The sequence below is a fragment of the Rhineura floridana genome, chromosome 1 (assembly GCF_030035675.1).
Source record: "Rhineura floridana isolate rRhiFlo1 chromosome 1, rRhiFlo1.hap2, whole genome shotgun sequence".
Taxonomy (NCBI): Eukaryota; Metazoa; Chordata; class Lepidosauria; order Squamata; family Rhineuridae; genus Rhineura; species Rhineura floridana.
The window spans coordinates 152,655,152-152,798,668 of record NC_084480.1 but is presented as its reverse complement, the minus strand read 5'-3'; the positions used below and the strand labels follow the sequence as shown (position 1 = coordinate 152,798,668).

The 143,517-nt window shown below is 42.2% G+C and overlaps 5 protein-coding genes across 11 annotated transcripts; 2 read left to right on the top strand and 3 right to left on the bottom strand.

Moving 5' to 3' along the window:
- Positions 1-26,502: 26,502 nt before the first annotated feature.
- On the bottom strand, positions 26,503-38,258 carry DUSP12 (dual specificity phosphatase 12). Its single transcript, XM_061637905.1, has 6 exons — positions 37,899-38,258; positions 36,334-36,447; positions 36,120-36,238; positions 31,862-31,958; positions 27,643-27,829; positions 26,503-26,725 (listed from the first exon to the last, which is right to left on the bottom strand). The coding sequence occupies exons 1-6, from the start codon at positions 38,141-38,143 to the stop codon at positions 26,564-26,566; spliced, it is 924 nt and encodes a 307-aa protein (XP_061493889.1). The 5' UTR covers positions 38,144-38,258; the 3' UTR covers positions 26,503-26,563.
- Positions 38,259-47,117: 8,859 nt separating this feature from the next.
- TENT5C (terminal nucleotidyltransferase 5C) lies at positions 47,118-54,949 on the top strand. 2 transcript variants are annotated; one of them, XM_061637884.1, is made up of 2 exons: positions 47,118-47,221; positions 51,475-54,949. In XM_061637884.1, exon 2 carries the CDS (start codon positions 51,497-51,499, stop codon positions 52,658-52,660), a length of 1,164 nt encoding a protein of 387 aa, XP_061493868.1. In that variant the 5' UTR covers positions 47,118-47,221; positions 51,475-51,496; the 3' UTR covers positions 52,661-54,949. The 2 variants fall into 2 exon arrangements, with proteins under 2 accessions (XP_061493868.1, XP_061493874.1); XM_061637890.1 differs by lacking the exon at positions 47,118-47,221 and adding an exon at positions 47,289-47,441.
- Positions 54,950-64,717: 9,768 nt separating this feature from the next.
- GDAP2 (ganglioside induced differentiation associated protein 2) lies at positions 64,718-86,878 on the bottom strand. Of its 2 annotated transcripts, none has more exons than XM_061637878.1 (14): positions 86,568-86,878; positions 84,295-84,601; positions 82,836-82,975; positions 81,707-81,860; positions 79,625-79,713; positions 75,313-75,389; positions 73,415-73,574; positions 71,634-71,784; positions 71,197-71,273; positions 70,638-70,714; positions 69,584-69,723; positions 68,778-68,832; positions 66,886-67,029; positions 64,718-65,534 (listed from the first exon to the last, which is right to left on the bottom strand). In XM_061637878.1, exons 2-14 carry the CDS (start codon positions 84,468-84,470, stop codon positions 65,490-65,492), a joined length of 1,485 nt encoding a protein of 494 aa, XP_061493862.1. In that variant the 5' UTR covers positions 84,471-84,601; positions 86,568-86,878; the 3' UTR covers positions 64,718-65,489. The 2 variants fall into 2 exon arrangements, with proteins under 2 accessions (XP_061493862.1, XP_061493857.1); XM_061637873.1 differs by lacking the exon at positions 86,568-86,878 and adding an exon at positions 85,739-86,185.
- On the top strand, positions 85,823-142,225 carry WDR3 (WD repeat domain 3). Of its 5 annotated transcripts, none has more exons than XM_061637860.1 (27): positions 85,823-86,379; positions 88,892-89,094; positions 93,031-93,240; positions 98,564-98,682; positions 100,703-100,781; positions 103,242-103,337; positions 104,197-104,310; positions 112,813-112,914; positions 113,015-113,112; positions 116,830-116,934; positions 119,824-120,054; positions 120,588-120,681; positions 124,153-124,254; positions 126,457-126,542; positions 128,061-128,196; positions 128,786-128,842; positions 130,445-130,545; positions 131,656-131,767; positions 131,895-132,029; positions 133,419-133,469; positions 134,119-134,184; positions 134,743-134,835; positions 135,604-135,651; positions 136,070-136,113; positions 137,789-137,917; positions 140,035-140,128; positions 141,177-142,225. In XM_061637860.1, exons 2-27 carry the CDS (start codon positions 88,924-88,926, stop codon positions 141,330-141,332), a joined length of 2,829 nt encoding a protein of 942 aa, XP_061493844.1. In that variant the 5' UTR covers positions 85,823-86,379; positions 88,892-88,923; the 3' UTR covers positions 141,333-142,225. The 5 variants fall into 5 exon arrangements, with proteins under 5 accessions (XP_061493844.1, XP_061493840.1, XP_061493836.1 ...); XM_061637856.1 differs by lacking the exon at positions 85,823-86,379 and adding an exon at positions 86,388-86,407; XM_061637852.1 differs by lacking the exon at positions 85,823-86,379 and adding an exon at positions 86,918-87,026.
- On the bottom strand, positions 90,330-91,990 carry LOC133384798 (uncharacterized). The gene is made up of 2 exons (XM_061626566.1): positions 91,644-91,990; positions 90,330-91,554 (listed from the first exon to the last, which is right to left on the bottom strand). Exon 2 carries the CDS (start codon positions 91,222-91,224, stop codon positions 90,529-90,531), a length of 696 nt encoding a protein of 231 aa, XP_061482550.1. The 5' UTR covers positions 91,225-91,554; positions 91,644-91,990; the 3' UTR covers positions 90,330-90,528.
- Positions 142,226-143,517: the final 1,292 nt, after the last annotated feature.

The window sequence follows — 143,517 nt, the reverse complement described above, 5'->3', positions numbered from 1 at the left end:
AAATGTGTGTCTTCCTTTTACCTCTTTTTTGGTGATAAATAAATGGCCACCCTACAGTTCACCTCAAAAAAGGCGTAATCCACCCAGACAGTTCAGCATTCATTTCCTTTCACTCCCTCCTACCCTCTCATCCACCACACCCTCATTTCTGTAGGATGGGAAAAAATTACTTTCAAAAAATCATTGTATTTAGGCATTATTAAAACCAATTAACATCATAAGGACAGTCTATTAAAATTCACTTTTATGGTTCATCCATATTTTTGTCCCATCCTCTGTGCAAGTGCTTTTACCTCAGTACCTATATTTTGCTAAGTAAATGTTGTGTACAGTTATAGCAAAGTATTCTGCTTTCTAAAATACACGGTCGCATTAATACTTAAAATGGTGTTTACATTTCTAAGAATGCTGAATAATTAAAAGTGCACATCTAGCCAACTTAGCAGCATTAACTTCAAATGTAACTTTTATGAGATACACTTCCATTATTTATTTCAAGCAATAATTATCAACAATAAAATTTAGTAACAAAAGCCAAGAAGCTGCTAGAAATCATTTTGTGACAAGGCAAATACTACATTGTGACTTATACAATACTTATAATGCATTGTGTTACACACTACACACAGGAAAAAGCTACATAATGGCCAACTGCAGCTGGAAGCTAAAGGCAGGGTGACACATCCAAGTATGAGTCATCGTGTTGATTTGTATTCGTCTATTTTGGGGGGGGGGGAGGTGTAATCCTTTAGTCCTTGAGAGGGTGTCTCGGGCCATAGGATTTTGTGAATTTCCCTTCCCATGGGTGGAAAGGGTGATTCATGGTCTACCCACAGAAGCCTCCTCACTGCAACCACAGAACTCTCTGCAGCAGCCTGTTCTCTACTGTTGGTGCTCATAAGGCAGGAAGTGCCAAAAGAAGGCATTCTGGTGGCAGTGGATCCAAACCCCTTCTGCTTCCCGTCTGCTCCAAGGGGGAAGTACACAACCAGCCCTGGACCTGGCATACTGATTTTCCCTCCCATTGAGAAAAAATACCTGGGAAAAGTAGAGAAATGTTGCTCCGGCCCTTCCACCTTGCCAGGGCAACATTGGCAGGGCTTTGGATGTGGAGATTCCTCTGCCTTTGATTCTCATTCCCCTCCCACTTGGGTTGCTCTGCTCAGTGTTTATATGACATCCTGTAACCAGGTCCTCAGGGTTGCTTACAACAGAAATAAAAATAAATAAATGCAATAAGACAGATCAACCAGAAAACATAATCAAGCAGCTTTAAAAACAAGTGGCAACAATCAAATTATTTAAAGCTGGAACAGATTAAAAGGCCTGAGGAAGTAAAAGACATAGAAATGACATCACAGGAGAGCTTCTCAGGGGATAACATTTCATAGCCACCATGGAAAAAGCCTTTTTCTCTCCTAAGCACAGGCTACCCAGAGAAGGACCCACCTAAATGAAAATTAATTTCCCATCAGCAGTTACATTTACAATTCTTAGATTGCCTCCTCCTTAGAACGCTGGCAGAGGCACATGGCACGCTGATGGCGCTTAATGGCAGATGTTGCGTCAGAAATGCTCTTTCAAATGTTACCCATAGGGTGCACATACTCATATGTAACCCTGCTCCAATGTGTTTCTTTAGGTTAAAGAAGGGGGGGGAGCACCATGAAGCTCCAAGTGATGCTAAGTAGAGTCTTTCTTTACTTTTCGTGCTCCTAGCTCCAACTCAGAGGGGCTGGTCTGATCCATCAGTAGCACCACCAGAGGCAAAACCAGGCCACACAGCTCAGTGGATCAGAGACTCTTGAGCCTGAAACCCCTCCATCAGGACATGCAGAATCCAAATCCATGGAGTCTGTACTCTGCAGGAACGGAGCCTTTCTGTAACAGGAACATGAGACCCCCAAGCAGAACAGAGAAGAGGTGCTAGGCTTTGCCACACGAGGCTTTCCCTCCCTCAAGGAAGAGGTGGTGTCCTGGGAGGGGGTAATTCTGGCCCTGGACACATAAAAGCCTTCAGATCACTCTCAGACTTCATTGGAGCAACATTACTCACTTGGTGCTTTGTCCCATTGTGCTTTTTCCTGGCCACAAGACTCCACAAGGAGCAATAGTGCACTCCTTTGCTCTCCCTCTGCATTTACAGAGAGACAACTCTGATTGCACAGAGCTGGAGCTCTTATAAGTGCCTATGAAAGAAGTCAGAAACCCATCAGCTAATTGCAGGTATGATGAAGTCAAGGCAGGCAATATTCTAGGTGATTTCAGACATGTATTTCTATTTCCTAATCCTTCTAAGCGCTTCTCTATTGATTCTTAAACAATGTGCTCCAACTCCTAATGTTCTTGTCAGCATGTTTGCAATTCTAGATAAAACTGACACAATGATTATCAGGCTAAGTTATGTTTGGCACCATTTCAGAGAGAGAACCTAGTGATTTATCAACAAAATAAGGAAACTGTCCATTTCTAGATGATGCTAACAGTTCTGCTCTTTAAAAAAACCTGGGCTCATTTTTACAGACGTTTGTTGCTCTGCTTCAGATTTATTTGGAAGGAAGAAAAACTTCAGAAAGGTATGTATAATTAATGCAGCTATTACTGGCAGCAAATGTAAACATTTCAGAGCTGGTGAAAGTGTGTGAAATCACCTTTGGTTTAACAAAAGAACCTGGCACCTGCTCTTTGGGCCTCTTGCACAGTGCCTTATCAGGTGAGGCAGCTGAGGGAACTGGGCTTATCTAATCTCGCAGCAACAGAAGTATGGAAAAGCACGTTTAAGGCCTGACAGAGACACAAAAATGGTCACAACCAAGCCACAGCATGCAACTTGTAAAAAGGAATGGTTAGTCACAGAACCTAGATGTTTCTCAAAAGATAAGGAAAGAATTAAATTTCTTTCCAAGGTGGAACAGCAGCTATTTAATTGACACCCAGGAGTTTAGAGGGCAAACATAGTCCGAGTTGCATTTAGGATTATGGGGGCAAGGGAAATCAAGACGATTTTCATTTTTCAAGACTGTTTTCTGAAAATCACCTTTTGAGAGCTAGTTGAATGATCGCAAAAATTATTTTCATAAATGACATCAATTTTGCACACAAATACTTTATTGTAATAATGGGTGCAATTCAGACACTTACACAAACAATTCCCTATTGTGGAACACCCTCCTCTCTGAGTTCTGCCTGACACCTACTTTGCCAGTCTTTCAGCACTTGCTGAAGACTATCCACTCCCGCCAGGCTTTCTGGAGTTGCTGCTGATGTTCCCACAATGCATATGCTGTGCACATGGCCAGATAGCTATACCAATCATAATACTTGATAGAAAGATCGCTTTTTGTTATTTGCATTTGTATTTGTGTATGTGTGTTTAATTGAATTTTAAATCGCTGCCACTCATCCTGAGATCAGTTATGATGAAGGGCATGATGGATTTTTCACATTGTTAAATTGAAAATAACCTCCCATGACATTCTGATGCTTCCCATAAGTTCATTTCAAAACAAAACCTTACACAACTTATAGTCCTGAACTTAAAAACACTTGCTTAACAACCTTCTAAGTTTTCATGGCGATACACAAAACAGCCAGAGAGAATCTGGAGTTCAAAGTCTAAAAGGAGAATAAGCCCAGAACCCTGCTGGACTGTTTTCTGTCACTGGTCTCATCATTTGTTGAAATTAATTAAAAATCAGCCATATTCACAGAGTAACTATAATCCTATTGCTGACCTTGCCCCATACTCTGACCTTCATCTTCTGCAGTTTAAGAGTTTAAAAAATGCATGGATGATTTTTAATTTCAGAAATGTAACAGTGGAATCTATGATAGCATAGGCATGCTCAGTAAGAACCAATTGTCAGTGTTCTAAAAGCCAGACTAACAACTGTTTGGCTTAACTAATCGGGGGAACACCCACACCCATCATTTTTTCCACTTTAAACAGTCATGGCTTCCCCCAAAGAATCCTGGGAAATGTAGTTTGTGAAGGGTGCTGAGAGTTGTTAAGAGACTCCTATTCCCCTGACAGAGCTCCAGTGGCCAGAGCGGTTTAACAGTCAGCCCTTCTTCTGGGATTGTAGCTCCGTGAAGGGAATAGGGCCTTTCCTAGCAACTCTCAGCACCCTTCACAAACTACACTTCCCAGGATTCTTTAGGAGAAGCCATGACTGTTTAAAGTGGAATAAATGTCTAGTGTGGATGTTGCTAGGGACAGCTTTGGTTTAAATTTAGGTGGGAGATGTGATGTTCCTGCTTATAGTGTAAATATGGTAAGTGCTGTTTATATAGAAGACATATGGTAAGTGGAGTGAAAGAGGAGGGGAGAGTACATGAGCAGTAGAATGCTGGATGATTGGCTGAGCGTTTGAATGGCTGGGAGTATAAATGGAAGAATGACAGTTGAATCTGGGTGGATGTTGGGAGTGTGGAGAAAGGTGTTTGAGGGTGGAGGTCAGGAGTGTGGAGAAAGAGGGAGTTGGAGTTCTGATTAATAATAAGTCAAGTACAAAACAGGAATACATGAAACCATACGCTTGTGAAACATTCTAAAATAATCTTGTTATTTCTGATATTTAATAAATACTTATTTGGTTTACCAAAGGTCTGATCCTTGGCTGGGGGATATACATACCAGAAGGGAGGGCAAGGTAATTACCAAGGCTGAACAGAAACAGTATCTAATGGTGGCAGCGGTGAAGGGAGGAATAATAACAATTCAAGTATCCAGAGCAACCCAGAGTTGTATGCGTTATCTATAAAGATACAAGGGGGTTGGGAACAGCATAAGCACGCAGTCACAAAAGTAACCAGCTAGAGAGAGACTCAGGCAAAGTCTCTGGGAGTATTGGTTATAGGACGTGACTGGTGGTGCTGCCTAGCAGGGGGATCTAGTGAGATCTGTGCTAGAGCGGAGTGAGAAACCATATAAAGGACGGTCCGGACTGGTGGTATCCCTGGTGGTGCCTAGTGAAAGGCAGTAGCCACAAGCAGGTTGGAACCTGACAGGGAGAACCAGGGAAGGATGTCACATGTGGTGGCTGTAGCGGTGGGATACGAACAATAGAGAGTCCCTAAAAGTGGTGTGGCTAAAAGAAATAACAAATAAAGATTACTTGTGAGAGTGACTGGCAAAGAGTGTGTGGCAAAGTGCGAGTGAACTCCTAAAAACATGGCTGAATATATAAAGATGAAAAGAGAGGAGCTGGTGGAGAAGTGCATAACATTCAATTTACCTCATGAGGGTAAAGGGGTAGATGAATTGCGAGTAGGATTGATAGCATTCGCATCTGTTCAACAAAAACAACCTGTCAGAGAAGAGAACCCAGAAGGGTATTCAAGCAATCCCGCTTATATAGAGTATTTGAGAGAGAAGTTAAAGTTGGAAACTGAGAGATTGAGGATGGAAGGTGCAGAGAAGGAAAAACAGCGGGAGTTGGAAATTTAGAGAATGAGAATGGATACTGAAAGGATGAGAATGGGATTTGAGGAGAGGGAGAAGCAACGAGCATTGGATGCTGAGATACAGGTGGAAAAGTTAAAATTTGAAAGAGAGAAGTTTCATTCTGATGAAACAAGAAAGGACAGAAATGAAACCAAAATAAAGGTTACACCAAAAGATTTTGCGGTGTTTGAACCTGGACAAGACCCCCAGATTTACCTCAACACCTTCGAAAAGGCACCTCAGATGTGGGGGCTACCGGAGGATAAATATATGCAATATTTATCAAATCTGATCAAAGGGGAATTGGCAGAGGTATACCAATATTTCCCCTCAAACAGGCCTGTCACATATGCTGAGTTTAAACAGGCAGTGTACAAAAGATTCAGACTGGGACCTGACTACTTTAGGAAGTTATTTCGAAACTGTCAGATCCAAGCAGGGAGGTCTTTTGTTGAACTGGGAGCAAAATTGATGGACATATTTGGAAAGTGGATGGGAAGTGCCAAAGCTCAGTCAGTGGAAGAGGTGAAAAGCCTCATGATACTGGATCAATTATACCATCAGTTACCACCAGAAATAAGGCTCCTTGTCAAAGACCGTTCCCCTACATCTGTTCAAGAGGCCGCAGAGTTGGCAGATCACTTTGCCTCCAATAGAACTGGTTGGGTGGGGAAAACATCAAGAGAGTTTAAACCCAGACCATATAATGGTGGCAGAAAGGATGTGGTACCACAGCGAGTGAGTCCTCCAATAAAGTCTGAAGGGCACAGGACACCCCAGAGTGGATCTGTGTACCCTAAAATGGAGGAGAAATTATGTTATAAATGTGGTAGACCGGGGCACCTACGTTTTCAATGTGAGGTTGCCAACCCCATTGGTAATCCTGCTCAGGGAAGGGCAGTGAAAACAGAACCAAGGGAGTTAGAAACAAAGAAGGTTCAGTTCTGCCAGATAAACTGGACAAATGTAAAAGACTTTGATTCGAGTCTGAGGGAAGAAGTGAGTGTGCAAGGGGCAAATTATTGGGCATTGCTTGATACTGGTGCCGCTCAGACGTTACTGAGGCCAGATTTGATAAAATCTGAGGAAATATTACCTCAGGAAATGGTGACAATCCAAGGAGTGAGGGGTGAACCAGAAAGCATACCCATGGCCCTGATAAAATTAAAGTGGAGAGGAAAGGAGGAAATATGTAAAGTAGGTATTAATGCCCAACAACAAGAACCAGTGATACTGGGAAGAGATGTTATGGGGGCACAAGGAAAAATATATGTGGCGACCAGACAACAACTTTGCAAAGCAACAGAAACCATTTTAACAGAGGCCGAAGAAAACAGGGTGGAACCTGTTATCGAGCCTAAGGTCGCCATAGCAACCCCTGGCAGGCCTGCTAAAAGAGACAAACTGTATCGAATGGTCTCTAGTGAAGAGGCAGAGCAGTTCAGGGAAGAGCTGGATAAGGATGCAAGTTTGAAGCAAATGAAGGGCCAAGCCCTTACACAAAAGATTCCCTTTACTGACAATCTGAGGAATCAAATTGTGTGTGAGAATGGGATTTTATATAGACTGTGGATGCCTGCTGAGAGAGAGAATGAATGTGAACCAGTGAAACAATTGATGGAATTAGACGAGCAATCCAGAGCCAAAACTGCCTTCAGTACACCAGATGGGTTATATGAGTTTGTGACTTTACCCATGGGACTAAGGAACTCACCAAGTTCTTTTCAGAGACTAATTAATACTGTGTTGCGAGGCATGTCAGATTTCGCAGTGGCCTATATAGATGATGTGGCCATTTTCAGCAAGTTGGTGCCTGAGCATGTCCAACACCTGACAGCAGTATTAGAGGCATTTAAGAAAGCAGGGCTAACAATAAAAGCCAAGAAATGCCAGTTTGGGTTGAATGAAGTGATCTATTTAGGACATAAGGTGGGGAGTGGGAAAATAACCCCCTTATGGAGCAAAGTTGAGGCAATACAATCGTGGCCCATCCCCTTAACTAAGAAACAAGTTAGGGCATTTTTAGGTGTGGCTGGTTTTTACCGTAAATTTGTAAAAGATTTTGGGGAAATCGCAACCCCCTTGCATGAGCTAACAAGGGAAAAGTGTGCTGAGCGTGTGGTGTGGACGGATGAATGTCAAAAGGCTTTTGACCTTCTGAAGCAAGCCTTGTGCCAAGGGCCTGTATTAATAGCACCAGATTACGAGCAACCATTCATCGTGGCTACGGATGCGTCGGACCTAGCGCTGGGAGTCGTCTTGCTACAAGAGAGAGGAGGCACCAGACATCCAGTGGCGTATCTTAGTCGCAAGCTGACATCGAGGGAGAAGAATTATTCGTCGGTCCAAAAGGAGTGCCTAGCGGTCATGTGGGGACTGAGCAAGTTGTGCCCATACGTGTGGGGACGAAGATTTACAGTGACGATGGATCATCGAGCATTGTTATGGTTACAGACTATGAAAAATCATAACACTATGCTGCAGAGGTGGTCCTGGGCTCTACAAGATTACCAGGTGGACTTCAATAAAAGGCATAGACAATAAAAGGCAAGGACAATGTATTGGCTGATGGACTTTCAAGGCAGGTGGCCGGGACTGCAGTGACGTGACCCAGACGTGGGTGCAAAAAAGACATTTTCCCCAACGAGACTAGTTTCTTATTGTTAACGCGTCGTATGAATCCTAGAGCAGGAATAATACTTTGCTGTTATTTTAAGGGGGGGGAATGTGATGTTCCTGCTTATAGTGTAAATATGGTAAGTGCTGTTTATATAGAAGACATATGGTAAGTGGAGTGAAAGAGGAGGGGGGAGTACATGAGCAGTAGAATGCTGGATGATTGGCTGAGCGTTTGAATGGCTGGGAGTATAAATGGAAGAATGACAGTTGAATCTGGGTGGATGTTGGGAGTGTGGAGAAAGAGGTGTTTGAGGGTGGATGTTGGGAGTGTGGAGAAAGAGGGAGTTGGAGTTCTGATTAATAAGTCAAGTACAAAACAGGAATACATGAAACCATACGCTTGTGAAACATTCTAAAACTAATCTTGTTATTTCTGATATTTAATAAATACTTATTTGGTTTACCAAAGGCCTGATCCTTGGCTGGGGGATATACATACCAGAAGGGAGGGCAAGATAATTACCAAGGCTGAACAGAAACAGTATCTAATGGTGGCAGCGGTGAAGGGAGAAATAATAACAATTCAAGTATCCAGAGCAACCCAGAGTTGTATGCGTTATCTATAAAGATACAAGAGGGTTGGGAACAGCATAAGCACGCAGTCACAAAAGTAACCAGCTAGAGAGAAACTCAGGCAAAGTCTCTGGGAGTATTGGTTATAGGACGTGACTGGTGGTGCTGCCTAGCAGGGGATCTAGTGAGATCTGTGCTAGAGCGGAGTGAGAAACCATATAAAGGACGGTCTGGACTGGTGGTATCCCTGGTAAGAACATAAGAACATAAGAAGAGCCTGCTGGATCAGGCCAGTGGCCCATCTAGTCCAGCATCCTGTTCTCACAGTGGCCAACCAGGTGCCTGGGGGAAGCCTGCAAGCAGGACCCGAGTGCAAGAACACTCTCCCCTCCTGAGGCTTCCGGCAACTGGTTTTCAGAAGCATGCTGCCTCTGACTAGGGTGGCACAGCACAGCCATCACGGCTAGTAGCCATTGATAGCCCTGTCCTCCATGAACTTGTCTAATCTTCTTTTAAAGCCATCCAAGCTGGTGGCCATTACCGCTGGTGGTGCCTAGTGAAAGGCAGTAGCCACAAGCAGGTGGGAACCTGACAGGGAGAACCAGGGATGGACGTCACAAGAGACTACATGTGTCTGCTGTAGAATAAAAAGGTGGGGGAAACCCTAAAAAACAATGATACTATTAACAATGTTTTCCTTTTGGAAAGGGGCTTTCCCTCTGCCCAGTGCCCACCCACTCAATCTCCTCCCACCCTACCCTTCTTCCTCCCCCCATTCCCCTACCCTTCCTCTTCTTTCTCTCTCCCCATCCCTCCCCCTAGTCAGTTTCACCCATCCTAAGCATGATTGCACAGGGCATGTAAATAATCAAACCTGCCCTCCCCTTCTCCTCCCCTCCCTCCTGCCTCTTTCTTCCCCATTTCTGCCCTCCCCTTCCAATCCCCTCTCCTCCTTCTCCCTACCTCCTCCCCTGCCCACTCTAGCCCTCCCTCTTCTCCTCTTCCCCCCATTGTCAGTTTCATCTATCCTAAGCATGATCACACAGGTGTAAATCCCACTGAACTCAACAAGCATGGAAATGATCAAACCTGCCCAGCCTCCTTCTCCGGCATTCACTATAGCTACCAAATTTCCCTGCTTTTTAAAGTTTGATAGAAATATCTGTTGGCTCTTAGGTGCATTCATAAACTGCAAGGGGTTTTTTTGCCTATTAGTGAATAAATTCTATAAATAAATGTTTTAGGTTGCAATTTTAAACCAAAGTCCTACTGAGCTCAACATGACTTACTTCTGAGTAAACACATTTAGGGACTGTGAAACATTGATATCTATGGAATTAAGAATGCCTAATGTTCTTTCTATTACACAACATGCCTACTTCTTGACTGCATGACTCTGATCACTGGAAGTATTTAAGTAACAGTATATCCAGGATGGCATGGCACCCACCCAAACCAGAGGCCACATTTTAGGTAAGTTGTGTACTTGTTTATTTTGTTGCAAGGTCTTGCTATTTATAATAGTTCACTGTGAGACCATCTGTGCAAGGCAATTTATTATTTTTTTTAAAAAAAATCCAGTTTTTTCTTTAAAGATTAAAAATACATGAATATAAGGACTAAAATACAGCCACCATCCTCCATTAAAAAAATAAATTACTGCCAACAAATTGAAATAAATAAATGGATACACGCTGTGCCAGAACTAATACTTCCATCCTCACATTTTTATTCAGTTTCATTCTGTTCTTAAATGAAACAAACAACAGGCATTATCACTGTGCCATTGCTGCTCTGGCAGTTTCCTTCTCATTTGTTCTGTGAAGTGTTCAACTTCAGAAGCCAAATCAGTCTTCAACGCTAAGTCTTACTTCCTCAATTAGTGCTTCAGGTTTGCTCACATCTTCTTAAGAGAAGATAGAGATGTTCCCCTTAACAAGTCACCTCTTCAGCAGACATTAATTTTGTGTCTTAAGGTTGTTTCATTTTTGTAATAGATTGTTTAACTTTATTATATAAGTATTATGTAAAAATATATACACATTCATATAAATGCCAAGACTACATAAGCTCCAATAATTAATTGTCAGAGAAGGTAACCATTCCTATAAGAGAGAGTTTAACATTGCAGGTTACTTTCCTTTTCCCATCTCATCCATTTTTCCTTTTGTCATGACTTTAGATTCTAAGCCTGATTGCAAGGACTGCCTTATTTTTATTGAGTTATAAGCTGCTCTGGGGAGTGTTTCCATCTGAAGAGCAGTGTAGAAATGTTTTGAATTAATACTCAGTAGGACATTCTTCTGAGTAGATGGGCATAGGATTGCACTAAGTTATTTAAATGAGGTTAAAAAAAACAAGGTATTGGCTAAGAATTTGTGACTGCAACATACTGAAAAGCTAAGGGGCCAACATATTAGAACAGATGTGTGTGGTGCTGAATAAATCTGCACAAATAGACAATCTGAACATTTGGGTACAAATTCAGGAAAGAAGGGTGAATTCTGATAGGTTAGGCAGCAAAGCCTTATTCAGCATTGGATTGTTTTATTTCCTTTTATTATGTAATGCAATGTAACCTGCAATGTTAAACTCTCTCTTATAAGAATGGCTACATTTCTCTGAGCATCTCATTTTCCTTCTGTGAAATGGGTTAATTTCTTGTGCTGTGTGGGGACAAACATAAGGTTTGGTATCTGAGGCTCAAACCCAACTTCTGTCTTGTGCTCAGTTTCTTGGGGAAATATATGTCCTTTGTGACAAGGCAGAATGGTTCTTTCAGCAGCAGTTTTGTGACGCAGAAGTTCCCCCACCCCCAGACATTTTATAGTGGTGCCACAACATTTCTAAGATTTCTAAATGTGCCTCTGGACCCAAAATAGTTGGGACCCCTGGTTTAGACTCATCCACCATCACTAGAATGGGGGCATTCAGTAGGTGGTGTATCAACAATAAAGTCTCCCATGGAGCCTCCCACATATTTCAACAGAGTCCATTTTGGCTAGAGGTGGCCTCTTTGCCAGCTAGGTCTGGGGAGGGAAAAAAGACTTCGTGTGTGTGTGCTTGTGTGTGTGTGTAATAGGGGAGGAAACTTCCTGTCCTCCTGCAAAACAGTGGAGTTATACAGATATTTAAAGAGGTACCCAATATAAAGGCTAGTGCTGGAACCTCCAGGACATATGGGGAGAACTGCATTACGATGGTAAACAGGGATAATCAACATATTGGAAACCTGGTGGAATAGAGAAAATCTGTAGGATGCAGCTAATCCCTGGATACAAACTCTATAGAAAGGGCAAGGAGGAATATATTTGGGGTGGGTGGGGTGGAACTGCTCTTTTTGTCAAGGAGGAGTTAAGAGTCGTATAAGCTAGAAAATTTAGGAGAAATCAACCCCTTCAGTGAAGTACTGTGGGTGAGACTATGAACCCAAAAAGTAATTTAGTGCTGGGGACATACTATTCTCACTTCCTAGAGATAATCTTGAGATGGAGAAAGAAATCAGGGAGGCAGCCAGAGTGTTGTAGTAATGGGCAATTTCAGCTGCCCTCACATCAACTGGGCATGTTTCTATCAAAACAAAGATTTGTAGATAAAACAAATGCCATGGTCCATCGCAGAGCTTAATCCTGAGTGGGGTCCAGATGTATGGTGTTGAACTGACTGGAAAAAGCAGCCACAGTCCTATCACTGTCAAGTGGAATGTGGCCCACCACAGCCACATTTGATTTCAAGAGGATTTCTTAAAAGGGAGAGTTAAGGTTAAATCTCTCAACTGCACTCAGACATTATTCAAATCTTCAATAATAGAAGCCCAGCTGGACTATGTTCCACAGATTAGGAAAGGTACCATCAAATCCAAGAGGATGTCAGTGCGATTCAGGTTCACATGCAGAGTCAAGAACGCTATAAAAGGCAAGAAAGCTTCCTTTAAAAAGTTAAAGTCTTGCCTGAAAGAAAAGTACAAATTCTGGCAAAACAATGCATACTTCAAGGCTACAAATAAAGAATTTTGCTAAAGATATGGTGAATATTGCTAAAATCATTGGCCAACAATAAAAAAAATTAAATACGTCAGAAGCAGAAATCAGCCAGAGAGGTGGCTGGACTGGAGTGGAAGGGTTGCTAAAGGAAAATGGGGAAACCTACAGAAGAGGCAAATGACTTCTTTGCATTTGGTCTTCACAGCAGAACGTTTAGGCAAGTAGTAACCCATGGCTGAACACCTCCGTCTTGCCAAGTAGGGTATCTGAAAAACACAGAAATAACAAGAGAATAAGTTCTAGGGCCAACTGCTAAATTAAAAATTAACAAGTCACTGGGTCTGGACTACACTCACAAAGAAGTTCCTGAACAACTGAAACGTGAAAATGCTGGTCTACCAAAAATACACAAGTTGTCACTATCAGAGAATTGGAAAGTAGCCAATGTGATACCAGAGAGAAGCAGGAAATGACAGACCTATTGTTACCAGTAAATAGGTACAAGTAGAGAAATTTACTAGAAAGAATGTATCTTTGTACACAAACAGAGCGGTCTTACTGGAAAAAGTAGGAGACAAATTGCTGGAATGGCTAGTGGGGTGGTGGGGGGAGAGACAGGAGTGAATGGATGGGGTGCTGTATTCCACCTACCCAATGTGCTGAAGCGCTGGAAATGTTGAGGATGATCACCCTGTTCACATACCCCTCTCAACCAGAGCTTGGAAAAGTTACTTTTTTGAACTACAACTCCCATCAGCCCCAGCCAGCATGGTCGCTGGCTGGGGCTGATGGGAGTTGTAGTTCAAAAAAGTAACTTTTCCAAGCTCTGCTCTCAACTAAGCTGCATATGCTTATCTGCTCAAAGGAATGGAGCAAGAGGATGCATCAAGGTGGATTAAGGAAAGTAGGACACAGGAAGCTGCCTTCTACTGAATCAGACCATTGGTCCATCTAGCTCAGTAGGGTCGATACTGATTGGCAGTAGCTCTCCAGGATTTCAGGCAGGAGATATTCCCAGGCCTTCATCAAGATGCCGGGGACTGAACTCAGGACCTTCTGAACGCAAGGCAAATGCTCTACCGCCCTTCCCTACAAAGCCCTTCTTCCCCTCTACTTTATTTGTTCCTCCTCCACCACTCACAGTTGTCCCACATGTGCAGAGTCCAGCAGGTAATCGAGTTCCATCATTACAGTAGAACAAAGCCTACTAAAGTCATTTTCCCCACAGCTACCAGATCTTTCTGAAAGACTTCCCTTCGGGGTCAGCCAAATTCACAGTTGCTGGGCCCTTTGGAGAACCCCTCCGTCCCTAACATTCTGGATTTGAGTATTCCTTTGGTGGCAGGACCCATAACACACAAACACATGCACACACATATTTCCCTCCTCAGCTGGTCCATGCAGATCAGCTGAGTAGGGGATTATTTTCACCCCCATCACAGTGTGCAGGGTGGGGAAGGCTGAACATCATGCCGCATCAGGATACGAATGAGGACCTTCTTGCTCCTCAGATGATCAGTGAAGTTCAGCTGAAGAATGGGAAGGGCCCAATTTTCATTCTCATTGTGGCTCACTGGCCAAGGACGTTTAAATCCATGTCACAATTGGGAAGAAAATCACCACCACTTGTCAGCTGATCCACTCTGGCCGGTGGCGTGTGGGGTGGGAAGGATTAAACATTCCTGCCTAGTACACTGTGACAGGGTTGAAAACAACCTATTCCAGTTCACTGGGATGCCCAGTTTGAGGAGGAGAGGCCATGGCCTGTGGTATAGCCAGACGGGGAGATCTGTTGGGCCAGAGGTTGGGTAAGCACAAGGCAATTACTGTTATTTTAGTAGAAAACTTACTTTTTTGTCTTTTATCATCTAAACCATTTTTTAAAAAAAGTTATTGTAGGCCACAGCACAGCAACGGCAAGTATGCTCCAGCAGCAGAAAGGTTGGGTGAAGGTGTAAGTGCAGAAGCATGGCCCAAGGCTCAACCTCTGAAAAAATCATACAAGTGTCAGTGTGCAGAAGGAAGAACAGTGGCATCTGAGTGACCCACACCTGCCCAAATTCCACTGCAATCCTATTTGGCTGTAGCAGAAAAATGGCAACAAATGAACTTCAAAAAAAAAATTGGGAAAAACATGGAAGTACCACAAGGTTGGCAACAACATTTTCTGTATTTTCCATAAAAGAAAACAACAAAGGTTGGGAATTGCACACTAAACAGCTACAGGGGTCTGATCCATCAGGGCTACTCTACTGGCCTTAAATTCATAGTCTTAAATTCAGAAATCTGTCCAGCAATGTGTAATGAATGTTAAAAAAACACAAAATGCCAGTCAACCAAATTTCATAAAGCTTTATTTCACTAAACATTTATTTTTATTAAGAACCATTATCAACTAAGCCAAGAAGTACAATAATATGAACCACCTCTAGATGTCACTTTGTATTCAATGATACAAAACTCCATTTCAACAGAGCTGGATTACAAACCTCAAAGCAATTTAGGTTCAACTCTTAAAATTATACCAATTACAATTTAAGAAGTAAAGCTAGTTGTGACTATTATTCAGCTTTCTATTTGACTTCATTTAATCTAACATGCTTTTAAAAAAATCAAACTCTTAAAAACAAATTAAACATAACCTTAACATCTGTAGACAACCAAAAATCTTGAAGCTAGATTCACAAAATGAGATTGCAATCTTATGCATGCTTACCTGGGAGTAAATTCTACTGAACTCAGCGAGACTTACTTCTGAGTAAACATCCATTGGATTGGGACAGTTAAGCAGTGTTAAGAATGAGCCAGTGAACTTGTGTAAAAAAACAAACCCCATTAGACCTTCAAATGTAAAATGTGTGCAGACTAGAAGGCCCAGGAAAAAAAGTAAAAATTCAGGGGGGTAGGATGATTTTTTCCCCCAAAGCCTTTTTTATTTTTCAAAAAATGGATAAACATAGAAAAAACATATTCCACCACTCCCCCCAAATTCTTCCATTTTTTCCCAGACCTTCACATCTTAAATTTGTATAGATGATTGGTATTAATACAGGAATTTGACGGATCCCTGAATGCTCTGGGGGATTTTCCGGGTGGCATGGCTGATGCTCCTGTGGATGCTCTTGTCTCATTGTGGAATAGTGAAATAGGTACAGCCATTGACATGACCACTCCTAAGTGCCCCCGCCATCGCTGTGGAGGACGTAGGTCACCATGGTATTCCCGTGATCTACATGGGATGAAACAGGAGGGTTGCCGGCTAGAGTGCAGGTGACACAAATCTCAGTCTGAACCTGACAGAACACAGGTGAGGCTGCACTATCGTGCCTACCACATGGCAGTGGCAGCAGTGAAGAATGCCTATTTCTCTGCCACCGCTGCATCTGCAAGTAGCCGCCTGGCAGAACTTTTCAGAGTGGTGAATGGGCTTTTGTCATCTGGCCAATAGAGTGCTGCTCTGACACCCTCGGAGGCTTGCTGTTACAACTTTGCAAGGCACTTTAGGGACAAAATCAATCAGATTTGGAGAGCCGGATGCCACGTTAGTCTAATGGAGGCGTCCAGAGCACTGTCTGTTCTACTGTCTGTTTGATGAGTTTCAATAATTGGGGGCTGAGGATCTGGACAAGCTGCTTGAAGAAGTGTGGCCCACCACCTGCCCCCTTGACCCTTTCCCAGCCTGGCTGCTGAGAACTAGCTGTAACGGACAGACTGACTGGATTGGGTCCAGAGAGTGATTAATGCTTTGCTGGAGGAGGGGGAGGTGCCATCTGACTTTAAGGAGGCGATGGTGCATCCCTTTTTTAAAAAGAACTCCTAGGACCCAGAAGAGTTAAACAACTATCGCCCAGTGGCAAATATCCCCTTTTTGGACATGATGCTTCAGAAGGTGGTGGCGCTCCAGCTTCAAGCATGCTTGGAGGAAACCTATGACTTGGATCCATTCCAAGTCTGGCTTTAGGCCTGGCCATGGCACTGAAACTGCCTTGGTCACTCTCGTTGATGACATTTGGCAGGACAGAGATAGGGGGAATGTGACTCTGTTCGTTCTGCTTGATCTCTCAGCGGCTTTTGATTCTAGTGGGGGTTGGGGGCACTGTGCTTCAGTGGTTCCGCTCATACCTCCAGAGTAGCATCCAAAAAGTAGTTATGGAAGGCTACTTTTCAGCACCATGGGAATTATCTTGTGGTGTTCTGCAGGGTTCCATCTTGTTCCTCATACTGTTTAACATCTATATCAAGCCACTAGGAGCTGTCATCAGGAGCCTTTCTGTTCCATTTGAATCAGGAGAGGCAGCTCAGGTATTGAAACAATGCTTGAAGGCAGTGATGGACTGGATGTGGGCCAATAAATTAAGGCTGAATCCTGAAAAGACAGAGGTGTTATGTGTCCAGAGTTCTCATGTCCAGGGTGCGGGAAGATGGCCTGTTCTGGATGAGGTTGTTCTTTCCTTGAAGGAGCAGGTCCACAGCCTGGGGGTACTCCTTGATCCAACACCGTCACTGGAGGTTCAGGTGGTGTCACTGGAGGATCAGGTAGTCTCAGTGGCTAGGAGTGCCTTTTTCCAGCTCCAACTGGTTCACAAACTTCAGCCCCTTTTGTACAGAGTAGACTTGGCCACAGTGCTCCATGCTCTGGTAACTGCATTATTGCAATTCACTCTACATGGGGCTGCCCTTGAAGATTACTCGGAAACTTCAACTGGTCCATAATGCAGCAGCCAGATTATTGGCTGGGGTTCCCTTTAGAACTCGTATAACCCATTTTAAAACAGCTGCATTGGTTGCCAGTTCGTTTCTGGGCCCAGTTTAAGGTGCTCACGTTAGTATGTAAAGCCCTAAATGACTTAGGTCCCAAATATCTGAAAAACAGCCTCCTTCCCTACAGACCCTCTTGGGTGTTGAGATCAGCAGAGGGGGCCCTTTTGGCAGTTCCGCCAACCTCAGAAGCTCAGAGGGTGGTGGCCTGAGAGAGGGAATTCTCTGCAGCAGCCACTAAGCTGTGGAACTCCCTCCCCACCGAGGTGCGTCTGGCAACTTCATTGTACAACTTTCAGCAAATGCTGAAGAGGCACCTCTTTACCCTGGCCTGTGACACCTGATGTATATATATATTTTTAGGACCTTATTTTCTGTGATGTTGTTTAGATTGTTTGTAACTGTTTTTAATTATGTGTTTAAAATTGTTGTAACCCACCCTGGGACCTTTGGGTGAAGGGCGGGTAATAAATTCTGATAACAAGAAGTAACTACCTGTATAAGAGAACAAAGAACTTCCAAGTGTCTAGCATAATTATAGGACAATTCATTATAAATAGCTATTGTCTGAAGGCAATGAGGTCAGCACTCTGCTGAAGGTAAGCAGGGTCAGGTCTGGTCAGTGCCTGGATGGGAGACTGCCTGGGAACCATATGTAAGCTGCCTTGCGTTTCTATTATGAAAAGAAAGGCGAGGCAGAAATGTAATAAATAAATAAACATTGATTACTCAAATAATATTTGATTGGACCAGCAATTTATTGCTATGGTATCAATGTAAGACACTCCACTTATCGTGGCACTATCTGAATTACACAGCAGCCAGAAATTCTACTGGTGCTGCAGGATGAGGATTTCTTCTTCTACTATGGTTCACATCACTCTGCAACAGGCTTGAGTGTACCATTTTTGGACACACGTGGGGAAGAGCATCTTAAGAGGATGCGGTCATTTCACAGCTGTGGTCAAAGTTCAAGAGACAGGAAGCCTTTTAACTCTCCTGAGCAACACACTGTGCCTTAACCACGGCGCCAGTCCTGTCATTAATTTGGGCCTGAACTTTTCCTTCAGTGTATGTCAATGAAGTGAAGAGTGAAAGCAAACAATCACTGTCGTAAGATTTTTGTTTTGAAAACCACATGATATAAAAATCTGCATTTTGCAAACTTCTGTTATGCCAATGCAACTCTAACCTTGCTGTTTACCTCCCTTTTTGTATACAGGCTTTTCAGGTTGTATACAATACTTCTAGTGGCTGGGTGGTAATGGCACAATTTCAACCGACAGAAAACCCCTATTAATTGCAAAAACTAACACGATATTAACCCTTACAAAACAAAGGTCAGACCAGGCCTGACACCAGCAGGCGGCCAGGTTGAGCTCTGGCTGAAGGTCCCTGTGGCCCTCTTTAGGTTGAGAGAGTGGCACTCCCCCCCCCCACAATCCACTGCTGTGGAGCAGGAACTCCTGGAGCCCCCCCAATACAGGCAGCGGGGGCTTCAATAAGACTGCCTGCCCCACCTACCTGTTACATTAGCATGTTAGTGTGCATGCCCCACATGCTGTGGGCGCATGTCTACCATCACCCAAGATGGCAGCAGGGGCGTCCCTAAGGAGTTGAGGCCCCTGCCACTATCTGGGTTGATGGCAGGCATATGAGCGCAGCAAGCATGGCATGCACACTGACATGAGATAGGAGGGGCGTGAGCCTATTTAAGCTCCAGACCACCTGAATCTGGAGGAGTTGTTGGGCTGTATGTCGCTGCAGGCCTGGGGCAGGCTGGTGCTCAAGAGCCCAGTCACACTCTACACACACATTTCTTTTTTGCTTGAGAAAGTGTTGTGTTAATGTTGCACATTTCTGAACCAAGAAGGGCTTGATATAATCTCACAAACTGACACTGACCTTTAGACCAATGTATTACCTGAACTAGTGTCTGTCTCACAAGACAGCTTCTCCCAAACCCCATACTAAATCTATTTTTCACTCTCATGTGCAGTGTTAACTTCTTTAATGCTATGGAATCCCCGAGTTTTGCCAACCTTTCCAATGTTATGGATGTCCAACGCCCTGGTCTGATTTCTGTCACGTTTCATAACAGAATAATCATCTTTAGGCAAAACATATCTTTAAGTCAACTCTGAACAATGTTTTGCGTTTGGGAAATATCATTCGCATTGTTTTCTAACAGAGTCCGAGATGGGCATACTTAAGGCACCATCTAGTCATATTATTCATACCTTTCAGCTTATGCAGTCTGAGGAAAAGCTACTTGAAGGGCTCGAGCCTACCACTTGCTCTATGGATCCCTGACTTTCTTTCTTGGACGTTTGAGGTCCAGAGATAGTGATCCCCTGCTTAAGGGAGGATATGGCACAAATCAAGCAAGCAGTAATGAGGCTCTGGCAAAGAAACCAAGACAAGACCCAAAAAACTACTACAACTATTATCCAGTCTCTAAACTTCTCGTTTTGGGCAAGGCAATGGACAAACTGTTGGCCTCTCAGCTCCAACTATTTTTGTAAGAAATTAATTTGGATATGTTCCAAGCCTGGTTTTGAGATAGCAGCAGCTTTGGTTGCCCTTGTAGATGACCTCCAAACTTGACTACTGTAATGCACTCAACATGGGGCTGCCTTTGAAGACGGTTTGGAAATTTCAATTGATTCAAAATACAGCTTCTCAATATTGGTGCGAGTCAGGAAGTCCAAACAAAATGCATCTATTTTACACAGATTGCCCTGGTTACTGGAGCATTTCTCAGCCCAATTCAAAGAGCAATAACCAGAATGAAGCTAGCTTATCTGAAGGACTGTCTGTACCCACACAATCTTTCTCATTTGTACCTGTAATGGAGGCCCTGTTATTGTGACCACAAGATCAATTAAGGTCACAGGCATGAGAGATGGGGCCTTTCTGATGGTTACCCTACAGTTGTGGAACACCCTTCCTATGGAAGCACATATGGCCCCAACAATGCAAACCTTCAAATGTACCTTGAAAGCTTACTTATTCCAGACTGCCTTCCCTTAACAGTGTGTGCTGCCGATTTGTGAACCTCTACGCTTCCATATATTCTTATTTTTGACAGTTCAAATGTATGCTACTGTATCTCATTTCGTTTTTGTACGGCATCTTGTGAGGACTTTGCTCAAGGAGGAGGCCTATAAATACTATTAATAAAAGTAACACAGCAGAACCACTAGCATATCTATTGCCAACCTATCATACACGAAGGGATGTGTACGTTGCAATATGCCAAAATCTATTTAATAAAAATCTCTGTTTTCATTTCTTTAAAAAGCAGAATATGCAAAATAAGGAACCATGCAAATATGCTTGGAACCTTTTAAGTGTGTTAATTTCAAACTTCCACATGAGCCCTTCAAGTAGCTTTTCCTCAGACTGCATAAGCTGAAAGGTATGAATAATATGACTAGATGGTGCCTTAGTATGCCCATCTCGGACTCTGTTAAAAAACAACGTGAATGTTATTTCCCAAACGCAAAACATTGTTCAGAGTTGACTTAAAGATATGTTTTGCCTAAAGATGATTATTCTGTTATGAAATGTGACAGAAATCAGACCAGGGCGTTGGACATCCATAATATTGGAAAGGTTGGCAAAACTCGGGGATTCCATAGCATTAAAGAAGTTAATGCTGCACATGAGAGTGAAAAATAGATTTAGTATGGGGTTTGGGAGAAGCTGTCTTGTGAGACGGACACTAGTTCAGGTAATACATTGGTTTAAAGGTTAGCGTCAGTTTGTAAGATTATATCAAGCCCTTCTTGGTTCAGAAATGTGCAACGTTAACAACACTTTCTCAAGCAAAAAAGAAATGTGTGCGCACAGGGCCGGCTCCAGGCATGCAGGGGCCCTTGGGCATCAGCTTGCCCTGGCCCCCCGGTTGGTGGGTGGGTGTGCGCACTCACATGCAGCCCCCTCACAGCCCCCCTACCTGTCTAGTCTTTCCCATTGCCCTTAATTAAGATGGCGGCCGCAGTTTCCCAAAGGAGAATGAAGCCTCCACCACCATCTTTGTTGATGGCACACATGCGTGCTATGCACACACATCTCTGCCATCAACTAAGATGGCGGCAGTGGCTTCAGTACCTTAGGGAAGCTGCGGCCGCTATCTTCATTAAGGGCAATGCTAAAAAACCGGCTGACAGGTAAGTGGTGTTGGTCAGTGAAGCATGCTGTGAGACTCACAGACAGGGTTTTTAGCAGAGAGAGTGAAACCTGAAGCAGAAGGGTTAAGCCGTGAGAACAGAGCGCCAGGTTTGCCAAGGTCAGTAGCTGGCTGGGAAGCCTGATAAGGTGGGATGCTTGGAAAAGCTCAGTGTGGGGGAAAAGCTGTCTGTGAAGAGAACTGTGTCTAATGTCTTTGCCTAGTAAAGACTCTTACAAGAAACTTGCCTGGCCTGGCTTATTCCTGTTCTATGCGACTCTTGGATTCCATCCTTGTATGATCTATACACGCACACGCCAACAGGGGTTATGGGCCCAGCTTATCATACAAGGTAGCAGGTTTGAGAGCAGTTGACGTGATGTTGGTGCAGAGAGAAACAAAGTGCAAGTAAGAGGCAAGTAAGAGTAGGCAACATGGCTGTAAACCTGTTATCCGGGATGCCGATGGAGAGGCTGAATGCTGTAAACTACTCCAGCTGGAAATGGAGAATGAGAGCAGTTCTAATTAAATTAAATTAAATTCTAATTAAAGAAGATTTGAATGATGTTGTAGAAAAAACCCCTCCGGCAGCTCCTTCAGCAGCGTGGTTGAAGAAAGACGAGAAAGCGAAGGCTTTTATTACTCTGGGGCTGTCTGATTCTCAACTGTTGCTGGTGAGTAATGAGCCGACAGCTAATCAGATGTGGGAGAAGCTAAGAGCCGCTCATGTGCAGCAAACTGCTGGGAGCAGGCTGTGTTTACCACAGAAACTTTATCAGATGCGTTTTACAGATGAAGTGACTATGACAGAGCATCTGGCTGAATTCCGTAGATTAAATGCTGAGCTGCAAGATAGAGGAGTGCATCATAGTGACATTCAGATGGTCTATATACTGTTATCTTCATTTGATCAAAAATGGGATGTCATGGTCTCTAGTCTGGAAACTTTACCCCACGGACATCTGAATTTGGACTTTGTAGAACAGAAACTTCAACAAGAGTGGAATAGAAGACAAGAAAATAAGAAAACAGAGTTAAAAGAGACTGTGGCTGTACAACAACAACAAAATCAAAGCAGGCAAGAGAATAAAATATGTTACTTTTGTGGATCCCGTGGACATATACAGAGACATTGTTTAAAGAAGAGAAATAACAGGGACTTTGGAAGTCAGAGAACAAGCGTGAACTTTGTTACTAAGGAGGACAATAAACTCATTAACTCTAAGTGGCTTCTCGACAGTGGAGCGTCTAATTGCCTAATCACAGACTCTAGTTTATTTTACACTTCAAAGCCAGCGCAGGAGAAGATTTATCTGGCTGACGGATCGTCTCAGGACGCAATTGCAAAAGGCACGCTCAGGTTGAGTAATTTGGGAACTATATTAACAGATGTGTTATTGGTTTCTGGTTTAAAATATAACATTCTATCAGTAAGAAAATTGGCTCAAATAGGTTGTAAAGTTACATTTGAAGGGGATAGATGTTTTGTGAGAAAAGATGGTGAAATATGCATGCAAGGGAAATTACAGAACCAAATGTTTATGGTTGAGTGCAATCTTGATAAACCCATGTGTGCTTGGATAGGAGTTAATAAAGATAAACATGATAATTGTTTACATGAATGGCACAGAAAATTAGCACACGCACATTTTGAAAAGGTACAAAACACCCCAAAGCATAGTCAAGATTTGAAATTAACACATTGTGAGCATGTGGATGAGTGTGAAGTATGCTATAAAACAAAAATGACTGTGACTCCGGTAAATAAGAGCTGTGAAAGCACGACCACTGAACCCTATCAGCTCATACATGTGGATTTGGCTGGACCTTTCCAGTGCTCAAAAGGTGGAGCAAGGTTTTATTTAGTGATTGTGGATGATTTCTCCAGATTTACACGTGTTCTTATTGAAAAAGAAAAGTGAAGCAGAAGAGAAATTAAAGGCATTTATACAGAGGACAGAGACACAATATGGGGTTGTTATCAAAAATATCAAATCAGATCAAGGTGGGGAATTTACCAGTAATTCATTTAAAACATATTTGGAAAAGAAGGGAATAATACAGAGTCTCACTGCTCCCTTCAGCCCATCCTCCAACGGAACTGCAGAGAGGAGGAACCGGTCATTGCAGGATTCAATGAGAGCCATGCTAGCAGATGCAGATATGAATAACACTTATTGGGGTGAATGTATTCTGTACACTGTTTATATTCAGAACCGTCTCATGCACAGAACAATAGGCATGTCTCCCTATGAGAAACTGACTGGAAGAAAGCCCAGGGTGAAACACATAGAACGTTTTGGGGCAAAATGCTGGGTACATGTTGCAAAACAGAAAAAGCATGGTAAATTAGGCTCAAGAGCTCAGGCAGGACGCATTTTGGGATTTCAGAATTCATATTATAGAGTTTGGTTGCCTGAGAAACAACAAGTAGTGTTAAGCAGAAGCATAAAGGTGATAGATAAACCTTGGAGAGACAGTCAAACAGTTATCCTAGATAGTGCAAGCAAGCAGGAAGCAGCAGATGTTCCTTTTGGGCAGCAAATTCCATTAAGAACTGCACTGACTGATCTAATACACGGTGGCAAACGTACTGTAAAAAGGCTGAGAAGTGAAGACATGGCAATGCAAGATACAGAAATGCCAAGTACAAGTGCAGACACAGGTGCAGGTCCAAGTAAAATAGAGAGTGAGGAAGAAATGGAAATAGATAATGTTAGAAGATCAGAAAGAAAAACGAAAGGTCAACCACCTCAGAGATTCACATTTAATGTAACACAACAGAATAATGAAACAGATAAATATCCAGTAGAATGGGAAAAAGAAGGACCAATAGAAAAAGAAACAATGGATCTCATGTGGAAGTTTGTGTTGAGGAATGAAATATAAATGTATTATCAAATAAAAGTGAACAAAATGAATCTGTAAAACTTGTGTGAATAAAGCAATAAAGAAACAAGAACTGAACTGAAAATGTAAATAGAAACTGTAAGAAAACAAACCATGTACTGATATGTATTGTAATGAAAAGTTAATATTGTAGAAATGTAATAATGAACAATGAAGTTTTGTAATCTGTGAGTCTCAGGTGGGGGCTGTTGGTCAGTGAAGCATGCTGTGAGACTCACAGACAGGGTTTTTAGCAGAGAGAGTGAAACCTGAAGCAGAAGGGTTAAGCCTTGAGAACAGAGCGCCAGGTTTGCCAAGGTCAGTAGCTGGCTGGGAAGCCTGATAAGGTGGGATGCTTGGAAAAGCTCAGTGTGGGGGAAAAGCTGTCTGTGAAGAGAACTGTGTCTAATGTCTTTGCCTAGTAAAGACTCTTACAAGAAACTTGCCTGGCCTGGCTTATTCCTGTTCTATGCGACTCTTGGATTCCATCCTTGTATGATCTATACACGCACACGCCAACAAGTGGGTGGGTGGGGGTGCAGATCGCGGAAGGGGAGCGGAGGGCCCGTCAGGGGCTCCTGCAGCTCCGGGGCCCTTGGGCCAGTGCCCAACCTGGCCGCCCTTTAGAACCGGCCCTGTGTGTGTAGAGTGTGACTGGGCTCTTGGACACCAGCCTGCCCCGGGCCTGCAGCAACATACAGCCCAACAACTCCTCCAGATACAGGTGGTCCGGGGCTTAAATAGGCTCACTTGCCCCACCTATCTCATGTCAGTGTGCATGCCATGCTTGCTGCGCTCATATGCCTGCCATCAACCCAGATAGTGGCAGGGGCCTCAACTCCTTAGGGACGTCCCTGCTGCCATCTTGGGTGATCGTAGGCATGCACAGTACCAAAATCCCACAGAAATTGATAAAACATGCATACAGCAGGCAATGTGCATATATTTACGTATCAACTGCTGGCTGTATTTCTAAGATGTACAAGTGGCAAGTCTTCTACCAGCTGAGGTGAGCGTTCTACCACTTACAAACTCTCCAATATTCAAAGGAGTTAACCTATATGGAAGCATATTTAGTATTTATCATCTTGCTTTAGATCTGTAAACAATGCTGTTTTCTCAATTATCTTTGACAGGTAGCATCTTTGTAAGCCTGCCTATTCCCTTCCCCTGCCATAAATTCACACACCACATTTTCAATAGTTTTTAAATTTGGAAATGCAGTTTGCAAACATAGAAATCAATACTATTCTTGTCTGTCAGGTTTCTGTGACTCAGCAAATGCTGACTACCTATACTTTTGGATCAATTTTACAACAGATTGTTAAAAACCACCATGATGTAGGAAATCACAGCATTTATCTTAAATACTATGGCTGATAAATAAATACGTCACCAGAGAGACACTTTTTTCTGATACTCCTCTTCCAAGTTGTAATCCAGTTGCAGGTGATAATTAGAAGTCAGACGTTCACTGCCTGGCCCTCCTGTATCATGAGTGGTTCCCTGACTGTTCTGTATTCCCAAACATCCAATCATATTATGCACTGACACTATCCAATCTTAGAAGACTACATTATTTCATTCTAACAGCTACAGTGTCTCCCTAATTATTTTCCTTAACTGTAACTTGGGTGCTAAAACTAGACAGGTATATGAAAAGCTTCTGGATACAGACCATTTAAAAAAAATTCTTGAAAGAACAGTGTAGCAGTTAGGGTCAAATGACATATGCGGGATTGCATTTCACATCTCTTTTAAGAAATAAACTGTAGCCATGGGGGGGGGATGAGGGTTCAAGATCAAAAGGGCAGCATACAGGAAGAGTAGGGAGGCAAGGTTTTTATCAGGACTGAAATGCAAAGAGAAGGGTTAATGCCCTCCTAACCACATGCTAAAGTTCTAATCTTGGTTCACCTCACCCCCGGACCTGCTTTCCTCTTTCTTTAAAAACATGACACATGATGTCCAGGTATTCTAGTGCAAAACCACTTCAAGGAAATTCTCAACGTGGAGTTCAATAGTTCCATTGCATCTATGACTTGCTGTAAACCCGCAGGAAAAACAATCCTTTTTACTGCAAAGAGGCCACTGATTGGGCTGCACAACTATAAGCCAAGTTCATCTTTTTACAGTCTGCAGATTCCCAACGGGTAGCCCTTTTACTTCATCCACCCGACTCTTGTGGATTTGGAAGGCAGGGGTCACCCAATGGCCACACGAACACTGCTCACCTTGCCAATAAAAGGAACCAAGCTTTGATGTACACTTTGGGCAGAGAAGCTGCAAGAGAAGACGACATAAAAGTCATTCAGTGCTCAGCCTCATCTCTTACTACCTGAACAGGTAAACTTCAAAACAAACCACGGCTACAGATCTCCAACTTCAACAGATTTTACTGGTTGGTTCGAATGAACATTAAATCTAGCCTCCTTCGCTCACATTTCTCCAGCATCTGAAGTTCTGTTACCCAACTTCTGCCTTCCTGTAACCTGTCAGAATTTCTCTCTACTGAGATGCGTAGCAAAGTTGCGTAGCGCTGCGGAACGGAGAGTATTGAGCGAGCTTAGTGTGTGTGTTTGAATCTTTGCTAAGATTCTACCTTCCCTGCAAATTAGTCAGACAGAGACTTTAAGCTTTAAAATAAGAAACATCTACTTTATTCTGGAAGTACATGCTTGATAGGAAAGAGTTCTATATCTAGCTAACTGGCTATGCTGGAGCAACGAGCACTGGTCCCAGTACTCACCCTCATCCCGGTTGAGAGGAGAGACAAAGAGAAGATGTCTGCTCCCCTCTCGAGAGAAAGAGAACACAGAGAAAGGCGGGAAGGAACTGGGATCAAACATCCTGTTGCTTATCAGTCTAGCAGGAAGGGAAGAGACAGCAGGATCAAAGGGATAGGTATAGCCTCAACCAGCAAGAGGTCTAGCTCTCTAGCTACCCTTATTAACCCCATGCAGCCTCAACCCACCAAGTTGGAGTTGAACCTCATACATTCCAACATAAACAACACACACACTTATCCATGGGCCCTATAAAGATTTTCTTCAGCCCATCATTTTCTCAGTTGCACTTTTCATAATTTGTTCAAGTTCCTGCTTTGTTCAAGTTCCTGCACTGCCTGCTTTGTCCCTGATTCCTCAGCCAACTATTCAGATCTCTTTCCAAAGATTAATAATGTGATTATTTCCCCTCACCTGTCCTTCCATCACTCCTAATAGTGCTGGCTCCATCCACTGTACAGGCTCAATGAAGTAAGAAGTACATTTAGACTGGCCATCACAGTGAAAAAGAGCAGGTCCTGAAAGCCTCTTGTGAGCAAAAGCAGCAGGTCCCTTGCCTTCATCATGACACAAAATGCTTGAACTTCGGAAGAGCAGACGCCTATCCTCCAAAAACAAAGGCAACAGAATGACTTGGAAAGGTATCTAAAATCAATGCCATCTTTGTTCATTAAATCATATGAAATGAGACAGAAAAAATATAATCCAAAGCAAAAATACAGAATATCTAAAGTGTCTTTCATATTAATAGGGTACGAGAAAAACCAGGTACTAAATAGCATGGAGTCAATAAAAGATTTCATGAGTTTCAAATGATAAGGCAAACATTCACTTCTCCTTTTGCACATAACAGATTTTCATACTGCCACATTCAAAAGTTCTTCAATTGGAATGAAAACCTTGCTCCACTGTTAGTAGAAACACTGTCCTGATTTAGTTGGTGTAGCCTGCATGGAATTCCCATGTATCTTCCACTTGGTCAAAGAAGAATGCATTTAGAGGCTATTTGCAATAAATTAATCCAGGTGATTGCTTCTGTCCAGAGGGAAAAACACTGCTGGGTGGGCCTGTGATGTTCCTGTATATATATAATACTGTAAATATGGTAAGTGCGGGTTTATTAGAGTATATGTGGCAAGTAGACTGAGTGAGAGGGGGGAGTTCATGGGTTGGAATGTTGAAGAATGTTGTATGATGATTGTCTGAGGGTCTGAGTGTCTGAAGGTATAAATGAGAGGATGACAGGTTCTGAGGGTTCTGGAGGATTGGTTGGTAGGTTTTGGAGAGGGTTGTTGGGTGGATTGGATTAGGTGGGCAGTGAGGTAGGATACTGATGACTAAGAAACATAAAGAGTAAAGCATCTTATCAAACCACAAGCTTGTTGACTAAACCTTTAAGTAATCCTGTTATTCCTTGTGTATATAAATAAATATTTCTTGGTTTACCAAAACACCTGATCCTTGGCTGGACTTTCACAGACTAGAAGGGTGGGCAGGGCATATACCAAGGTTGGGAAATAGTATCAATGGTGGCAGTGGTGAAGAGATAGTGTAACATCAGCAGGTATCTAGAGCAACCCAGGGCTGTAATCTTTATAGGCACAAAGATACAGGGGGGTTGAGGCCTGTAGGTACACCCAGACACAACGTAGCAATAAGCCAGGAGACGAAGGCAGTCTCAAGGCAATAATGTATTTGTACGTTTTATTTTGTACGTCGCCCAGAGTGGCTGGACAACCAGCCAGATGGGCAGCTAATAAATTTAATAATAAATAAATAAATATTGTTTATTGGGAGTGTCTGGTGGTGCTGCCTAGCAGGGGGATCTTGAGAGATCTTTGCTAGAACCGGTGAGAGAACGGTTAAGATACCGGGACCCTGAGGTGGGACCGTGACAAGGCGGTGACCACGGGTGGGGGTCCTGACAGGACCCACAATATGCTAGTTCATATACCATTAAGAATTGGAACTCCACTTTTCTTGCATTTTTAAACTAAAGCACACTTAGCATACCAGTTACTCAAGACAACCACATCCTATATCACCACATCCATGTTATGTGCATAGCTGTGGGAATGTTGCTATGCCAGCACCAATAGGCCAAGATAGGATCTTTGTTGGTCAGCTTGTAATCAGATCAAACATGAAGACCATTAAACTCCAGTGTGTAATTGAATTGCATTCAAGTACGCTCTAGATCATTGTTCAATGAGGCACTTAAGTAATCTACAGCCAACATTCTGTTCACACATAGCTACTAACCAGTTTGCCTGCAAGGTAAGTGCTGCTACCGGAAAAAGGATTGGGTTGCACCTGCATGGCTCTCCTCAGACCAAGCAACTGGGAGCCTTTCACCAACAAACAGAGGACAGTGCCAAAGGACACAGGCTGTAGGGGAACTCCACTGATACTTCTACTCCCACCTCCTGCAGGACAGGTCTCATAGCTGTAGGGTCTAACTAAACAGCAAATCACCAACGTTCCCAGGGATTCATGTTTCTTTCCCTTTTCTTACACAGTCTGACCACAACATCTCTGTTTTCCAGTATTATTTAGACTGTGAGCCTTCATGCCAGGAATCTCTTTGCTGTTGTATATCTGGGACACTGAGCTAGCTGTCATGAACAGCAGGCGAAGGGGTAAATCTACATCTGGACTGTGCCACTTCAAACTGCAAGCAAAAACTCAAATGATGGAATGTTCCTCCATGGGTAAAAATAACCTCAATGCATAGAAACCTAGCTTTCTGTAGAGATTATTCTAGTTTTCTATGTGCAGCAATTTTTTTTGTATAGTGGAATGGTTAATCACCTTCCCTTCCACTTCAATTTGATGGATACTCGTAAAACAAGCTTACCACATCTTCTGAAGTTTGTGAGAACTCAGGCAGTTTTACCTGTCAGAATAAGGTGCCCCCTCCAAGCCTAAAAAGTTATACTGTTCTGCATAATAAATTCCACAAGCTAAATAGGTAGACATTTTGAAAATTACACATTGGGCTGGTTCAGATGTAATCAACTTGGCTTACTAAATAAAAGATTATTAAGGTGAGAATGAATGATCAGCCTTCATGCTTCTCCCTTGACCTCCCCCAACCACCCCTCACACACTTCATTTGTGTCCAAATTCAGCACTTCTCAGTTTCTTTACATCTGAACTAGGAAGCTCTGATTTAATGGGAAACGGAACAGGACAGACAGAAGCACTAAATCAAGCATGGGGGGGGGGGAAGGGAGCATCATGCGGGCTCAACATTCATTCTTCTCTTAATAAACTATGGTTTAATAAATTGAGTTCACCATGATGGAACCAGCCCATTCACTGTTATTGGTAGTTCAAATTTTATTTCTATTCTGAAATAAATGGTTCTTTTCCTATTTAAGGGCGGTATCCAACAGGTCCCATCAGTGCAAGGATTTTCACTAGTGCAATGGGACTTCCCCTCCTCTCCTCCCCAATGCTTCCCCCCGTAATCTGCTCTAGAAGGTTGGGAGTGCCTCTAGAACAGATTTACGGGACATGCAGGGGGAGGAGAGGGGGGAAAGTCCCATTGTGCTAGTTTTAATCCTTGCGCTGACAGGCCTGTGACTTAGTGCTATTTTGGACACAACCCTAAGTGTTTAATAGGTCACGCGAAATACATCACACCATTCAGTAGCCGATATCAATGACAACAATAATTTTTCCAAAAGGTGCCCTTCTCTCCCTCTTAGCAAGCTGTAATTTGGGATACTCTAGTTAAAAAATTAAACTTCCACACTATCACCTTAAATCAGGGATTGGGAACCTGTGGAACTCCAGATGATGCTCCCAAGTCAATATGGCCAATGGTCAAGAATGATGGGAGTTGGGAGTGTCACAACTGGAGGTCCACAAATTCCCCATCCCTGCCATAGATAATAATCAGCGATCAAAACAGAAAACGGAGCTAATGACAGTTCATATATTCTCTAACAGACTTCCAGAAAGACATTATCATCACTTTAACTCCTCAGATTCTGCTCTAGCCCCCACTCAGCCCAGCCCTCTTTGCAGTTCCTTTTACATCAGTCACCATTGACACTTGGGGCCGCTGCTGCTGCTAGAAACCAATCTACCTTGCTCTCTCTCAGGCAGAATTCCAGAGACAGCATCCCCACCACACCTAGGACTTGATCCCTAGTCACCATCTAGTGCAGCCTTTCCCAACCAGTGTGCCTCCGGATGTTGTTGGACCACAACTCCCATCTTTCCTGACCATTGGCAATGCTGGCTGAGGCTGATGGGAGTTGTAGTCCAACAACATCTGGAGGCACACTGGTTGGGAAAGGCTGCTCTAGACTATCCCACTATGAAGCACCTCTTTAAAAAACTGCCTTTGAGCAGGTGGTTTCTTGCAGAAGGCCTTGCTCTTTTGAAGGCTGTTGGGACTTGCCAAGTATGGTATGGTAAAGGCACTGCAGTTAGTATTTTAAAAATACAACTTTACTTCTACAATGTCATTTTTATCTCATTTGGTGTCTTTTATCCCAAGCCATTTAATGACTTGTAGTGAACTCCTTGGGGTCAGAAGTGTTAGCATTTGGAACACTGCTGTAAGCCACAGGATACAGCAGCATAAAAATCTAATCAATGTATTTGTGGAGCCCCATACCTGCACTTCCGACACCTGTACAGAACTTCAGAGTTTGGAGTTTGCTGTACGGTGTTTGGATCAACTGCAAAGACATCTCGTGGCAGGTCTCGTAGCTCTGAAAAAAGGAAACAATTCCACATTTATAAATTTACCCAAAAAATCACGAAACATTAAAAAATTATATTAATTTGTTGTGGGTAGTTGTTATATTAGAGAACTTTAATAACATTTAGTTTTTAAAAAAATTGCTTTTGTCCCAGTAGGAACCATAAAGGAGCTGCTGTATCTAAGATTGCCTACACTGGATTTCTTCCTTATTGAAAAAGGCCTTCTGAGGAAACTATGATGTTGTCAATTCAACATTCAAATGTTGATTTTCTGCACTTTTGTGAGATTATTGCAAAAGCCAGTTTCATAAAGCATGCTATTGGCTATGTCAACCCACTTAAAAAAAAATTGAAAGAGCAGATGGAATACTTAAATTACTAAATGTGTAGCCCACCTTTCCTGCAAGAAACTCAAAGTGCCGTAATACTTTTATTATTTCAAGTCAGAATCTCAAAGTAGAACAGTAGTGTTTGAGTTTCACAGAAGTCTTGAGCAGGCTGGATGTTAAACAAAAGGGGCGGGGAAAAGAGAAAGATGTTGATGGTCAAAGGCATGATGGAAGCCCATTTCTAATACATGCAGATGATTATTCAAACAGCTCTTCGCAAAGAAATTAGATAAGCCTGTGCTTGATGCAACAGATCAATTTGCCCCACAGCAAATTGCCCTAAGGTAAAGCAGCAGTGGTCACTCTCCTTTTGAAACTATTAAAGCCAGCACTTATCATGCTCTCTCTCTGGCACTAATCTGACCATGCAACACCCCTCCTTAAATCCCTCACTGACTTCCTCTCCACTTCTGGATCCTTCGTAAACTTCTTCCTCAGCTTACAACCCCTCAATAGCCCTGCCCCTGAAATATCCACTCTTCTACCCAGACGCATTCATACCTGTGGCACAGCCGCCTAGTCCCAACACCTGACTATCACCAAGCCTAAGTACATGTTACAGATGGTGTAATATTATTTTCCCTGTAAGTGCACCTCCATTTCCCCTCACCCACCCCTTTCCTCCGATTCCTACATGTCTCCCTGATCATACATTACATATGAACATGCTAGCTTCTATGGAGAGAGATGAACGTGGAAAATATCACTATTGCTGTATAAGGAGAGGGAAGGGGCACTAGGGATCCTGCAGGCTGCAATGGAGGCCTAAGCCCACAAGGAAACTCAAAATGTGAATGGCACAGATTTGGGCCACACGAGGGTAGAAAGGACAGCAAGATGAGGGAAATATTTGCAGTATTTTAAGTGTATGTCTAATTGGTTTTAACATCTCAATAGTTTAATTCTGTTTTAATGCTGATTTTTATATGTTTATATGTTCTTAATGATATGTACTTATTTTTATCTGGAAGCCGCCTTGAGTTCCAGTTTGGAAAAAGGGCGGGGTATAAATAAAGATAATAATAATAATAATAATAAATGGAGGCACAAGAGAAATTTAAGAGTTGAAGTGCCTGTTCCTGTTCCAAAGTGGGGGAAAGGAGGTGGTGTGAACTTCTGGAGATTCACAAGGATTCAAGAGACTGGTGCCAGAGTTGTATACCAGGGTTCTTGGAATGGCCAAGTACAAAGTCTTGAGTGGTCAGACATCCTGGAACTCAGATATCTGGAGACAAGCAGGAAAGAGGCTGCAATGTAGGGGAGACGTCATATGCTGCTCCAAGACCCACATGATGCAGTATCCAAACAAGTAGCCTGGGTCCTCCTTAAACCCTCCCAAAATGGTGAAAGTAGAAAATATGACTTAAAGGAAGAACATAAAGCTTAGGGTTCCTTTTAGCTTCCTAACTAAATCTGAAGAAGACAACCAACTCAGGGAGTAAGCAAAGGGTCAGGTAGAGGAGCTAGGGAGGGGGTGCTATCTAGGGCTAGAGAAATCTGTCCTGGTGAATCCCATGGAGACTGAGCAGACTGGATGGAGTGAACAATGTGATTGCTTAGACCAGGGCAAGAACTTAAAGGTTTTGTTTCCTGGGAGGAGGAGGTTACTTAAAAGAAAAGAAGGTCAAGAATCTGGCTAGAAAAAGGAGGAGGGGGTCCCAAAACAAAAGGCATACACCACTAAATGAGTGGAAATAGGACACTTTCTTGCCAGAGAGCAGTTGTGAGCTGGCTTATAGGCAGAGGTGGGTTTCATGTGGAAAACTGAACAAGGAGCCTAAGCTCAGATGGACCTTGAACATGACGTCTAGCCCAAAAAAAGGCTCCATCTACAAAACTAGGATGCAGATCCTAATCTTAAGAAATACACAGACCGTTGACTGATATGAAAATAGAGTAATGCTTCTTGAAAATATGTTTTTGTTCTTGCCAAGGCTAACGAATGGCTAAACTGAGGTGCATTCTTGTGCTGGCAAAACCACGTAAGACACTTGCAACCGAGTCTTTGCTTCTCGTGGTAATGAGAACAAACCTAACTCTTATGAGAGAGGCTACTTAGTATGTGCCACAGTGTGTATTGTCTACAGCGCTTGCAAAAGCCCCATGCTTTGCACTGTCACTCGTAGTGTGATGCTCAAGAAGAGGCATGCTCACAATGACAAAAAGAGTTGAGTACATTCTTAGCAATATATTCCTACATTGTAAGCCAATTGGGGCAGAGACCCTCTAATTCTTTGTGAAGTGCCATAGATATGTATAATGATATATAAATAACTAAAAAAATATTAATCAGAAGTCACTGGTCCCTGCTAAACACAGAGCAGAAGAAAAGGGAAAATGCTGCAATCTTCATATTAGCAAAGCTGTAGATTTGTGAAGAGCTTCCTGAATCACCATCTTAAGACTGTCACATGTTGTAAATGGGGCTTCCAATGAGCTCTTTACCAGCAACATTGTTGCCCACACCCCTTGGTGTTTTTGTTGTTGTTGTTATTGGTTGTTGCCTTTTTAACATTCAACCTGAGGAAGAGTTTTGTGAAACTCAAAAGCTAGCTAGACTTTGTGACTTTTAGTTGGTTTTAATAGATGGTACTATTCCGTCTGAAATTTCATATTTGATAAAATATATATGCCATTTGCTCATAGGCTTCAGTTTACATTACAGCTCACTGAACAGCTTCTTAATTTAAAATGAAAGGGGAAAAATACATTTTTCACCAACTTCCTCAGGGCTGATAGGGGGAGTGGAGCTGTTATTGGATGGGAATTTTGAAATACCCAGTCAGGATTTTGGGGAAGGGGTATCTATGTTCCTTAGTTATGCACGCACTACACTTGCTACGGAGGTGGGGGAAGTGTTTACTTTCTAAAAAGAGATGGGCACGGACTCAAATCTGCTTGCACTTGTTTGCTGGAAAGAAAAAGGCACTCTGTATGTGCTCAGGGGTACTTTTAATATATTCCCACTGGCTACTAGAAATAATTCTCAGGTACCAAACACAGACATAGTTTATGGACCATTCATCCATAGAACAGAATGCTGAACTGTGGAAATTTCATTTGTCCCCTTCACTGGGAATCAGGGCTGCACTAACATGATGAGTGTCATGTGTAGCCAATCAGATAAGACCTCTGCCAGTGGAGGATTCTGAAGGTGTCACCACCGGCAAGCAGAAAAAGCGGAGGGAATACAGGAACTGAAAACACAGCAATGAGGTTGCTGGTTGACTGTCTCAATCTGCTATTTATCTGTTTTACATGTCACCTCAGAATGTAATTTCACTAAAGGTCGGGGAAAGAGGAGGAAAAATGAGTAGTGGGGCTGTTCTTACGTGTCAAGTATTACAGGTACCAAAGCTCTTTGCCAGGTGCAATTTCCAGTAGCAGCCAGTAATATGCATCCATAATTTCAGAATTCAAGCTTAATCTGCTAGTATATCTATAAAAAAACTCGTATTTTGAAGAAGAGTGCTATTTATTACATAGTTTTGTGACTGCCAATTCCAGGTGGGTCACAGCTAGCACAGCATCGGAAAAAATGTTTCTTACAAACATTTCTCAACATAAAACCAATGTCACCTTACAATAATTGATTTTGAGTTTCAGTGTTTCAAAATAAAATATCACACAGAACAAAATTGCAATGTACCATTTGTAATTCAGTAATATGAGAGCATTGGTTAGGGGTCTGATTACTTTTGCAAGGCACTGTAATTGTATATGTATGTAGTCATTTCTAGTACAATGCAAGAGATTAGAAAAATACTTTCGTTTCCGTACCAGGATATTTCTCTGTAACCTTTTGCAAACGATATTGCTTGTAAACAGCACTGGTTATGTTGACTTCACAGCCCATTTCTTCATAGAGTTTCAGTTGCCACTCAAAGCCTCTATTCATTCTGGAACAAGACAAAAGACAATATTCCATCATAGAGAATGTACATTCTAGTCTCTGTAAGGAAGCGAAACACATTTTATCAAATTTCAAACACACTTGGCATCTGGTTTGATGGCCTGGACAAAGGCATAGGCCTCTTCAAAAGGAAGCTTATTGGCTTTCATTAAATAGGCAGTCACAACAGCAACACTTCTGCTGACTCCAGCTTGACTGAAAAAGACAAAAACAAAGAGGCACACGATAAAACACATAGAAAGGAAAAACACAGATCTCTCATTCTCTTCAAGTTGCATTTTCACCTAGAGAACCTCTTCTTATAATGCATCTGTAGTCAGGACCAAGGAATAGCAAAACTCACACATCTCTCATAACAGCTTTGAAAGAGATATTTATGTATCAATCATAGCTTTCCCCCTAAAAATGCACAAGAGTGAGAGCGCCCAATTGTTCCCCAGCTGCTATTTGTGAATTTTGATGCAAAATGTATCTATTTTGTACTCTGGAATCATAAGTCACCCCCCCCAATTACCTCCTGCCATTCCACCCTAAATTGTAGACACAATGCACCAGGAAGTTACCTTGCTCACATCCTAATTCAAACAAATTGTACACAAAAATGAGAGCTTAAGAATCCTGCTGAATTGGACCAAACACCCACTTAGTCCCACATTCTGTTTCTAACAGTGGCCAGCAAATGCTTCCGGGAAATGCAGCAACAGGGCATGAAAGTGATGGCTATGCCCTGTCATGTGTCATCAGCATCTGGTTACCAGTAAACAAAACTAGAAGGGAAAAAAGTCTTGATGAAGAAAGTGGGAAATATATTCTGCATCCTAGAGAGGGGCTGCAATGTTTTAGTCAATTAAAGTCCTTGAGATACCATATTTCTAAAGAAGTAATAACTATACAAAAACGGACAGAAACTGTAGGTGGTAGTGGCCAATGTTCAGATAAGCGAGCGCATACACCCTTCTTCTCTATTGAAGAGGGAACGGCTGCTCCAAATGAGAGGCTGTTGTGGCTTTTATAAGCTTCATCTAAAAGAACAGATAAAGCAAATTTAGGCAGGTGTAACCAATTAATCAATCACCAAAGATGCATTTGATCACCCAATCTTATATGCATTCCTAAACCATGACGAAGATGCATTGTGAACACACCTGTATACAAGCAAATGGCAAAGGTTCAGGCAAAAGTCAGAAAAGGATGGGAAAAAAACCAGGAAAAGGTATCTCACTGCCTGTATAGGCAATTTCCAGATTTTCATGGCAAAGCTGTGTTTAAATGTCCTGACAAACAGAACTGAGAACTACTCACAGAGCTCAACAGAGAAACAGAAGATTCGGGGTTACCTGTGATTGAGCACCAGCAAGGCTAGTTCACATGAAATAAGACCAGAGTTAGAAAAAGCAGGGAATTCCGGTTTTGGTGGTACTTTTGGTTTCTGTGTGGACAAGCTGGCGTTCAATCACGAATAGTACTAAAATCCTTTATTTCTGCACTGGTATCAACTGAGCAGCTCTCACTACTACACTAGCGATTTTTTAAATGCTCTATTCAAGGTAGAAACTGGCTCTGTGTATTTGTTACTACGAGCTTAAGATGCTCGCCGCCCTCCCCGTCTAAAGCGTCGGCGTCTTTCCCCTCACTTCGGCGCTCACCATCGCACCAGGACGGTCCCACCCCGCTCCCGTGCTCGGCTGATGAAGGAAGCGCAGGTGTCCAAGTGGCTCAGCAAGTCACTCTCCGGCTGATCCAGAGCCTGGACGTGCAACACCTCCTCTAGCCCCGCAACAACAGCGACTTCGGGCGGCTCCGAATCCACCGCCAACAGCGCTGTAACGGCGCCTTCCGGCTGGCCGGCATCGGCCCCGCTCAGATGCAGGCCCGGAAGTACGAGCACCATGGCGACGGTGGACCCCTTCACCCAGCGAAGACGCCGCCGGCGAAAGGGATGGGTGGGGACTCTCCTTGCCCCGCCTACCACCACCCGTCGCCGACTCTCCTCTTGACGTAAAAGAGGCGTTCTACCTGAGCGACCATAAACTAACAAAAAGTAAACATATTCGCTTCCGCGTTGATTTTTAACTTTTGTTTTAATCTTCAACGAGGCGGAAGTGGCGGCTTCCGATGGAAAATTGTAAAGTGGAGAAAACAGACTTGTTAAGCTGGAAAAGCTAATAATTCTCGGTTGCTTTAATAATAATAATAATAATAATAATAATAATAATAAATTTTTATTTTTAGGCCGCCTATCTGGCCGAATGAACGGCCACTCTAGGCGGCATACATAATTAAAATTAAAAACAACATATAAATACAATATTAATAACAATCTTCAATAATCACCCAACCCGCATCTGTACACTGTAAGCTAAAACTATTGAGAAATCTTGTATGCCCGCTGAAACAACCAAGTTAGATTTCCCCCCATTTTCTTCTATTCCGTTTTGAACTCAAAGATAACATTTTACAGATGAAAGTCCTCCATTAGAAACAGCATGAACACCTACCTTTGCTGCTGTCATTTAATGCCGATTCTAATCTTTCTTTGAGGTTTCTGTCCAAACACCTGCAAACCATGCCATAGTTTGGATTGTTCTACTTATGATCTGACATGGGTTGGATTTCAAGACGTGTCCCAAAGGCTCTCCGTGGTTAACTAGTTCTCCAGGAATGGCAAGATCCAAACCATTCATTTATTTCATTAATCCTGAAGTAGCTCAAAAATTAATGACTACAGAAGTGTTCAGTCCTGGAGTGACATTTGCAGCAATGCGATTTGGATCTCTTAAGACTTCTATGGATCTTTCAAAAGCATATTTCCATATTCTGATTATTTTAAAATTTAAAAGTTATTTTGTAGACTTTATGGCACACTTCACCCATAACTCAGATAGCATCCTCCTTATATTTAGATCTCATTCTAGGAAGGAAAGAGGGATACTCAGATATATTTTGCCACTACCTCATTTTCAGTGTGTTAAGAACTCCTTCTCCATGCAGAGATTAGAGTTACTGGACTCCTAACAAAGTGATGTTGATGATAAATATCTAAGGTCAGACCACTGACTAGGATCTTGGACATAGTTGGGTCTTATGGTTCTTGGTCATTCTCTAAATGTGTTGATCTCCTGACCAGAAGTTCTTGGTCTGGTTTTCTACAAGGCTGTTTCAGAAGCTCCTCCTGCTTTCCTGCAAGAGAATACTGAGCAAGAAGGTCTGCAGAAGAGTAAGGTCATGGCAAGTATTTGGGTTCTAAGTACTGATATTCATTCCCAACCAAATTCATCATATGAATTTCCATGAACTGTCACATATATGTCCGCCTTTCAGTTTTAATAAACTTTTAAAGGAAGGAACCTTCCTTCATAAGTAAAAGCAACAGTCTTGTGGCGCCTTAAAGACTAGCAAATTTATTGTGGCATAAGCTTTCATGTACAACTGGTATAGCACAGTGGGGATGAGAGCCTGGCTGGGAGTCGAGTCTGTGAGTTCAAATCCCCGCTCATGTCTCCTGGGTGTCAAGGGCCAGCTAAAGATCATCCCCACAGTGAGTGGCTCAGGGGTTACGTGCCCTGCCACCTGTGCAGCCGTGGGCAAGCGGCATAGTCCCAAGGAGCCCAGTTGCCCCCCAGCTGGCAGTTGTGGACAAGGAAGGGGCTGGCTTGTGCAGCTGTGGCAAGTTGAGCAGGCCCTAGCCAGCTGGGGAGGACTAGCCTCAGAGGGAGGCAATAGTAAACCCCCTCTGAATGCCGCTTTCCATGAAAACCCTATTTCATAGAGTCACCATAAGTCGGGATCGACTTGAAGGCAGTCCATTTCCATTCAAGCTTTCATGTTCATCAGTAGTGAGTTTCTTAAACAGTATGTGTAACCAACAAAGCATCAGCTATTTGAAGAAAATATATTCTTCTGCAACTTTCAAGATCACAGGGGGATCCAATCATTTTAAATATAATAAACATCGTATTATAATCATCCATTGTCATCCATTCAAGAAATATGTTTACAAAGGCCTGTATGAATTACTAGAGAGGGTTAAATTCTTTGATTCTTTGACAAAGGAGGTGTATTGCGACACTTTCCAAGCAATCTGCATAGTAGAAATGTGATCACCTCAGCAGACAGGCTGATCAGTCTGCTGCATCCCCATATATTCAAACAAGTAGCATTCAGTTTCAACAAATCAGAAATAGATCTTTTTACCTTTTTATTATTTATTTATTTATTTGATTTATATCCTGCCCTTCCTCCCAGCAGGAGCCCAGGATGGCAATGAATTTTGCCAATTCATAAAGCCACCTGGGTCAGCTGCTCCCTCTCATGATCTAGAAAGTGACTGTTCTTTTATATAGTTTGAAGTTGTCTGATAAGGTGTAAATCAAATGTTTCACTTAGTGCTGGATTTAGAAAGGGCTCAGCTTGAATACCTTAGACTACAACATTTCAGCCTTAGCTACCATCCGGGTAATTTAAAGGAGGGGAAATCATTCACCCACCATATATCCACTCCTTATAGAAGCAGCGCATATTAAACTTTTAACTACTTAACGAGTACTATTTGCTTCGATTCAAGTTCCTTTGTAGCTAAGGACCATGGCATTAACTACATATGTCGTGAATAACATGGTTCACCCTTGAATGCATATTTTTTCTTTCAGAAATCACTTGTGCAGAGCTCAATCCGGATTTGGACTCTAGCATGATCAAGATGGGGGGGGGGGCTCTAGATCTGTTTCTAGGTCTCCTTCTGTGGCCTCTTTAGGATCAATTCGCCCTCTAGGGAAGATGGTGAAAGCTCTAAGATGTATGAGAAACCTTCCAGACATCTCCAAAATAGATGTTTGCCTCTTGAACAGTTGCAAAGCCTTTTAGACAAGTCTGGATCCACCTTGCAGCTGGGATAGTCTTAAGTCCCTAAAATTCTTCCCAAATTCTCAAAGTCAGTGCTTTGTGCTGTTCCCTGAGTGATTTGAGGCTGCCTTCCAAAAAGAATGGGGTGAGCCTTCTGACAAGAAGTCTTTCTGTTCTGTCTACAAGAAAGTTTATTCTCTTCCTGAAAATGTTTTGTTTCTCTACCTGCCTAAGAATTAAAGCTATGTTCCTCACTGATTCATGTGAGATGCCAACTGATCAAGATGATCAAAGAGCTGAAAATGCCTTGTGCAGAGAACTTGAGATATCAGCACTGCTCTTCAAGCCTCCTCTGCTGTTGCAGTTTTTGCCACTGCTGCCATCATATGTGCCAACAAACTGGCTTCCAATTCTAATAATTTATAAATCTGTCAAAACATGTCTCTGAAAAAATTCTCTTACTACAGCCTTCTTGATTGTTCTTATATCAGAGGCAAGCAGATTTCAGGCTTGTTAGATCTACTCTGGATTGTTTAACAGAACCCCAAGGTAAGTCCACAAAACAGCAGGGTGCAAAAGACATAACATTAGAATGAAAGAACTGGGTGCTTCTGAAGACATTTTGAGTCTGGGAATTGAGTTTTTGGAACCAGAATTTAACTGAGCAAACAGCCCTTTCACACAAAAGTTAATATTTGATTGACTTTCTCCATTTCACCAGCCTAATTTATGTAGGAAAAGTAATTTTTGACTTGATAAAAAAGTGGGAGTCAAACACCTTGCTAATCTACTGCAAGTCAATCTACCAGTAGATTGCAATCTACCTTCAACCCACCCATACAGGGGTGGGGAACTTCCAGCCCTCCAGATGTTGCTAAATTACAATGCCCATAATCTTTGCCCAATGGCCATGCTGGTTGGGGCTGATGGGAGTTAGTCCAACATCTGGAAGGCCACAGGTTTCCCATGCCTGTGTTAGATACTCTGCAGATGGAAATGTGGGTTTTTGGCCTCTACTACTGGCTGGCTACAGCAAGTGGTTCTGCCACTGGAGCGAGGACTTCTATTCAAAAGCAGTCTTCCTTTCAGGTCAAAAGCTTTTTTGGTTTCTTTTTTGTTTTTTTCTCTGAACTCCCCTTTCATTTTATTTAACACCTGCTTCTGTAACCAGAGGTTTGGTTTCACGAGTTGCAATCTCCCAAAATAAACTAGATGTTTCTCAGTTTCATCTACATTCATCCACTACTATCATTTCTGCAACAGTATTTACATTTTTACTAGTTTGTTCTGCCCTTGGTTCCATGCAAACATAGCTGCAGGGGAAAACACATTTCCAAACAATAAAATAAAACCCATCTTGTTTTTTCTTTTTCATCTTTTCTGCTTAATGCATTATTTTTATAGTTTAGTCCAATTCAAAGATATCTCAAAAGTATCCCTTTCCCATTCATCTTTAGAACAATCTTGTAAATCAGAAAAGAAGTCCTGTAGATCAGGGGGGAAATCCAAAAATACATTTTATGACAATATATTTATTAGGCAAATATCTTTATTAGGTCATCACAAAATAACGTGCAAGCGTTTGAGTTCTCCACACTGAGATGCCACTCAGGATGCCACTGAGCACGTCTTTGGGCCAGGAATTTGTTTTCAGTAGCAGAACTGAACTCACAGTCTTCCACACAAAAATCAAATTCTAACACACACACACTTTGTTTCAATGGCCTAATTTACTAAAGGGAAAAAAAGCCTTTTCTTAATGCTATTGTGAAACAATTTAGTCAGAAACCCCTGCTGATCTGCTGCAACTAACCCAGAGATCTATCAGTAGATTATGATCTAAATTCTGCTCACCCCTAGTGTAGCACTTGTGCCAATGGCTTCCTACTTTTTATTACACCATTTCTAATGAACATATCCACTATCAAGTATTTCAACATCACATACAAAGTACCAAGTTTTGAAAGGTCCCGAACACAACGTATTTGCACCAACATGTCTTTCAAAATCCATGGCGTGTGTGGGCAACACTAAACAGTTTAACACAGGAAAAGCAGACCACTGTGTGCACTGAATTCTAAATTTATCCAGTTTTCTATAGTGCTCAGGTGTTCAGCTTGTCTGAAACATTCAGCTAGCCAAACCAATGAAAAGTTAGGCTGTAACCTCTCTGGCTTCTCAAATACACTGTGATACCAGAACATGTGGAGTTTAAACCATTCACTGCTGGATGATCCTCACCCCCGATCTGTTTATATGCTAGAATGAAATAGTACACTAATGCTTTAGAATCCAGTCTTTCCTAACCTTTGAGTCCCCAGATGTTGCTCAGCTGCAATTCCCATTATTCCTGACCATTGGCCATGCTGGCTGGGGCTGATGGGAGTTGTAGTCCAACAACATCTGGGGAACCAAAGATTGGGAAGGCTGCATGCTTAGACCATTCACACAGATGTGCATTTGGATACACTTTCCATTTACTCTGGGTTTTCCACAAATGGGGGAGTTGAACTTGGAGAATGTATGCCTAAGGATGTGTATTTTTGGAGGTCAGTTCTCTCCCAACCTGTGGCGCTTTAAGCTGCAAGGGAACACAACTTGAAGGATCAGCTGTCACCAGGAGGGCTCTTTTATTGCTTGTAGAGCCAGGATGCAAAAGGATTCTGCAGCTGTCCTCCAGAAGCTTAGGGCAGGGCTGCTGCAAGGCAATTACTCCTTTTGTAGTATGGGCAAGACCAATGGCTCTGATAGCCTCAAGGCTGACGTTCAGGGCCCCACAGCCTGTGGCCCCCGATACATCCACCTAAGGGCAGGTAGTAGGGCAGCAGCAAACAGACCTGATGTCAGCACCCAGGCTGGCATAGGTGTGCCATAGCCCACTAGGATCACAATCACATCCTTTCTCCTCCTGTGTCTTCAACATTTTTATAGCCATGGGCCAGCTGACTGTAAAGCAATGCAACAGTCCAGATTCCAGCCAACTGCCATCTTCATTCCCCCTGGAATGCCTGGGCTCAGCATGTGGGTGTTTTTTAAGGAAGGGAAGAAGGAAATGGCTGCTTCCTTTGCTGCCTGTTAAGTAGGGAGGGAAGGAGATTTGGATTTGGATTCCTGCATTGAGCAGGGGGTTGGACTTGATGGCCTCATAGGCCCCTTCCAACTCCACTATTCTATGATTCTATGAGAGGTGAGGGAGCTGCTCAGGAAGCACAGAGGTGAGGAGCAGGGGCAGAAAGCAGAGCATTAAGGGATTCTGGCTATCACTGGGGCAGAAAAATTAAATCCAAAACCCATAAGACAATGGCTTTATTAGGACTAATATCAGCTTCCTTTGCGGTTTGTGTATGTTATTAAAATTTAGATTGCCTTCACCACTTCTCTTCTTGATTGACCAGGGAGCTTTTGTAGAGTGGGGCATCTTCCTGTCTGCACTACTCATGCTGCAACTCTAAACACACTTTCTAGGGAGTAAGCCTGCAATCCTACAGATCTTTACCTGGAAGTAAGTCCCAATGAACTGAGTGGGGTTTACCTTTGAGCAGGTATGTATAGGCTTGCAGCACTGTAGATCCCATGTAGAGACTTAGGTTGCAAACCTAAACACTTACTAGGGAGTAAGCCCCTTTAAAAACAATAGGTGTAATTTCTGAGGAGGTATACATGCATAGGATTGCACTATAGATGTATTTAAAGAAATGTTTCTGATTTCTGCCTCACATTTTTATTTGGGCACATGTATAGCTGCTGGGTGTTATGTGAAATCAGTGTTCTAATGTATTTTTGAAGTGAAGAATATTAAATCTCTCATTGCTTGTGTAATGTGCAACAGTCAGTTTCATCATTTTCACAAATTGCAAATAATTTGGACATAATTTGCCAGCTACATATCCAGAAACCAGGCTAAAGAAGAGTTATTAATTTGCCTCTTTGCTGCCTATCTAGGTGTTTGTTTTGTTCACCATAGATAAAACAACCTATACAAAGGTGCAACAAATTTAAAGCACTTGCATTTTAATTTTTTATTTGTTATGGACATTGTTTATTTGTTTTCTACAAAATAAACAGTAGAAAATCTCTCATTGTTTGAACTTGAACTCTATTGATTATAGTCTGCTGTTTCTGTATAAACTTCAGCCTTTGTTTATTAGCATGCTTGAGGTAAAGAACTCCCCTTTAATAAGAGCATGTATAGAGTGCCCTTCCTTGTTTAATCTTATTGATTTATTACATTTATACACCACCTTTTCATCCAAGGAGCTCAAGGTAGTGCACATGGTTCTTCCGCTCTTCCTTTTATCCTCACAACCATCCTGTGAGGTAGGTTAGGCTAAAAAACTATTATCTGGCCCAAGGTCACCAGTGAGCTTCATGACTGAGTGGGTGTTCAAACCCAGGTGTCTCAGATCATAGTCCAACACTCTAACCATTACACTGGCTCTCCTTCAATCACACATCATTGCAATTCAGTGCTAAACAAGTAATGGTATGATCAGATCACCCCCTTTGAACCACCCAACTTTTTCAACCTACGTACATGGTTCCGGATGCTTATTTTGTTATTTTGATTTCTAAAAACATATCCTTTTCTATAAAATAGCATTGATTCCCAAGTAAATGTGTTTAGCATCAGGTCAGCAGAAGCAAAGTCCATTTTATTCCTGACTTAAGTGAGTTTAAAATGTGAAATTGCATGTGCTTGCATTGGAGTATTTCCTCTTTTTAAGTCAAGTATGGTTTTTGCTCTAACATAGCAGGAATATAGGTAGCAGCAACTGTAAAGCTCAGAATGGCAAGGTGCAGGGGAGGAAAAGTTTATTGTGTGGTTTACAATTGAAGTACTGTAATGCACATTTTAGCATGCTTTAATTATTGTTTGGGTATCTCCTTCCCATCCTGCTTCAGTTAATGCACATTTACCACATTTCACAAGTTAAGTTCACAAGCGTGAGGCCAGGAATTTCCACTTCAAATCTCACATCAGCCATTTATGGTTTTAAAATAGAAAACCTACATTGCTTTTCCTGCAATAAAGCACTATTGTGCACAAATAAGACATAACGCCATCTGGTATCTGAATAAGTCCTAGTTCAAATAAAGAGATCGCTGGGTATGTATTTTTTCTCATAGGGAGGCATCTAAAGACCACTGCAGAGGAATGGAGGAGAGACAACAGCCCAAACTTGGAGCTGAAAAACATGTTATTTATTTACAGAATCACTCCATGAATTAGCCCAGTGGCCTGCGGCGTTTGGAACATGCACTCTTTTTTCAAAGGCACCAATGTTTGTTGGTTCTCATAGCAACCCCCTCATTACTTAGGGCTCATCCAGACGACTGCAAAATGTGATACACGATCTTCTTAGGCGAAAGAAATAGTCTATATACCTTGAGAAAAGTGCGTGTGCTCGAAAGGCCTCAGGCATCCGGATCCACTCGTGGAATGTTTATGTAAATAAACGAGTATTCTTTGGCACCTGAACCTCTTTCTTTTGGAAGTTCAGCAACATCAGGAGATCCCCCCCCAATGAACGCTTGATTTTGACTTACTCCAACTGGCCCCGATTTCAACAAACTGCAATCCCTCGCCCTTTGCCCATTGAGCCTCATGGCCCTAAATAATATTCAGTTGATTTATATATCAGAAGTTCAGCAACATCAGGAGACCCCCCCCCCATGAACGCTTGATTTTGACTTACTCCAGCTGGCCCCGATTTCAACAAACTGAAATCCCTCGCCCTTTGCCCATTGAGCCTCATGGCCCTAAATAATATTCAGTTGATTTATATATCAGAAGTTCAGCAACATCAGGAGATCCCCCCCCCGAACGCTTGATTTTGACTTACTCCAACTGGCCCCGATTTCAACAAACTGAAATCCCTCGCCCTTTACCCATTGAGCCTCATGGCCCTAAATAATATTCAGTTGATTTATATCAGGGCTGAATGAACCCAATGAGGGGACTCTCCGTTTTTCCTCCGCCGCCCGAAGGTTGGCTGCGGCAGCCGGGGCGGGGCCTCGCGCGAAGGCGGGTGTTTTATAAAGGAAGCCGCGAGAGGGGCTGAAGGAGAACTCTGGCTGTTACTGCGCGCAGGGACGGTTTTGGGAGAGAGGCTACCAGGGCTCTTTGGTGAGTGTACCGGGAAAGGGAATGCAACCGCCCGGGCCCCGCCTTAGGCTCTCTAGGGTGGGAAGCGATCGCACCTTCGCTTCACGCGCTGCCTCTGCCGGCGTTTTTTTCCTCCCTGTAAGGTCGGCCTCGGAGTGTTGATTGCTGCGAGTTTGACAGCTTTGGCCCCTGGCGAAGGGAAACGCTTGGAATAACTTTTGTGGGTTTATAGGCAACAAAAGTAGGTGATAAAAAGATGAATGGCGATATGGACGCGAGCACTACTACAGAGGGCTCCCCTGTATTAATTAAAACTCCCTGTTAACAGAAAGCTAGTACCCAAGGGCGAGAGGGTGCTTTTTTCTTTTTTAGCCCACTCCTTTTCCGGCTTTCGACCTGCTTGGGGTTCTTAATGGGGGAAGCACAACAAATTGTGATGATTCCCATCCACACAAGCACCCCTGTAGTCTTAAGCCGTGTTCTACTCTACCATCTGCTACCTATTCTAACGTTTCTTTACTGCTTGTGTAGTCTTGCATCCTTCAAGTTGTGGCTTAGTCAGTGCCCTTATCAGTTGATCTCTGTCATGACAATTTGGTTATTGTGCTCTTCTCCTTCCCTAATAGTTTTCATGGGAGATTATTGCTACAATTTTAAACAAATCTATTTGAGAATAAATTTTACTGAAATTGCTGTGAAGTACTTTTGACTAAAGGCAAGCAACGATGCTGGTTTATTAGGGGAAGAAAGCCAAAGAAGTAACTATGTTTTAAGACCAACTAAAAGCAGTAAACATGCTATTGCATTTCACACAACTCTTCCTTATGCTGCATGTTAAATAGAATAGGGAGTGTGTGGTGGTGGAAGAGACAGAGGCTTTGCTAGTAAAGGGCATGGTGGATACTTGTCTTTAGATCGACGCAGGGAAATCTGTGGCCCTCCAGATATTGCTGGACTTACAAATGTAAGTGGTTACAAAATCTTGGGTTGTATTCAACTAAGTTCTCAGAGTAGGCTCTTTGAAATTAATGAACCTAAGTTACCCATGTCTATTCATTTCAATGAGTCTCCTCTGACTAGGACTAGTACTGAATGCCACCACTTATGTGCAGTCTCGCACAGCTGGATTATTTTCTCAGGATGCTATTGTGTGTGCTGTCTCAGAGCAAAACTGCCCTGAATACACCAGAACAAGCTTTGACATAATGCTTGGGTATCTTATCAATGCCTCAGCTAGGTCCAGTAGCTTAGCCTCCGGTCTGCATTCGGACACATGTGATGGTTGGTGTTTTTTGTTTTAAAACAGTTTGGTTAAGGAAGCATCTGCCATTCAGTTCCTGTTGTTCATTCTTCCTGCAGAAATGCACCTTATAAACTTTCCTGTTGAACAGAATTTATACTGGAGTGGTCCAAGGCTGCAGCTATGTTAAATAGAGCTGTGGGAGACTTTGCTTCACCTCCATGTTCCCAGGGACCACTGCTGCCTGCTTTCCCTATGCCTTGCTGCAGGAACTCTTCAGCTTTTTCCTTCCCTTCTACCACTAGCCAGCCACAGCTCTTCTGAGGGGTTGGCTACACAGAGAACCATTAGATTGTGTTTCTAGGTGTGTGACTGAGAGTATTAAGGAGGCAGGGGCATCCACACTACGTTGCTAACAAACATGGGGATTACAGGGCGTTCCTTGGACTTCTGTTCTCTTCAGTTAGCTATGACTGAATAAAACTTGTAAACTACAGCTGGGTGCCACTTCTTAGGATTTCAGGTGTTCTATATCCCCTGTTTTCAGCTGTAAAATATTGGAAGGTACATTCTTCTGTGCTTGTAAATACTTCCAACCTTACACTAAGACACGAGTATGCCTCTGCCATTGTCATTAAACACTGATGAAGGTTCCTCTCTACTATATGCTGTATTGGTTGGTTTGAACCAGTTTGTACCGTGTAAAATGGCAGTCTGGGTGCATTGCATGGTGTCTCTAGTGTTCATGTGCCACACCTGTAAACATGCGGGGGGGCATTAGAATGTGTAGTGATCTTTTATTGGAGACTAATAATACCCTAGCTAGAGCCTGACCTTCTCACAGGTGACAAGGGGACTAAAATACTTATTCATATAACAGGAGAAGCCTGGTCCTAAGAACATAAGAAGAGCTTACTGGATCAGTCCAGTGGCCCATCTAGTCCAGCATCCTGTTCTCATGGTGGCCAGTCAGATGCCTATGGAAAGCCCACAAGCAGGGCCTGAGTGCAAGAGCACTCTCCCCTCCTGTGGTTTGCAGCAACTGGTGTTTGGAAGCTTACTGCCTCTGACTGTGGAGGCAGAGCATAACCATCATGGCTGATAGCTACTGACAGCCTTATCCTCCATGAGTAACCACAGATAGTCTTATCCTCAATGAAGGATAAGGATCAACTTAATGGGGCACCCAACACCAATTTCTCTGATTAAAATTTTTAAAAAACAACATTTAGAGCTAAAGACATAGTCTAGAAGTAGAAGGGACTCTAACAATATGGTATATGGAAGCACGTATAGGCTCTTCAATGTTTGGGGTTGCTACTTTAGATTTCTGAGGTGCCTAATTAAATTTGCACAAGGATGGTAACTTAAATCCATGCTCTGCCAGATCACTCAGGATAGGTGTTGACTACTAGGGCATAACTAGGTAGAGAGCAACCCTGCTGCCAAGTTACTGTTCTTGGAAGTCCAGTATTGGTTCTCACTGTTGCTTCAAGTATTCTTCCTGTCAAGATCTTGTGGTATGTGAACCTCTCCCTCTTAGTAAATTCCTGAGCTTAGGAGGGTTGATGGTGAGGCGGTATGCCGTTCTAGGTTATAAATATTCAGGAGCACTTCACATAGAGAAGATACTTGCACTTACCCCTGGCCATGGTACCATTTCAGAGTTGAAAAAGATATAGTCAGAAAAAAGTATAGGGTGCAGAAACTATAAGGCCATCTTAATACCTCCACCCAGAGCATGTTTAAACCTATGTGGAAACTGATCTTTGCTGTGTTAAATGTTTTGATCAAAGTGCACGTTTTGGCTGAAAATTCTATAGTGAGCTTCTTGGGTAGCATAAGCTAGAACTAGGAGGAGCCATAGTTCAGTGATGAGATGCAAAACAAGTATTCCAGGTTCAGTCCTTGGCATTTCCAGATAAGGGTGTACAGGCTTAGGGAATACCTCTGCCCGACACCCTGGAAAGCCCCTGCCAGCTTCAAATATTCACATGTGACCTGTAGATGAGTGCATATGGAAAGAGAGAGAGATGTTCAGTGCATACAAATGTTGTACATATCTAAACTTTATATAATATACTATACACTGTACATGGCACATGCCATACTAAATATGCTGCAGTAAATACCAAGAGGTTTTAGTGGGAGGAGATGCAGAAGGGGTACACTTGTGGGTGGAGAATGTAAGATATAGTCTCCTCTTGTTTTGAGCAGATGGGTAAGAACATTAGTATTCAACTTGTAGCTGCAGTAGCAACCCACAATTGACACACCAGTTCTAGAGAAAGATAAAGGAGTCAGAGAGAGAAGACAACTGGGACAGATTACTGATTGCTGCTGGATGGGTTAAGTGATCTAATTATCTTTCATAGTCAGCAACCAAACTTTGGAGAGAAGCTTAGCAGCTAACCCTTTGGATGCCAAACACACATGGTCCCAGTTCATGCATTCACCAGGAACCCACGTTGAAATAGGATGCTGGAAGATGATATCAGCTGAGCCCTTCCCTTCCCCCATGCAGATAGCTTTCTTTGGGAACTGGCACGCATAGACACCTAGTTCACACAGAGCAGGGGTAGTCACCGTGGTGTTGGACTACAACTCCCACCAGCCCCAGACACCACAGCATTAGATAGAAAATGTAATGAGACCAGAAATCCAAGGTGCAATCCTAAGAGTTGTACCCTTATTCTCTAAGAGTATTTTAAGGGAAGATGTTTGTATTCCTCACAACAAATGAGCATTACTTGCATTTGCTGTTCTGATCATTTGCAAAACTTTGAATATATTGCAGAAGATGTTAAGAGAAACTGAATGCACAGTCCATCCTTCCATTGTAATTAATGGAACTTGAGGGACTAGGGCTGAGCAATCTGGACTGCAGCAAGCATTGTGAAACATAGAATAAGTTTATCCAGGTTCCTACCTCTTTCCATGAAGGGCTTCTCTGGCCAACAGCAGAGTCTTGCATTAGCTGTGTCCTCTTGGTATAACTGCACAATCTGATCAAAATGTTTTCTTCCTCTTCCAGTTATTTCAAACATCAGTCTACAATGGCAGACAACAGACCAAATGCTGATTGCATGTCCTGCAGTGTGCTCAGCTGGGATCAGGTCGGTCGCCTTCATGAGGTCCTGTCAGAGGTGGTACCAATTCATGGACGAGGCAATTTTCCAACTCTGAAAATAACCCTGAAGGATATTGTTCAAACTGTTCGCCGCAGGCTGGATGAAGTAAACATTCAGGTGCATGATGTCCGTCTGAATGGTTCTGCAGCAGGTCATGTCTTAGTCAAAGATAATGGACTAGGCTGTAAGGATCTCGATCTTGTCTTTCAAGTGTCAGTACCAAATGAGACTGAGTTCCAGTTGGTCAGAGATGTGGTTTTGCAGTCCCTTTTAAACTTCTTGCCCGAAGGTGTGAACAAATTGAAAATTAGCCCTATGACCCTTAAGGAAGCCTATATTGAAAAACTGGTGAAGGTGTGCACTGATATTGACCGATGGAGCCTCATATCTCTTTCCAACAAGCACGGCAGGAATGTAGAGCTCAAGTTTGTGGATCGTATAAGGCGGCAGTTTGAGTTTAGTGTGGATTCTTTTCAAATCATACTAGATTCTCTGCTCTTGTATTATGATTGCTCAGAAAACCCAATGTCTGAGCATTTCCATCCAACTGTAATTGGAGAAAGTATGTATGGTGACTTTGAGGCAGCTTTTAATCACCTTAACAACAGACTGATAGCCACCAAGAACCCTGAGGAAATTAGGGGAGGGGGCCTCCTGAAGTACAGCAATCTTCTTGTGAGAGACTTCAAGCCCATGAACAAGGAGAAGATAAAAACCCTGGAGCGTTACATGTGCTCTAGGTTCTTCATAGACTTCCCAGACATTCTGGAACAGAAGCGTAAATTGGAGACATACCTCCAGAACCACTTTGCTGAAGAGGACAGGAGCAAATATGACTACCTGATGACCTTGCGCAGAGTGGTGAATGAAAGTACTGTGTGCCTCATGGGACATGAGCGAAGGCAGACACTGAACCTGATCTCCCTTCTAGCACTCAGAGTGCTGGCAGAGCAAAACATCATCCCTAATGCTACTAATGTCACTTGCTATTACCAACCAGCTCCGTATGTTAGTGATGCAAACTTCAGCAGCTACTACATTGCAGATATCTATGGCCAATCCTATCCCACCTGGCTGCCTTGTAACTAATTTTGAGCTTTCTGCATTCCAAAGCCCCAACCAACCAGAATGGAATGTCTCCCAGATTTCTCTTTCCTTTATAGAAAACAATAGCGCTGCTACTTAGAGTTTATTAAATAGTCTTAGTCAGGCCATCGTGTGGCCCCATCTTTCCTAGAATATCTTATCTTGTCTAAAAGAAGCAACTGTCCTAAAGCTTGTCTATATAATTGCCCAAGGCTTTCTAAAACTGAAGATGGAAAGATGCTATTGGGACAGTGCCAGAGCAATAATAGCTGTTTGATTGCTCCAATGCCATCTTGCCTTCTGAAGTTTGAATTAAGTTATCTTTGCAAATGAGGACTAGGCTGATAGACCATGGAAAATCATGGCTACAGTCCTGCACACAATCAAACTGCTCAAACACCTGTTGGAAATCAGTAGTAGATAAGCAGCTTAACTGTATGCAGGATTGCAGCCATTTTCTTTTTTTTTTTAGGAAGTCTTAATTAGCAGTTGGCTCATTGCTGCTACAGCAGCACTAAAAGATGAATTTTAGTTTGGAGAAAAGAATGGATTCTGCCAAATCTGTCACTTAGTTTAAAGAAATTAAGGCTATCCTAAATCACATGATACAGAAATTCTAACTTAAGTAAGACTTTAAAAAAAAGTACTAGCTAATATATGGCAATTATGTATCTTCAGTTTAATCTTTTATTTTCCACTGAAACTTGGGCTGACCTGCCAGGGAAATGTAGGAGAAATATGGAACATTTTTTTTATAGAATTCAGTTGAAATGGTAGGACTTCCCTAATTCTCTGAAGTTGCAAGTCTTAAAGGCTAACCAGTAGAAAGCTGGAATGGCTTTGCTTTATTACGTTGATGTACTGCTCCACTGGCTTACAAGTATGTATGACTAGGAATTTCAGGAATAATACTGTTGAAGACTTAATTGGTGAGAACCACACTGGAAATAATGGCTCCAAGCTAGTAGATGTCTTAGACCAGAAGACATTTTCTATAACGATGTTCTAGTTTCAAGAGGGGCTCCTCTTGAAAAATGGGTTCAATTTTTTTTAAAAAAACCTGGAGCTTTTTGACCAAAGATTAGTTGTGTTCTCCTCCCACTCCCTACCTCCCCAAAGAAGTCTCAAAGTATAGAATGAGGTGCCTTTTCACATGTAGCATATAAACAGGCTGGCTTCAAGAAAAGTTCCTGTAAAGATGACCTATCTGGAGTGTTGTGTTAGCTCCACTGTCTTCCTGAAGGAGGCTGTTCAAAGGGAACATGGTGCAAAGTAGCTTAATTTTGGCTGCAGTCCTCTAGTTGGCAATGTTAATTTATACTTATACTTAAAAGAATCCATGTTTTGATAAATTAGCATAGGTATTTGAAATCCAAACAGTGGCTCCCAGCAGAAGTTTTGAATTCTTCAACCATGTTGTCTAAATCAAAATGGAAAGGTAGTAGGGAAAACTAACTTAACCCATGTGGCTTTCAACAGCACTTCCTATTGCAGCTGGCCATGCACTTAATTGGTAGCCTTTGCATACATAATATCCCAGAAAAGGAAACTAGCTTAAGTTTAGGAGCATGGTCATAATAAAACACTTATTTGGGAACCAATTCTGTTTGCATAGCATTGAAGTAATATGGAATAAAAAGTAGTATTTGGACCTCTTCGTACATTTTCCTCAAAACAAGAGGACAGATGGTTTTGTTAGTGCTGCTACTTCTGCAGCGCAGAGATAAACGCTATCTGTAGAAATGCAAATATGCCTGGCTGTTCAAAAGCAGCACCACCTTGGGTGAAGTACTAGTTGAACCAAATGGATAAGCAGTCAAGTGTTGGGTTGCTGAAATTAGTGCCAAGTACCTGCCAGTTTCAATTACTTTTCCCATACTGCACATTTTTGCTGAGTCACTTTAGAGTGCCTGAATATTTCTTGATTGCACTCTTTTTGCCTATAATTGTCAGTAGAGCAAGGTGCATTGTTGCTCTTAAAGACTATTTAAGTGCTAGATTGCTTCCTGTCATGTGAATGCACCTTAGGGTGGGAGGAATATAAAGTGGGGTTGTTTTAAGAGGGCCTAGAACAACAAACTGGAGTTTAGGTTTTGTTCAGTTTTGAACTGAAAGTTGGAATGGACTGTAGAATTTCTTTACTGTTGGAACTTGTTCCATGCATGTATAGTAAATATGCATTTCTTTACATTATTAATGTCAGTTGGTGGATGAGTGGCTCTTGGGAGGGCTACAAATATGCACCTTATTTTGGTTTCCTTAAAGTAAAACAAATAAAGATTGTCAACTTGAGTGTAACTGTTGATCCTCCTTTCTCCCTCCCCTCAAATTAAGGGGTTTTCCAAAGATCCAGTGGCAGTTTAATTTCTAGTCTTCCTCTCGACTTACCCAGTTCCAAACCAACTATGTAATATCCTTCCAGTTCCTTTTTATTTTGGGTGGGAAATAGATATGGAACCAGTGTACTTATCCAGTTCTCAAGGTTAGCACTGTTATGGCACATCTTTGCTGTCAATTAGGCTGTGATCTACCTAATACAGGTAGCATTAGGTAGAGACTGCACCAGCTATTTTCTGTCCTTGTTCAGATTCTAGCACATTCATGCATTCATATGATACTAACATGACCACAGTGTCCTAGATTTCACAAAAATTATATCTCTCATCCAGGCTTATGAGAGATTAATTCCATAATAGCCTGAATAAAAAACCAGTGATGCCCTAAGTTAATAGTGGGCAGCAATAAGGCATTAGCTGACCTACTGATAACACTTGAGATACAAAATTAGAAGGTGAACCAAAGAAAGGCAGATTCAATACTAATATAAAAAAATGAGGTTAACTGATATTTATTTGACTTATATTACTGCATATTATTTACATTTATTACCTGCCCTTCACCCAAACATCCCAACAGTTTTAAAATACAATTAGGTTGCAAATGGGAAGAGTAAATTCCAGTAATAAAACTAGTAGATTTGGGTTCTAGTCATCATTCCAACCAATGCTATTCCTAAAAGCCAGGATCAGTTCTACAGGATGCGATGACTACTCATATTAAAAGGAATGAATGTTGTAGACAATTTTTCTCCTATAGGGCCATGATATTTGCAAACATTTCTTTGAAAAAATGTGCTCTAGCTGTGGAAGAGTACAGTAACAGAGGGCTTTGTGGGTGGCAGACCAGGCTGTTGGCAATATAACCTATGTAACTTGACAGATCTAGTTAAACAAAATCTTGCAGGCCAAACGGGCTGCACATCAAAGGATACTTTCAGTCAGTGGGGACCAGTTGAGTCTCACTATGCAAGTACAGCAGTGCATGCTGAGGCCTCCTTCAACACACAATTTTCTTTGCCAGATTTGGATACAAGTCTAGTACCCAGTGTGGGCATACTCAAATGTGTACATGGGTTATAGCACAGGGATATCTGCCTTCTATGTAATTTCCCATTGGAATGTTAAGAGAATTACCACATAAGTAGGTATGTATCAAGTTCTGAATGTAAAAAATCAGTATTTCTATTTACCTAGGCTTTACATTAATATTAAATATGGACCTAATCATCAGTGAGGTGGGGAACTTGTCTCATCTTCCCAACTCCAAACTACAAGTGAGATGTTTCTCCATAACCAAAGTTATGTGCCTTCAAATCAATTATGACTTATGGCGACCCTATGAATCAGTGATCTCCCATAGCATCTGTCATAAACCACCCTGTTCAGATCTTGTAAGTTCAGGTCTGTGGCTTCCTTTATGGAATCAGTCCAACACTTGTTTGGTCTTCCTCTTTTTCTACTTTCTTCTGTTTTTCCCAACATTATTGCCTGTTCCAGTGAATCATGTCTTATCATTATATGTCCAAAGTATGATAACCTCAGTTTCATCATTTTAGCTTCTAATGATAGCTCTGGTTTAATTTGTTCTAACACCCAATTATTTGTCTTTTTCGCCGTCCATGGTATCCACAAAGCTCTCCTCCAACACCACATTTCAAATGAGTTAATTTTTCTTTTATCCATTTTTTTCACTGTCCAACTTCCACATCCATACATAGAGATCGGGAATACCATGGTCTGAATGATCCTGACTTTGGTGTTCAGTGATACATCTTTGCATTTGAGGACCTTTTCTAGTTCTCTCATAGCTGCTCTCCCCAGTCCTAGCCTTCTTCTGATTTCTTGACTATTGTCTCCATTTGGGTTAAAGACTGTGTCAAAGTACTGATAATCCTCGACAAGTTCAATGTCCTCATTGTCAGCTTTAAAGTTACATAAATCTTCTGTTGTCATTACTTTAGTCTTCTTGATGTTCAGCTGTAGTCCTCCTTTTGTGCTTTCCTCTTTAACTTTCAACAGCATTTGTTTCAAATCATTACTGGTTTCTGCTAGTAGCATGGTATCATCTGCATATTTTAAATTATTGGTATTTCTCACTCCAGTTTTCAAACCTCCTTCATCTTGGTCCAATCCCACTTTCCGTATGATATGTTCTGCATATGATAATATACACCCGTCTCACACCCTTTCCGATGGGGAACCAATCGGTTTCTCCATATTCTGTCCTTACAGTAGCCTCTTGTGCAGAGTATAGGTTGTGCATTAGGACAGTCAGATGCTGTGGCACCCTCATTTCCAAAACACCACACAAATCTCCCTGCTTTTAGAAAAGCAGCATGGCAAAGAGACTAGAACCACTCTCCTCAAAATCTAACTTTCTAAGGGAAATGGTTTTGGGGGGGGCTGTATGCAGGCGTGTTGGGCAATCTCCAACCACTACTCTAACATGACAAAGCCTACATGTGGATTCACCATTAATAACTGGCTTCTAGTAAAATCAAGCTGTTGCCTTTTTTTAGTAGGTTGCCAATATTTCTGTTTGATTTTCAATTAACAATGTATATAGGTGCTGGAATAATAACTTGACAGCTTTCAGAACAGCTTGTTCTGAAGTGCTCAGAAGCAAACGCCTTTTTTAAATCAAGTCTGGTTTCAAACAGCTGCTGGTTTCAGCCCTGCACACATTGGGTATTACATTTAAGCATAAATGCAGTTCTCATTTCAAAACTGTACAGTAGTAGTTTTGCTTCTGAAAAAGGTGCATGGCCATACCATATTACTGCACTGGGCAAAAAAGGAGGAGGGGGAATATGGTGGTACAGGATGCTAACCTTGTCAAGGTGTATAAAATTTAAATAAAATATCTGTAAACATATGCACTGAGGTAGGCAGCATAGTTTAGATACATATTTTTCCCTGCCGGGGAGGGGGAGGAACAATGATATACATTACCAAAAAAGAGGATGTGCATCACCAAAAAGGATGTTAATTTGCTTAAAATTTGCATATGGTGATTTGTATGTACAGAGGCAAATTTAGGAGTAATTCCTACAGTGTAAATAGAAATACAGTATATTTCACCATAGTGGGAGAGTGACATAGTATACTTGCTCAGTCTGCTGAAAAGGGGCTACTAACTGATGAGAGTAACTTCAAGACTCCGGCTCTTTTATGGTTTCTTATCTTTAAACCAGGCTTGGACTGGGCAGCTCTCAAATGCAGAACCGTCCTTTTGACAGCTGTTCAAAATAGTAGACTGTCCTCTGTAAAGTAAGACACATGCACGTTCTATTTTTTCCTCAAAGTTAGGCACAAGCAGAATAGGGCATCAGGAATGGAAAGAGAACTAGGGAAGGGCTAAAAGAATGGCTGGAGGAGAAAAACAAAAATTACAAATGAGAAACCTCTGGCTGGGGTGACAGGCCAGAACACTTGTTTCTCCAACTGCTGGTAGTGAAAAAAATTGGATGCAAAATTAGGTGATGTCTCCTCTTTCAGAATGAGTGAAATACTTCTTTAAAGAAGTGTTTTAAAGTAGTATCATGGCTCCAGGTCGGCTATTCTCTTGTTAGATAATTATTAGGAATGGCCTCTTGGAACCCAGAGATCCTTCTCAAGTATTTTGAAGGAAAGAGTCACTAGGACTTGGAAAATGTGGCCTCCATCTAAAGGAAGGGCCCAGGGCTGGCCCAAGGAATTTTGCTGCCAAGTAGAGGTACAAATGGAGCGCCTGCTGGCATTAAGGTGCAGAAGGACCAGAAGCTGGCAAGTCACTTTGGCAGCTGACAGCAAATCCCAAAAGTCCACTTCCCTGATGGTAAAAATATTTGTTTCTCTTTCACAACATCTATAATTGGCTGCCTCATTTTGTCTAATGATATGGCTGCCCCTGGCAGAGGCTAATGTAAGGGGCATATCTGAAAAGCTGCACTTTAGAAAAGAGAAGGGAGTAGGGAAAAAACTGAATTGGCTGAAGGCTGGAATAACCAGTGGGTAGAGGACCTTTCTCTGGAGATCAGGTTGTTGTGTTCTATTTATAGCCTTGGGTCCCAAGGTGGCTATCATGAACATAAAGGCATTTCCCTTCATCATAAAGCAAACATTACAAAAATGCTGTTAAGGTCCCAGTACTCTGTCATCTAGGGGAAGCTCATTTCTGAGCAGCACTGTCTATTCAGATTACTAAACAAGCAACACTTGTGATATGTAAAGGCTTCAAAACACTTACCCCCCCCATAATGTTGAATGTGTTCCTGTCAAATGCTTTAAAAAACCAAGTAGGGTAAATCCCCTGATTTATTCAAGCCTAGACTTTGTGAAGCTATTTAGGAGCACCCTAACAGCTGAAGCATCTCTAAGCATGTGGAAAATAACTAGAATATCTAGGGGAAAATGTTGAGCGGGTTGAGTCTGAACAGGCCACTATCCTTAGTTATGACTAAGATGCAAAATTGTTCACAGTGATGGTGGCTTTGAGATTTAATTCATTCATCACTCCCTACACCAAAACTGACCAGAATGCATCTATGCAAGGTAGGCAGTTGTCAGGCCCAGTTCAGCTCATTCTAAATGTGATCCACTAAACCAGGGTAGCAGTAACCTGTGATATTCTAGATGTTGTTGCTAAACGATAGCTCCCAGCATCCCTGACCATTAGCCATGCTGGCTGGGACTGATAGGATTTGGAATTCAAGAACAGCTAGAGGGCCCCAGATTGGCCACTCCTGCAATACAGTAAACGTAACAGTAAACCATTGTTCATTCTCACACTGGGTGTGGTGGATGCACAAACAAATTTCACAGATTAGAATGGGGATTCCTTAATAGGTGACTGTAGAAGATGAGGCTGGGAGAAAGGTTTATCATCAATGCAGTTTCCTATCTTTATTGAACCTCTGAAACAGTGGTCAGAATTAACTCTGCTGCCCTGAGCTCCTACTGGGGGGAAGAATGGGATATACATTTAATAATTTTAATAATTTGCAGGTGTTTGCATTGCACAATGGAACGAAACAAAAGTGTCCCTTTTTGTCCCTCTTGTTTGCCATCTCTTTGGAGCCCCTGGCACAGCCATACAGGCCTGGTAATTAATCCAGTGCGCTATGCCATTGATAGGTTTGCATTGGTAGGTTTCCACAATTAGTATCCAATGGCTTACTTTGTCCTTCACATAGCAGCCAGTTAAAAAGTTTTTCCTTGATCGTCCAACAGAAGGAGAATCTAAAGGCCAGGAGGAAGACTTGAAGGAGGAGTTAACAAACACACCCTATAGTATTTATTTAATGCAGCATCAAAGCCAAGCTCAGGAGCTCACTATCTTTACAAATGTAGTTCAGTTCTTGAAGAATCAGAACACGGGGACAGGCCACAGGTGAAAGGGGACTGTAGGTCAGAGCTTGGAAAAGTTATTTTTTTGAACTACAATTCCACTCCCAATCCAGTGGCCATGAAGTTGTAGTTTTAAAAAGTAACTTTTCTAAGCTCTGCTGTAGTAATAGGCAAAGTCAAGCTTTTGAGTCTGGTATTCCTGGGGATCTTTCAAAAAAGGGTGAGAGAATTCAACATATTAAACATCATTCATGTGAGTTAACATACTCGCTGGATGGAGGGGTGACAGGGAAAGTGACTGCCTTTCCCTTCCCCTGGCCTGGACTTCACAGCCTCTCTATCGGGGAGGGGATTGGCTGGCACTGTGCATCCCTCCTCCCAAAATGCCCCACCTAACACAGAAGCCTGGCTACAGGGTTGCCTGGGGGTAGTGATTTCTAAGGACTTGGATAACCTGAGGGTGTTTAACTTTGGCCTAGTGGTTATGTAAATTAAACAGTATAACAAGGGGTGGGATAAAATAAATCTTTCATGGTTCTGCAGGGTAGCAGCCCTGAAAATGTTTTTGCTACCAAAACTTTATCTTCCAAGCCCTTCCCATTTACTCCCAGGTGTTTTAAAATGTGGCAGAACATATTTAACAAATATATACATAAAGGGAAGAGACCCAGCCTGGGAAAAACCATGATATACAGACGTATGAATGAAGAGGGCGTGGGGACTATGGATCTACAAACTCACAATGTGGGGATTGTGGATCTACAAACTGACAATGTTGCCTACCAGCAAATGCATCGTAGTTCCCTGTTGTAGATGGCTATGGATAATCCATGGGTCTAGACAGAGATGGAACAAAAACCTTTCTTCTCAAGTAACCAATATTTGCAGCATATATATAACCCGATTTTGCAAAGTACACTCACGGTATGGATAGAAGGGTTGGTGGTAAAAAGTGGCCATTGTTGCCCATCCTGCTTTCAGTGGTAAGAATAAATAGTCACAGTACAGAAAACTGGAACACAAAAGTATTTATAGATTATACCATTTCCTGGCAGGAGGTGGGGAACCTTTCTTTGAGCAGCATTTAAGAGGGGAAATCCAGGCAAACTGGCTACAATTTGGCCAGGTCACAGTTTTTGTAAACAACCTTAGGGTACAGGCACAAGCCACTAGGCCAGAACTGAAACTATTTGAAGTACTGGTGCCGGGTCATAGGCCTAATGGGTTAGTGTCAAGTATTTACAAGTTACTGTCAGTGTCTCTCAAATTGTATAAAGGTACAAATAATAAGCTGTTCATCAAAGACTTACTTGCTCTTATGTTCGCTGCTGTTCGGCTGGTACTTTAGATAAGGTAACTATATACATTTGGTACCAACAAATCTGGTTTATTGAGCTCTTGGAAAAACTAATCCACCATATGCAGCTACCAATCCGGGAAACACATATGCTTTTGATGCTGTAGGGCAGTTTTCCCCACCTATATGACCAAAGCAACCTTGGAGAGGTTTCTGCCACTTGTTTACAGTAGGCTATGGAACAGTAAAACATTTTTTTCTAGTTGATCTTAACTCTTCTCTTGGAGTTTTCTTCTGACAACATTTCTTGAACATTCTTGTCATCTTGTGGTAACTGGAAGAATTGTGAAAATCCAAAGTTATTTAATAGTTTTATTCTATGCAGTTCTGTTAGAAATATTGACACCTAAGTTTTGCACTGAAACTGCTATGGAAACTGAATATATAAACATAAAAGAATGGCATCCTATGTCATTTCTCATGCTTTGCGATTGTGTTATCCTTTTAGAGCAGCCTAATGATGCACTGGATGGGTATGCCTGGAGCAGAGAGGCAGATTTTGTTTCAGGAGTGAAATATGGATACTTGTTTTGTATTCAAAGTAAAATAGTTTTTAAGGTTGGCCTTTTCTGTATCAACATGAAGTAGACTTGCAGAGCAGTCTTGTGGTCCCAGCTACACGAATGGTAGCGTAGTTGTGCTTAGCTGAGATCCTAAACAGCAAAGCAGACAGTAAACACACCAGAGTTCTCTCAACAGCAGAAATCACTCTGGTGCAGCCATTAGGAGACCAGTAACTGACACCCTGCAGGAATTCCTGCCAAGGGCTTGAGTCCCCTTAGACTACTAACACACACACATTTTTTGACCGCCTGACACAAAAAAGATGGGCAATTTTAGCAAAACATCCAGGCAGCTCACAAGAGAGGAGGCAGTCACATAGACTAGACAGGCTCACTGGGAGAAGTATTCAAGTTCTGCAGGGGAAATAACCTGTGTGAGGAGAAAGGACTACACTAGGTTGCTGCAAAAGAACACTGTTCTCGGAAACAAAGGCTCTGGGCTCGAGTCCTAGCAGGGAGAAGTGAAGAATCAAGGCAAAGCTCATCTTTGGCTGTCTAGTCAGCAACATTCATATCAAAGGCAAAAGAAGGGGAAGCAGACAAGACTAGAAGCCACATCTCCCACTTTACAATTCTCTTACCTGAAATGGACAGGCAAAGGACACATATGATCAGAGCTGGAAGGGACCTCAAGGTCATCTAGTCCAGCAGTCGCAGTTTTTATGTGTCATATATATGGCATTTTAAAAAGCCCCTTATTTGGCTCGCCGTCCGTTTGCCTTTTCCTGTTTGTGGCCTTATCTGTTGCCTCACAGTGAAGCATTTCATAAATGAGCAGGCATTTTATGATGTCAAGCTCTTGGCTTCACTGGAGGAAATTGCTACATTTCTTTAAAAAAAAAACAATTATCCTGCCAGTCAGTTTAAAACGCACAGAGGGAGGAGTGGTGGCAAAAGCCAAGTTAAAATACATATTGTCAAAAAGACAGAAGGATTATCTGGGTGCCTGGCTTTGCACATAAGACACCGTCCTTTTGAAGGACAGCAATGCAGATAGGCATACAGCGATGCTTTGTAGAATCAAAGGGTTGGGAGCGTGGAGGGAGGTCATGTAGTCCAATCCTCTGCTTAGTGCATGATCTGCACCTACAGTATCACTGACAGGTAGTTTGTGCAGTCCCTGCTTTTAAATACCTTCAGCAAAAGAGAGCTCCCCACCTCCTCAAGGCAGTCTGTGCCACTATTGAACAGCTCTCACCATTATAAAGTTTTTCCTCGTGTTTAGCTGAAATCTGCTCCCCTGCAATTTACACCCATTAGTTCCGATCCTGCTTTCTTGAGAAACAGAGAACAAATCTGCTCCTTCTTCTGTGTGACAGTCCTCCAGATATTTGAAGACTGCTATCATGTCTCAGAGTAATCTTATGTTTTCCAGTCTAAATATACTTGGCTCTTTCAACTGTTCCACATAAGACTAGGTTTCCAGACCTGTCACCAGCTTGCCTGCTGTCCTCTGGACATGCTCCAGTTTGTCAATGTCCTTCTTAAAATGTGGCACCCAGAACCGGATTCCAGTTGTTGCCTGCCCAAGCACAGAATAGAGTGGAACTATTACTTACCATGCTCCGGCCATTGTGCTTCTGTTAATGCAGTCTTATGGTAACATTAGCTATTTAGCGGCTGCATCCTTCTGTTGGCTCACCTGTGGCTTCTGATTCACTAAGAGACTTGGATCCTTTCCACAGGAACTCTTGCAAAAGCCAGGTCTCCCCTATCATTGAACTTTTTGGCCCAGCATTCTAGCCCATCAATATCATTTTTAATATTGGTTCTATTTTCTAAAGGGTTAACTCTCCCAGACTCATGCCTTCTGTAAATTTGATAAGCATCCCCTCTACACCCTCACTTGTCATTTATAAAATGTTGAAAAGCAAAGGACCAAAGACAAAGCCCGCTGGCACTTCACTTGAAAACTCCCTTTAGGTTGACGCAGAGCCATTAATGAGTACTTGCTGAATACAGTGAGATCCACCTAAGAATAGTATCATCTACCCCACATCTTACTAGCTTGTGAACAAAGATATAACAATTTATACTATGTGCACAGGATTCCCAAGATCTATTAAATTACTAATGTATCAAAAAAGAGATAAGGCCGATGTGGGAGGACTTATTCTTGATTAAACCCAAGCTCCTAGTAATTATTAATGCAATCTTTTCTATGAGCTCAGACTGACCACTATAGTTTTCCCCACTAATGGTATCAGGCTGACTAGCCTGTAGTTTCCTGTATCCACCCCTCCACTTCCATTTTTGAAGATAGGGGCTACATTTGTCCAGCTCCAGACTTAAAAGCACCTCACCCATTCTCATAAGATATTTGTATTCACCCAGTTCACATATACCCCTTCATGTCTTTTACAACCAGGATCTCATGCAGGCATTACAAGAATCATTGGATTCACTATTTGAAAACTAAGAAAACTATGAAAGCTATAATGCTCTGCAAGAGAAGTTAAAGATTCTAGGAGGCTACTAAAAATAATTTATTTTTGCACAAAAGCTGCATTGATTTTCTCTATTGTAATGATACAGATTTTAATTATTAACACCCGAACATGTAGTCCAGATGGTAATCAACATTATCCATACATCCTAAGACAAGTGTACACGTAGTATGAACTACAGGAGCCTTTCCTGATATGTCCTTTAATTTTATTATTTAGTGGGAAAGCAGAAGCACCCTTACATCTCACATCATCCAGCAAGAGAGACAAAAAAGTCAGATTCCAGCTATGTAGCATGCTCAACATTGTGGTAGCTGCAGGATTCACAACAGAACTCTGCTGTGTGTGCAGAAATTTCTACAAGGAATTCTGTACATGTATCAGCACTGAAGGTGGATCAAAGCGCAAAGACCATAGAACACTGCTAAACAGATACTGTATCTTTTTTCCAAGCCAGTCTAACATAGGGCACTGAATGAAGAGCTAAGAACTTGCAGAGATTAGATTAAAACCTGGTTCAGAGATCTCCTGGAAAACAGCATTAACGGGAGGAAAAATCCTTGATATCAAGAAAAAAAAAACTATGCCTATCCACAGGATGGATGGATTCAAAACACAAGTTCATTTGCAAAAGAGTTTTGATTGCTTGTGCCCTTGCAAATATCTTATCGTAAAAAAATAACAGAGGTGGGGAAGAAATCCCTCTCTCTGATCTCTGTGAATAGATTCGGTCAGCTCAGCATGTAAGGTAAGCAGCACGAATGGGGTTGAGAAACCAGAAATGGCAGAGCTGCAGAGTCAGAGGTCTGGAGAAGATGGATAAGAATAATACGTTCCATTTTCCTGCAAAAGAGAGACAGATGAAATGATACAGTAAACATATGTATTAAAAAAAATTTCTCAAATCTTTCTGAATGAAGAACTTTCCCCCAACTCCTTCAGCCTCTGCCTCATGAGTGGGCAACCTTTCCCTCCTCAAGGGCCACATTTCCTCCAAGAAAAGTTGTGGAAGAGCACATGTCAACAGCAGGGCCAGAGTCACCCCACTGTCTCTTAAAATGAATGCCACCAAAACAGTTTCTCCACAAAATCTTGATGGTCACACTGTCTGCAGCACACATATCTCACTAACACATGCACAGGGAGACCTTTTAAAAATGTGGGTCTGCTTGGATCCGTATTTTCAAAGCACTGTTCTCTCTCTACTCCTGTGTGGCAGAGGCTACGTTTTGCTCTTCAATGTTTTGGAAAGTGCGGCTTCAAATGGACCCACATTTTCAAAAAGGCCTCTTCTTGTCTGTACTACTCAGAGCAGAGGAGCCTCTGCTCTCTTAGTGGAGGCAATAATCAACAGAGAGGACTCCTCCAGATCCAATGGAGGTTCTAGGTATCTCTGGAAGTCCTCTCTTAAAGTGCATAGGAAGAGTCACTCAACTAAGCATGTTCCCCTGCCATTAGTAAGAAAAAACTTCTGAACAGATCTACCAAATAGTACAGTACAGTGCACTGTGCTGAAGGTGACCCAAATAGCTGATAAACACTCCCCACATAAAAGTTTAAATATGTCAGAACTGCAGAAATCGTGGGATGCACCAGTAATGGCACTGTGGATGAGGAAGCTCAAGAACTTAGTTTAGCCATACTTGAAGGAAAAACTAGAGGATGGAACAAGTTAAAAGTGGGGCAGATTTCCTCCTGGTGTAGAAGCTAGGCTTTTAGAGGACATTCACCTTATGATAATCTGCTCAATGTCTATCAGGTGTTTTTTTTTCTCCCCATGCACTTCACATCATGCTCTTTTCATTAATCTTTTGAACATGAGGACTCAACACCAGATGATTTATGCACTACATATTTCAAACATTTCATGGTAAGTATTCCTCTGTGCTTCAGTACTACAAACCAGCTGCTGCCTGTGGAATTTCTTGGAAAATGGCATTAAGATGGACTACAACAATATGCATTTTAGTTAGTGTAGTTGTCCCATGATAATATGGAAGAAGCCTTTTTTTGGCTACAGAAAATGCTTCTATATCCAATCCTTTTATGGTTCAAAGTCCTGTCTGTTTCCAAAGCAATCCCCCATATATTTTTTCGAGCAGAGGGAAGGAAAGCTTTTGTCAGTCTGCTGTATGAAGCTGCTTAGATACAAACATGAAAAAGGATTAGACATTCAGTCCCTGAAGCCACCTACCCTGGTATCATATTCAAGAACAAATGGGGGGAAGTCGATTTGTTCAGGGAGAATAGCTGTGAACAACTGTTGGAGGCTTTCCACATAGTGGATTTTGTCCTTTAGTCCCGAGACAGTAAAGGTTGTGAAAAACCATGTTGAAACCTAATAGACAAGAGTGGAAAATAATGTTAACACAAAGCCTTGAACTACCAATAACTATCTAGATCCCAATCTTAACTATCTAGTAATTCCTTTCAGCTGACAAAGTAGATGTACACATAAAAATTAGATAGTTATATAACACTGCTAAACTAGTGTTCTCTAAAACCACTACATGCAAGATGCAACCTATCAGTGCTATGTGGACCCATTTCAAGAACTATGCAGTGTATGTCTAGTGACATACCAAACTTCTATTTAATTCTCATCATACTCCATCACTCTCTCTCACACACTCTGGCCATACCCCACTCTCAATAGCATTCCTAAACAGTGATCTGTCTAGGGTTAATACTGTGCTGATATATGTCATCCCAATCCAGGTTAGTCGTTACGTCTGTAGCTTATCCAAAGCCTTATTATTTATACAACACCATCAGTATACATCTTGCATGTGAGTTTTATAGGCAAAAATATATAGGTCTTTCTCCCCCAAGGTGAGTGCAATTTAAAAAAGACAACCAGGAAAAGAGGGGAAGCCAAATGAGAGGAAGAGAAGAATGAATGTGATGAATGTAGTTATGTTAGGTTATAGTATAATAGGTTATGAGGATGTAAGAGGTTAAACTGAAGGTGATGTCATGTAAAAAGCATCTCCCCCAAATACACAAATTCTGTCTAGTAGAGGCAGAAATGAAATATCTCAATCCTCGACTTTTCTTCCTATAATAGAAAATGCTAATCACCTGCATACGTGAGGTTTTTATCCCCTGGGCCAATGCTTTATCGTAGGAACAGCTTCTGCCTGACAATCAGTACTCCCAGTTACACAGAACGGTGAGTTGGTTTGACTATTCTTCTTGACATCTGTGAAGACCTATACTATTTTCCATCTAAGTTTCTGGGAAACTTAGCTTTATTGTTATGCAGCGTAGGTAGGTTATGTAGAACTTAGCCTACTTATTTTATACTGTATCCTGCTTCATCTCTCTCCAATTCCTTCCTTCTATGCTGAAATAAAAGATTCTCAATTAGATTCTCGGTGTCTGTGTGTGTTTTCTTTCAGTACCTAATGCATTGTCTCCTACTTGCCTAGTTGCTTGCCTTAGGCTACATGCTTTGAGCCATATGGCATCAAGGAAGAAATCAGGCTGAAGTTCTCCTACTGGTGTCTGGAGTTCATCTGGCATTACCCTCCTCCCAAGTTAAGAATCTGTAGGCTGTGGGATTCCATGGATATCAACTAGTGGTTGTTTGTAAAACTGAAAGGTGGTACTTGTTCTATAAAATTCTCTAAGGCTACAATCCAATACATGTTTACCCAGAAGTAAGTTCCATTGTGTTCAATGGGACTTACTTCCAGGTAAGCGTTTACTGGATTGCAGCCTAAATCACCTATATGTCCAGACTTCAAACCATGATAATGTCATATTAGCCGAGTAATAAATGTTATTAAACATAATGGTAAGAAGAAAAGACAAGACAGAATACTAAGAAATACTGTGTATCTAAATGGCTTAGATGAGAAACTACTTATTCAAGGATTGCTTGAAAGTGCTGCAATAGTCACCTAATCCAAATGACTGGGGTACCGATTCTTGTTATGGAAATAGTCAGTTCACATTATTAAAGAAATATGCACCAGGGTTTGTACAAACCATAACCTAACCGATACTGCCCAAATTTTGGTATCCCACACATTCACTACAACCAAAAATGTACATTTTCCACCTTGAGAAAGGACACTTCACCTTTGAACGAAATGTTGGATGGACGAAGTACAAGGCCTTCAGATTTCTTTTGTATCTGGGTTAACAAAAAGAGCATTAAACTCCTCAAGTTTAAGCATTTGCAGAAATCAGACAGGCAATCTGATCCATTTCCTAAGAATGTCATCATGCAGCAGTTTGCTTGGCTGCCAGGAGATGGTGCTGCAAACTACAGAGCAACGGCAGACTTCTAGGAGCTGCTGGGCCAGCAGAGGAGGGAGACAGGCAGGTAGGCATAAAAGGAAAAGTGGGTGGTTTTGGTGACCTGTAAAGTGAGGAGGTAGGGTGGCTTTGGGAACCTAGAAATGGAGAGGGGTTGGCTTTGGCAATGTGTAAAGGGAGGGGGGCTGGCAAGTAAAGCAAGCATGGTGCATCCCCTAGTATACAAGACTTGTTCCAAGTCTTAAAATTATTCAGGTCTTGCTTTAATACCTTCTCTGTGGTAAAGCTCTACACAGAAAATGAATAGTCTCAAGACAGCTAAATTCACCAAGCATGTATTTTTCACAAAATCAGATGGCTTATTCTAGCAGCCAAAGGTGCTGTGTAAGTGTATCACATGAATGGCTAGACATATTCTGAAACGAAATTTCCAGTACTGCAAACAAATCTACTTTGGTTTTCATAGTTCTGGTTCACAGTAAGTCACCAAACCAATCATCCTGGTTTGCTACTCATTAAACACCCCTATCTACACCCCATTCTCTTTTAAAGTCAATTCTTTGTGAAGTGTTTTGGTTCAAAGGAGAAATAAGAGAAGGCTTTAAGGTATGCCAATTTATACTTACTTGACATCAACAATGTCAGAGAGTTTTTTTAGGAAGTCTGAATCTAGGTGATTGTACATATTAGTGAGAGTATGGAAATACACAATGACATACTCCTTCATTACAATGTGGTCCATCACATGGATGAAGTACAAGAGAGCCTGAGAAAGAGAGAAGTCGAAAGTGTCAGATGCACTATTGCAGTAGAGAATTGCAGCAGCCATCTTTGTATTACTCTAAAAGCAGCGCAGCAAGGGGTTGAAGGAAAAAAAGCTCGTTCAGACTTTTAAAATGTTTGGCGTTTATATTTGAGAACAGTTTTTCTTAAGAAATAAAAAGGGAATGCTTTACAATAAATTCTCCTCCAGCAAAAGATGCCTTTCATTTGTCACCCAAACAAGTGGAAAGCTCACAAATCCAGAGTCATGAGGTATCATGAACAAAGCAGTAGACCTGGTCCCTAAGCTGTGAAGGCCATTGGGTAGTCTTGGGATAGTCACTACCTGTGGAGAAACACTGTGCGTAAGACTGTTACGCTTTGTGCTTTGGAAAAAGATTTCCATGACCTGTGATGTCAAGGGTGCAACTGCCAAGCTTTGAGGCCCTGTACTGTCACTAAGTTGCAAGTCTGTTAAGCAGTAGCTGCATGGTGAGAGGTGACCATACAAATGATAAAAGATTAAGAACTGGATCAGCAGATGCATGTTTGGACTAGAGTCTGGGTCACAGGTCTGAATACATAGAAAATGACTAGACTGTTGTAATGCCCTGTGTATGTGGCTGCCTTTGAAGAGGGTCTGGAAGCTGCAGTTAGTCCAGAATATGACTGCTAAGTGGGACCAGTGATGGGAATGTATTTCCTGTGCTTAAACAATTGCACCACTGGCTCCTGGGCTGTTACTGGAGCCAATTCAGGATATTAGTGTTGGTATGTTTTAAATTGATTTTAATTATCTGCTCTGGAAATGGTCTCAGCATTGAAGACCAGGATAAAATGTGTTAAAAAACACCTCTGGATTCAAACAGAAATTTTCTATTTAATCACTAACAGTTTTTATGTTTGTCAGGATCTCACCTTCTCCATGTCTATAAGAGTTACAGGAATATTTCTTCCAACCACTGCCATTACTGTGCGACCACAGTTATCAACACCTACAAACAGAATCAACATTAGAAACTTTTAAAGGTTAATTTAAAACACCCCACCTCTACAAGCAGAAATAAACTCCAGCCTAAAAACTGACATGGCTTTATGTAATTCAATTACACATTATGTTTTACTTCACAGGGCATTGTTTCAAGGACCAGAATTGTCTGAGACTGCACAGGATTCAAAGAGGAAGTGCCCCTCCCTCCCTCTCCCTCTCTCCTCTCTCTCTCACTCACCCCCCCAAGCTATTAAAGTCCTTCATGTTCTTTACTTGTGAAGTTCTTGCACTATTTTTCTTTGAATATGTACATTTATTTAACACCGTATGCACTGACAAGGCAGATATAAAAATTAAAGGTAATTTTCACAGGCTAGTTAGCACTACACTGTGTAGTATTAAGATGTGGAAGACTCCTTTCATTAGCACACTCTTCATCACAAGAAGAACTTAAGAAGCAATTAGGATTTGGGACCTTGGACTCACCAGTTTGGTATAAAGCTTTAAGGGAAGCAATATCAGACAGGTCTTCAGCTCTTGCCCGACAAAGCCAGCGATTGTAACTAGGAAGTAGCCACATATGGTATCAGAACCACAGACATATTGCATTGTTAACCTGCTATATTTCTCACATGTTATACTGTCATAACTCCAGAGGAAAATGCAAAGAAACAGTAAATGATTACATTGGAAATAATTAAACAAGAATAAGTGGCTAAGCTCCTATCCTTCCATGTCAAGCACGGAATGTGTGCCTAAAGACTCAAGTATGCTAGAATATTCCTCATGCATTTTAAAAATCTGCTACAACACAACACCATGTAATGGTCAATATGCATAACAGAGTAGTTCCCAAGCATATAGCACTGAAGTCTGAATCCCAATGAACCACTAATACAAGTGCTCATTTGTAATAGACTTACTTTCGCTGATGTTGCTTCTGTAGTGTGGCCTCTGAAAGCTGTCCTTGCAGGATGAGACGCCTCTGTTTATCAACATCTCCCTCCATGCGGGCAAAAGCATGGGAGCCAATAAATGACAAATCTGCTTCTAGTCCTTCCTCATCAGAATTATCTGCAAAAGGTGTGCAAGAATAATGAAGAAACTCTTGCTGATAGAGCCACAACACAAGTCCAGTACAAGAAAACAATGGGGCATGTGTACAGCAGCACGTTAGAATTTAGCAGTATCTCTTTCTGCAAAAGAAGCAGAGTAGGTGAAGTTATGTTTGGCACTCAGAGTTCACAATCTTGCAAGCAACACATATATTGACTGGCAGAATTGTACAGGGCCAAAACAGAACATTGGATACGTGAGTGTCCTTACTTGAAGGTAGGAGGACAATCTCTGAAGTCTTAAGTCAGTACTTGGTAACAGTACTATTATGTAGATGTTGATGTTAAAAAGAATGGGGGAACAAGATGGAACCTGTAGGCACCCCAAAGGTCAATGGCAACAGGATGGAACAGAAGTCCGCCAGCATCACCATCTGAACCTTGGCCTTCAGATAGGACTGGAAACATAGCAATACTATGTCCCCAAGACCCAACCCAGAGACATGGTCCATTCCATGGAGAAGTCATCCACCAAAGCAAGGCAATATCAGGCTGTGGAACTCCCTTCCGAGTGAGGTGCGATCAGCTCCCTCCTTGCCATCTTTCCGGCAACAAGTAAAGATTGTTTTATTTCAACGGGCATTTGGGATAGAGAACGACCAGGATTAAGCGTCATAGGTTTGGTGACTACATTATATGATTTTATTATTTTAAATTGTCCGCTGTTTTTAACCTATATTTTATGGTTTTAATTTTTCTCATAGTTTAATTCTTTTTTAATAGTATACTTTGTATGTTTTAATTGGTGCTGTTTTTAGTTGTAAGCCGCTCTGAGTCCTATTGGAAAAAGGGTGGGGTAGAAATAAAGTTTATTATTATTATTATTTCACAGGCCAACCCTTTTCTCGTATGGAAATACAATTATGGGAAAAACTTCTCCATGATTACTGTCTAATCTTGTGTTATGCCAAGGCCCCCCACGGCAGCCATTTTGTGACTGGTACACCCAGTGCTTTCTCAAAGTTCGAAACGTGCCCTCTGGTCCAAAAAGGTTGGTGACCCCTGGCATAGAAGCCAGATGGCCCTCGATGGTAGGGGGAAGAGAGAAAAAGATGAACAGAAGTCAGGGGCCTGACTTATAGAGCCCCCTCCCCTCCACAAAAAATCCAGCTCTCTTGACAAAGACAAGAGGAAAACTGGAAAGGGATTCCCTATACTAGCAAGGAGAGAAAATTCAGACAAGCTGTGACTTTGAAGATTGATAGGAGGAGTCACCTTTCACAGGATGCCCTCGTCTGTGGGGGAAATGACTGGGTCTGCCATTATGGAGAAATAGTAACAGTATCTTGTATTTTCATATTTTTTTCTGAAGAATGTGCAGATCTGAAATCTTTTAAGTATTTTATACAATTATTCAAATTCAGAGCCACAGAGGATTTGCTACCAGGCATGAAAAGCCAACACAGGGTCAAAGGGCAGGAGCTAATCCTCTCACATCCCAGCTCCCTCAACAATTCATTTGCTTGACTTTGTTCTCATCCATTCCAGTTACAATTTGAAAAGCAGAAAGATTTTGAATACCTTTCTCCCCCAGTACATTTGTTCTGTAGATAATATTTAGACTCTCTTGACACATTCTGCAGACTCACCCTCTGAAACACCTGGCTTTTCACTAATTCTGATCTGACGCTCTGGCACTACTGGCTCCCCTTCAGCATTGCCAATATCAGCTGGAAGGAAAGGCAAGGACTGTTTCTCCTCCTTTAGTGACCTTGGGAAATACAGAGGCAGCAACCTCTGGTAAGTATCCTGAAAAAAGGAAAAGTTTGAGGATGCTTTAGATTTCCAGATTTCAAGGCAGGTTAGAACCACGACAGGCCACAAAGATCATGTAGTGCCCAGATTTTTTTTTCCATATAGCATATTGATCATGACAACACCACAATGACCAGTTAAGTCAAGGTTTACAGTTCTTCTGTATGTGGAGCTAAGTTTTAATGCGTTTAGCAGTGTTCATAATCTTTCTTTCAACTTTTGACATACACAGAATTGTTAAGATCCAAAGAATACATTTTGATACAAGTTTAAAGCAACAATAAACCCATTCGCATATTCCATCCCATGTTCACGCCCTAGTGCCAGGAAACTGTGGGGCTGATGGAAGCTGGGGTCTAACAACATCTGGAGAGCTACAGGTTCTGCACCCCTTTCTTCGGCATTAACATTTTGCACATGGTCAAGACCACAGTTCTGCAAGTATTCTGTTGCACTCTGGAAAGTACAAGGAGCCCCAAGGTTCCCCCCAGCCTTGAGTAGTTGTGCTGTGTTTTGGAGATGCTCAGCAGGGATGGTCCCCAGCCCTTCACTCTTCCCAGTCCAAAGTGCCTTGGAAGCACAGTACCGCAAGCCCTCATCTCCCTTTCTAGCTTCAAGGTGAAGTGTAGAATGCAGATTTGTGTCTCTGGTTCTAAGGCACAAAGACCACCTCAGAAGCACAGACCTATTCAGCTCCAGCACTGGAGCTTGCAAGGGAACTTCCCTGACTTTATTATTATTATTTATTTAATTTGTATCCCGCCCTTCCTCCCAGCAGGAGCCCAGGGTGGCAAACAAAGCACTAAAACACTTTAAAACATCATAAAAACAGATCTTAAAATACATTAAAACAAAACAGCATTAAAAACATTTTAGAAAACAACCTTAAAAAAGGGTTAAAAACATTATTAAAACATATTAAACAATTCTGACACAGATGCAGACTGGGATAGGTCTCAACTTAAAAGACTTGTTGAGAGAGGAAAGTCTTCAAAAGGCGCCGAAAAGATAGCAGAGATGGCGGCTGCCTAATATTCACAGGGAGGGAATTCCACAGGGTAGGTGCTGCCACACTAAAGATCCGTTTCCTATGTTGTGCAGAACCAACCTCCTGATAAGATGGTATCTGCAGGAGGCCCTCACCTGCAGAGCGCAGTGATTGACTTGGCATATAAGGGATAAGACGGCCTTTCAGGTATCCTGGTCCCAAGCTGTATAGGGCTTTGTACACCAAAACTAGAACCTTGAACTTGGCCCGATAGCAAATCGGCAGCCAGTGCAATTCTTTCAGCAGCCGGGTGACATGTTGGCGATACCCTGCTCCAGTGAGCAGTCTCGCTGCCGCATTTTGCACCAGCTGCAGCTTCCAGACCAACTTCAAGGGCTGCTTGCTGTATTTCAGAAGCATGGCCTTGTGGGAGGGGACGGGTCCTGGCAACCACACAGAGTAACTTTAAATATTTGTACTTTCTACATGTACATTCTATTTTTGGTTTACAGATGAGACTGGGGCTATTTAGACTAATTGTGAAACTGAAATTTGGGAGTATACATGACTGAAGAAACAAGAATGGGAAGGCCTTGAACTCAAGTTTATTGTGCACCTTTCGAAGAGCAGTTAATAAAATCAATGGAGATGAGAACAGCAAATAGAGTTCAAGGCATGTAGGTTTTGGGGCTGAGAGAGTTCAGTTGCAGAGCAATGCTTACATGAACAGAATAATTTACAAACCTTTTCAAGTTCAGACACTGCAAACACCACCTTTTCAAGGGTTTCCCCATGTATCTCTAAAAATCGGCGGACAGTTCCTGTGAGGGGACGGGACAACATACACAGTCAGCAAAATAAGAAACAGACACCCATGTAGAAGCAAAATATAGGACAGTCCTTCTCCATGCCATTGTTTTCTCCATTTGGAAAGCTGCTCCAGAGGTGAATGCCTTCATTCGTCCACATGATGAAGTCCGTACACAACAGAAACACATGTGGTATCTTTCTCAATGCGTTATAGAAATTACTGCATATGGTGCCCTTAGCGGTGTTCTTTAGAGCTCTGTGTTCGTAAACCTCATCTGTCCTGGTTGATCATATGTGCAGAGAGGTGGCTGGGTTTCCTGACAATTCAAGTTTTGGGTCAGATTTCTTTTTCTCAGTCTCAATTCATGCCTTTCCCAGCGCATACCAAAACAGGCAGCCACGGCATTTAGTGCTACAGGCCTCTTGGTTGAAAGACCTATATGCCTCTTTGCTTAATTTGACTTCACCACAAGGGTTGTTGTACAATTTTAGAACTATTTTCTCTTTATTGAATAGGCAGCTCACATTTCACTGTAAAGACAGCTGGCTGCAACTCTGTGTCAGGGAGATGGGACAGGGAAAGAGGAGGGGCCTCTGCAATCAGAAGATGGTAATTTACCCCCCCCTTCAGAAAATATGTTCTGAACGGGGATGGGCAGTTCAAGCAAACACCACCATCTTTCTGGGGCTACTTCAGTACAGCACCACACTGGCTGTTTTATGCAAGGATTAATATCTGTCCTTCTGGGAATGCTATATTTTTATTTTAAAATTAAGTATACACAAGCTTATTCTTTGCATAGATTCTTATTTCTTAGAGTAGTACTTGTACTAAAGATGTCCTAGATAGCAGAACACTGTGGAACAAGTGGGGACACCTAACTAATAAACAGTTATAGACCAACAGCAGTAGCACCAGAAAATGATGATAGCTGGTTGGCACTGTTATCACATGGGGTGGGGAACATCAGGCATGGAAGTGAAACGCAGCCATCCAGGCCTCTCTGTCTGGCCCTCAGTATTTTGTACCAGACCATTCTCATCGTCCAGACCACATGGCTCATCAGCCCTCCTCCGCACTCACTTTTGAGTGCTTTTCCCTGGCTGGAATGTGTTCTTGAACTGTGACAATGTTTCTTGCTTGCCTGGATGGAGAGCTGGCGTAGGGAGGAAGGCAGAGTGAGAAGAAAGCCCTGACTTGGCTGGCTAGAATGTATTGATGGCACAGTGATAATGTGCAGGCTGTCATAAACAAGCATGCAATTTATTTATTTATTTATTTATTTCCCACCCTTTCTCCTAGTAGGAGCCCAAGGCGGCAAACAAAAGCACTAAAAACACTGTAACACATTATTAAAACAAACTTTAAAATATATTAAAACAAAACCACCATTAAAAACATCTTTAAAAACCTTTAAAAAAAAGGTTTAAAAACATTAAAAAGCAATTCCAACACAGATGAAGACTAGGATAAGGTCTCTACTTAAAAGGCTTGAAAGAGGAAGGTCAAAATAACGTAGAAGGTCCTCTATTTCTCTAGCTCTGCAAGCATATAACTCACTGACATAAAGGATACAGACTGTGGCCTTGACACACCACATTAAACACTGTTTGAAAACTATCTGCCACTACAAAAAAACCTTCCCTATAATACATGTTAAGTATTAGATTTAGGTTTGTAACTTATTTTGGAAAAGCAGAGCTCCTCATTGGCTCAATTCAGACATTACCCCCAAACTACTGTTAAGGAGGTTTGAATGGACAAGCTATCGTTTCAACCTTTCATTTGCCTCCAGAAATACCTGCATTAGAAACTGGATTGCAGAGCATTTCAACAATGGATGCTGGCAAGCAACTGTAAAATCACAGTTTGCCTATGTGTTTAGAAGCTCAAACCATGCTTTGGCATGGCTGAAACTTGCTGTGCAAGTATTTTATCTTGATTTTAGTAACTGAAATGGCCTTATATAGCATACTGTAGGGATGTGCATCAGCTTTGTGGGGAGGCCAATAACTAGGCAAATTTGGATGATCTGGGGGTCTTCCCCATCTCAAGTCAAAGCACGATGCAGTGAACTCCCTCAAATTGAATAAGGCTCCCTTGAAAGCCACAGAATGCTCTATGGCTTTGGTTTTCTGTACTTTTTTGTATAGAATAGCTGTGTTTTTGTATATGCCTGTTTCTCTAATTCAGGGATCCTTCTCTAACCCCCTATGGACCACCTTTGACAGATGGGTGGGGTTGCCCACTTACCATCCAACATCATTATGACATCAGGCTTGAAAGCGACTCACCTTCAAAGTCTGCAAACACCTGCAATACAAACCACTTGCAGACTTTAAAGGGATGGAAGCTATGTCTCTGTTCCACAGTGGATGTCACCTGTGACTTCGGGGATGGGCAAGTGGGTGTGATTTGGGGAAAATGGCTTTGTCAGCCAAATTTGGCCTATGTGTTGCAGGTTTCCCATCCCTGCTCTGTAAGAAGGAAAATGTCCAAATGTTGCCTGTGGAACACTAAAGAGCTCTAGATTGTTCTTTGTTGAAAAAAAACCCGCCACTGCTGTGCTTTAAGTTAAACGCTTTGTTTAAAATTCTACATTGCTCTGCTTTTACAAAAAAAAAAGAGCTCTTCAGAACACTGTAGACAGCGTTCTGGATAGCATCACATTATAAGGTCTATACTGGAAGCCTGTAGCCTATCAGAGGACATAGGAAACTAAGGCTAGTGTGAAGTTGCAACTTTTTTAAAATGTGCAAGCAAGAAACAAAATACTCTACTTGTCCATTTCTTAATTATTTTAAGGTAAGAAAGTGCAAGAGACAAACCCCTATCCCCTTCCAGAAAAATGATGGGGGAGAGTGAATCCCTTTGACTGCCTCCACACACACAAAATCCTAGACCTATTTTTCTGCAATTTGGAAGGGTTAATCTACTCTGAAGGGGTTCCTGTACCTGTAAATTTCATCCACTTTGGCCAAAAGGGGAAAAATTATAAATAGTTTTAGATTCTCCATTTGTTTATGCAGAGCAGCTCAGGAGCCAAATTAGAGAGTGCCAGTATGACTCCAACACAGACTGGATTTTTTAAAAAGTTTGTTGTTGTTATGTGCCTTCAGGTCGATTACGACTTATGGTGACCCTATGAATCAGTGACCTCCAACAGCATCTGTCATGAATGACCCTGTTCAGATCTTGTAAGTTCAGGTCTGTGGCTTCCTTTATGGAATCAATCCATCTCTTGTTTGGCCTTCCTCTTTTTCTACTCCCTTCTGTTTTCCCCAGCATTATGGTCTTTCCTAGTGAATCATGTCTTCTCATTATGTGTCCAAAGTATGATAACCTCCGTTTCATCTTTTTAGCTTCTAGTGACAGTTCTGGTTTAATTTGTTCTAGCATCCAATTGTTTGTCTTTTTCGCAGTCCATGGTATGTGCAAAGCTCTCCTCCAACACCACATTTCAAATGAGTTTATTTTTCTCTTATCCGCTTTTTTCACTGTCCAACTTTCACATCCATACATAGAGATCGGGAATACCACGGTCTGAATGATCCTGACTTTGGTGTTCAGTGACATATCTTTGCATTTAAGGACCGTTTCTAGTTCTCATAGCTGCCCTCCCCAGTCCTAGCCTTCTTCTGATTTCTTGACTATTGTCTCCATTTGGGTTTAAAAAGTGAATCTTGGGGCCCATGCATGCTCCTAGTATGCTCTTCGAAGTTAGGTATGTAATGAAGCTATTCTACGCTTTCCACTATTCACCAGTCATTCTTAAAAACATGGCTTAACAATTGCCAGTACTTATATGATATAGAGCTACTAGCGCCAAAACAAGTATCCTGCCAATTGTATATAAAGATGGTCTGTATTCCTAGTAACAAAGCTAGCTAGTTTCATACCAAGAAGATAATTGCATATTCTTATACTTTGCACATTATGATGCCTTAAGCGTAAGCTTTGCAGCACAGAGGAACCAAGGTGGCTTAGACTGACACATCTTTTCCATGAAGCCCTTTGGCACAACTCCCTTGTTCCAATATTCTACGGTAACTATGTATGACTGAAATAATTACATATTCTTCCCCGACCTATCCTACTTCCACTACTTTCCCCTGCTGTCTCCTCTGTGTGTGTTTCTAGATTGTAAGCCTTTTGCGACAGGGCCTTGTTGTCTCATTCTTAGTAAAGCACAATGTATGTAGATGAAGCTATATGAACAACAATGACATTTTCAAGGTTACTTACGTAGTGCTATGTGGGTGGCATCCACTAAAGGGTAACCTCGTTTCACAGAATTTATCACACAGAATCCAACTGAGGACGTTGCTTGCTCCCTGAAGCCAGAAAAATAACATGAAGTTCAAGCATCATGAGCACACCAATGCAAATTATTTCATAGCGGGATCATGTCAGTTTACTGTATATGAATAGGCTGCATTCGTTATGGTGGCACAACAGTGATGATTACCAGAGTAATTCAAAAGATAGCAGGTTAATTTTTCTGCAGAGTTCTGCAGCAGAATCAAACAGTAAAAGGGATTCACAAAGATGGCTTAATCATTGCCTATCCTGGATGGAGAAAGTGTCAGTGACTAACATGATTATCCAGATTTCTACCTTTGTGGTTTCATACTGCGGATAGATTTTGGTCTCAAAAAACTTTTAAGGATAGGGTAAGATGCTACTGAAGTTTTCATGCCCCCTCCCAAATACCTATTGTAATCACTCCTAACAAAGGAGGTTTAAGTCTTTCCAGTATCATCGTTTTTGCATTTGCCAGTGAGGTTTTAAGCTGCGGTTTTCTAATCACAAGGAAGGGTTAGCGTCAGATTGAGCAAGGTGAATTATTCAAAAAGATGTTAAGACTGGATCATGTTAAAAAATATAGTATGTTGATCACTGGGGATGGAAAGTAATAAAATAGGAAGTATTAAAGATTATTTGTTAAAATTACCTACAGAATATTAAATATGTTTTAGGGAAACAAAAAGTAATTTTTCCAAAATGTGTACGATTATGAACTTGGAAGAGACATTCAAAATTAAACCGACTGTTTCCCCCCACCCCCCCATTTAACTTAAGTATTCTGAAGCTTAAGATTTTCAGTCCCTTGGCAAAAGAGACAGAGTCCAGGGAGTTGACAGATTCTGTCCTAAATGACAGAATGAAATCAAATGAACCATTTGAAAGGAGTTCAAGAGAATCATACACACCAGTAATCAGCGCAGATGCCTGTGGCATTATTCTATTGTCCCGAGGAGCATAAACAGATCATACAAGTCCCAGCTGAATTTGTAGCAAACCAAAAGTGTTTTAACCCCTTATTAAACATAGGCCAAGATTATCCAGTGCTATATCTGACCTAGGCATGCAACCAAAGACCTGTAAAATTGAAAGTCCCATACCCCTGAATGTGCAACTTTGTATGCGAAACCATATTTCTAGGTGTGAGACATTTAACCATCCAGTAGCTTGCCTAGGACAAGAAACATAATATCTGATCTTAAACAGATTTCCAGACATTCGATATTCAAGAGGGAGCCTGTCAGTGAGTGCTTGTTCTTGCGGCTGGTTCTCCAAAGTAGGTCTCAAAAGGTCCATAAAATCCTTTAATCTGGCCTTTGTTTTCTTCTAAAACAAAGAGCTGCACTCTGTTGAACTTTCACCCCCACCCACCCCAAACACAAAATCCACATGAAGGCACCATGGAAGTTTGCAAGCCACATCTGGGTTTTAAAGTATATGACACACAAAATGAGTGATCAGGTTATTAGAAGATAGAAGGCTTCTCAGGAAATATAAGGAAATGTACTAAGTAGTTTAGCAATGCAGTCAAAACCTGTAAGAAATCTGTTTTAGCAAATGAAGTGCCTATACAATGTCAGATGGAGAAAGCAAATATTTTATTCTGTGAGCTACTCCTCAATTGCCCTTCCCGCTGTGATTATATTATATATAGAGGAGTGATTTTCTTTCACCCGTATCAGGTTTTTCAATACATCATGTTCCCCTCATTGTCTACCCCCAGCACAAAGCAGCTAATATTTGAAGATGGGAAGGGGAGAACCTAAAGTACAGAACCTACAAGAAGAATGTATGTTCAGTATGCAAAGAGAGCCACGTTAACCAGTTGTCTATGGGATTTTCACAGGCCATCTTATGGGGACAAGATGGTAAGCCAAGCTAAGCATTTCGATTTTCACACCTCTTACAGGCCATATGGACAACACCTCACATGTTAATTTGCATTAGTTACACATTCCAAAATTTTGCATGCACTCTGTTTTTCCCAAGGTACTTGCCTGTCACAAGCAGACACATGCTTACTTTGCAAGTTGCAGAATGTTGCGATAGCAGCTGTACAAGGAACTTTCTGCTGCTGTTCGGTATCGATTTTTGTATTTGGGTCCCACGGTGTGAATGATGAAACGGGCAGCAAGGTTAAATCCTTTTGTCAACTTTGCTTCCCCTGTCCGACAGCCTAAAACAAAACAAAACAGGATGAGGCAGGTAATATCAAAGCAATTGAAGCATAAGGATTTTAGGCTTAGTGCAGATAAGCCGTTATACTCCTGGATTGGCTTGGGAACACATAGTATCTTCCTATATTATATCCAAGATGCTTGTTAAACCCAGGGAAGAGTAAAAAGCAGCTTGCAGAGCTGGGTAGAGAAGCCTCATTTGGATATAATGATAAACCATGGTTTCGTATTATGAGAACATGACTGTGCAAGCCTTGAATTCACACACTTCCTGACTGGTGCAGGTGTGTGGGAATTTGGAAGCTCTGGGTCCCATTTTTTATTACTGACAGCTTAGTTTCATCAAAACCTGAATAAAATGTAGTTAATTGTGGTTTAACTAAACAGGCCAAATTCATAAACCATGGTAAAGCTGGCCCATTTTAGTAAACTGTAGCAAGCGTTGTGTGATATTTTATGAAAAAGACTTCCTGCGAGTATTGTTTATTTATTTTAGTCGCTGATTCATTTCTAAATTGCTAATGGTCATTTTAAGAAAATACATCCAAGCACACAGCAATTGTGGACACGGTTTATTAATAGTTCATTCATTTTGTTGCTTTCTACATATAAGCTCTTGGTATAGAATTGCGCTGCAAATATAATTTCTTGATCTAGTAATGTTTGTGGGATTTTTTAAAAAAAGCCAAAACATTTATCAGTGACTATATTTTCTGTTCTAAAAATAGAGAAAAACCATTGCTCCAAATACTTGTTTGCTTTCTGTCTCCCATCTCTCGCATGTATGGAACTCGGTCATTATGCAAAACACATTATAATTTCATAGCATAATTTATGTTTGTTTACATTTGTACATGGAGGTTTTATTGTGAATTGAATAATATACCCTGTCTAACTTTTAAAACCATGGAACAGTTCCTTTTTGGTTCAGCTGAAAGTTTGGAAGTTGATCAGATGAACTTTACTATAATTACCTTTGAGCTTCTGTAACTCAGCCCTCAGGTCAGGTCCCGCAAGCATGCAGATACTTTCTGACACTGGATTCTTGTCTGTGAGAGACTCATTGCTGGTATTCACTATGGCTGTGCAGTTCAGCAATGCTACATCCCCCTTCCTGAGGAAAGATCACTACCATTCAGTGAGCAGTACAGAACACAAAAGCACAATGCAAGCAGGAAGCTTTTCAGAGTAAGGACATGGATACTGCTACATGGCTATACTCTTATGCTGCTCCTCAGTTTTCTTCCGAATCATAAATAAGTTAACAATGGAACAACTGATATCTATGAATCTGTGTGTGAGTGTTCACAGAAGTCATGAGGTGTAACATGTCAATTTATACTTTTGAGGATATGAATACAATGGAAGGACAGACACTTCTCATTTTCAATACTTTCAAGTGAAAAAGTTTATAACAGTGCAAAGGGAAATGACAAAATAATTATCTGAACACATACCATGTCTTCAAAAGAGTTTGAAGTTTTAATGCCCCCAAATTTGTAACTATCTGTTAAACCTATTACCACACTGGTAATAAGATTTAGTGTGTGATTAATCAGCAGAAATTCATGTGGAAGTCTGGCCCATGTGATTCCATTACTGCCAGTGTTTCAGAACATTTCTATAAAGAGGCTTTTCAACAGTATTTTCTCAGACTGAAAAATACATCATCGCTATTCAGATGGATGCTGGCAATGTAGCAATGTCACAAAAATAGCATAAAGTCTGTTACATACGCACCTAGAATACAACCACTACCAAATCATGCACCCTCATAAGATACCTCTATATCCCTCCCAAACAGACCCACAACATAAGCCCAGCACCAGTGCACCGATGCTACACAGAATGAAGAACAGAACAGAAAGCACCTAGGCAGAAAAGATACTACTAGCTTACACAAGTGAAGTAGAGCCCCAACAGCAGCCATTTTAACTGGACCTTAGGACTTGGCTGCTTGTAATACTACTGGGTTATATTCAAGAGAGCATTCATGTATAACATTGATAGAAAAAGCTGTATTAATTCATTTAATACAGTTTCACCACAAATAGTGAACATTTATGAAACTTCATGACTTTTAAAAAATCATTTTTAGAAGGTAAACCATCTCCAGCTTCCTATATAAGGGAATCCTATTCCTAGAATAATTTTGATCTTAAATGTAATACAGAGTATCACCGTATGAAGTTCTGAAATTCTTTAAATTAATCGGAAAATCTAATTACACCTCCTTGTTTCCTTATCAAGGAGTTATTGTACCCAAATCTGTAAGATCATGCTCTGTAAGCAATTAAGATCATGGTCAATGATGTCAAAAACACTAGTGAATATAAGCCAAAGTTTAAACAAAAAAACTGTTGGTTCACATAAAGCTTAAAGATTTTATGTTAATGAACATAATTATTTCAAAAGCATGAAGTGCAAACTTACCACAATATTATTTTTGAATTGATGTCTTTCCTATATGGGAAGGGCGAGGAAGCATCACCTTGGTTTTCTTCAACTGGAATTGGAGAGGACTTCAACTGGTTTGCCTCATAAAGATCAGCCCAGCCTGGCAAACCATCAATATCCACAAAATGGGAAGGAGCACCCAAAGGATCCATGGAATGAAGAGATCAGCACAGAGTTCTATTTACTTCATAAGCACTGCACTCCTTACTGAAGTCTTACTGGTACTTTGGACATACCACAGTCAGAAGCTTGAGCTCTTTGCTGGAAACAGAGCTGAGAATTCCTGTGGGAAAAAATATCTGTAAATCACTGTGCTGTGTGAGCTTGAAAAAACAGAAGTTCCCCTCCCCCCCAATTCTGACATATAACTCCTTCAAAATAAAATGTAACCCCCCCAAAGCATTTCCTTAGTGAAACACCCATCCAGAGATGTATGGCTTTCCCCCAAAAGATGCCATTTGCTGAATGTTGTTTTATTCCTGGCATCTCTAAGAATTCGTTTAGGTTTAGCTCTCAAGCTGTAGCAAACGTAGATCAGACGCATATATACCATTTCAGATTGCAGGCAAGAACTTGTATGATGGAATGCATCTTCATATAATTTGTTTTATCTGCACCTAGAACATCTGCATGTTTGGAAAATGGATTCTAGCTTCAGTTTCTTCCAATATGCTAGTTTTCTATGTGTTCCTTTTCTTCTTGTTTTTGGGGATAAGGTAACATTCCATCATAAAGGCTCCCATCCAATGTAGCACAGAAAATGTTTATAATCTAAGTCTTTCGTGAATAAAACACTTTGTAGTGCAATGTTGGGCTGTTTGAAGTGGGTTTTTAAATGGGTCCAGAAAATGAAAAGTGACTTTATTGTGAACGAGATACCTCTATAGCCTTTTGTTGGTGGCATTTTCTCTTTATCTGGCTTTTACTAATGCACACTTGCATCTGGTTTGTTGCAAGCATACTGTAGTTACAATGTTTTATGGTTTTCTTTATCAAGTTCTCCTTTCTCAGACACATTTTCCTTCCAGGTTTATGTTAACATTATTAGGGCAGGTTTTATTAACTGAAGGTGCAAATTCCACTCCTCTCATAAAGATGCTGGGAAGGACAAAGATTATAAAAAGTAGTGCCAACAGGCCACGAAATGCAAGAGGAAGCAATGCCACTCTGCTAAGACAGAAGGTGAGAAACAACGACCCATTCACAACAGCTGATAATGCTTGATAACACATTTTTATAGCATCTCTCTCTAGTCATGTCTCTATCTCTCTGGCAGCTGAGGGCAACAAAACTTCATGCACATGATGATGTGGATCTGGCCCATAAAAGCTTATGGCATAGTAAAAGGTGCCGCAAGACTTTCTGCAGAGAAAAGAAGCAGAGCTACCTTAAGACCCAGAGAACTAGAGGCTGTTATTACCCGCTTGTTGTTTCCGGTGAGAAGTTTCTCTTCCTCTTAAAAGATAAGTGGCCCTTTCACCCTCCCTTTCGAGCAAAATTCCCGAGTCGACGAACGAACGGTGGGAAACTGAGGCAGGGCAGGCCTGGCGCCAGAAGGCGAGGTGTAAAGAAAATCAGGAGCGAGGAGAGCACCGCGAGCGGGCGGGGAGCCACCACCTGGGCAATGTGCGACAAGACTGACGGGCACGGGGAGGGCGACTGAAGACCCGAGCCCGGGTGACACTCACAGTCGCCGCCGCCCTCATTCGGCTACGGCAGGACCTCAAGGAGGCGCCGGTCAAAGTCATTCCCCTGACGGGGAGCCCAGCCCCGACCAAAGCCACAGAAAGCCAGCGAGACCTGACCCGAGCGTCTGCCGCCTTCCGGTGACCACCCCGAGCGCCGCCTACTCTCTTTTCCGCCTCCGCATCCAGTCCCAGAGCCTTCGTTTACCATAGAGATAGAAGGAAAAGCTCGAAAAGATGCGAAGTCACTAAACTAAAGTAACTTCCTGGTTTCTTGTAGACCCCGTTTCCACAGAAAAAACCATTGAAGAAATCAAGTGCATACGAAGGCAGATGTAACAAGGACGACAGCGCCCCTCCCCATGGAAAAGTAGCGGCAAGGACAACATTCCATTCACTTCTGGGTCTTATTTCTGATTTTTCTTTCTTTTGTTAATTGTCCTGCCGTTCTTCCTATACTGTACGTTGGGGCGGGTATTGTGGCTGAGAGTGGCCCACAACAGCCCCATAATGTAACCCATCATTAATATTGCAGGTCAGAGGAATTCATTCTACTTAACTTACCCCCCGCAGAGGCACCCTTCCAGCCCAAATTCAGTTGCTTACGGAAAGCTTGTGCTCCACTGAATTACACACATATGCGTTACGCTTTAAAAGGTTTGCATTTCTTCCCACGTAAAATAAGGCCCGAATGAGGAAGTACGTAGAGTCCTTTCATGCCATCCTTCATGGCTATCACAACGGCATAATCACACAGCAACGATTTAATTCGAGAACTCTTATTCTGAAGTTGTTATCTGGCTTTGGTTCTGAACCCGGAAGCTCTCCATGCAGTCAATGGAACGTGCGTCGACCTTTTCTCTTATGTCTCTGACTTGAGCGTCTCCCTTTTCCGGTTCCCCTCGTCCCGCCTCTTCCCTTTCCTATCCTTTCTGATTGGCGGTTATTCCCTTAGCCCTTACCCCACGGGGAGCACGTGCCGCGTAGAAAGAAAAGTCTGTCGCTGATGGTGGGCGCAGACGGGTGAGCGCTCGCGCGGGGAACGTATGCGTGTGTGGGGTTGTTGTTGGGTGAGGCCTTAAGTCAGCTCTCAACTGAAGCGTGGGAGAGCGCTCCTGAACCAGTGTAGAGTATATTTCTCTAGCCCTCTGAGTGATGAATGGGGAGAGAACCCGGCTATCGTGGATTCGGAGGAGGAAGGGGTTTCGTTAATAGATCATATCTGTGTTTTGACCTTTCTCCGAAGACCTCAGAGTGGTGTACCTGGCTCTTTTCCTCCCGCGCACTTTTTGACCAAGGAGCAACCCTGTGAGGTAGGTTAGCTTGAGAGAGAAACTGGCTCAGGGTGGTCCAAGTGAGCTTTGAAGATTGAGCTCACTTGAGCTACAACCCGTTTTTTCCTGGTATAAAGCCAGCGCATTATCCACCGCATCACGCTAGCCACATCCACCACATCACGCTAGCTACATCCACGTGTTTTATGTGTTGAGTATATATCCACGTGGATGGCAGATCAGCATGTGTTTTTAGTCTGGTCCCTGCCATCAGGTCTTTTTTGTGCAATAGCTGCATCTTGTGCAGCTGCTTGCAGAGAAATCCCAGTGTGTGAGTGCTGACTCAAGTGTAGGGACTCCATGTGATTGGGACACCCGTGCAAGTGAACATTCTAATCGTGAGGAGCCTTATAGGTGAATAGGTGCTAACTGACATTTTTCTGCAGACAACTATGCTCAAAATGCAGCTGTAGTAGGAAGAAGACCTGGCAGTGGGGGTGGGACTAGAAGTGTGGCCTGCTCCACCATTGGCACAGATATGCCTTACATGCAAGTACATGTGAATAGGACTGCTTGCTCTCCAGGTCAAAAGAACATGCTGGATGAGGCCAGTGGCCCATCTAATTCAGCATCCCGTTTTCACAGTGGCCAGCCAGATGCCTATAAGAAGCCCGCAAGCAGGACCTGAGCGCAACAGCACTCTCCCCTCTTGCAGTTTCCAGTAACTGGTAACAGGCTTTGAAATCAGTGTTGTGTTTCCCAACAAATACGAGCCGCTGACATTCGTTTTTTTAGAATGTGTTTTACTTTCTTACATTTATATTCTGTTTTTTTCCATCATGGAACCCAAGTTGGTATACATGCTGTTCCCAGGTGGTCTTTCATCCAGGCACTGGCCAGGCCCAGATCTGCTTAGCGTCAGCAAGTGGTGGCCTTGTGTACCTTCAGAATGAAAACTGGTCTAAATGATACCATTGCTGTGGGACTGGCATTTCTGTAGTAAGGTTTCTTATCTTTCTTGCCATATTCCTTAAGCCAGTGTTTGAATGTATGTTCAACTCCAGATGCTTGGGAGTGCCAATGTACACTTGCCTGTTCCTTTGATCTGAGTACATTATGAGGCCAATGTAGGTTATGCAGTTAGCACGGCTAGGTTCTTGGTATCAGCGTGGAGATACTTGGAGAAAAGGAAATAATTTGGTTCCAGCTGAACTGAACGTGTGGGTAGCACCTGTGCAGATATACCCTAAGGCAGCATTGGAAACAAGCCTATGTAATGAATTCTAAATAACAGTAAACATTGCAAATGTTATACTTCTGTAATAATTTTTAGAGGTGGAAGAAAACCAACAATTGGCTAAGGAGCAATAATTGTATTTTTCGTTTCCAATTCAGAACCTAACGTGTGGGTCGGGGAACAAAGGATGCATCCATGTTAAAAGGCTTCCATGTTGTAATAAAAGCCGTGTTCTATAAAGATTATTTAACTCGGGGGACATTGTCATATCCACATTATATCTGAATCCACGGTTCAGTGAGCGCATTACAGCAACGTTTTACTGTATTATTTCTGAAATAACATTTCCCTTCTCTCTTCTGCCCTTTCTTGTGTAGACTTGAACCTGCAAGGACCTGCAAACCTCTCCATGGGTCTTACCAAGCAATATCTACGCTACACTACCACTGCCCTTTTTGGAGTGGTTGCTAGCCAAAAAGGCAATATTGTCTATGTGACACTGCGGGGCGAGAAAGGTCGTTATGTGGCAGTGCCAGCCTGTGAGCATGTTTTCATCTGGGATACTCGGAAAGGAGAGAAAGTGAGCAGCTATTTTAACACTTGAGAAGAATATGCAGCAGTCCAAAGTGGCATGCTTCTTCGGTGTATATTTTTGTTTTTGTCCTTCCTTTGTTTCATAGTTTTGTGGCTAAAAGGGATTATAGGAAGTTGCAATGATGCAGGTGGTGGACTGCTACCATTGTTGTGGTAACACTGAGCTGAGATGGTGTGTGATGATGGCACAGTTTAAGAAGGTCTTGTTGGCATATATCTATGGCCACTACCTCTACTGGGCAAAACTAGGCCTACTCATATTGCATGGAAACATTTGAGATACACTACTTGAGTTGAAATTTTAGTTCTGTCCTTATAGAGTAGCCTCTTTGAACGCAATCTCTTTCTTGGTAGCAATCTCTGCCCCTTATTTGGTATATACAGATAAGTGAATGTATTCCTCCAAGTATGCATCCTTGTGTAGCCAAAATCTATTCACAAGGTACTAGCAGACTTGGGTGAAACCCCACAGTTTGCCAGAGTACAAAGAAGTTAGAAAAAGGAAATGCAATAGGACAAAGTACTTGTTCAGGTCTTTAGGAAAATACCCCTAATCTAAGTTCTCATGGTGACCTCATCTGGAGTAGGGTCTCTGATGAACTTGGCAAGTGGACGATTTTATACAGCAGAAGCAGTTCCTCAGATATCCTCATCCCAGGCTGTTTAGGGCTTTACAGATCAAAACCAAAGCCTTGAATTGCTGCTAGAAACAGGCTAGGAGTAGGTTTTGAAGCACTTGAGTAATAGACCAGTAAGCTTTGGTTAACAACCTGGTTGCTATAGTCTGACCTAACTGATTTCTCTTTTTTTTTCAATTAATTTTTATTCTAATTTTCAAAACCAAAATAATACAAAAAGAAAACAACACAAATCAATAACTAATACAATACTAAAAAAAAAAAACATATATATAAAAATATTGACTTCCGATTTGTCATAGTTCAGCTAAAAATCTATAATATATAACAAACCTATCTCTTAATAGATTATAAAATCACCTTCCTCCAGCGGTTATCTTAGTTGGTTTCAAATCTCATTAACATCATATCATTTTAATATTCCACAAAAAGTCAAAGAGAAGTTTCCAATCCTTGAGATATATATCAATCAATTTTTTTCTAAATAAACATGCCATTTAAGCCGGCTCATCAAATCTACTAAATCCAGTAATTTCAAAACACTATAATTCAACTATAAATCTATAATATGTAACAGACCTATCTCTTAATAGATTATAAAATCACCTTCCTCCAACAGTTATCTTAGTTGGTTTCAAATCTCATTAACATCATATCATTTTAATCTTCCACAAGAAGTCAAAGAGAAGTTTCCAATCCTTGAGATATATGTCAATCATTTTTTTTTTCTAAATAAACATGCCAATTAATCCAACTCATCAAATCTACTAAGTCCAGTGATTTTAAATCGCTCTTCTGTCATTATCCATATTGGGTCCATCTTCCATCTTTACGCACCCGAAAATCTTGCTGTCATAGTCATATAATAAAAGTCTGGTAGGAATTTCCTCCATCACAGATATTTTCTTGCCATCAAATCCAAACATATCACTGAAGTATTGTTGCAAAGCCGCATCTCTGTTCCTCTTTTCCACATGATACACTAGTACATCTTTTGAAGGTTTTTCCATTGACACAAGACAGGGATTAATTCTGTTAACTTTCTCCATTTCAAGTTCCATCAAATCCTTCCAGTCCAAGAATTTTTTTGAACCGATAATATCTTTATCTCCAATCTCTTCAATTCCTTCAGGGACAGCGCTGAATTCCAAACTGTAATATTTGTCTCCAGGATCCATCACAGCCAGGAAATCCAAATCTTTTTTCATGTCCATAATTAAGCCAGTCTCCTTAGTTTGAACCTTGCCTTTAATTTCTCTTTCATCTTTTTTTTGTTTTCCAGATCTATCTTTATTCTCCTTTCTCATAGAATCCTGAGTTTCTTTCAGCTCCTGTCTCATTTCGTAAAATTCAATTCTCCACGCTTGTCTATTATTTCTCAGTTCTTGTTTTATTGAGTTAATCCCATTCATTATTTTCTGAAACATGTCTAGAGATAAAGTCCCTTCTTGTACATCCATGGTCTTCTTAATTGTCATTCTTAAAGCCAAAGGAACAAAACTCCTTCAATTTTCAATGTCCCAAACAAAGAGCAGCTTATTTCTTTAACCAGTTACAAAGGAGTTAATTTTTCCAACAAACTAACGTCACACGCTAGACAGCCCTTATCTCTTATCTGCCTGAAAGTGTAAGAACAGCTTTAGTTCACAGCGTCGAAATAGCTAGTAGCAGAGAGAATGAGCAGATTCGTCAAAAAAAAAGTAGATCAGGAAAAATAATCCCAACCATAGATCAAAAAGATTTCTTATCTCCTTCAATCAGAAATCTCTCGCCCGTTGTAATCTTTAGAATGCCATTTTCCATGTCAGCTTTTTGCAATAAAAAAAAAAAAGATAAGCTATTTATATTTTCTTGCCCCCTAGCTCTGCGAACAAAAAAAAGGAAAGTCTTACCTCACCTAGGTTATCTCAATTGCTGTTACTTTGACAAATCTCTTTAGCTGTATAGATAAGAAAATGATGAATGTAGACAGGAGGATGTTTGCCTGTTAATCCGTATAAAAAAAAACGGGTCACTTATCCAGCTGAGCTAGCATAAAAATCCTCGCTCTGTCTGAGCTGCTGGAAGACAGACAATTCTGACGAATTCCAGACTCCAACAATCAAAACAAAGCTAAAGTGGGAAATCTCACGTTTCTTCTTTAACCGGAAGAAATTATTCCCAGTCAGAAAAGAGCCTTCTGACTGGATTTAACCTGGATAAGTTTCATCCAAGGCGGGAGCCCGTCTCGGAGGCTGCACAGGCGTAGGGATCCTCCTGGGAAGTCCTGACCTAACTGATTTCTCAATGCTTTTTTAGGTTCTTTATGGGTTCTTCTAGTTTTAAGTGGGTTAGGCTATGGTGACTGATAGGAGATAATTGGCATATTTAGGGCAATTTATTTGCTGAAAGCAACCATTTGTTCTGAAACATCAGCTCCTGGAACACATAAAGAGGCTGTCTTATGGTGGAACACTAAATTATGTATGATTGTTGAAATAAATTGTGATTTACCTATTTTTTAAAACACAATGTACCCAGGACTGTAGCTGCAGGACGTCCTGTAAGGACCTGGCTGTCTCAGGGTTGTTCCTGATTTCTTTCTTGAATGTTCATTTGTCAGTTAGACATAAATTAAGTTCCTAGCCTCATACTTATGAAGGTATATGGAAAAATGTGTATGCAGTGTTCTTCATATTTTTTAAATTAAGAAATCCAGCAGAAACACTGGAAAATTGACAAGCACTCAGCAATTATTTTTTATTTTATTAATATTTTTGTTTTTTCAAAAATAATAAATAATTTTATATTAAACTAATATATTAATTTATCTGTATTTGGGTTTGGGGTTTCTCCCCCCCCATTATATGAAGTTATACAATGAAGTTTTTGTAAAATGCTAACATTTAATGTATTCTGAATGATCACATGCCCTGTGGGTAGTGAATAAAAGAAAAGTCTTCAGCACCTCTTAAATTTTATCTTTGATTGTGATATATAATACAAGGTATTTGTACAGCATTTCTAAAACAAAATTTTTGCATTACACATTTTGTTACATTATAAAATCTTAGCTATTTTTTACGTTATTGTTTTGTTTATTGTGATAGATTTTATATACTCACTTTGCCACACTTTAAAAAGCTGTGAGTGTATAAAGGTTAACAGTAGCTAACAAATCTTCGTGAAGAGCTCTAAGGCATGCAGTGTGTATTTAATTAAAAGCTATCTCCTTCCATCATTTTTTTTATGAATATGACTGTGTTATACCATTCTACAAAGGCCTCTTGCATTTCACTTTGCAGATTCTCATCCTTCAGGGCAAAAAGCAGGAGGTTACAGCTCTTTGCCCATCCCCGGATGGTCTGCATTTGGCTGTTGGATATGAGGATGGATCGATTTGTGTATTCAGTCTCCTAAGTGGTGAAGGAAATGTCACTTTCAATGGTCATAAAGCTGCTGTGACTGCCTTGAAGTATGATGACCTGGGAGGGAAGCTGGCTTCAGGATCAAAGGTGAGAATTACTTGGATAACTGGTGGGTACCAGATGTAACTGAAGTGTGTCAGCTGTATGTTGATAATGTAGCTCAAAGTGAAGTAAGTGACATGTTTTGGATGATACCTGCATCCTGCTTCTAACAGTCATCAGCTAAATGCTTCATGGAAACCCTCAAGCAGGACATGGTGACTTCATAGCTTTTCTGCTGCTTGCGCATAGCAACTGGCATTCAGAGGTATGCTGCCTCTCGACATGGAAGTTACATTTAGCTGTAAAGGTTAAACACCTGTTGATAGGCAGGTTTTCCTCCAGCAATTTGTCTTTAATTATTATTTCTTTCTTTCATCTAATTTATGAATCACTTGTGGGATGGTCTTACCCCATGTGTGCCCACTCAATTGCTTTGATCTGCAGAGCTGGCACTGTTACAGGTGCCAGGGCCAGCACCAGGCATGACTGGACCCTTGGGCACCAGCCTGCCTTGGGCTGCTGCGCCTGCCTGTCTGCCACACCTACCTCTCCCGTTGCTTCACTTGAGTGCCCTGCATGCTGCGCACGCATGCCTGCCATCAGCCAAGATGGAGGTGGGGGCTTCCTTAAGGGGCTGATGCCCCCCATCTTGGTTGTTGGCATGCTTGTGAGCTACGCTATATGCATGTATGTGCCTGTCATCAACCAAGATGGTGGCGGGGCATCAGCCCCTTTAGGGAAGCCTCTGCCGCCATCTTGGTTGCTGGAAGGCATGCACGTGCAGTGGGCACAGCATTCACAGCAACGGGAGAGGTGGGTGGAGCATGTGTGTAGGCTTATTGAAGCCCATGCAGTGTGTAGGGAGTTCCTGGGAGCTTCCTCTCTGCAATCTGTGGCAGGTCAGGAGTCAATGCTGCTGCGGAACGGGAGCACTACCCTCCCACCTACAGGGGTCCTCGGCCAGGGCCCAACTTGGCTGTCCTCTGGTGCCGGCCCTGAAAGGTGCCACATAATACTGATTCCAAACTTGTAACAAATTGATTTTTTATTGTGGCAGTACCCACACTTTGGAGCTCCCTGCCTATTGACATCAGGCAGGCACCTTCGCTGTAGTCTTTTTGGTACCTGCTTAAAACATTTTCATTTAGGCAAGCTTCTACAGACATGTAGCTGTTAACATGTTTTAATCTCATTTTAGCTTACAAATTAATGTTTGTTAACTTTTAAATATTTTTATTACCTTTTAAATACCTTGTTTTCAACTTTTTAAAAATTGATAGTTTTAATATTTTTTGGAAATTGCTGCAAGGCTTTATTACAATCAAGCAGTATATAAATTTTGTTAACTAAAACAAATAAATCAAACGTCTCAAAGCATTTTAGCAGTAAAAACGTATATAAAAACATTTCAAATCCAGTACAGATACAGACTGGGATAAAAATCTCCACTTAAGGGGGTTGTAGAAAAAGGTCTTCAATCGGCACTGAAAAGACAGTAAAGATGGACCTGTCTGATAGGATGCAAGGGTGGTCCTGCCATACTGAAGGCCCAATTTCTACATCATACAGAATAGATCTCCTGATGAGATGATACCTACAGAAGGTGCTCCCTGCAGAGCACAGTGATCCGTTGGGTATGTAAGGGGTGAGATGATCTTTTAGGCATCCTGTTCCCAAACCACAAAGGGCTTTGTGTGGAACTAGTCTCAAATAAGCATGTGGGAGACAAGTTAGTGCTGAGAATAAAAAGTCTGGGAAAATAAAAAAGGTTTTCACCTGGTGCTGAAAGGTCCACAGTGTAGGCATTAACAAACTTCCTTTGGGAGAGCATTCCATAACCAGGGTGCCACCACTGAAAAGCCCGTGCCTAGTGATCTCTCATCTGCTAGGGGTGCCTAGAGAGAAGGAGAAAAAATATCTGTCTCCTTTCTACGCAGAAAAAAATTGGAGCTAAATTTTTAATTCACCTTAACTATCCTGTTTTCAGATAATCAGCATGGCTTTAGGAGTTTAAGTAAATTCCTCTGAGAAAAATATTCTCGTTCAGATTTCACATAATGCAGATTTCAAAAACCACTTTATCTACTGAACAGGAAATATTGAAGATTTACTCTGTTGCCCAATAGGTAAGGAAGTACGGGACAGGTTTCTGTTACTGGGAGGGCAAGGACACCGAGTAAAAAAGTGTAAGTGTGTGTGTGTTCCGGATGACCCCCTGGATTAACAAAATGTCCTGTAGAAGTGGATCAGATTCTCTAAACTTTTTGGCTGATGCTTACCGTGTATTCCGGCGTATAAGATGACTTTTTAACCCAGGAAAATCTTCTCAAAAGTCGGGGGTCGTCTTATACGCCGGGGGTCGTCTTATAGGGCGGGTGCTGAAACTTCCGAGCCTTTTGTATAGTATGGACAGTCTTTGTCAAACAGTTTTGGTATAGTATCAACAGCTTCAAGCAGTTGCAGTATTCAAATAGTCACAAGAGGCAGCAGCAGTAGCAGAGAGAAAGCTATGTAAATCACGCTGTGGGGCTGCCAGAAAGCCTTGGCTCTGCAAACTACAGCCCGTGTAATTGAGACCCCCTTTTTGGCACTGTAACTGACTAGACAGAAAGAGACAAATAAAATGGCGGCCGCAAAAAACGGCGGGAAAATTGGCCAATCAGAGAAGCTTGGGGTGATAAAGAAGCAATGGCGGTCATAGGAACGCACCAGCAAGCACAAAACAGTCTGAAACCAAAACTCTGGGGCCGCTGGGCTGCGAGAGCACGATTGGGCTCAGCAAACGAGGGAAAGAATGAGCCGCAGCTGCGGGCTCTAAAGGCAGTTGCGGTAGGCTTAAGATGCCGCAGATGAGCCGGGGGAGGCGGAGCAACCCCCCCAGATAGGGGCTCTGACACAGAGCCGCAGCTGCAGGCTCTGGAGCTGCCGTGAAAAAGGTAAAGTGGCAGCAATACTGAGAGCAGCAGCCGCAAGCTCTCAGTTAATTCTAGGTGGCTTGCTGAGGGGGGGAGAACCGCAGCCGCGGTCTCCCGTAACGTCACTGAGCTTCAGGAGGCAAAGGAAGCCGTATGCACAGGCTTCTTATGTAGGGGGGGGAGAGCCGCAGCCGCGGTCTCCCGTAAGGAGGCAAAGGAAGCCGTATGCACAGGCTTCTTATGTAGGGGGGGGAGAGCCGCAGCCGGTGTCTCCCGTAACGTCACTGAGCTTCAGGAGGCAAAGGAAGCCGTATGCACAGGCTTCTTATGTAGGGGGGGGAGAGCCGCAGCCGCGGTCTCCCGTAACGTCACTGAGCTTCAGGAGGCAAAGGAAGCCGTATGCACAGGCTCCTTATGTAGGGGTGGGAGAACCGCAGCCGCAGTCTCCCGTAACGTCACTGAGCTTCAGGAGGCAAAGGAAGCCGTATGCACAGGCTCCTTATGTAGGGGTGGGAGAACCGCAGCCGCAGTCTCCCGTAACGTCACTGAGCTTCAGGAGGCAAAGGAAGCCGTATGCACCGGCTCCTTATGTAGGGGTGGGAGAACCGCAGCCGCAGTCTCCCGTAACGTCAGTGAGCTTCAGGAGGCAAAGGAAGCCGTATGCACAGGCTTCTTATGTGGGGGGGGGGGAGAGCCGCAGCCGCGGTCTCCCGTAACGTCACTGAGCTTCAGGAGGCAAAGGAAGCCATATGCACAGGCTTCTTATGTAGGGGGGGGGAGAGCTGCAGCCGCGGTCTCCCGTAACGTTACTGAGCTTCAGGAGGCAAAGGAAGCCGTATGTACAGGCTCCTTATGTAAGTAAGCCGAAGAAGTCAGGAAAAAATGCCGCGGAGCGGGCCAGGAAGCCGCAATCGCAAGCTCCTGATTAGAGCTGCGTCAGCTGCCAGAGAACAAAAGGAGCCGCAGCCTCCCTGAAAGCTGTAGGCAATTTACTGGGGGAAAAAACGAAAGGAGCCGCAGCCACGGTCTCCCTGAGAGCCGTTAGGGAATTTCCTTCCTTTCAGCTTTAGAGTGAATTAGGAAAAGTTTAATCCACTTGCACTGTTTTATGTTTACATGTTTGATGACAAACAGCCTTATGTTTATAAGTGACAGTTTTCCTGCTAAGTACCTGCATGTCATAAGCAGGGGTAGTCTTATACGGCGAGTATATCCCAAACTCTATATTTTAACTGGAAAAGTTGGGGGTCGTCTTATACGCCCAGTCGTCTTATACGCCGGAATATACGGTATGTGGTTTTCGTTTTTACTGTTTCAATGTTTATTTAGGTATCTTTCTCCCATTTTTCAAGACAAAAAGCCTTCAAAATGCAGCTTACAATATTGCTTGCCTGCTATAAATAATAGTTTTTAAATAATAAAAAATCAGTTAAAAAACCCCAAATAATTCCTTGAGTAAAAAGAGGGTTAAACAAATTCATGGAAGAAAAGGCTATCACTGGCTACTAACCCTAATGGCTATATTCTACTTCAACTGTCGGAGGCAGTATGCTTCTGAATACCAGTTGCTGGAAACAGCAGGAGGGAGAGTGCTGTCACACTCAGGTCCTGCTTGTGTGCTTCCCATAAGTATCTGGATGGCCTCTGTGAGAATGGGATGCTGGACAAGATGAGTCACTGGTCTGATCCAATAGGCTCTTCTTATGTTGGACCAGGCTGGCTTGATCTCTAGTGTTGAATGACAAAGTGTTTACCCAGAGTCCTTCAAACCTATATAGGTCAGTAGTTCCCAAACCTTTCCCCCATGGACCACTTGAAAATTGCTGAGGGTTTTGGTGGATCACTTAATGATTTTTCTCCCTGTTGTAGCAATTGTAATCCTATGATTTTTAATGCTAGATGCCATATTACTTTTAATTGCATTTTTACCCACGGACCACCTGAATGAAGCTTGCAGGCTGCTGGTGGTCTGCGGATTGCAGTTTGGGAATCCCTGATGTAGGTCAAAAGCTGAAGGGATAGAGTGGTTTTGATAAAGTAGTGGCAAAACATAGGGTTAGGGAAGCACTAATATAGTAACTGTATTTTAAACCAATTGAATGGTAGAAGTGAGCTTGAAAACCTGTTTTTAACTTCTGAGGAGGATCTTTTGCTGTCAAATTTTATAATTAGTTGATAATTTCTATTTTATTGTAAACAGCTTTGAGGGGCTGTGGAAAGGTGATGTAATGAAGGAAGGAGGTCACAAAGATATCAAGCATCTGGCTTTTAAATATTTTTGTGTTTTAAAAGATGAGGACAAGGGTAACTATAGAATTGTGGGTTGGTATTTGCATATTTTTCATACTTTGTCTGAGATGTTATGGAGGCAGGAAATGGATTGAATGCCCTGCTAAAGTGAACATGGCTATGGCAGCAGTATATGCTATATCTCAGTTTCTTTCTTCTTCTAGGACACAGATATTATCATTTGGGATGTGATAAATGAGAGTGGTTTGTACCGCCTGAAGGGCCACAAGGATGCCATTACACAGGTGCTATTTTTAAAGGAGAGGAATATATTGGTTTCCAGGTAAAGGTGCCTAATTAGAATACTTCAGGCAAACCTGCTAAAATGTCCTGATCTAGCACATGTATTGATTTTAAGTACTTTATAAATCTTTCTGTAGTAACATTGCACGTCTGCACAACTTGTGACCCATCAAACTGAATGCAGCCATGTACTGTGGTCTGCCAGGTTCTTTACTAGCCCCCCCCCCATTACAGTTCTCGGCAGGTCAGGTTTATTGAGCCTCTAGTTAAGGACGGATAAAATTGATTTAATAGGGTTTGTGTCTGTTTTGGAAGTCTTCACTATTAATTCTGTTCCATCTGGGTTCCAAAAAACCTGCAGTTTAACCAAAACTGTAAGACATTTAATTATTTTTTTAAATACGTACAAAATTGTTTAAGAGCTGTCATTGAGAGAAAATGTATTTTACAGCTTTGAGCAGCTAGAAAGTGTGGTGTCTGTGTAATCCTGTGTAAGTGTATGGGGGGAAAATTCTGTCCCCATTGGTACATTGTCAGCCATCTTTTTTTCTGTATAATTTTCCGGGAAGGGACAGTGCACAGTCACATAAACCACTTCCTAGATCATTTTCAGAGGCATTTTCAAACTGTGGCAGGCTTGAAACTGTAAAAAAAGAAATATATATATTTAAAGGCGGCCCTTGATCAGCTTGTAAAATTGTGAGTAGTCGTACTGTGCAGTGGAAATGTTTGTAGAACTGTGGACTACTCCACCTACCTGCATTCTTATCTGAGGTCCAAATCAATGTAAGCTTCCTCCAAAATGTTGTGTGAATGAAAATATCTAGTTTGTTGCCATACATCTTGATGTAAGGGGGACTAATATTTCCTCGTCTCTTCCATTGACTACATGAACTGTAGATAATGTAAGCACATTTCTTAAAAGTGCTCCTAGGTGGTATAATAAAATGGGTGCCATTTAGAGTTGTTTAAAAACAATACTATAGATTCACAGAGTCCTAAAATTACAGGGTTGGGAACCACCTGGTCCAAAAGAGCATAAGAGCACCCCTAATAGGTCTGACCAAGAATTTTTCTAGTGCAGGTGCCTCTTTTCATTAGAGCCTAGCTATATCCAGTCTACTTCTCTTCTGAAGTCTGGTCTCCCATACCAAGATACATTTGTTGGATGCCTGATCACCTTTTGTCAGCAGATTCACTAGGAAGCGTAGTCCACCAAACTATTCATAGTTAAGATAAATACCAAACTTGCATAAACCAGTATGGATCAGGATCTCAAAGGTTAGATAATGCTCAGAAATTAGTGAGTGGACAGTTTCCCAGGATGTCATACTTCTGGCTTTAGAATCACCATACTTAAAAAGGATTCGAAGTATGGCTGCATTGTGAAGGTTATTAATAAACTTTTGGCACTCCCCCATAGGATGAGAAGGAACTGTGAGTCGCTTTAATACAAGGCTACTTTTCTGGGCCAGGACTTCTAGTTCCAAATAAAAATTTAAAAAATCTGGGATTAAAAAGGCCTCAGTAGGTTAATGACATTATTCCTCTTCTAGTGTGTCACTTCCATTGGTTATATAGGGATCAATTGGCTTTGTGCTAATGCCTTAAATATATGATCTTATATTATTATTCTGGTCCCAGTTATCCATGATAACTGAATTGAGGGAACAGATATAATTCCCCCCTCCCTGTTCTACTGATAAGATACTGCTGCAGTCAGTCTCTTGTGAACTTTCATATATAGTATGACTATTCAGTAAATGAATATCAAGGGTATTATGAAGGGATAGTTGAAATTCAAAGGGTTTGTGTTTGTCGGGGTGGAAATTGACACTGTACTACATCAAAGTTAAGGTATACATGACCCTGTTTTCTAGCTTTTCCCCTTCCTGAAGCAGGTGTACGTTGGCTCAATTCATGTAGTGTGCCTGATATTGTAGTCATGTGGTAGCTACCACAGAAGGAGTGAGATTGAACCCAGAGTGCCTAATAGTAATCTAATAGATTAAGTAGGGCAAAACTGTTGCCTTTCATTGTTGAACCTTTTTTTTTGACAGTGGAAAAGACACTCTAGTCAAATGGTGGGACCTGGATACACAGCACTGCTTCAAAACATTGGTTGGGCATCGTACTGAGGTATTTGGAATGCAAAGTTCATTTAATAAGAATTAGCAGAAAAAGTCATGACTGTGTAGTTTTCCCCTCTTCTATCTTGGTTTTTTAGGCGAGGTAAGCTTAAAAAGTTGTGTGTTTGAACATTGACAGATTGTGCATGGTTGTTCAGAAGTAAGTCTCATTGAGCTTACTTCCCAACTTAGTGTGTGCTTAGGATTGCATCCTTAATTCAGGGCTCACTGACATACTTGGACTGGTGGCCACGTGTAGAATTTTGATAAAGTGTTGTGGGCAACACTGACGAAATAGCTCCCATGGGGGTGTGGCTTAACGCAACATTTTTGCTGGTGGGTGGGGGATGGCATAACACAAAATTAGAGAGACTACAGTCAGTGCTGCTTCCCTCACCCCCCTGCCCCGGACAACCTCAGGCTTTCCTTGAGAAGTCAGCTATGTCCTGCTGGTCCTGATTGGAGATCACAGAATATTGATTTCACACACTCATGCACATACATGATACTGTTGCTGTCTAATAACAGGGAGTATTCCCCAGTACAAGGAAAAATATAGCAAGGTGGCCAGGCGACATCACACTCACTCTGTAGTACACACGCACACACCACAGACACACATGCATCTCTCTCACACAACACTACACACACATACATCTCCCTCTCCCAAATGCATCTGTTCCTCTCTCACACAAACCACATATTCATGCATGTCTCCTCCTCTCTCCCTCTCTCTCTGCCCATATCTGTCTTTCTCGCAGACTGCATGCACATTCATGCACTCTCCATCCTCCTGACATTTAGCAGTACAGTGACGTGCTGGGCAGGGCAGCCATCCTGGGTTAGTGTCAATTCTGACCAGGAAGAAGGTGCAGGTCTGGAGGCCAGGCACAGACCCCAGTAAGCAAGGACCCAGAAAAGCTTGTTGCTGGAGGCTTATCTATAAAACAATCCATCCATCTGGGGGTCCACGAGACTACAATTGCGGGAGTTAGGGGAGTGGCAGGTTTCCAGGAGAGCTTGGAGATGGTGAGAGAAGCACCAGAGGTGATAATAGTGATCCTCCCCACCCTTTTATCTAGTCTGAGATTATCTTATTCTGCAAGAAAGAGCAGTTCCAAAATTGTTGGGCCCTGTAACAGTTTTGGAATGGCTCTTTCTTGCAGAATAAGACAATTTCAGATTCTTCGCCTTTTCAAAAAGTGGCCACACATTCAATTAGTAGCTCCAGTTACTTCTCTCTGTCCTCATAGGCTGAGGGAGAAAAAATAAGGGAAGAAATGTTATGCCCTGACAAGTTTGCCAACCCCTCCGACTCCACCCACATAAGTGGCCTTGTAAGCCCAACCCTCTCCACTGTATGAAAGGCCTGAAGATGCATTTGATGCTATAACTGCTCCAAGGATTTCTCTAACTTCTCCCAGGCTTCTCCCATCTTCTGAGGGAGGCTACAAGAAGGAAGAGTTGGAGGAGGGGTTTTAGATCATTGTTGCAACCTTTCAGATGTTTTTCAAGTTCCTGGAGCTTTTTTAGCCACCTCCAAAATCCAGAACACAGCAAAAAAAATGAGATTTTCTCCAAGGCTAGCATTCTTTCCTCTAGGGTACTCTTGTTCAACCCAAAAATGATAGATGCCAAAGTGCTGTGGAGTTTACTGCAAGTCTTGGGAACTATGGCCTGCAAGGTTGGGGAAGAGTCCTTGAAGAATGCAGAGGACAAGAGAAGTGATGTTTTCCTGTGCAAGCATGCTGGCTTGCTTAGTGCAATGGTGGCAATCTGTTTTTACCAGGATTTTGATCCTCTGGATAGAAGTGGTTTTAGACAGCCCACATCTCCAGCAGAGACTCACAAAATGGCAAAGGACTCAACACTGTCCAGTCTGCAGTATGAGCAATGGCATCAGATACCTGAATGTGATACAATTTCTGGTTTAAAAAACTGGAGTATGGACACTTAAGTCCAAGTCAGATCTAGCTGTTCCCATTTATGGGCCAAAAACTATTTGGAAATTCCCTTAACTCAATATTAGTTAAAACAAAGGCAGGGGGGGGGAGGCCATGTTTTCAGCCGCGTACACATAAAGCTTATATTTTGTTCCAGATATTTTCACTGTTTCAGGACCTTGAAACTGGATTGGGATTCTTTCTGTTCAGGGATCTACGCAAATTTAACTTGAATTGACCTGACCTGTCAGAGCAAGTGGGATGAGTAAGCAAGGATAAATTTCATATACTGAAGTAAATGGACTTATCAAGATCCAAATGTGTTATCAAGTCCAAATGTTCTTAACTCAAAATACGGGGACCCTTAAACCCTGTTTTCTTAGAGTTGCCTGCCTTTAAACAGGGACAGACACTTGTCCTGCAAACGTGAGAAAACCAAATTGGTTTTGAATTGCTTAGTTGTTGCTGTTAATGGGGAGTCTGATATTAATTAAAGATAATTAAGCCTTTGGCATGTTCTCATTTAGGTGTGGGGATTAGCTTTGGTTTCCGAAGAAAAGCTTCTTATCACTGGTTCTGCCGACAGTGAATTGAGGGTCTGGGACATCAGCTATTTCCAGGAAGTAAGACCTTAACTCTTATATTGCTTTATTATCTGCTTGATTTTTATACTGTTTTTATGATTCCTTTATTTTTACTTTATCATACATTGTTGATAGCCTCCTTGAATGCTTTGAAGAAGGATGGGGTGTAAATGGAAACAATAAATAATAAAAACCCTTTATGCTCTGCTACTTTTGCCTTTTGTATATATTGTTGGCTACCTTGTAGTATCTCTGGCCCAAGGTGTTTTAATACTGGCCTATTAAAGAAAAAGTCACTTCCTTGCCCTGGATTAATTGTCCTTTATTTGGTCAATTCTCACTTACAGACTAAGAAGTATAGGAATTATTCCTGGAATCTGTGTCTATAATTAAGGAATCACTTGGGTTACGAAGCAGTCAGCTATATTTTCTCCATCACTTGGAAGCAGTGAGGGGATGCCTCGGTGATTATTGGCCACCACATGGTTCCCCTAATTTCCTTCCTGTTGCTTCACTGGAATAGGCCTCATGCAGCATGAAGCTGGCTATTGGGCTCCCTAGGGAGAAGTGGCACATTAACAATGACCTGATTTCAGTGGGTACAGCCCTGTTGAAAGGAACTGTCTGTTCAGTATGCTGAATGCCTAATTGCCCCTAGGTTCAGCTTACGTTGTTAGCTGTCAAATGCTTGCATATTCTTTGACTTTAATGTGCGATCGTATCTTCCATTCTGCACAGTTAAAATGTTAAGTGAATAAAGAAGTGGTTTGCGTGTGGGGAAACAGGTAGAAAGTGAGCCCCTGTCTTTATTCTATAAATGTGCTTTGGGCTCCTACTGGGAGGAAGGGCAGGATATAAATCTAATAAACAAACAAATAAATATTTTTGGTGCCATAAGCAGGACCAAGACCGAAATGAGTCAGAGTGCAAGAGAAGCAAAGGGCCTGGAGAGCACATTGGAGAATCTTCTGAAGAGGATGGGACAGAAAATCAGGATGAGACCCAGGAGGAGGTAATTTTCTATGTGTAATTTTAGGAATACAACATTCATGAGTGTTCTTTAACTTATTAAAAACATGTTAAAACGTCTCCATATCACAAAGGGTGAATGCACTCTCAGTTATCATCATGTAAGTTTTCTATGTTGTTAGCTCATCTGGGTCCATATAAAAGCACCCCCCCCTTTAAAAAAAGGGAAGAATACATAATCATAATGTACAGTATTATAGTGAGTGTGTGGTATAATCTGGCTGGATTCACAGAGTGTATTTGCTTGATGTTCTAAGGGTTTCTGACAATATCAGTGGGGTAGGGATAATACAGTCTCCTCCCAACCGCTTCTTCCCAAAGAAGATGACCTGCTCTCTCCCTCCTGCCCCTGGCCATAGGAATCTTTGTTCCAGAGAAATGCTTCTCATTAATGCAGTGGCAGAATGTTGGTTCCTCTTTTGTATAAGAAGTCATTCTGTGCATCCTTAAGTTCAGTCCTGAAGGTGATCTACTCAAACAGCACTGAATTTTCCTGTACACAGTTTTGAGATGCCTTTGTATGCAAATATACATGGGATCCCTCCTGGTGAGGCCATACCATACATGTTGTGAGGTGATGGACAGATATGCATCAACTAAAATGTAAACACAAACTCTAGCATATTACTTTCCCCCATTGGAGTGAATTATTAGTAAATATTTATTTATGCTACTTTTAAGGAGTTGAGGATAGTGTACAAAGTTCTTCCATACAACCTTCCAACTTTCAAGTTCCAAAGGCCAACTAAATGCATGGGGGAATCCATGTTTATTTGTTCAGGTATCTGCCCTGTTCTTATGATTGTGTAAATGGTCAAGTTGACATCTAGGCAGCTGTTTAAGACACACCTCTATTGGCGTTTGGAGGAAGAGTCCCCTGATTCGATAAATGTATTTGTCGGTGCTACTTTTAGTAAATTATAATTGAGTGAATTGTTATGAGTAGTTTTTGTACTTTAAGGAGCATGTTATTTTATGGTTTTTATGTATTTTTATTGTTATTTGACTATGTCGTAAACTGCTGTGAGGCTTGTGTGAAAGGTGGTATATAATTCATCCAAATAATACTGCGTGGGACCTCAGTATCTTGTGGAACGCCTCTCCTGCTATGAACCGACCCGGTCACTTCGCTCAGCGTCTAAGGCCCTCCTCCGGGTACCAACCCATCGGGAAGCCCGGAGGACAGTTACTCGATCTAGGGCCTTTTCTGTAGTGGCCCCCGAATTGTGGAATAGCCTCCCCGAAGAAATACGCCTGGCGCCGACGCTTCTATCTTTTCGGCGCCAGGTTAAGACCTGGCTATGCTCCCAGGCATTTTAATGCGTTTAGTGTTACAATTTTAAATCTCTTTGTTTCAGTTTATTTATTGTGATATTTTGTATTTCTGTACTTTTAATCTTTTGTACACCGCCCAGAGAGCTATTCACTATGGGCGGTTTAAAAATGAAATAAAATAAATAAATAAATAAATAAATAATATATAAATAAGTAAATGGCATACTTAGATGTAGGGGGCTGAATGTTGCCCTTTTCATCACCCTGGCTCACTTCCAGTATAGTAAAACCTCAGTTAACAAATCATCCAGCAACAAAGCCCCTTTTAAGAATGGTTTTTAAAAGGTGAAACTGACTAGCTTTGCTTTGCTATGGATAAACTTTCAAGCCTGTGCCTTTACTTTAAGGTGAAACTGAGCAGCCTGCATCTTTGCTTTGCTATCAATAAACTGATGTCTGTTCCTTACAAACATGTGTGTTTGCTTTGAATTAAAAAGATCTCTTGCTTTCTCCCAGGGCTAGGAAGGGAATGATCTAAAATGTTCAGAGGAGGAGAATGAGGGGAGGGTGCCAGGTAGGCACCTTTTAAAGCCCCCGTTGAAGCTGTCCCCACCATATATGAGTGGGTGTATGAACCTGTCCCTGTTCTTTCCATGTTATTCCTGCTTCTGGTACCAAAGTTTCTGTTAAAGAAGTAATGTCCAGGAATGCATCGACTTTGTTAACTGAAGTATTACTGTATTGGGTTGAGTCTGGCAGAAAAGCCCCTGGGGTGACAGAGTGCAGGGAGGTAAGTTGGGGGAGGGTTCAGCTTCCCTCACTCATGTACCAATTTTGAAAACTAAGTTATATACTCACTCACATATACACACAGCACTTAAAGACGGCGCTTTGAACAACAGACGTGTTTCCAGTGCTCTCCGCAGTGTTGAAACTATAACTAATTATAGGACCCAGGACTATAACTAATTACAGGACCTGAGTGATCTGGATGTAGGAGCTTCTCTCTGCTTGATAAGGAAAGCATGAAAGAGATGTTTTAAGAATAACTACTGCCTTCTCCACTTCTTATCTCTGTCGGTCCGGCTTGGCACTAATCTACGTAAGTTGTAACGTCTACTTACTTCTAAGAAGATTCTTGGAAGATTCTTGTCTGGCACTCTTGATTTAATGGGGTCCTTGAAGCCTCTGCTTCTATAAATTTTAGCCTATTTTACGGCTATTAAGGGCAGAAAGGAGACTTTGGAGATAAAACAAACTAAAAGCAGATGAAAATGGCGACCTGAAAGACCTGAAAGACAAGCTTCTGTTTGGCGTGGATGTAACGGCAGCTGGGGCTCCTTGCAGTAATTAGTTCTGAATCTGCGTTTGGACTACAGTTTTTACACCTAGTTATCAGCCTATTCTTCAGGCAATGTGTTTTCTGAAAGGAAGCAGGGATAAGCAGGAGATGAGCTGTGATAGAACAAATATGGCCAACTACTCTTTTTACTTTTAAGAAGAGGAACATCGCCACGGTGCAGGGAGGGAGAGCTGTTATCATCACTGCCCTTCCCTGTCGGACTGCTGTTGTTGGCAGGTGCCACACCCTGCAGGACCAGGTCGCTGGTTTCCAGCCAGCTGGGGCTAGTTTCCTTTTTCCATCTGTCCCTCCTTGGAGGGATCTATAGGCTGGCTGGCTGGGGGGAGCTTGGGGAGACCATCTGCCTGCTGGAAGAGGAACATCGTCGAAGGAGGAATATCAAGGAGAGCTGCTATTGACGACGTTGCACAGAGTACAGGACTATGTCTGACGTGTTGGTTTGAATTGGAGGAGTGAGTGTGCATATGAGTGTGTGTTGTGAATGAGTGTGTATGTTTGCATTTATAAATTGTTTGCACATATAAGTGAATAGTTTCTGATTTAAACTATTTCATTTTTACTGCAGTCCTAAAGGAGTGGCTGGTAGTCTCCGGGGTATATGGGGTGGGTCTTGCTTTTATTATTGTCTTAGGTAGGCCTGTCCATTAGGCTGCAGGGATAGGGGCATGTGTAAACCAAGGGGGGATGGAACAGAGAAGGATGGGGGCCAAGTTATATCAAGATTGGGCGGCAGGCGCTGGACTGATGCTAAGGGCAAACCACGTCAATCCAGAAGAACGGGATAGATGCGTAATACCCATCCCCTGTTCTGGGTCCGCCCAAAACCAGAAGTTAACTGGGGGACGCAGGATTCCTACCGACCTTCGATTGCTGCTATGTAATGCCAGGTCTGTGACACAAAAAACATCTGTCATCCATGATATGATACTGGATGAGTGCGCAGACCTGGTATGTATTACGGAGACCTGGCTGGACGAGGCCTCAGCTCCCACTCTTGAGGCCATGTGTCCGCCAGGTTTCCGCTATGCGCAGCAACCGAGGGTGGGAAGGCGGGGAGGGGGAGTGGCAGTCATCTATCGGGAGTCCTTGATGTTCACCAGGCCTCCGCTCCCAAGGACCAAGTTTGTTGATTGCATGTACTGGAGGTTGGGCCCGAAGGGCAGTCTGGGGATCCTGCTTGTGTACTGCCCGCCCCGCTGCACGGCAGACTCCCTGACCGAGGTGCTGGAGGTGGTCTCGGATGTGCGAACGTTGACCCCAGAACTGTTAGTACTGGGGGATTTTAACGTACACGCTGAGACCACTCTCTTTTTTTTTTTTTTTTCAATAATTTTTATTCAAATTTTCATAAAACATACAAGACGAAATCATAAAACATTCAAAGACAAAAAACAAAATCAAAAATAGTTAAACAAAAAAAATAAAAAATAAAAATAAAAATAAAAAATAAAGAGTAAAATATTGACTTCCCATTTGTCAAAGATCAGATCAGTTATAAGTCTATAATATATAACAATCCTGTCTCTTAAGTCATATTATAAAATCACTTTCCTCCAATAGTTATCTTACTTAATCATCAAATCTCATAAACATTACTTTATTCTTTCCACAAAAAGTCAAAGAGAGGTTTCAATTCTTTAAGAAATATATCTATCAATTTTTTTTTTCCAGATAAGCATATCGATTAATCCATCTCATTACTAATTATGATAATCTTATTGTCATAACCATAGTCAAAATAAACATTTCAATTAATCCATCACATCAGAATCTGTTAGGTTCAGTAATTTCAGTAGCCATTGTTCTATTATCCCTATTAGTTCCATTTTCCATCTTCCATCTTCAGTAGTCTTGTTAAGTCCAGTAATTTCAGTATCCAATCTTCCATTATCAGTATTCCATAATAATCTTGCTGTCAAAGCCATAGTCATATAGTAAGAGTCTGATGGGAATTACCTCTATCCCAAATATTTTCTTGCCATCCATTCTGAATAGGTTGCTGAAATACTGCTGTAAAATCATATCTCTGTTCTTTTTTTCAAAATACACTGGGTCATCTCTTGAAAGTTTTTCCATTGTTACATGGCTGCAGTTAATTCCATAAATTTTCTCTATATTGGGTTCCATCACATCATTCCAGTCCAGAAGATTATCCATGCCATTGATAACTTTATCTCTAGAATCTTCATTAATTTCTTCAGAGATAACATTGAGTTCCAAACAATAGATTTTATTTCTAAAGTCCATAGACTCCAAATCTTTTTCCTGTTCCACGTTTGTTCCAATCTCCGGGGTCTCCTCTCTCACAGGGACCCCTGTTCCAGTCTCCAGGGTCTCCTCTCTCACAGGGACCCCTGTTCCAGTCTCCAGGGTCTCCTCTCTCACAAGGACCCCTATGTCTTTAATCTCCTGTGTCTCGCTGAGACCACTCTCATTGGAGCCCCTCGGGATTTCCTGGAAACCATGGCTTCCTGGGAACTGCACCTTAGTAACACTGAGCCCACCCATGTAGCCGGTCATGCTCTTGACCTTGTATTTGTCCTGGGAGTGGTGGGGAGTGTTCTGAAGTTGAGGGCTATTTCTTGCACCCCCGTGTCATGGTCAGATCACTATCTGGTGAATTTTGACTTCTCGATGCCACACACCCTCCGCAGGGGTAAAGGACCTATTAGAATGGTCCGCCCCAGGCGCCTGATGGATCCGGATGGATTCCTGACTGCCCTGGGGGATTTGGAACCTGCTGAAGGTCGTCCGGTCGAAACCCTGGTGACGGAGTGGAACGAGGGAATCACCAGGGCATTAGACCGGGTGGCTCCGAAACGTCCTCTCCCCCTGAACAGAACTCAGACAGCACCGTGGTATACACCTCGGTTGCGAAGTCTGAGACAGGAGGTGAGACGACTAGAACGCCGGTGGCGGAAATCCCGCTCTGAAGATGCTCGAACACAGGTTAGAGCAGCAATAGCTGCCTACCAGGTGGCAATAAAGGCAACAAAGAAAGATTTCTTTGCTGCCTCTATTGCATCCGCAGATGCAATATGTCCCAGGAAGCTGTTCCAAGTGGTCCGAAGCCTGGTCGGTCCAGTCGCTCAGGAACCCTTGGAGCATTCAAAGGCTTCCTGTGACAAATTGGCAAGGCACTTTGCCGATAAAGTCGAACACCTGAAGAACTCGATTCCGTACGCTGTGGATGCAGTAGAGGATCCAGAGTTAACCAGTTGCAATCCGGTTCAGTGGGATCGGTTCCGGCCTCTTCCTTCTGAGGATGTGGACAAGGTACTTTCAACGGTGAAGTCTACCACCTGTCTGACTGATCCTTGCCCATCATGGTTCCTTATGAACTGCAAGGAGAAATTGGGCGAAGGGATCAGGGCGGTGGTAAATGCATCCTTGAAGGAGGGTGTAATGCCACCGGCCCTCAAGGAGGCAATTATAAAACCCATTCTAAAAAAGTCCTCCTTGGATCCCCAAGTTTTGAACAACTTTCGCCCCATTTCGAATTTGCCATTTTTGGGCAAGATCATTGAGCGAGTGGTGGCTAACCAGTTGTCAGCACACTTGGATGAAACGGATTATTTAGATCCATACCAATCGGGTTTCAGGACTGGACATGGTACTGAAACAGCCTTGGTCGCTCTGGTAGATGATATGAGGAGGGCACTAGACAGGGGAGAATTCACCTTTCTTGTCCTCCTGGATCTCTCAGCGGCTTTTGATACCGTCGACCACAGTATCCTGTTAGATCGCCTGGGGGGATAGGAATAGGAGGCACTGTTTTACAGTGGTTCCGTTCCTTTCTCTCTGACAGGCATCAACAGGTAGCATTGGGAGATGAGGTTTCAGACCCTTGGCCCCTCACTTGTGGAGTACCACAGGGTTCTATCCTCTCTCCCATGCTATTTAACATCTATGTAAAACCGCTGGGAGCTATCATCAGGGGTTTTGGGCTGCGGTGTCACCAATATGCTGATGACACGCAGCTCTATCTCTCCTTTAAATCTTCACCGGAGTTGGCTGTAGAGACCTTGTCCAAGTGCCTGGAATCCGTGAGTGGGTGGATGGGAAGAAACAGGCTGAAGCTCAATCCTGATAAGACCGAGGTGCTACTTGTGGGTGACAGGGGAAGGTTGGGTGTTGCTGACCTGAATCTTAATGGGGTAAAATTGCCCCTGAAGGATCAGGTCCGCAGCCTCGGGGTTGTTCTTGATTCCAAGCTGTCCATGGAGGCTCAGATTTCGGCAGTGAGCCGGGCAGCTTGGTATCAACTACACCTCATACGGAGGTTGCAACCCTACCTTCCTATTCATCAGCTCCCACTGGTGGTACATGCCCTGGTCACCTCTCGATTAGACTACTGCAATGCGCTCTACGTGGGGTTACCCTTGAAAACGGTCCGGAAACTACAACTGGTGCAGAATGCGGCGGCACGCCTGCTTACAAACAGCCGCCGCCGTGATCACATCACGCCGGTGTTATTTCATCTACATTGGCTTCCAGTTGTTTTCCGGGCCCAATTCAAGGTGTTGGTCTTAACCTTTAAATCCCTATACGGTCTCGGCCCAGTTTACCTGAAGGAGCACCTCCAGTACCACCAACTAAGCCGCCCGACCAGATCAGCCACACAGGGCCTTCTCTCCGTCCCACCAACGAAAACAGCTAGGTTGGTGGGGACTAGAGAGAGGGCATTGTCAGTGGCGGCCCCCACTTCTCTCCGTCCCACCAACGAAAACAGCTAGGTTGGTGGGGACTAGAGAGAGGGCATTGTCAGTGGCGGCCCCCACTCTCTGGAACTCCCTCCCGTTCGATCTTTGCCATGCCCCTTCCCTAGATACATTTCGCCGAGCCTTGAAAACATGGCTCTTTGGACAGGCCTTTGGGGTCCCCGGGGTGGGCTAATTTCTTTATATTGTTTTAAAATTGTCTATTGATGGCCCTGTACTGCCGCTTTTTAAAATGGTTATTGTTGACTGCATTGTATTTTATTATGTATTGTATTATTATGTATTGTTGAATTTAATGTTGTACGTCGCCTAGAGTGCTTTCGGCCAGATAGGAGACACAAAAATTAAATTTATTATTATTATTATTATTATTATTATTATTATTATTATTATTATTATTATTATATGTGCACTTGTAGATATATGAACAGCAAACATGGCTCTTCCTGTCTTGTCTAATTTGGCCTCTTCGATAAGCAAGATATCTCTGCCCGTGTTTTCCCCTTCTGTGATCTATCATTTTCGTTTCCAAATAGTCACAAAAGACGTTGTCAACCCCTTCCTCCAGCAGCACATAGGCTGCACTTCCTGCTGTCCCGCCCACCTCATAATAGGCTTAGAGAAGACAAAGGATAAAGAGGGAAAGAAGAACAACTTGGAATGGCGTTAGCCAAGCTTTATTTCTCAGCTTGAGAATGTTTTCAACTGCTTTTAGATTGTGTTTTTTTTAGTTGATGTGTTTGCTGCCCTGGGGTCCTTTGGGAGGAAGAGTAGGATATAAAACTGGGATATAATAAATAAATACGAACACTGATTTCTTTATACATTTCAATGTATTCTTTCCCATTTTTTCAAAGTGTCTGGGAACCCATGCCTGTGGTACATCACCTTGTCATTCAGTGCTTGGGTGAACATCTCTTGCTGTTACTCATTTGTGTCTGGAAGAATTTTTGATTTCCAGACTATCAGTGCTTTTGTGAATCCTCTGAAAAGATCCTTTTAAGGTGCATTAGTTATGCCCAGTTTGTTGCAATATAGTTTTGAATTACAATTTTGATGTATGCTTTTGGTGGCTTTTTTGAAATTTTCAGACCATAGTTGTTTACACTTTTTTGCCCTTTTAAAGCATATCCTGAAGTGCATAAAAGCTGGTTCCATCATGCGGGAAGGAAGGGACCGAGTTGTTAATCTTGCTACTGACCGCACTGGAAGGATTCTCGCTTGTCATGTAAGTTACTAGCTTTTGTAACTTATAGGAAGCTTTCTTGTTATATAGAGATTTCTGGTTCAGGGAATTCTGCAACTTACATTGTTTATCCTTTTCCAAGGGAACAGACTCTGTTCTAGAAGTGTTCTATGTCCTTAGCAAAGAGGAGATTTGTAAGAAAATAGAGAAGAAAATGAAGAAAGCAAGGAAAAAGGCCAAGTAAGTGCATATTGCAAAACATTTCATTTTTATTTATTGGTACAGAACTTGATTCATGTCAGAATGCAGGTGTCCTATCATGAGCAAAGGATTTTGAATGTAGTTCAATATGCGACAAGTAAATGCAGTATTTGCAATTGGAATAAATTGCATATAACAGCCAAATTTTCAGTGTGTATATTTTACACATTGACGAGAGGCTCAGTAAAATAAAAAAGTTCTAAACTATTGCCTTCTGTTTGGAAGGACTTGTTACTTTTGATGTGCAACACAGCTGCATATTCCAATGACTGGTCTACCTACGCCACAAGACACCTTGAGAAGACTCTTTGGGGATATTATGGAAAATCTCAGCACTTTGGATCTTTTCGGAACTCTTAGCTCAATATAGCACAAAACAAAGCATATAATAGTCAAGTTCAGTGGTTCCCAAACTTTTCTGCATGGAACCCTTGACAGTTGCTGATCATTTTGGTGGACCACTTAGTTATTTTTCTGTCTGTTGTAGCAATAGTAATGTGCTCTGCTCGGTGCCATATGACAATTATATTTTTATTTCTTTTATTTCTTACATTGTATTTTATTGTATTACAATTTGCATTCCATAGAATTCAAAAGGTAATACAATAAAATACAATATAAGAAATGAAATACAATTACAAAATCTATATGAATATTTGCAGATAACCTGAATGAAGTTTGTGGACCACAGTTTGGGAACCTCTGGTTTAGTTGCAGCAGAGGATTGGCAGAGGTGGGAAGACTCCATGTTCCCTGAAGGCTCTTGGAATGTGGGAGAGATGGAGCAAGCGAGTTCCACCCAAGCAATTTCAGGAAAATAAGGAAAAGGGGCATGATGGAATTAGATGATACTTTACCTCACCAAAGACTCCTGAGGAAGCTTACCTGTCATGGAGTTACAGGAGAGCTCCTCTTGTTGATCAGAAACTGGCTAGGAAACAGAAAGCAGAGAGTGGGAATAAATGGATAGTTCTGCCAATGGAGGGCTGTAGAAAATGGATTCCCCCAAGCATCAATATTGGGACCTGTGCTTTTTAACTTGTTCATAAATGATCTAGAGTTAGGGGTGAGCAGCAGGGTTGTAGTCGTCCAGGGACTCGGGGTCTTAGGCACCTTACTTTTTTGGGAGTAGGGTCCCTATGTCTCCAGCATCCTATGAGCCAATTAGCATGAAAAGAGTGTGTGTTACTCACTGACAAGAGTCTTCTAATATACTACCTTGTCCTTTCCTGCTGATTTGGAGCCCATCAGAGTGAAAGGAGGTGAGTCAGTCACTGAGAAGACAGTTCTCAGCAGCTAACACTCTCCTTTCATGCTTATTGGCTCCTAGGGATGTCTGCATTAACAAGGGTCTCATTCTCAACCCAGCAGCCAAAAAAAAGAGGATGGGTAAAGGTGTTGCTTTACTATCATGAGGGGACCCAGCACTTCTGAATTTGCCACTACACTACTGGTGAGCAGTGAGGTGGCCATATTTGCTAATGATAGTAAATTCCATGCTAGGGGTCATTAGGAAAGATACCGACAATAAAACTGCCAATATCATAATGCCATTATATATATCCATGGTGCATCCCCATTTGGAATACTGTGTACAGTTGTTGTTGTTGTTGTTGTTATTTATTTATTTATTTATTCAGTTTCTATACCGCCCACAGCCAACAGCTCTCTGGACGGTGAACAACATAAATATAAAAATACAATAAGATAAAATCACATAATAATTACCACACACATAATAGCAATTCTCAAAGCTAAAAACATATTACACAATTAATTTAGTATACCAGAGTGTTATAAATATACTAAAATATATTAAAATGCCTGGTAAAAGAGGTACGTTTTAACCTGGCGCCGAAAAGAAAGCAATGTTGGCGCCAGGCGCACCTCGTCAAGACTGTTCCATAGTTTGGGGGCCACCACTGAGAAGGCCCTAGATCTTGTCGTCATCCTCCGAGCCTCTCTATGAGTCGGGACCCGGAGGAGGGCCTTCGATGTTGCACGCAGTGTACGGGTAGGTTCATATTGGGAGAGGCGTTCCATCAGGTATTGCGGACCCGCGCCGTGTAAGGCTTTATAGGTCAAAACCAACACTTTGAATCTGGCCCGGAAACATATAGGCAGCCAGTGCAAACGGGCCAGAACAGGTGTTATATGTTCGGATCGTTTGGTCCTAGTCAGCAATCGGGCCGCAGCGTTTTGCACGAGCTGCAGTATCCGAACCGTCTTCAAAGGTAGCCCCATGTAGAGCGCATTGCAGTAGTCCAGTCTTGAGGTTACCAGAGCGTGGATAACTGAAGCGAGGTCGTTGCTGCCCAGATAGGGACGTAGCTGAGCTACCAACCGAAGTTGGTAGAACGCACTTCGTGCCACCGAGGCTACCTGGGCCTCAAGTGACAATGAAGGATCTAAAAGAACTCCCAGACTACGAACCTGCTCCTTCAGGGGGAGTGTAACCCCATCCAGAACAGGTTGAGTATCCACCATCTGATCAGAGAAACCGCTCACTAACAGCATCTCAGTCTTGTCTGGATTGAGCTTCAATTTATTAGCTCTCATCCAGTCCATTATTGCGGCCAGGCAACGGTTCAGTACATTGACAGCCTCACCTGAAGAAGATGAAAAGGAGAAGTAGAGCTGCGTGTCATCAGCATACTGGTGACTACGCACTCCAAAACTCCTGATGACCGCCCCCAGTGGCTTCATGTAGATGTTAAAGAGCATGGGGGACAGAACTGACCCCTGTGGGACCCCATACTGGAGAACCCAGGGTATCGAGCAATGCTCCCCAAGCACTACCTTCTGGAGCCAACCTACCAAGTAGGAGCGGAGCCACTGCCAGGCAGTACCTCCAACTCCCGACTCCATAAGTCGCTCCAGAAGGATACCATGGTCGATGGTATCAAAAGCAGCTGAGAGATCAAGGAGAATCAACAGGGTTACACTCCCCCCGTCCCTCTCCCGACATAGGTCATCGTACAGGGCGACCAAGGCTGTCTCAGTACCAAAACCAGGCCTGAAACCAGGTTGAAATGGATCTAGATAATTGGTTTCATCCAAGAGTGTCTGGAGCTGGTTAGCAACCACCCGCTCTAAGACCTCGCCCAGGAAAGGAACATTCGCTACCGGCCTATAGTTGTTTAGGTTTTCTGGATCCAAGGAAGACTTCTTTAGAAGTGGTCTTACAGCCGCCTCTTTCAGGCAGCTGGGGACCACTCCCTCTCGTAAGGAGGCATTTATCACTTCCCTGGCCCAGCCGGCTGTTCCATCCCTGCTAGATTTTACCACCCAAGAGGGGCAAGGATCCAGAGCAGAAGTGGTTGCACGCAGCAGTCCAAGCACCTTGTCAACTTCCTCAAGCCTCCCCTCAAAAAGGATACTGTAGAGCTGGAAAAGGTTCAGAAAAGGGCAACCAAAATAATCAGGTCCTGCTTGTGGGCTTCCCAAGGGCAACTGTTTGGCCACTGTGACAACAGGTTGCTGGATTTGATGAGCCGTTGGCCTGATCCAGCAGGCTCTTCTTACATTCTTACGTACAGAGGGCTGAGTTTGGCCCACGAGCTGCCAGTTGTCATCTCTAGTATGACATTATCTTGTTCACGTGTATTTATTTTCTTTGTATTTATCCTCATATTTCTGAATCAAACAGAGGTTGGATTCAGTTGCTTATCTCATTTTTTTTCCTGTTTATCCTAGGGAAAGGTCAGATGTGGAGGATAAAGAACATGATGCCATTGTGGAGTGCAATCTACAAGAAAAGATTCAGCGTCTCATTAACATCAAAGCTTCTGCTAAAATCAAGTGAGTTCAAGGCATTGAGGATGGTGGTAATAATGTAGATGTTATTGTTGCTTTTAAAAACAAAATTGCCATCCATGTGCTTGGTAGTTTACAGAGTTATGTAAGCAAAAACACAAGCCCCATAGCGCTTACAATCTATGGTAAATGTTGACAGTAGGAGCGACAAGCAAAAAAAAAGGAGGAGAAGGCTTGGACAGGTCAAGGTACTCTATGAATGTGAACAAATCTAGTTACACACTCTTGGGCTTTCTTTTAGTTGTGTGCCTCTTCTGATGTAGGTTTTGAGGGACTGGGAAAGAGATGGTCTAACACAAATGTTGTGGGAGAGAGTTTTAGGTAGCAAGGCACAAAGGATGGATGAGCCATTTAAATGATTAGAGAATTTGGACTGCTGAGAGTGATAGAGCTGGATAAGGAAAGTCAGGGGCACTGACTTGTTGGGTTACACACGCAGAAAATAAGGTGGGACACAACTGGGGAGGGAGGGGCTTTGAAGGTAAGGATAAGGAATTTGCATGATGTACACAGGATGGGGACCAGAACTACAAGGAAAAGGGTAGTTTGAGTTTGTGTTTGAAAACTGTACAGTGTTCGGATTAAAAGACTTAGAATTTTCAGTCTGGAAAACAAATTTGTTATTTTCCCTAGAATCAGGGAGTTAAGTGTCCCCTGGATGGTTTAATTGGTTCTGTTTGTTTAACTACTGGTTGCTCCTCCCTCAGAGGGAGGGCCAAATAAACTTGATGATGCCACTTTCAGAGAAGAGTTCTTGCTGAGCCACCCTTAATAAAGGGCAGGTTCATTGTGTATTTACTTTCCAAGCCGTGCTTCATTATAGCATGAAGGAAGGCTCCTTAGGATTGCCAAGATGCTAGGGAGGCATCCAAGGGCCCTGGAGACAGGAGCGCTGGGAAGTGCCACCCATGCAAGCATTTCCACAGCTTGGTCTTTGTTCCTCAGGCGCCTAGTCGTCCTCCCAATGGAGGGGCATGGGAGGTGGCTTAGGCATCAGGAGGAGTGTTACTATAGTGTTCGGTGGTGAGGAAGCCATTATAGTGGTGTACACCCCCCTGTCCCTACTTACTCCTGGATCTGATGGCTGGCTCATAACAAATCCTATTCAAATTATTAGTTGTAGAATGTGGGGAACCTGTCAAGGCCAGATTATCCATGGTGCAGTTGGAGCAATTGTACCAGGGCCCAGCCTGCAGAAGGGCCCAGGCTCTGAGCTTTCATTTTTTTAAAAAGTAAGTTGACCTTCTATTAATACAGTTAGGAAGCAAACATGCTGGCTGATAAGCCAACCTTGCTTTTCCTGCCTTTTCAGTGTTTTTAATAAATGAGTGAAGTCAGAGCTGTGGTTGGCAAGTCAGTTTTTCAACACCAGAATACAGAAATCCTTGGGTCCGAAAGGGCACTGATTTCCATTTTGCCTTTTGTTTCTGTTTCCTAGCCTGTCTCTGTAGTTTGTGCAGGCCCAGCAGCAGTCAGTCAGGTCAGAGAACACTATGTACATTTGTAATTAATATAGTACAGCCTTATTGATCCTAAATGTTTTGGTTACCTCCCTCCTCCTCCCCGAAAAGCAATCTAATAAATGAGAAGGTTTGGGGGAAGTGATTTATAGTGTTCTGTCTGAACAGAGTTAAGAGTTTGGCTAAATTTAATCTGAACAGGAGTAGACTTTGCATGTTGAGTTTTGTGTTTGACTTTTGCGCGAAATGACAATGGTGAGAAGTGTGTGGAAAAGATGGCTGATTTTTAAAACATTTAAGGTTTTGTTATTGATTATGATTTGTCTTATTACTGATCTTTGTAGGCTTCTCTGGAAGCCTTTTATGGCTGCAGAGCGGGGTAAAAATGTTTTTTTTTATGTCAGTAGTATAGTATGCAAAATAAAGTATGCTTCAGAACACTGGAGCTTGCTTGGGTTCTTGAAGCAGTGAGGTGTGTTCACAGGTTAGTAAAAATAAAGACTTCAGTAAACCAGAAACAATTTTTTTTTTAAAAAAATGGCAGTGTGTGTGTGTGGGGGGGTAGTCCCTCTGCATAAGGGCAACCAGACTGGATGAAACTTGCTGAACATTTGGGAAAGCAGGGAAACCCAGGCTGTGGGAACATTTCTTATCTGCCTTCAGCCATTTATGAAGAAATTGTACCGGTCATGATAAAAGTACTTGGTGCTATATGCTTGGAAACAATTGCTTTCTGGGGGAGGGGGTACTTTTTGGGGAACTGCACAAGGGCCCCCAACCACCTTAATTTGGCCCTGGAGCCAATGCATCACTCCTGCCAGCTTGGTAGAGAATTTTGCTGGAAATGGAGGGCAAAACTTGATGGGTATGCCTTTTTCACTCTGAGGAGGGCTGGGGTTTTCTAAAAGCTCACAATAAGAGCTCTCAGCTAGGTTTAAGAGATCTTCAGTTGCTCATCTTGCTGTCCCCTGAGAGGAAGCAGTTGTAAGTATCCAAGGAAAAGAAGTCAATCCTAGAGCTCAGATTACAGATTCTTTAACTATTTGAGGGACAGAAAGCAACCTAGGTAAATTTATTCCAGTTTAGCATATGACCACATAGGTCCCCAGACCTTGTATACTGGTTCCTAGGGATGTGGATCAGCTTTCAAGAGTCTATAGATAATATAAACAAATATCCTAGCTCAAGTGACATGAGGGCTTTACCCTATTATGTCAGTGTTTCATGTACGATTCTTTTTAGCAAAATCCATCTGTTGTCATGGTATTAAATTATTACTGCAAATGATGCTTGTATTCATCCTCCAGTTAGCCTGATCTATAGAGTATCTCTGGGGGCTATTGTTCTCAACCCACTTAATTCTTTTATATACTACCTAATGTTTTCTAACAATGATAATTATTTTGTTCAACAGGTCATTTGATTTGATACTCAATCCAAAAGGGGAGCTGAAAGCCGCTGTAATGCTCCAGAATAATACAATTGAAGCATACACCTTGAACCCATCAGCACAGATACCCCGAGTTGTACAGATGGCCAGGATAACCATTGGTGGTCACTGCAGTGATGTCAGAACACTGGCATTTAGTTCGGACAACATTGCCATTCTCTCTGCAGCTGCTGAATCAGTTAAGATTTGGAACAGGTATGAAATTTCTCTGAACGCTGGAGAAAAAACTAGAGTTGCAGTAGATGTTTGCAAGGGCTGCTAAACTTATTAACTTCAGATGCAAATTCAGATGGCTTAATACTGAGTTTGGGGAGAAACCTTTCTTTTTCTGTCAGTGATTTGAGTATAGCCATGAGTGCAGCCAAAAACTTGGGACCATGCAGATTACTATGCTAATGTGACACAAGCCTTCCTTTTTGAAATTGAAAGCCACGTTCCCTTGAAGGAAAGTGGTTGGGGAGTGCATGCGGTGGTAGGGAGGGCTGGTAGTGGGCAGCCAAAGTGGGCAGGAATACCCCCTTTCTCTTTCTTCTGGCATCTCGTTCCCATTAATTCTCTCCCTTTGTCACTCACCCCCCAATTCATTCATGTTCTTTCTCCCCCCCCCCCGTTATTTGCTCACACAAAAGTCAAGGACGTCATGTGTTAAGTTTCTCTGCCTCTCCTATTCTCCCTTCTCTCCCTGTGTATACAATGGGTGTCTTTATGTGTGCTGCTTCTAATTGCAGGTCTACCTTGCAATGTATCCGGACCATGGCATGTGAGTATGCTCTTTGCTCACTCTTTGTGCCAGGAGATCGACAAGTCATTGTAGGAACCAAGGTAAGCTCCCATCTATTCTGAAGCACTAGCGAACCTGAACAATCCCCTTATGTTTCAGATATAATCTGTGGAGAAAATTGTATCAATCTAATTTAGAGCCACTCCTCTAGCTCCTCTACAAATGGAGTGCTAGAGGGAGATGCAACTTAGTGTCAGCCCTAGGTATGTGGGTATATAACCAGAGAAAAGTCCTTATTGTATATTTAAAGTCTGGTTTTAGTGTTTTGCTTTTCCTAGACAAGCCTCGGGGTAGTAGGCAAGTATGTTTTTATGTATATTCCAAATTGCTTTGAAGACATTGAATACAAGGCGCTCATATGTTCAAATGTGTGGATTTGTTTGAAGGATGGTAGCTACAGTGCCTTGCAAAAGTAATCAGACCTTGACCAATATTCTCATATTACTGATTTACAAATGGCACCTTGTAATTTCATTCTGTATGATACTTTATTTTGAATCACTGAAGCTCAAAATCAATTATTGTGAGGTGACATTTGTTTTATGTTGGGAAATGTTTGTAAGAAACAAAAAACTGAAACATGTTGCTTGCATAAGTATTCAACTCCCACACATTAATATTTGGTTGAGCCACCTTTCGCTGCAATAATGGCTTCTAAGCCTTTTGGGGTAGGTATGTACCAGCTTTGCACAGAGTTGGAGGTATTTTGGCCCATTCTTCTTAGCAGATTTGCTCCAGGTTGTTCAGGTTGGTTGGACATCGCTTGTGGACTGCAATTTTCAAAAAGCGCTGCAGATTCACAATGGGATTGAGATCAGGACTTTGACTGGGCCACTGTAGGACATTCACCTTTTTGTTCTTGAGCCACTTTAGTGTTGCTTTGGCCTTGTGCTTGGGATCATTGTCCTGCTGAAAAGTGAATTTCCTCCCAAGCCTCAGTTTTTTAGTGGACTGAAGCAGGTTCTCTTGCAGTATTTCCCTGTATTTTGCTCCATCCATTCTTCCTTCAGTTTTAACAAGATGCCCAGTCCCTGCTGAGGAGAAGCATCCCCACAGCATGATGCTGCCACCACCATACTTCACTGTAGGGATGGTGTGTCTTGAGGCATGGAAAGTGTTAGGTTTGTGCCTCACATAGCGCTTTGAGTTTGGGCCAAAAAGCTCTATCTTGGTCTCATCTGCCCACCAAACCTTTTCCCACATTGCATCTGGGGCACTCTCATGTTTTCTGGCAGACTCCAGACGTACTTTCAGATGCCACTTTTTGAGTAACGTCTTCATTCTTGCCACCCTCCCATACAGGTCAATGTTATGCAGAGCTCTTGATACGGTTGACTGGTCCACCATTACTCCACTCCCAGCCACTGAACTCTGTAGGTCCTTCAAAGTGATTGTTGGCCTCACAGTGGCTTCTCTCACAAGTCTTCTTCTTGTTTGCGTGCCGAGTTTTGAGGGACGGCCTTTTCTTGGCAGTGCCTGGGCGGTGTGATGTAGCTTTCACATCCTGATTATTGATCTAACTGTGCTCACTGGGATATTATTGTTTATAATACTTGTATATTATTCTGTACCCTTTTCTTAATCTATGCATTTGTATTCCATTCTCTCTCACTTCTGTGGAATGCTCTTTGGCCTTTATTTTCCTTCAGATCCACAGCCTGACCAATGATCATTCAACAGTGGGGTTTTTATGCTGACAGTATGATAGCAACTTTAATGGTTCACAGGTGGAGGCCGATGGTAAGGTAATTGTGTCCTCAAGAGGGCATTTTCTTTCATCTGTGTAAACTAGGAGCTTCCACAGCACAAGAGTTGAATACTTATGCAAGCAAGATGTTTCAGTTTTTTATGTTTGTTACAAACATTTCCCAACATAAAACCAATGTCACCTTACAGTAATTGATTTTGAGTTTCAGTGTTTCAAAATAAGTATCATACAGAATGAAATTACAATGTACCATTTGTAATTCAGTAATATGGGAGCATTGGCCAGGGGTCTGAGTACTCTTTGCAAGGCACTCTATATTATGCAGTAGGGCTGTGCTTCAGATTTGGCTGAGTCCTGAACCAAATTGGACCGATTTAGTGGGTTCCACTCTGGATCACCATGGGTCGGGTCGCCGAGAGCCATCCAGGGCTGTCAGTAGGCAAGGCATCAGGCAAGAAGGAGAGGGGAAACCCCCACCTTAAGGCCAAATCTTTCTGGGAAAAGGTTGGAGACTGATGCCATCTGACTCTCCTTTCTTCCTTCCTGTCTGACACCCCACCCCAGAAGCACCACCCTGCTTGATCGATGCCTCTGCTTGGGGCAGATCAGCCTGATGCAGGGAAACAGATTGCAACCCTGAGGCAGATTTATTGGGGTGGGGGGAATTGTGCATGGCTCTATTATGCAGCTGGGAACGCTTTCTGCTACATTGTCTTTGACCACAGTTCCTCTGTTTGAAATGTGATATCACAGCGAGATATATTGCAAGTGACTCTTGAATAAAATTTCAGGATGATAAGGAAGGATTTATATAACTGTACGTACTCATGAGGATCCTCCGTGGCGCAGAGTGGTAAGCAGCGGTAATGCAGCCGAAGCTCTGCTCACGGCCGGAGTTCGATTCCAATGGAAGGAGGAAGTCGAATCTCTGGTAAAAGGGGTCGAGGTCCACTCAGCCTTCCATCCATCCGTGGTCGGTAAAATGAGTACCCGGCATATGCTGGGGGGTAAAGAAAGGCCAGGGAAGGAACTGGCAATCCCACCCCATATGTACGGTCTGCCTAGTAAACGTCACAAGACGTCACCCTAAGAGTCGGAAACGACTTGCACTACAAGTGCAGGGACACCTTTACCTTTTACCTACTCATGAATCACACTGTGGACATGCTGAACTGCTCCTAGACTCCCAATGTCCTTTTGGAATTTGATGAGTTTTGAATACTTCAACTGTATCTTTATCGATATGAGTGTGTTAGGAGCACAGCTGTGAGTGAAAAATGCAACATGGAGATGGTTCTGGTATTGCTGCCTCTCCGCTGCATCTGGGATTTAATAATGACCGCCTTTTGTTTCGGCCTCGTTTTCTGCACTGGCCTCTCCCTTGTGTGTAATCATTGAAAAAATCCTAGTACTGAGAACATTCTGGCTAAGATAGAGTTATGAATCAGTAAGTCCCCTGTTTGAATCTTGCCTCAACCATAAATTCATTAGGCACACCTCTCTTTCTCAGGCTCTCTTCCTCTCCATTGGCATTGTGGGTTAATAATACCAATTTTACAGGATTGCATGGTAAAATAAAATGATTCATGTGAAGCACTTTGAACACTCTAAACTGCTATATAAATGTGGTTGGACCAGTGCTCAAAATGGGACTCTATCCCACTTCTTCTTAGGCAGACATAATTGAATCTGGCTTAACCATCGCAGTCTTCTTCTAACTCACACAAGCATTAGATTGAGTTATCTTTCTATAGAAATCTGAATCGTCTCCACAACTCATGATCCAATTTTATTTTTGCTTCAGACTGGGAAGCTGCAACTATTTGATTTGGCTTCTGGGATTTTATTGGAGACCCTAGATGCTCATGATGGGGCCCTCTGGTCTATATCTCTTTCTTCAGATCAGGTAGTTACAGCATACTTTCTATTTTATTGGAATTCCTCTTTTCATGGTAGACTTATAGTACATTTAGGAATGATCCTTTTCAATGAGTGTTGACATGTATTTACTGTCTGAGATGAGAGCTTTTTAATATGATTGTGTATTTTTATTACTGTATTTTTATTTTGGTTGTAAGTAACTTTGGGACTTTTTGTAGCGGGAAGTGATATATCTATCTGTTGGGGAAATTCTTTATAAACAAACAATAAGCAAAATATATTCTTTTATAAAGCTATAAAGGTTTATAACATTTTATTAGTTTAGTTTAACATTTAATAAGTTAGTAGCCAGCCAGAACCCTTTTCTTCTTGGAGCTGTCTTCCTTGGCTGTTTTGGTTTGTTTGGAACAGCTTGAACTCTAAACAATTATGATAACACTGAATAGACACTGAACATCTCTGAACGTCCTTGTGCTCACCAAGACGTAGGAAGGATTGCTTTAGCTGGAATGCTTAGCTCACTGTGAAAATGTACTTTTGTGTGAAGTACTGAACATAGCCAAATTCACTAGAACACGATGTGGAAAATACAGTACCTATGCAATGCCTATGCAAACACCTGTGCAATACTATAATGTCTATGTCATACTGATGTGTTAACTCCTGATTGGTAGATGCTAAAGTCTTTGCCCTGAAATATATAAAAACCCCAGGCAACCAGCGCTGTGTGGTAGTTCTCCACTCACTAAGAGGGAGACTGACCAAGCGTACACTTGTCATCCAATAAAGGCCTACCTTTTTGCTGCAAGCCTGTGTTCTTTGATTTTACTCAAGGACTCCCAGTCCAGTGAACTACAAAATTCCCCGTCCCCCGCTTCAACTAAGCATATTTATACTAACTTATAAAACAGCCTGATAAATTTCTGCTTTTGAAACTGCTGACATCTTCACATAATACTTGTTCACACCTTTATAAAGCACTACTGCATTGATGCCTACTCCTCTGCAGATATGGCCTTCAGGTGGCACATCTTGCAAAGGGTGGTTCGAGTCTGAGGCTGCTTTCACACTGCACTTTATTCCGTTATTCTGTTGATTTCTTACCTGGTAATTTGCGCATTATATTTAATCTTTCACATGACGCACAAGCTAGCTTCGGAATTCCAGTGGAATGTAGTGGAAGTAGCACTAATTTCCATGATAAATGATACCAGAAATAATCAGTTAGCGAGGTTGGGAACCTGGAAGATTGCAGGAGTTTTTTTGCTAGCTGCAGCCCCTCACATGACAGGCATCCCAGCATGCTGTGTGTTCCCACCCTTTGTTGCGCGGGGGGGGGGTTGCCTGACGAACGTTGTACCGGTATTCCGGCATCTGCACAGATAGCAGCAGCATTTCCCACACACACCCCTGTCTTGATACAACGAAAACAATTTAAAAAGTCAGATCCTAAAGGGAGAGGGCTTGCAAGGCGACGGGATGAGATCTTAGACCTCCTACACAGTGGAGAACAGTGTGCATGGGTGAGGGACGAAAACAAGCCGTGTGAAAGACAGTTGCACGAAATGCCGGTATCTCAGCTGAAAAAGCTGCTGTTCCTTAACACAACAGGTACTGCAGTGTGAAAGGGATTTTAGAAATTGGGACAGAAGCGCTACCTTTTTAATCCGTTAAACTAACTCAGTCAGCCCCATGTGTGAAAGCAGCCTGACAGTAGATCTTTTCCACCCAAGAGGATGGATTGCTGCTCTGCATCTGAAACATTAAAAGACTGCCCCATCCCAGAATCTTCCAGACACAGGAACATGTAGACTTACTGTAAATTTATGTTAATAGAGGTTCTGGGTCCCTTGAAGGACTATTGAAGGGGTCGGAGCCAGGACTGTGAAAGGGGTCAGTTCAGTTCACTAGTTCGGAAATAGCCCTGAGGATTTCCCTTTGTCTACCATTCTGTTAACTGTGAACCCAAACTACCTAGGTTTGGATCAGGAATGTATATAAGATACTTTGTTCTTTTTTTTCTCATGTTGTCTTCTGGTCAGAGGGGCCCCTGTTTTTTTAGCAGTTTGGAGAAAGGGAACTTCTTCTGGGGTCAGGAGTAAGTCTGGGTGGTGTTATTTCCTCCCAGTTCTCTCTGAGTACCAAAGGAGCTCCTTCCCAAATGTAAAAAGATTGCCCCACCTTGAAATGGAGATTTACACTGTCTTAATTTTCCTTTCTTCTACAGCGTGGCTTTGTTACAGGAGGTGCAGATAAGTGCGTCAAGTTCTGGGAATTTGAACTGGTGAAGGATAAGGACAGTGTCCAAAAGAGGTGAGATGTTTTTCAGGAAGTAAATACGATCTGAATTCTTCCTTTTGTTCTCACTGCCTTGGAGTGTAAGGTTCCTTTGGAAATCCAGGATTATGTCTTGTGCACATAAGACAGGCGTTTGTTGTGATTGGCAATATTGTGGGTGCCTGAAGCTTCATAACCAAGGTTTTGTGGCTGTGATGTTTGGAGGACTTTATCCCTTTAAAAATATGAATAGAAAAGGATATTTTATTTGGAAATCTTTCTTGAGAAATGTTTCTTGGACATCTTAAATACAGACTCTTTCAAATAAATATTGTATTTATAATGTACTTTCATATATTAATTCCCGCTCCCCTTGGTGTCCTGCACATCTGCATTAAACTAAATTCTTGCTAGCGCATTGTAGCATCTAATGTTCTCCTAGTTTGTAGTTCCTGGTAATCATTTTAACATTCCCAGTTCCTCTGTATGTTGCATATGAAGCTGACATACTGAATTAGTCTTTCCTTGGTCTTTCATGCCCAGTATGGTCCACTCCAGCCTCTAGAGGTTGTTGGATTCCCCATCAGCCCCGAGCAACATGGCCAATAATAAGGGAAAAGGCGAGTTATAGTCCAAACATCTGAAGGAGAACATGTTGAAAGAGTGGTCCATGCTGAGTGGGAGCAGTTCTCCAATTCATTGGGCATTTCCCTGCCCTTCCGGGATCTTCCATATGCAAAGCATGAGCTCTGTGACTGAGCTGTGATCCTTCACTGTAGTTGCTTTTCACTGATAAGCTTTAGGTTCCCTGGCATAACCTGTATGTGAGCAGACACCTGATACTTGTTTATTTGCATGTATGACCCTGCTGTGTTTAAATCAGTCTAGACCAGCCTTTCCCAACCAGTGTGCCTCCAGATGTTGTTGGACCACAACTCCCATCTTTCCTGACCATTGGCAATGCTGGCTGAGGCTGATGGGAGTTGTGGTCCAACAACATCTGGAGGCACACTGGTTGGGAAAGGCTGGTCTAGAGACTGATATCAGAGACGTCTTCTAGACTTGCCAATCTAATTATGTTTGAAACCTTAAGAATTTTGGACTACTCTTTGTTGCCCAGACCAAGGGTTTCCCAATTCATCGCGACTAATTCCCAGTGGGATATTGAAAACGTATTTATTGTAGTTAAATTTAATTTACCTGTCTACCAGATGTCTAGACTGCCCTTCATCACATATAATGAACTCAGTGGGTTGCTGGAAGTGATGCAGTCAGATTGTAACAAAACTGCAGCCTCTTGGCCTGGCTGGGGGGGAATAACATAAAAGGTCCTGGCTTTGTGGGCTGAGTTTAGCCCCACAGATAGTACTGGGTTTCTTCTCCTTGGGCACTAAAATAGAGGATGAGTTGGAAGAGGGTGGGGGCATGCTGAACCTCAGAGTGGGCACTGAACATTCATATTTGGGAGCTCCTTGCCTAAGAATTAGCACTGCGCACCTCACAAAGCTTTCTGAATATCCTGTGCTTATGCATTTTATGCTTATGCAATCCTAGGCTCTCTGTGAAGCAAACACGTGTCTTGCAGCTGGGTGAAGATGTTCTCTGTGTACGGTATAGCCCCAACCAAAAGCTTCTGGCTGTTGCTTTACTGGACTGCACTGTGAAAATATTCTATGCTGATACTCTCAAGGTAAAAAGCTCTCGTTCTGGCATTGTAGGTACAAAATTCTGGGGAGCAGTTGTTACCTGCTAATGGCCTGTTCCTTATATGATTGGTTTTCATCAAGAGAGCTTGACAAGTCCATTATTTTTCAGCATTCTGCAAACAAGGGTGCAAACTTGAAATAGAGTCTCCATGAGAATCTGTAGCAAAGGGAAGGGTCCATAGTGCTAGAACCAATGCTTTGCATACACAGGATCTCACGTTCCATTGCTGTATTTCCCTTTAGATGGATCAGATAGCAGGCGAGGTGAACGGCCCCCACTTGAGATCTTGGAGAGCTGCTGCCACTCAAACTACAAAATACTGGGCTAGAGGGACAAATATTCTGACCTGGGATAAGGGTGCTTCCAGTTTTCCTTCATGTGGCTAAGACCTGTAGTGCCACACGTGCCCATTGATTGGATGGTTTCTCTGTCACCCTAAATAAATCAAGTTCACATTTTGGAAAGGCAGCAGCTTTTGCCTGTAGGAAGATGGGAAAGGTCAAGGCACTTCTGCACGTTAATACACATTTTACATGTGTAACTGATATACATGCCTTCCTCTTTCTTCCTAGTTTTTTTTATCTCTCTATGGACACAAGTTGCCAGTGCTGTGCATGGACATCTCCTATGTAAGTATGTAATTTGTTGGAGATTTTGGCATTGTTCAATAATGGAATGGTATATGGCATTTCTTCTCCATTACGTACGTGTAACGTGGAGCCTTCTGATTAACAAAGTGGCCACTTAATAAAGGAATGACTTACATTCCCTTGACAGCTTTGGGAGAGAATGATTTGCAAATGTAGGCTTGGTAGCTTAACCCTTTCCTTCCTTGCTGGCTCCTTTTCTGCTGCCAACATTGACACACTTTATCTTGATTTTTTTAAACAGCTGCATTGTCTGCCAGCTTGTTTCTGGGCCCAATTCAAGGAGTTCGGTCTTGTATTTAGTCTTGCATGAATTAGACTCTATATATCTGAAAGGCCACTTCCTTCCCTGAAGACCCTTTTGGGTGTTGAGATCAGCAGAGGGTACCCTCTTGGTAGTTGCACTACCCTCAAGGGCTGGTGGCCCAGGAGAGGGCATTCTTTGTGGCAGCCCCTAAGCTGTGGACTTCGCTCACCCGCAGAGATGCACCAGACACCTTTACTGTACAATTTTAATCATGAGAGAGATTTTTAGGACCGTCTCTAGTTATGAATGTGATTTTATTTTAAACTGTTTTTAATAATGTATTTTATATTGTTGCGACCCACTCTGGGGCCTACTGGTGAAGGGCGGGTAATAAATTTAATAACAATATCATCATCTCAACCAACTCATCTTTTCCCAGATCACTGATAATCAGAGCAGGAATGGCTGTTTATCTTTACAAATGAAGAAGAAAATTGTTGTACAATTCTTTATCTTTGGCATGTGACCTCAGCTTGATTTTTATTTTTTTAAAAAAACATAAACCCCCAAACACCTGCTCATTTAAGACACACCAATTAATACACCAGTTGGTGTTTTTCTTCCCCTTTTGGCATTCATCATAGACTTAGAAAAACTTAAGAGCTTTTCTTAAATCACTGGATTTTATTCAGGATTCTGTCATTCTAAGTGTCACTCCTGAAGAGTTTCTCAGAATTCAGTAAGTCATATGTAGCCAGGAAAGAGGAAGAGAGGCCATTGTGATAAGCTTTGTTTTATTTACTTTCCATCGTATCTTCTCTCCTAGCTGAGTTCCTTTTGATTATTCTAGCCATTTATAGCTTGTTTTATCAGTCTGTAAGTAGAAAGCTTGCTTGGTAGAAGAATTTCTCTTTTCTCCGCCTCATTTACATCTTAAGTAGCTTTGTGGATCTAGGCTGGAAAACCTCTTTTCTGATACCAGAGTCAGTTTTCTAATACTGTCTGGGAAATTTATGTGCGGAAGAGTTCCTGTATTGGAACACTTCATGTGGCATAAATGGCTGGTGTAATGAAAAGCAGGAAGTAAACGCAGAGCCTACGTGCTGCTTAACTCCCCATAGTGATGCCCATGTTAGGTGCACTGAAATAAGACAGCTAGAGTTGGCCACCTGATAAAAAGAGTTAAAGGATGAATTTGCTTCGCTTACCTTGGAGCATAATGCAGGATCTTACCAGAACCAGAAAATTGTATATGTATTACTTGTACATGTAATAGATGGAAGCTGGGGACAATCATGCTCTCACACTGAGTTCCCTTTTATTTCTTTTTATTATAGGATGGGGCATTAATTGCAACTGGCTCTGCAGACAGAAATGTGAAGATTTGGGGCTTGGACTTCGGAGATTGTCACAGGTCTCTCTTTGCCCATGATGACAGGTAGGTAGATACCAAAGAATATCTAGATTCATGTCATGTGGCATTACTCCCTCAAAACTAGATTTCTGTGGGATTTCTAAAAGATGTCCACTACCATCAAAGCCCCTGTGGAGTTCCACATGTGGGATCATATTCTGTAGGCCCTAGGCTAGAAGATTCCTGAGTCTTCTAGTCTAGAGTCTGCAGATTGTGAGGTGCTCCTTCCTCTCTCATCAACTAACACTTTTTGGCATCAAGCACCTCAGTTGAAGGGCAGGGTAAGCCCCTCACCTTTGCAATTCTCTGTCTGTCATCTTTTGTTGGTGCCTCTGCTAGTTTAAGAGTAATAAACACTTGCGTTTAACCTTTGTTATGAGGTGTTTATCACCCTGCAGGGAGTGGGTTGTGTTTTGTGGCCTTGCATTTGTGGTGCTAAAGGGACTAAAAGTGTGAAGACTGCAGGGTAAGGTTGCCTATTCAGATAGTCGTTGCTTGTGCCTATGTGTTTTAGCATCTGTGTATGTGCAGGCCAGTTTGTGGGATCAGTTTTTGGCAAGAGAGCCCATAATGTTTCAGCCTGAGCTATTCCTTCAAGAAATCACACATTTTTCTAACCTTTTCTGTTTCCAAAACCTACAATTGTATGATTTACCTTGTGGAAAACAATTCAAAGAAAATTCTGGGTGATATGTAACTAAGTCATGCTCAGAATAGACTCATTTGATTTCAATAAATCTGCTCTCAGTATGACTAACATCGGATATCATCCATGGATATCAGTGGAGAAATCCCCAGTGCTGGTAGTGGTCTTAGTTTAATTCATACACATAATATTACATATACAATGGCTTGTGATGACCACAGCAGATGCTTTTTGGCTATTGTTGAGTGCTATTGCATGGCTACCTTTTAGGGCATGTGTTTCCTGTAAAAGCTCCTGCTGTAGCACCTGGGTCAGCGTCTCCTGAGGGAAGGAATATGCACAGAAGAACGGAAGGAAATCTTAGCTGCATGAGAAGTTCTGCATCTTCTTCCCTCTCTAAAATGGCCTTGGAGAATGTTATTGTGAATGTTGTGATCTGATATTCCATAGGTTCTCGTGTATAATGATTCCTTTCTCTTATTCCATAGTGTGATGTTTCTTCAGTTTGTACCCAGGTCCCACCTCTTCTTTACAGCAGGGAAGGACCACAGGATTAAACAATGGGATGCGGATAAGTTTGAGCACATCCAGACCTTGGAGGTAAAATATGAAAACTTGTGTGTTCACTGTTCTGGAAGCAGTGATTGCTCCTATTGATTGGTGGACACGCTGCATAATGATCTTCCCTTCTCCTCCCCCCCCCACTATCTACATATCTAATTTGTAGGGACATCACCAAGAAGTGTGGTGTTTGGCACTCAGTCCCAATGGAGACTACCTAGTGTCCTCCTCTCATGACAAATCATTGCGTCTCTGGGAACGGACAAGGGAGCCGCTTGTTCTGGAGGAGGAGAGGGAGACGGTAAGAAAAAGAGCATTATGTAAGAGACTTCCTTCAGTATCTATTCTTAATCTTGAGAGAAGTTCAGATTCCAGTTTTTGTGTTTCTTTTCCTTTGTTTAAAAATATAAATAAGTATGTCCATATATTGTGGTATTCTTTCCACGGATTTTTTAAAAGCTCCCTGTTTGTCTCTTGGTTCTCTGTGTCCTGGCTGCTGTTTGTGGCCTTATCTGTCACTTCATAGGGAAGGGTGTCAAGCTCTTGGCTTCACTGGAGGAAACTGCTACATTTCTATTTGTTTCTTTTATTTTTTAAAAAATCATTATCCTGCCAGTCAGTTTAAAATGCTCAGAGAGATGAGTGGTAGCACAAGTCAAGATAAAAAAACATTGTCAAAAAGACAGGAGGGTTCTCTGGGTACCTGGCTTTGTGCTTAAGGCACTATCCTTATGAAGGACAGCAATGCTGACTGGCATACAGAGATGTATCATAGAATCAAAGGGTTGGAAGAGATAGTGGAGGTCATCTAGTCCAACCCCCTGCTTAGTGCATGATCTGCAACAGATAAGTTGCCCAGCTGCTGCTTTGAAAATACCTCTAACAAAGGAGAGCTCAGCATCTTTTCAAGGCAGTCTGTGCCACTATGGAGGAGCTCTTACCATTAAGGTTCTTCCATTTAGCTGAAATCTGGTCCTTTCTATTTCTACCCATTGGTTCAAGTCCTGCCCCTGGAACAACAGAGAACAAGTCTGCTCCATCTTCTCTGTGACAGCCCTTCAGCTATTTGAAGATGGTTATCGTATCAGCCCATAATCTCCTCCAGTCTAAATACAGCTGGCTCTTTCAACTGTTCTCCATTGGACTGGGTTTCCAGATCCCCTTACCAGCCTGGTTGTCTTCCTCTGGACATGCACCAGTTTGTTAACGTCCTCCTTAAAATGTGGCATCCAGAATGCAGTACTCCAGATGTGGCCTGATCAGAGCAGAATAGAGTGGAACTGTTTCTTCCCTTGCTCTGGATGCTGAGTGTCTGTTAATGCAGCCTAAGGTGGCAATACCCATGTTTAGCAGCTACATTGCACTGCTGGCTCCTGTTCACCTTGTGATCAACTAAGACATCTAGATCCTCTTCATGTGTTTTGTTGTCGTGAGGTCTTCTTCATCACCTAAGCCTCTGGTCAGATTTTGTCCAAATGGATGCCACCACAGAAAAGGGCATGTTTCTTGGTGCTGTAAGCATTACCTCCCGAAGTGATGCGTGTGATCATGACACTCATCTGAAAGTCTCAGAGCTGTGGGGGAGGAGATGCATATGGGAAAATGTGCTGCTTCAGGTATTCAGAATCTGACAGAGTTGTGTTTCAGTGTGCTTGCCAGTGCGGACAAACTGAATTACTTTTCTTTGCAGCAAAGAGAAATGGAGTATGAAGATAGTATAGCGAAGGAAGACCAGCCTGTGGTAAGTAACATCTGTTTGAACTTTAGCATCTTGGTGCTCCCAAGGCTTCTGGTAAGCAGTGGAGTTCCTTGGGAGTCTCAAGATGCTGCTCTCTAGCTACAATGGAAAGTCAGGACATCTCAGTATATTGGGAGATGTCATATATGCCAACTCACACTTCCTTGCTGTGTTCATCCTTCACATTTCAGTTGCATGTTTTGGGTGAGTGATTAAATTGAAACCAGAGATCACTCAAAAACTTGCTATAACTTCTGTACATTCATTTAATTGACTAAATTAAACATCACTTCTATTTTTAACTAGAATTTTCACTTAATCTGCTTTCCAGGCATAACACTTAAAGTGCCTGAAGTGTTCTAAGCATCACTGTACGTGTATTAAAAAATAATTCCACCACTGCCCACCTATTGTTGTTTTTATATGCCTCATATCACTGAGTTTATCACTGCTCCCCTGCCCATAGAGGAGGGAGACACATTTGCACTGTACTGTTACAGGAAACTGAGACCAGTTAACAGTTTCTGGCCTGTTACCATTCAAATCCAAAACAGACCTATATGGATATCCTGAGGCAAACGGGAGATAAAACTGCAGCAGCCATCATGAAGTTGCAGGGTGGGGTGACACCATTTTTTTTGTTTCTTTTCAGGTTGCTGGGGAGACTCAGGGAGAGGCTGGATTAGCAGGAAAGAAGACTATTGAAACTGTCAAGGCAGTAAGTTTGAATCCTTCATGATGGGCACTCACTGTAGTAGAGAGGAGAAAATGTAACTTTAACCTTCTCTCTTTACAAATAAATGCAAATTTTCTTTGAATGTTCTGTTTAAAGCTTTCGTTATACTCCTTGGAGACGTAAGGAATCACAGATTTTATATTGCATTAGCATACGTTCCATCTACCTCAGCAGGCTTCAGTGAGAGATGGGAATTGCTTATAACATGCAAGTCATGTCTTCTGTGGCAGAGACTTATTGTTGATCTTTGCAGAAACCCACTTGATGACCATCAGCCTGATTTTTCTAGCAGTTGTACAGCCGAGGGGGAAATGGCAGCACTTTCTCAGCCATGTGTTACAGTTCGTCTTGTTTCAGTGGCACTTAACGCCGCAAGAGCTACGGCAGTCAGCCCCCATCCTACCCCCTGCCACTTGGAGGGTCAAAATATGTTTGTTGCAGCACCTTATGTATAATCACGGTGATGTGCAATGATCTATTCCACATTATATCAGCACCTTCATCTTGTTCAGCTGCTAATGTCCTGTTTTGTGTCTGTAGGCTGAGCGGATCATGGAAGCCATTGAGCTGTACAGAGAGGAGACTGCTAAGCAGGAAGAGCATAAAGCTATCTGTAGAGCTGCTGGAAAAGAGGTGGGAAGGAGTTATAGTCTGTGTTATGTTCAGTGCAGCATGACCCAGATCTGAACAGTTTCTTTCTCAAAATGTTTAAAAGATCAAAGAGAAGGAGATCAAAACCTAGCAGGTTTATTCAGTTGATCTAGCTGTGATTGATGCATGACGTGCAGTTGACCTTGCCGTTTTTTTTCTAGTTCCCTGTGCTAAACTGCAGAAAGTTCACCTTGTTGGAGCAATATGGGTTTGGGTGCCTTGTATGGTTGCAAGAATTGGAGAATAGGTGGGTCAAAGAGCAATTCCTGATTTGAGGAAGAGAGCTTCAGGAGTAGCCCATTCAGGTTGCACTGGAAGTTGGGAGAGGATGTATTCTAAGTGACCCAGAACTCAAGGGGAAAGATAAGATATACATTCAGGTACATAACTGACATAGTGGATTTCAGAATCCAAAACAAAAACAATCAGTAAAAACAAATAAAATTACAATATTAAAATCACTTTTGAAATTAAAAGGCCTAGGAAAATAGAATGGAGTTTGGACTACCTTTATACCAAGGTCATATTTAGGATTGTTGTGATCTTAGAGATAAGGGAGGAAGAACAGGTTGGATTTGGAAATTGGGCTCAGAAAGGGAAAAGAGGAGACATAGGGAGGAAGTTAATGCTGCTAAAATAATCTCAAAACCAGTCATCTTCCTTGAATTTCCTAACGTAATTTAGTAGGCCATCTATTGTGTCTGTCTACAAAGAGAAATGTGCCTGACTTCCAACATTTTCTGCCTGCAGGTTCCTCTTCCTATAAATCCAATTCTCCGGGCATATGGCAATATATCAGTAAGTGTGATGTGTGGCCACCTTCTGGAATTTTAATATATGGCATTAGAGTAGATCCTGTCTTCCAGATTGTGTGTGATGCTGATGAGTGGAGAAGGTGGGGGGAGTTGTCATTGGTTGGGGTATTTATGTTTTGATCAGTTTGACTTCGTCTGTGTTTCTGTTGCCACATGTTTTGATAAATATACTTTGCTAAGGAACTGAGATATTGATTCTGGCTTCCTAGCCTGACTGACCAGCTCCCTGGGTGGGAGTGGGATTCTTTGAAGAGCCAAAGAACTTGGCTCTCCAATGAAATTCACAGTAAGATTTTTCTGCTTTTTTGCTGAATGGAACTGAGGTGCGTATTTTTCCATAAGGAACTTCAGCTGACCCACCAGAGCTAACAGTGGAATAAACTCTTGCCCTTTTCTTGCAGCCTTCTGCTTATGTACTAGATGTCCTCAAGAAGGTGAAGTCAAGGTGAGTATCAGGAAGCTTCTTGCTGTCAAAGGCTTGTAGGACCTGTAGGAGCTGCTGAGGTAGGAAATAAGATGGTTACAGCAAAGTTGTGAGCCCTCTGTGCTAAGAATCTATGCAGTTTCTTCAAACTTGAAAGCACTTTTTGCTTTAACATAGCTTGCTCTAATACAATATTTTAATTTGAGTACAATCTGGAAAATAACATCTGCAGACCTAGGAAGGTTCTGAGAATGTACAGGTCACACAATCCTTGACTACTGGGATTTTAAACCTTATAGCATCAGTCGTGACTGGTGGTGGGGACCAAAGTCAGGGCTCTGCACCGGGGGCTTTTGACTAGAGATGGCAGGTTTATGAGGCCTCCAATTCAAAGCACTCCATTCATAGTCTCCAGAACTTCTATAGATGCTCATTTTGTGTCCTGATGCTTCATCCTGCAGCCATATGATTTAGAAACCGGCCAGTCCTCCTTACCCCAAGGTAGCTAAGCTCATATGTGCTCATATCTTTCAAAACGTTGAATAACTTAAAAGTTCTTTTCACACATTGCTCTTTTGAGCACTGTTGGAGTTTGAGGTTCCCAGACGTCATACTCTGCTTCAAAGTATAAAGTGCAGGCGTTAGGAACACAGGAAGTTGCATTATATTGAGTCAGGACAATATGCAATAAAGGGCCCTATGTATGAAAAACAATCAGCAAAAAAGACCTACATTCCTGTCTTATCATGGGAAGGGTGAATGACAATTTTTTGTCAAAAAAAAAAATTGTCTTGGAGAACAGCCTCTCAACAAAAGAAAACTTACTAGCTGTTGATACACAAGAGGAATTATTTGGACATGTTCTCCAAACAAGATTGTTTAGAAAACCTTTCCCAAGGATTTAGGATTAACGAGGACATATTTGAAAAATGCTTATGGTTGAAACGGATCTATAATTAGTTGTTCTGTAGTATTATAGTCCTTTTTGTATTATTGCTCATTGCCCTTTTTGTATGTTTTTTGTAGTACATTACTAGTATATTTTCATATTTGCGGATCTTTTTGCTGATTGTATTTTATATTGAATTAGACCGTTGGTTGATCTAGCTCAGTACTGTCTCCACTGACTGGCAGGGGCTCTCCAGGGTTTCAGATAGGAGTCTTTGCCAGCCCTGCCTGGAGATGCTGGGGACTGAACCTGGGACCTCCTAGACACAAAGTCGATGTTCTGCCACTGAGCTATGGCCCTTCCCCTTTGTGAGATTGGCACTTGGGAGTATATTTAATGTGACTTACGACTGTTTTGCAAAATGGACCATTATTGAAGTTGCTGCTTGCTGCAGAAAGATGCCATGCTACCTTTCTGTCTTGGGAGTTGATTGCAGTCAGTCTTGCTGTGAAAAGACAGGGAGTTTGTGTCCTGATGGAGCTGAGGTTAGAAATTGCAACAAGTGAAATTAAGCCTATCCAGGTGACCCTTGCTTTGTTCATTGATCAGATGAATTTCTTTCCCTGGAAAGTAGGCAGTAACAGTGCCATGTGACTATTCAAAATGTCTTTCATAGCTTAGGCGTCTGGCGCAAGCTGTTTTGTCTGCTATCTTTCTACTTGAGGCATCTGTGATAGGAGCTGCTGTAAAAACTTAATGTCTGGGGTGGGAGGATGTTGCAGTCTTACTCTCTTCTCTTTATCACAGCGAGTTGGAAGAATCTCTGTTGGTGCTGCCGTTTTCATATGTGCCTGACCTTCTGGAGCTCTTCAATCAGTATCTCCAGTTGGGCTCAGACGTAGAGCTGCTCTGCCGGGCTCTCCTGTTTCTGCTCAGGTAAACCTCATGGCTGAAGAGAATGCAGGGAAGCTTCATGGTTTTCAAGTTGGTCATCACTAGCCCAGTGCCTTGGTGTAAGCCTATGTATGAATGGTTCTAACGAAAAGGCAATTGAGGTACTACCTTTTATTATTTTTAAAGGATAGGCTTACCGCTTACTACTTCCAGCGGCATTCACTTTATTAATAGGCAAGTATCTGAAATCAGGTATCAAAATGATGACAACCACTGCTCCACAGGCTTTCTCTTTTGTTTATTCCAAAGTAATTTCCAGATGGGCAGTAAACGGAGTTATAAAAGAGCATGCACTCCTTAATTCTTTCAGCCCCTTTATAGGGAGAAAAAGTCACAGTCTGTATAGGCCCAGGCTTAATAAAATTGGACGTCTGGGTGAATTGTTCTGCTATCTCTCAGTCAGTTGTTCCCTGACAATTGATCAGTATTAAAATAGCCTTAGGAGAATGCCCAGGAGGGTTAAAGGGACTTTGAAAAACTTTGTATTTCTCCATCAGATTGGTTAGTTAACCCTTTTATTAAACCTGGTGCCCCCAACATGGTGCCTCTGAGCACAACAGTACTCATGAAAACCTCCCCTGGCACCCACGAAGCCTCTCCGTTCCCTGCCGCTCTTTGCCAGGACTTAACCGTTTCCCCTCTCTTTGGAAGTATGGAGGGAACTCTGCCTTTAAAATAGCGAAGAGGTGAGAAAGTGGAAGGTGTGTTGCTCATTCTCACTTCAACTTTTAAGTCTAGTTTTCCAGCTGAGTTTGGTGCCCAAGAAGGCAGCAGAGTGACCAGGAGGGATAGCAAAGAAAGAGGGGGAGGACTGACCTGACCAAAAGGAATGGAACAACAGTGTGTGTGTGTTCTCTTGGGGATCTGGAGGTCTGTTTTTCTTTGTCTCTCCTCTTCTGGCGGTCTGCTTTTTTAAAAAAATTCCCCTGTTCTATCTCCTTGGGGATTTGCTTTTTTATTTTTCTCCTCACCCCATTCCTCTTGGGGGGGGTGTACTTGTTGCTTTTCCCCATCTCTTTTCTTTTGAGGGTCTGTTTATTTCCATCCCCTCTTCTCTGAAGAATATGGTTGGTTGTTTCCTCCTCCCATCTGGCCTGTCTTGCCTGCCTGCCTCCCTTCCAACACCCAGGAAGCACCCACATGGAGCATGAGCAGGTGGGGGGCATTTCTAGCAATTTGAAACTCAGCGTGCCTGCCATGACAGCCATTTTTGACTGGCAAAGCCCTCCTTCCTGCCAGCGGCACATTTGTGGTGATGCCCACATTTTCTGAAGATTCCAAATGTACCTATGGCTCCAGAAAAGCTGAGGGGCCCCTGCTTTAAACCCGAAGAAGCCTGGCTTGTGTAGACTTAGTCCAAAGTGTGTCGCAGAAGGCTGGCTTGCTACACATGCAGATGTAAGGTTTCCAGGGCCATAGTTACAACTCCCTTGTACATAGCTTGGCAGGTTCTTTCAGGTCTAGTTGATAAGTATTACCAGGACATTTATATGAGACAGTGTTGGTTAGATATTTACTGAGCAATGGAGAACCTATGGTCCTCTAGATGTTTTTGGACTTCAACTCCCATTTGTTTCAGCCAGAATAGCCAATTCTGGAGATAATAGTCCCAACATCTGGGGGCCCACAGGTTCCCCATCACTGATCTACTTTGTTCTCTGGGTGGAATGTGGTTGAACTCAGTCTCTAATTTGTATGAGAGAGTATTTTCCATGGCTAAAGTCTGCTGGAGTCAGTTCTCCACCATTTTTTTCCTTTTATAGTCTACTATTGTAGTCTTTCTGGAATATCGTTGTATTGAGGTAGGACCAAATACAATGAGGTTCAAGCAACACTGCAACAGTGAGCACTTTTTCACAAGTCACAAACATTCAATTAAAATGGCTGCCCTTTGCTTTAACAGTCTTGCACACTTTAAATTGAAAGTTATGTTTAGGCTGAAGATATTTTTAAGAGATCAAAGCGTTGTTTGACACCCAAGGTACCTTTCTTACTGATGTAATCAGATGGCCAGAAAAGAGTAGATCTCATGGATTAGCAAGAAATCAGAACTTGGCATCCTGATAGTTTGTTGGATTTCTCCCCCCCCCAATACCCAGGATTCACTTTGGGCGGATTACAACCAATCAGCTTCTTGTTAACGTGATGGAGAATCTGAAGAAAACCACCATCTCTAAAGTCAGCCAAGTGAGGGTAAGTGTGCATCTCTGGAATGTGACTGGGAGAGTTCGTAAAGGATGCATGTTTTGGATGCCTGCCAACTTCACCCAAGCTCTGCTGCCCCTTGATCACTCTTTCTGTGGTTGTAAGGGGGTGGGATAGCAAGCAAGCCAGTTATGAGTATCTCACATACAGTATCATCCACCTCTCCTTATGGATCTTAGTAGTCAATATTTATATTCATTATAATGATTTCATTATTATAGTTTTAAGTTCATATAGTTTTCCTAATTGTTCCAGTGTACTCTGTTTGGTCTGTTCACTTGTGTTAGCAGCAATACATTATGTGTCAAACTGCGCCACAGGGTCAGAGTGTATGGTTGTGTTGGGAGAATCATTGAAAAAGGCCTCTGTAGCAAACAATCCCCATCCTGGCTAGAATATTTGCAAGGACGAGTCTTGTGAGACCACTGGCAATGGCTGCTGCTACAGTCCGTAAGCTGGAGGCTCATGATTGAAGCGGGGGCCACCATGTTTGAAAGTATTCACCACAGAACATGCTTCCATCACAACATTATGGCATGAAAAATGTAGCATTTGCAAATGTTACAATTAGGAGACATCACTGGCCTTGAAAGCTGCTTCAGGACTATCTACATTGTGACTGTAACACGTGTGTTCTAAGCCCCTATATAACAGGGTTAAGAGCGTGGACTGGGGAATCTCACCTCAATCTTGAACACACTAAGTAGCCTTTTGCAAGCTGCTATTTTTTCCAGACTTGGAGCCCCGTCTGTAGTTAAATGAGAATGTTTGAATACCTTATTGGGTGGTTGTAAGGATTACTGAGACAGTGTCATAGAATTGTAGAATTGGAAGGGGGGCCTATAAGGCCATTGAGTACAACCCCTCCTCAATGCAGGAATCCAAATTAAAGCATACAAACAAGGTTTGATTTGGTAAAGTAGCTTAAATATGTTAGAATGGCAGGAACAGAACCTGGTAAATAGTATCAAAATATTGCCAGTACGCCCTCTTCCTGCTTCTTTCTCACCTAGGCGTGCTTATGTTCTGTCTACAGGATGTGCTAGGATTTAATATGGCTGGTCTCCAGTTCCTAAAGAAAGAAATTGAGGCCAAAGATGAAGTGACTTTTTTTGCTGATGCTACTGATCGGTTTGAGGAGAAAAAGAGGAAGCGAAGGAAGAAGCAGAAGATGATTCTTGCAGTGGTCTAATTGAGGCATTCTTGGATTTGTCGCTCCAGGAGAATACTAGGGTGCTCTCTCCATTACAGAGCAATGCTATGGAACTCAAGAGTTTGGGATGGGGTGAGAAGTTCTGTGGAAGTTAAATAGAGCTGTGCCAAACTTTTGCCCACCAAAGGGTTGGATTGGAGGGGGCCATGACTGCATCCCCCGCCCTTCGCTTACATTTCACCTACTGTTAGCTGCTGCTGCTGCTTCCCTTGAACTGTGGCTTTGGTACTTTTTAAATACCAGGGCAAGGAGATGCCTAATTGGGACCTGCATAGGCAATGTGGTGACCTTGCAGTCAAATAGGCCACCATTATCGCCATTTTGCCAAGCGCTCCCCCTCCCTCATCAAAATTTGGTAGGGGTGTGTTACACCTTTCACAAAATGTAGTTGTTTGGCTAAGCCCTAGATTTGAAACATCTAAAGTCTTTTCAGCCTTTAAGAGGAAGAAACAGATACATTATCTATAGTGGTTGAACTTGTTTCCTTTGAGGTTTACTAAACTAAAGTTCACAAGAGTTCTAGAAATAAAAAAATCCCTCACATGGGTCTTGTTTGCTGTCAGAATGTGCCCATCAAGTGAGGTGTGTGATGTAGAAGGGAGCCTTAGACTTTGTTAGATCCTGTAATATGCCCATATTCCAAATGCAAAGCAATGGCTAAATTCTAGTGTTTGCTCTCACACCACTTGGCTTTTGAATGGAAAGAAAGTTCTAAGGGGGAAAGGAAAGGATAGGATGTTGCGGTTCTCCTTGATATGTCTTGGGTGTTCAATACATTTTCAGTCTGGTAATGTAGCAAATACCTCAAAGTTTATATTGTCTATTGTGTATTAAACTGCAGAAATGTGTGCAAATTTGTTTGCGGAACCAAACGTTTCCTCTCAGCGCTCACTCTTTTTTTAGGCCAAGGATTGCCAATCTGGTGCCTGTGGATGCTGGTTTGGTGACTCTTCTGTGGAGTTTTAATTTCTAACGTATTATTTCCCAACAAAATGTCATGGTACATTAGATTACATTGATTACAAATTGATTATAAATACAAAGAAAGCGTATGAACCTAACATTACTATACAAGAAAAAAAATTGTTCATGTTCAGTAAAGCCTTGACCCTTGTGTAGATCGTGACCTGGGAATGGCAGAGCAGTTGCTAGAGCTTGAAGGGCCCTGCTCCCTTGCACTCTGGTTGGTTTGAAAGGATGACTGCAGGGGCGGCTTCCTTACTCACGTTGTGGCCCATCCTACTTGCTTATCTGTTGCCCACTGGCCATGTAGAGCTGGGGACGGGCACTTGGAGGGGTTTTCATGTGTGACTGAGAAGGAACAGATGTTCTTACTGTAAATGGTGTTGCTTCAAGGATGACGAGGTCTCCAAGCAGGTAGCATAGCTCCTCCTAGAGCTCAAAGACAGGAAACATTTCAGCAAATACTTTGCTCCTCCCTTCTTGTTGAGGCTCAGTCCCATTTCATGGAAAAGCAATCGAGAGCAGCCTCTACATAAAACAACTCAAAGAAGTGCAGAGAAAAAACATAGCACACGAACAACGTGTAACCATACAACATGTGTTAGAAACAAAGTCAATGTAATTATATATCTTCATTGGTTGTACACCGGCCAGAGAGCTTTGCTATGGGCGGTATAAAAATTGAATTAAATAAATAAAATAAATAAAACTGACCAACAACAAGGAAAGATATAGTGAAAAAGGCACCACGGCACTCACTGACACAAAGACTACTTTGAAGGAATCAATTCTTAAAAGAACTGAGCCCATATGCTCAAAAGGAGGCTTCTGTAAGGAAGAGAGAATAGTATGGAGGTTCCAGCTGGGAAAACAATGGTGGACTGATGGCTGCAGCCATCATTGGGTGAGAACCAAGTGGCTCAGAAGGTGACATCTGTAGAACTGAAGATAGGGCTGATGCTTGCCTCTTCAATGTATTATGGTGCAAGCCCATCTGTAAACCTTTGTAGGAAATACATTGGCTGTGGTAGCTGACTCGGGAATAGTGCTGTGTGGTTCACACCATGAGAATGCAGCCCATATACTCTGATAAATGAATAGTAGAAGGGTGTCTTGTTGCTAAGATGGTCTCTGCTACTATGGATGGAAGGCCCAAATCCTGCAGTCACTTGCGCTAAATTTCGAAGCAGTCAGCTGGAGC

What these genes read in the sequence shown, in the direction of transcription:
- DUSP12 (XM_061637905.1), bottom strand. Translation starts at nt 38,143, where the DNA reads ATGGTGCTCGTACTTCCGGGCCTGCATCTGAGCGGGGCCGATGCCGGC. An exon ending in GGGACCGTCCTGGTGCGATG is followed by an intron (nt 36,448 to 37,898) that starts GTGAGCGCCGAA and finishes TGTCTTTTTCAG; the next exon opens with TCAAGCTGGAGTCAGCAGAA. An exon ending in TACAGGTGTCGGAAGTGCAG is followed by an intron (nt 27,830 to 31,861) that starts GTATGGGGCTCC and finishes TTTGGAGGATAG; the next exon opens with GCGTCTGCTCTTCCGAAGTT.
- TENT5C (XM_061637884.1), top strand. Translation starts at nt 51,497, where the DNA reads ATGGCAGACAACAGACCAAATGCTGATTGCATGTCCTGCAGTGTGCTC.
- GDAP2 (XM_061637878.1), bottom strand. Translation starts at nt 84,470, where the DNA reads ATGGATCCTTTGGGTGCTCCTTCCCATTTTGTGGATATTGATGGTTTG. An exon ending in TGAGTTACAGAAGCTCAAAG is followed by an intron (nt 81,861 to 82,835) that starts GTAATTATAGTA and finishes GTTTTGTTTTAG; the next exon opens with GCTGTCGGACAGGGGAAGCA. An exon ending in CAGTGTCTGAACTTGAAAAG is followed by an intron (nt 73,575 to 75,312) that starts GTTTGTAAATTA and finishes TCCTTTTTTCAG; the next exon opens with GATACTTACCAGAGGTTGCT.
- WDR3 (XM_061637860.1), top strand. Translation starts at nt 88,924, where the DNA reads ATGGGTCTTACCAAGCAATATCTACGCTACACTACCACTGCCCTTTTT. An exon ending in ACATCAGCTATTTCCAGGAA is followed by an intron (nt 103,338 to 104,196) that starts GTAAGACCTTAA and finishes TGGTGCCATAAG; the next exon opens with CAGGACCAAGACCGAAATGA. An exon ending in AAAGCAAGGAAAAAGGCCAA is followed by an intron (nt 113,113 to 116,829) that starts GTAAGTGCATAT and finishes TGTTTATCCTAG; the next exon opens with GGAAAGGTCAGATGTGGAGG.
- LOC133384798 (XM_061626566.1), bottom strand. Translation starts at nt 91,224, where the DNA reads ATGACAATTAAGAAGACCATGGATGTACAAGAAGGGACTTTATCTCTA.